We start from the raw sequence: 144,179 nt of genomic DNA on the forward strand, positions 1-144,179 counted from the left end.
AAAGCAGCATGTCCACTTACATTCACAGGGTCCATGCTTCGGCTGCCCACCATCAGCGCGCATCCTTGCTGTGATGTGGTTGCCATCTCTCTGGGGCTTCGTGGCTCCCCTCTTCCCACCTTTGGACCACTCCTCCATGGAGCTCTCTGAGACACTCCTTCCCCTTCAACAACTCCCCCCCAGCTGTCGCTCTGCCCAGAGTTTTTATAGTCCTGTCCCTACCGGTCAGCTGACTAGCTGGCCAGGCTCAGCATTTAACCCCTTCTTTTCTAGCACTCCATGCCCAGAAAGTTCTGGCCTTAAAGGGGCAGACATGCTTTCTGGTAACAGGGCTAGGGTCCCCTGTTACAGTAACCTAGGGGATAGTGACCACATATTGATAGGGTTCACTATCTGGAGAAAGGTGGGGAAGATAACTAGTAGGGCGGAAGTGCTAAACTTCAGGAAGGCCAACTTCAACAAGCTCAGGAAATTAGTTAGGGAAGGACTGACTGGTAAAAGCCTTGGAGAGATGGGAGTCCAGGAGGGGTGGGCATTTTTCAAGGAATTAATTCTGTAGGCACAGAAAAGGACCATCCCAGTACACATAAAAGGGGGTAAAAAAGCAAAGAAACCTTCTTGGTGGAGCAGGGAAATTCAGGAGAGCGTGGAGGAAAGAAAAGAGGCCTACAGGCTGTGGAAGCAGGGGGCTGTCACCAAGGAGGAGTATACCTGCTTGGCTAGAGCTTGCAGAGAAGCAGTGAGGAAAGCCAAAGCAGAAATGGAGCTTAGGCTGGCAGCAAAAATTAATGATAACAAAAAGTCATTCTTTAAGTACATAGGAAGCAAAAAGAAGGTGCAGGATAACTTAGGGCCCCTTCAGGATGAACTAGGGCAACTGGTGACAGATAGGATGGCCAAAGCAGAGCTTCTAAATGATTTCTTTGCATCCATGTTCCTGGACACGAATACAAATACACATTTGGTCTTAGGTAAGACCAGTATAGATACCAACCCACCAACTGTTTGAGCTGACCTAGTAAAGGGGCACCTGAAGGGGTTGAATGTATTTAAGTCAACAGGTGCTGACGATCTTCATCCTAGGGTGCTTAGGGAATTAGCTGGAGTCACAGTGGAGCCACTGGCACAACTGTTTGAGCACTCATGGTGCTCAGGACAGGTCCCAGAGGATTGGAAAGGGGCCAGTGTGGTCCCTGTTTTCAAGAAGAGGAGGAAGGAGGTATCGGGTAACTATAGGCCGGTTAGTCTCACCTCTATCCTTGGCAAGACCTTTGAGAAAATTATTAAGGATCACATTTGTGGGGGACCAGTGGGTAAAATGGTGCTAAGGGGCAATCAGCATGGGTTCATAACAGGCAGATCCTGCCTGACTAACCTGGTTTCATTTTAGAACCAGGTCACAAAATGCTTGGATGAAGGAATAGAGGTAGATGTTATTTACTTAGATTTTAAAAAGGCCTTTGACACAGTGTCGCATCCAATTTTTATAAATAAACTAAACAGTTGCAATGTAGATTATTACACAGTCCGGTGGGTAGAAAATTGGCTTATGGGATGCTCCCAGAGAGTGGTGGTGGACGGGTCAGTTTCTACCTGGAGAAATGTGGGCAGTGGAGTCCCCCAAGGCTCTGTCCTTGGACTGGTACTATTCAATATCTTCATTAGCATGTTGGACGAGGGAGTGGAAAGCACCCTGTCCAAGTTTGTTGATGACAACAAACTATGGGGGGTGGTAAACAAACTAGATGGCAGGGAGCAAATCCAGGCTGATTTGGACAGGCTAGGGAACTGGGCTGAACAGAGTAGGATGCGGTTTAACATGGATAAGTGTCATGTGTTGCACCTGGGGATGAAGAATCATCAACACTCCTACAGCCTGGGAGGTACCATTCTAAGTAACACAACTACAGAAAGGGATCTCAGAGTCATAGTCGACTCCAAAATGAACATGAGTCACCAGTGTGATGAAGTAATAAGTAAAGCTAACTGCACCCTTTCTTACATAAGTAGGTGCATCACAAACAGGTCTAGGGAGGTGATACTTCCCCTCTATGTGGCAATGGTCAGGCCGCAGCTGGGATACTGCATCCAGTTTTGGGCCCCACACTTCGGAAGGGATGTGGATGGCCTAGAGAGGGTTCAGAGGAGGGCCACTCATCTGCTTAAAGTCCTAAAGAAAAAACCCTATGTGGACCAACTGGGAGACCTGAACCTCTTCTGCCTCCGCAAGAGGAGGCTGAGAGGTGATCTCGTGCCCGCCTACAAACTCATCGGGGGGGCCAACAAGAAATAGGGATACAATGTTTACCAGGGCACCTGTCAGGGTAACTAGAAATAATGGGCACAAACTGGAAGAGAGCAAATTCAGATTGGACATCAGGAAAAAATTCTTTACAGTGAGGGTTGCCAAAATATGGAATACGCTTCCAAGGGAGGCGGTGCTGTCCCCTTCCTTGGAGGTGTTCAAAAAGAGATTGGACGTACACCTGACTGGGGTCATTCCTGCCCAGGGCAGGGGGTCAGACTCAATGATCTAATTGGTCCCTTCCGACCCTAACATCTATGAAACTATGAAAAAGGTGGTTCCTTATACAGCATCTTAAGTATCATTCTGTCTGGCACTGGTACAGGTTACTCTCTTTTCACTTGTTAAGGTTTGCCAGAGTGCAAGATGTTTCACTTGAATCCCATTCATCACATTTATTCTGAATCCACTAAGTGGGTAATAAAACTGTCTCATTCAATCTTGGGCACCATCTATAGATTCCCTTTTAAGGGTAATCCTTAGGTTCAATTAAACCAGTGTTATGTTCTGCTAACATTTCCAGAATGATGCTGAGAGTACAGGGATCAGGTTCAGGGTGTAGTTTAATACTATCAGAGTACAGCACCTACTGTTGATATTTTAAAAACCCTAAAAGTTTCTATATATCAATTAGCTCTCTTATTAATTTTTTAAAATCTTAATAGCCATCTTCCACCCAGTCATCCAACCAAATTTAAATTTGTTTTATATTATTTTTTACTCAAGTGCAAAAGAACCTACAAAGCAGGAAACCTCATTTGTTGCTTTCTGTGATACAGCATTTCCATTTGACAAATGGATAATAAGTTTTTAGATTATATTATTTAGATAATATGTTTTTTAGATAATATGTTGTTTAGATAATATGTTTCATTCATGCTATTCTGGATTTAAATGTCTATATAAAATTCAGCTTGAAATTACTTCAATGTTTGTTCATGGTAAATGTTTTTATAAATTGCTGGCAATTTCCAAGTTTTATGCTTTGAATGCTAAAATTTCTTTTTTAACCATTATTTGAACAGTTATGGATGACTTTTCCCAAGGAGACTCAATAGCACAAGATTTTTTTAAATATCTGAAAGGTTTTAGCAAACCTTAAAGAGTGAGAAAGAGACTAATTCTTACTTTTACATTTCTTATTTAAGAAGTTCTGAAAAAGGTGAAGGTGACAACAACCAGCTTTCTTCAGAGGAAGAAGAATTAGATTTTACTGCCAAAGTACAGTGCTGTCCTGGAAAAAAAAAGACTTCCTTCATAGAAGAGGGAGCTTCTGTATACTTTTTTAAATATGGAAGACTTAGCTAAGTTTCTTTCCCTGTGTTTGAGATACTGTACTTCTAATAAGGCATAATACATTTTACAAATATAACTCTCCATATCTTTTTCATTTATTTTCTTACCATGGGCTCATCTATAAAAGTTTTTTAATTGTGGAGTACTTAGGCAAAGTGTGAGATAGTTATCTATAGACTGAAGAAGAGTAGGTTGTTTTTGTTTTCAGTTGTACTACAACTATTCTGGAGCTCTACAACAGGATGAATGTAAATATATTTAGATGTGTTTGGAGGGATGTAGCAGGGCACTGAGGTGCCTGCTACTTGGAGAGCCAGAATAGCTGCTCAGGTGCCCGTTGCTAGGAGGACCAGAGGAGGCCAGTGTCCCACACCTGCTAGCGGTCAGCTGACTGGAAGGGGAGGTCCTGGCTCCCATTTAAACACCAGGACTGAGGCCAGGGAGGCAGTTCCCTCCTGGCTGCCAAAGGGGAAGGAGCTCTCCTAGAACAACCAAAGGGGAGAGGCCTGGCTGCAGGAACAGCTTCTGTCACTGTGGAGGGACAGAGTATTTTCCAGTAGGGTGAAGGTTGTAAAAGCCAGGTGGCTCAAGTTTATGTTATAGCCAAGGGGCTCACATTTTGTTTACTGTTTAATACCAGTGGCTTGGGTGAGGCTATTAGGGGTTGGAGGAGGCCTCATAGGGGACCCACAGTAGTGTGAAGATCACAGCTCCAGCAAGGGCACAGCATTCGGGGTGCGCTGACCCCAGCCCCAGAGAGGGGGCATTGGTGAGAAGCCCCAGTGCGGGTATGGTGAGCCCTAAAGAAGGGGGCAGCATTTTGGAGGAGCCCCAGAGAGGGGGCAGTGAGAAGCCCCAGAGAAGGGTGCACACCCTGGCTCCAGCGAGGCATGATCTTAAAGAAGCCAGGGAGCTCAGTTGCACCTGTGGTGCGTCTTGGTGTTGGTATTTGGGTTTTTGTTGGCCTGGGAGGCTGCGGGCTCAGGATCATCTCCTGGTTTTGGGGCTTGTGACCCTCCAGCTGGGGGGCTGGCACCCGAGTCTCTGGGCCAGGCTACAGATTGGCGCAGGAAAAGGAGCCACAGGCCTCAAGACAAGAGAAAAGGCTAGAGCCTTAGAGTCAAACCCTGTTTAGTGGGTTTAGACGGGGAGGCCTAGTTAGAAAAAAATCAGGGGTCAGCCTCACATAGGGGAAAGGCCCCAACATACCCAATACAATAAGCAGCCTCCCGCTTGCAAGAACATCATCATAATTTCCATCAAGACGTGGCAGCAGAGTATAGGGTGGGACATAAGAACCCTAAAGAAGGATCCAAGGGTGCCCCACGCAAGGCTCGGAGTACTAAGAAGATGGCGCTGGGAAGGGTGACCTGTTACAAGGGACATGGCAAAGATATCTTCTCTTTAGAAATGGCAGGATTTCCTTATTAATTGATATTGCTAATGTATTCAGAGTCAAAAGGCACAAGTTGTCAAACAGTTCAGGTGACTTTTTCTTGGATAACTTCCACAGACATTTCTCAGGTATCTGCCATTTTCTTTGGAAGATTTTGAAATATTGAGAATTCATGGTACTCAGTAGAGGTCCCAGAAGACTGGAGGAGGGCCAATGTTGTGCTCATCTTCAAGAAGGGGAGGAGAGAGGACTCAGGGAACTACAGGCTGGTCAGCCTGACCTCAAACCGAGGAAAAAACCTTGGAAAATATATCAAGTCCATATGCGATAAGCTAGAAGAAGGCAAAATTCTGAATGACAACCAGCACGGTTTTTACTTACCACCTGGATAAGGGAAATAAGATTGTCGTCATTTACTTGGACTTTAAGAAGGCCTTTGACTTGGTGTCCCATGAGGCTCTGAGGTAAAACTAAGGGACTATGGGCTCAACAATTCAATGGTCAGATGGGTGGAAAACTGGCTGTGGGGCTGGACCCAGAGAGTACTAATAGACAGATCTGTGTTGACCTGGTGGAAGGTAGTCAGTGGGGTTCCCCAGGGTTCGGTATTTGGACCAGTGATTTTTAACATCTTCATCAATGATCTGGATGTGGGGGTGAAAAGCAAACTGGCAGAGTTTGCCGATGATACTAAGCTGTGGGAAAGTGCAGCCACGCAGCAGGGTAGGCTGATGATCCAGGAAGACCTAGACAGATTATTTAGATGGGTGGACAAGAACCAGATGCTGTTCAACACTGAGAAGTATAAAGTGCTCCATCTGGGGATGAAAAATCCACAACAAACTTACAGGCTCAGTGGTGCTACGCTAGCTAGCACCATGTCTGAAAGGTACTTGTAGGTCATAACTGACCATAAAATGAATATGAGCCACCAGTGTGATGCTACAGTTAGCAGACCAAACAATACGCTGGCATGCATCAACCAACGCATCTCAAGCAAAACTAAGGAACTTATTCTCCTGCTGTACTCGGCATTGGTAGGGCTTCAGCTGGAGTACTGCATCCAATTCTGGGCACCACACTTCAGGAAGGATGTGGAGAAGCTTAAGAGAATTCAGAGAAGAGCAACTCATATGATTAGAGGCCTGAAGAGCAAGCCCCATGAGGAAAGGCTGGCAGATATAGGACTGTTCAGCCAAGAAAAAAGAAGACTTCGGGGGGATTTGGTGGCAGCTTACAGGTATGTTAGGGGCTAGGTGAACAACTATTCACCAAAGCACCTCAGGGGAAAACCAGGAGCAAGTTATAAACTCCCAGAAGAAGGTTTTAGACTAGATATAAGGAAAAACTTCTTCACTGTTTCTGTGACCAGACTCTGGAATAGACTCCCAGTGGGGATGGCACAGGCACCTACCCTGGAGATCTTCAGAAGGAGACTGGCCGCACACCTTGCTGGGGTTATTTGTCAGTCTTTCTTGCCCAGAGTAGGGGGGCTGGACCTGATGATCTCATGAGGTCCCTTCCAACCCTAAACTTCTGTGAAACTGTAAGAGTAATTAATAGTGCATGTATGATGAAGAATGATGTCATTGCAGTAGGAGCAGGAGAATCTATATAGTCTTTTTATGATCATAACCATCTTAGATGTTGAGATCTAATTCACCTTGCTGAGAAGTTTGCATCATTCTAGGACCCTAGCTGAAGGAAGCAGTTTACTTTTGAATGAAAGAAATCTAGATTATCAGGATTCCAAAATAGAGCCATATATCAGGATGACCTACTTGAATAGACCGGCTTGTCATGAGAGGTATGGTATGTGAGTTCAAGATGGAACGATCCAGTCAGTTTGGACCCTCTTCAGTTCATGTCTCTTGATGGGTGGCAGAGTGTCCTGAAATCTGGCTCCCATTCATGGATCGAGCCATGGGTGGGGGTGAATCATAACCTGGGAGAAGGCTTTCTGCTAGGGACTAATAAGGAATCAGCAAACGGTAAACCACCTTATGAGGAGAAGCACATCTGAGGAACATGATGTTGAGGAGACTGGAACAATCCAGTGAGATAGGGTTAATGGAGGTTGACAGAGTATAATCTTCATTGTTGTTATCCTATGATTCAGTACTGATATAGGTCTTGTAGCTGTTATCAATGTCAACTCAATGTCTTACTCAGGCATAATAGCCAAGTTTCCAGAATTTGTAGTGGTAGGTGATACTAAGGTGATTGCATAGAGAATATTGCTGATGCAAGATTCATTTCTAACTCTAATTCCATCATCATATATTGCATCAATGTAATTTCTGAAATACAGAAGATTCAGTGAGTAAGCCTGACATGCACTGTGTTTGATGGTGCCAAAGAACATGCATTAGGCAGTAGAGCTGAACTTCAGTATAGGTCAAGCTTTAAAGGAAGGACTATGGCTGAGTCAGAAGTATTACTCAGCCTATACTATGCTGCCAAAGAAATAATACACGGCTGGGTTTGGTCTTTCTGAGTTGTGGTTCTCTCTGCCATAGCCAGGAGGAGGAACTTTCTGGGACCTCCTAGTAACTGTGAAGACTGAAGCACTAGAGGAGTTGTCTCTAATATGATCACTAGTCCAATCTGGTTTGAGAGTAGTTGAATGAGTCAGAATCACCTGTCATTGATTCCTCTACAAAAATTATTTCAGGCAAGCATCTCTGGCTTTTTGTCTGTTGCGAGAAAAATTTACAGATGGAACAGTTGTCAAGAATGTGGCCCCCTCAGAAGCAAAATGGTGTTAAGAGATATAATATGGATGGGCACTACTGTCTCAAAGATGTAGCAGGACTTAAGTTATCAATTTTTCCTCAACAATGAGGTCAGTGATTTGGAACTGAAGATCCTCAGCTTTTTTATTATTATGTTACACTTTGTCAACTGGAAAAATAAAATACAATTTTAAGTATGAAATACATCTTAACATTAAAAGATCACAAGGTCACGAGCTGAAACTGCTCATTCCTGTCTATTACAATAGTGGCGAGCAGGAACTGAGTGGCAAGTGGGCCCATTTGGTTATTTCTGCCCAGGATGGCAGGTGCACATAGATATATGCAGAACCTGGGTGCAGTCCCAATGGACAGCTCTAGTCAAAACAAAATTATTTTATCTTACTTTCAGTGCAGTTCATTTGGATACATACTATGAGATTTTTCTTATTTCAGAAAACTGCTAATAGTTTTGATTGGAGGAGTTGGCATAAGTAGCCTGTTTATTTCACAGGTATGAGGAGGCTTATGAGTGTCCTCAAATTTGTCGGTTAACAAGCAACCAAAAAGTAACTTCTGCAATTACTTCAAAGCAGAGGAATGATTTAGTAGAAATTTGCTGCAAACGTACATGCTTTTATTTTTTTTTTAAATAGAAATATCTTTAATAATAGTTATTAAAATGAATAATTACATGATTCCAACATGATTTTGTTAGAAAGTTTTCCTTGCTTTCCTTTAGTTGTGACTGTAGCTAAATTTCTGATTTAAATCCTTGCTTGTCTGCCTAAACAACCTGTTATAATTTCATTATCAGACTGGCTATTAAGATAAATTCTAGATAATGTTCCACTACCAAAAGCCTTAAATCTAGCCTTTTCCTTGTTATACATTTATTGCATTTCCTAAAAGAGTTCATCCTCTCAGGTGTCTGTGATCAGAATGAATTACATGAGGACTTATAGCTGTGTCCATTAGACCATGGAATCAACAAACCATTCTGTTTTGGCTTTTGAATTAGCTACACCTTAGTAATTAAGGGTGATGGTCAGGAGATGCAAAGAATAAGCAAGTCCACTACTGAGGATTTATATTGAGGATTTATAAAAATTCTCAGTCACCTTATAACCTCAAAAGTTATTCCAGTCAATGTTGGGCATTTCCTATAGACACATACTGGGCATCTCTACACGTGCACTTTACTGTAAAGTAGTAAAGCATCACTGTCTGCACATGCACCACAATTACAGTGCAGTGGACTAATTTACTCCAATGTAGGACAGTCCCATCAGACACAAGTACTATCTTACAATGGAGTAAATAACTGTAATTAAATGCATGTGTAGATAGTGACATGGGCACAAATTGTGCCTGGTCAGTCAAGCCAGCAGGGAGCTAGACTCCTGCCTACATGCCAAGCCAGCTCCTCTGCCACTAGACAGAGGCACGCAGAGCCTAGGCCTCCCATGTTCCCTACCAGCCCAGAGCTGCCCCCAAAGTGCCAGCCAGCTTGCCCAACACACCGTGAAGCTCAAGGCTAAGCCCCATGCTCTCTGCAAGCTGAGAGCTGCCCCTGCACCCTGGGGCTATACCACTGAGGAATCTGCCAGCCTGGACCTGTCACCCTTGGGCATTGTACCCCACCACTGCAGGCACCTGCCCCCTCATGCTGCAGCCCAGAACCTGGGTCTGCCCTGCCAAGCCCCTGCCAGCTGCTGCCATGTCGGGCCCCATACCCACTGACACCCAGAGACAGAAGCCCAACTGAACCCATGAGGAGACAGTGGACCTCATAGTTATCTGAGGGAATGTCAAGGTCCAGTAGCAGTTTGGTCAAGTAACAAGGGCCAACACCCATGTTTATGAGGACATGACCCAGCAGACAATGTTCCCTCTAAGGAGTAGTGGTCCATGAGCGTGCTGCCTCGGTCTGTGAACGCACCGCCTTGGTCTGGCGTGGGACACTTATCGAAGGGGGCTGGGGCCTAGGGCCTAGAAGCCAGGGGCCGAAGGCTGGGGCTGGGGGCCAGAGGCTGGAGTTGAGAGGCTGGAGGCTGGGGCCAGGGGCTGGAGCTGAGAGGCTGAGGCTGGAGCTGGGGGCTGGGGCCAGGGGCTGGAGCCAAGAGGCTGGGGCTAAGGGCCGGGGGCCAGAGGCTGGAGCTGGAGGCTGGAGCTGTGGGGGCTGGAGGCTGGGGCCATGGGCCGGGGCCAGGGGCTGGAGCTAGGAGCCAGGGACTGGACCCGGGGGCTGGCATGGGCTCTACCAACTCTGGGGAAGTGCTCCACTCCCCCGCGTCAGGGCTGGGGGGTGGAGCACTTCCCTGGAGCCAGCGGAGCCCACGCCAGCCCTCTACCCCAGCCTCCAACCCTTCCTTGCCTCACCTTGGGGAGGAGCCACTGCCTGCCCCGAGTGAGGCTCCGCCAGCTCCGGGACACTGCAGGACACGCCTTCCGAGGCCATGTGGGGGAGTGGAGCAGTGTCCCAGAGCTGGCAGAGGTGGAGCCTCGCTCAGGACAGGCAGCAGCTCCTCCCCAAGGTGAGGCAAGGCAGGGATGGAGGCTGGGGCAGGGGGCTTGCACGGGCTCCGCCGGCTCCAAGGAAGTGCTCCATTCCCCAGCCCTGATGCAGGGGAGTGGAGCAGTTCCCCAGAGCTAGCAAAACCCATGCCAGGCTCCCGCCCCAGCTTCTTCTGGTGCACGGCCTTGAAAAGGCTGTGCGTGGCCACACTTTTAGTTGTGCGCAGCAGTGCACATGTGCACCTTAGAGGGAACCTTGCCACCAGATATAGGAGTATGGACACCAGTGGTCCAAGCAGCAGTGCCAGTTTAAGACCAAGATCCTGAGGGTGCAATGGGTCCATGTTCAGGTCCACAACAGATGGTCCAGGGCTGCCTGCACCTCCATGCCCTCTCTGTGAAAGCTGGACAGCATCCTGGCCCCCATAGACCCTGGCAAGGCCCAGCATGTGTTTTGAAGCATGTGTGGGCTTCCAGAGCCTGTGCCAGGGGCTGTGGATCAGGAGGACTCTGTGGGAGGGCACTTTGGGACTCTGGTGCCAGGTCCTGGTGTGCTTTGTGCCCTCGACCTCACCCAGCAGCTCGGGCAGCCTGCCCACCACCTTTCCCAGGTACTCCAGCAGCAACCCACCTCCAGTGAGGACAGGGACACATCAGTCAGCCAGACCTCATTTTTGTGGCCAAGAACACCATCCACTCACCAGGAACAGCTGCCAAACCCACCCAGTAAGCCCCACAAATGGACAGTCAGGGGGTGAGTGGGGTGCTGTGGCCACCTTTGCCTACACTAGCTCACCACATACCTCTGGGCTGCATGCCTGGAGCCAGGAGCCCTGCACAACGTAATGAGGGGCCCTCCCCTCCCTTTCCTTTCCCTCACCACCCTGCCTGGCAGAGCTCTGTTCCCATCCACCAGAGTTCCTGCCCCCACCAGCATGCAGGGGGGTGAGAGGCAGTTCAGGATTTGTGGTAGGTTCCCATCAGTATGTTTGCCCAATATGGGCCACGTGTTTTTTATAGTCATGCTCAGTCAGTGCCATAGCAATGAAATTTGGTGCTTTGGACAAAGCCCACAACTGCAGCCTGCCCTCACCCTGCACACAGATCCAAGGAGGCACACTCCCCACTCCATGCTTGCCCAGGAGTGCACAAAGCAATGGGAGCTGCCCATAGGTAGAGGAAGAAAAAATTATTTGGGGGGGGCTGAGCATGCACACACATGCATGCACCCTCCACCCCACCCCAGCAGGTAACTCTGAGGGAGGGGAAAGGGCTGGGGGCAAGGCAGATTGAGGCCCCAGCAGTGAGGGAGAGAGTGGGGCAGACGCAAGGACAGAGGCAGGGGCTGGGGTGAATGGGGCCCCAGCTAGGCTGGGTAGTGGAACAATTGGAGCCTAGGTGGCTCATCCAGAGGCACAGGGGGGCTCCCACCACTGTGCGCACCCTGGAACAGGCTGAGGGAGTACATGCTCCCCAAATCTGTCTGCAGGGCGGAGATGACTTCCACTGCACACTGGGCTCTGTGCCCTGCTGCCATTGCCTCAGGAGCAGCTTGATGCCATATTCCTGCCACCACTGGACTGTGCCATGCCCCTGGCAACAGGATACACGTAGCATTGCACTGCTCCAGGACAGCAGCAGCTAGCCACAGACCCCAGCACACAGCGGCAGCCATCTCTGCCCCATGCACAGATCCTCTGGGCCTCTCCTAGGGTGCACACAGTGACAGGAGCCCCCCCTGCACCTCTGGATGAGCTGCCCAGGCTCCAATTGTCCCACCACCCAGCCTGGCCAGGGCCTCATTCATCCCTGTCTCTGCCTCTGCCCCACTCCCTCCCTCATTGCTTGAGCCTCACTCTACACCTCCCTGCCCCCCAGCCCATTCCCCTTCACAGAATCAACTGGTAATTGCTTGCCATACTAGACACCCAGTGATCCAAATGCCAAGCTGTGATCCTGGTTGTGTGTGTGCGCCCCTCCCCACACCTGCTCCAGCCACCTGGAGCCTGTGGCCAGGCTGCCTTGCAGCCCTACCTGCTGCCCCACATGTTGGGGGGCTGAGCCTTGTTAGTCCTGGCCTTCCACTGCCCACTCTTCTCCCATCCGTGCACCGCACCCCCACCTAAATGATCCACTCATGGCTCTGTCCTGCACCCTGCCCTGACTGGGCAGCACCTGTTGGAGCCCCTTTACTTCAGCGCTCGGGGTAGTTTCCACACTTGTCCGGCACTGTGCTTAGTGTTGGGTGCTATTAATCAGCTTCATAGTTTCCATTACTGACTGCATGTTGCTTTTGGTAGCAGTTTAATGATAGACAGTGTATTTTGTGAGGTTTCCTTGCATGCAAATATAAGACAAGGGGTTTTTTTCCACCATGCTGATGGAGGGGGGGAACTTTGTCTTATATTTGAATAAATATGACAATAAAGCAACATGTCCAGTAGCCCTGGTAGTAGCTCATTACTGTTCCTCCAGCTTTCATTCACACTTGATGCAGGACTGAACCATAAAAGAATTAACATTTATTATATAAATTAAAGTTTGGGGAACTTGAACTTTTCCCATCAGCTTATAACATCAAAAAAAATGTTATTTTCCAGATTTGGATCCAAATAGGTGAATGAGAGGAACAAGGTATGGTAAAGTAGCTTTCTAAATTAAAAAAAAAAATCACATTAAATTAAGTGCTTAAATATTACCATAAATAATCATGGGGTTCCACCAGAGGTGCTAATTGGTTTTTCAGCTGTGAATAGTCTCTCATATTTGAAACTAAATATATGGAAAATAGTTAAGACAATGGACAACAATGCTTAGCTTTGTGATAAGGGTCAGAAATAAATTTATTTTTTTTTTACTTCATGAAAATATAGAATGTTTGTAGATCACATGCAGGGATATTGCAGATGATTTATATAATTTAACTTAGTCTTCTGACATGACTATCAAGGACCCAGAGTTGCCTTCTACAACCTAGAAAGAGGCAATTGTACTGATAGAACAACTTACTGTGGACAGTAAAGGTACAGAAAAATCTGATTTTATATCAATCAAACACAACAGTGATTTGAATTTTCCAAACCACTTAAATCTTTTTTTATTAGTTTGTCTTGGAAATATCACTGTTAATTCAACCATACTGTAGCAGAAAGCCCCCTTCGTACATTTCTCTTCTGGACATTGATATAACAGAAGCCCTTTCTTAACTACACCACCCCCCCTACCACACCCCATTTTATGCATTTCTTTTTCCTTCTGAGTATTGGCAGAGACCTAGCACACTTATTGCATGGGTGTGGCAAGGCTCAGAGCAAGCCAGAAAGCTGAAGTGGCTTTCTGTAGGAGAAACCTACAAACTATATCTACATATCAATTAATCTCAGTGTCAAAAAAGAAAACAAAAGAACTAAAATATCCATTTCAGAGTGTAAGAATATCCAGGTGCTAACCTAACTCACTTACTGTCCCCAGTAGCCTTTGATCCTCACTACCTCATATTGCATTTTTATATATTTCTCACAGTGCGTTTTTATATTTCATCTGTCTCATCTTTTCCATCCAGGAAGAGCAAACACCAATTGCTGAAACTTCCTTAGCCTGATGAAGGGTTTTTGAACCCGAACGCTTGCTTAATAAATATTCTCCAACTATTTGGGTTAGTCTAATAAAAGATATCAAATTCACCCAAGGAACCTTGTCATCTTTACCATGACATTTTATATTTTATATTTTATACTTTTAAACCCTTAAGGAATGTACTTCCTGTAGAATGAAGTTACACCCTGGACCATTGTTAAAAACTGCATTTAAATTGTAATTGTAAAGTGATAAAATCTGCTATATCTGGCTGGTCCCCCTTCAGTGAAAGGGAGTATGTATGGTGATCAGTAGGGAATTAAATGACAATAGCCTAGCCTAAGGAACTCAGCATTACAAAACTCTACTCTACAAGCCATCTTAGGCTAATCAAGCCAAGGAACTGATTCACCCACCCTGTTGACTATTCCTGTAACCCATGACAATACATTAAGTCAATAAGTCAAGTGTGGACTCCCAAAACTACACCATTGGGCGGAACCCCCAGCGAGAGTGACGGACCGCTGTCAGGCACTACTCGAGACCTATGTGGGACAGCGACCTCCGGATTGAGCAGCCAAGATGATACTGGGTGATCACACAAGTCTTTCAGAAAGGGATAAAAGGCAGTGAAGCGTGACCCTCAGTGGCACTCTTTCATCCAGCACCTGACCTACCGAGACAGAAGGACAAGCAGGCAACCCCCTTCTGGAGAAGACATCATCTTGAAGGAAGCTGACCATCAACAGCTGACTCCAGGGCCTCAGATAGGTAGATATACTGACACCAGTGTTCTCACAATCACTACAGCAGCTACTATACACTTTACTATATGAGTTTGAGTGACATGAGTTTGAATGAGTGAGTATATGTGTGTGTTAAAGCAGCCAGTACACCTCATAACTCAAAGTTTGCATTTATGATTTTATTAGTAACTTCACATCCAGTACAATAAATTAGAATTCATGATGGTCTCATGAGTTGGTCCTTTGTTGCCAGTACAACTATATTTGTAAATCCTAGGTATTCTACATTTTTAATTTATCCTCAGAGTCATCATCTCCTTAACTATGAGGAAAGCTATTGCTGGCTGAAACACTAATTCAAATTGTAAGCCAGGATGAGATTCCCACCTGTGTTCTGGCTTCTGTGTACTGGGAAAAGGTGCTGCAAAAGCTCTAAATTCAATTAACTGGAAAGGAACTTCCTCTATTCAAGATCTGAGAAAGATTGCCTTAAAGCCATGTCTGTACTGCTTCCCCGCTTAACCTGGACTTACCACCAAAGAAAGAAGGCCCTGACTACTTGCAGTTACGCTGTATATGTTGTTAGATTATCTGAGAACTCAAGACCTCTTTGCTGTATATTGAACCAATATGTCTCTCAACTATACAGTTAGCCTAATAAAAGATATTGCCAAAGAAATGTTACTTCTTAGCCATATATCCAACTAAGCTGTCAGGCTTAGTTACACAGTATGTAGAAGTGAGAGAGCTGGGCTTGTTGCATTGGCAGTGACCAGGGAGACTGTATAAACATGGCTTTAGAGACATATCACAAAAGTTGATCTGTATTCTCTAGACCAGAGGCAGGCAAAATATGGCCTGTGAGCTGGATCCGGCCCACCAGGCAATTTCATCTGGCCCGTGGGCAGGAGCCTACCAATTTGTGGTATCCATCCTGGCCCTGGGCTGCCCCTGCTGTACTAGCATAGGGCTGAGCCCCACTCACTCCCATGGGGACAATGCATGCTACACTCCTACCCTCACCTATGAAATAGCCCTGACCCTGTCCCCGCAGGTATAGAAGCAGCAGTGGTGGGCAGGGAAGTGTGCGGGCCGGGCCCCGGTCCCGCCGCCAAGTGCGAGTCGGGGGGGCGATCCGCGGCCCGTCTTTGCGCACGCGGGCTGTGGCCAGCAGCCCAGGCACGCAGGGTCGGAGAAAACCGGTGGCGAGCTAGAATTAGTCACAAACGCGTAGTGGTTGATTGAAAGATTATTTACTTACACCCAAAGATGGTAGTGGTGTAGGCTGGACAGCTTTCCAGGTGCAGCTCCGCTTAAATCCTCGTTGGAGGATTACAACAAGTTCTTTCCCACAGAGTTGTTTAGGCTCCGCGGGTTCGGCAATTCTCTCCCACTGAGTTGTTGAAGCTCCGTGGGCCGTCCAGTTCCCAGGCCCCGGAGTTGTTTAAGCTCCGTGGGTTCGGAAATTGGGTTCGGTTCCCTGGTTCCCCGGAGTTGTTAAGCTCCGTGGGTTCGAAAATTGGGTTTACAGGAAAGGGATACGTCTAGGATTGTGCTCGGCGACGGGGAGAGGCTAGAAGCGGTTCATTCTTTTGTTCCCCCCTCCGGAGTTGTTAAAGCTCCGTGGGTTTGGTTATTAAGCCTCTATTGCCTGCTTAAGAGAGGCGCGTTGGGTCCGCAAGGGTCCACATCGCTTAGAGATCTTCACACAGCACGAAGTCTCCTCCTCCTGGAGTTAGTAAAGTCCTCCAGTTTTCCTCTCTGTCCGGCTTGGGCGGAAACTACCCAAGCCTTTTGTACGGCTAGCAAGCCAATAGCTAGCCGCCACGTGTGCCTACATTTAGAACCGGCCAATAATATGGCGCGAATCTGAATACAAATGGCGGGAACTCCTTTGTAACGTGCATCACTAGTATGCAGCAAAGAAATGTACCCTGCAAAGAAGCTACAAAACGGCGGGAAAGCCTTTTGCACCCGGGGTTCTCCTCCACAGCAGAGAACTCCACCATGCAAAGGAACTGTAATTTAGGCAGGAACATAATTTAGCATTGCCGAAGCATACACAAACAACAAATCACAACTTTGGGTTGTGACAGTAAGCAGCAGCCATTAGCAGTGGGGGAAGTGGTGGTGGCAGGTGTGGGGGAAGTCATGGTGGTAGGAGGGGGGGACAGAAGTGGCAATGATGGCACCAGGCTGGTGGGGGAAGCAGTGGCAAGCAGGCAAGAGTGAAGTGGTGGCAAGCAGGAGCATGGGGCCCACACCAATGTCCTGGGGCCAGCAGGAGACCAGGGCAGGGCAGCAAGAACACAGAGCCTGAGCTGGCAGGGGTGTAGGGTCTACCTGGCTACATCATGTGGGGCTCCCTGGGTCTCACATGCAGTTCCTGAGTTCTCTGTCCAAGTGACACACCTGCAGGGGGAGCCCTGTGCAATGGAACCAGTCACCTGGCCCTGCTCACTGCCTCATGCTGTTCATGGAGAATGGTAGAGAGCTCCACACTATGGAACCACTCTGGCTCCGCCCCTGGACCTGCCATGCTGGCCAAGCCCCATGACCTGCATTTCTGGCTTCATTGCATGGGACTCCTCTTGGTGGGGCAGGGCTCGGACACAGAACCCAGGAACTGTGTGTGAGTCCGGTACAATAGAACTGGCAGCCCAGTCATGTGCAGTTCTTGGGCTCATCAGGACCATGCACCACCAGGGGACTCCATCTGGTGTGGCCCGTTAGTATCCTAAGGGCTTGCTGACTGCTGCCACTGGCAGCAGAGGCTGTGCACAATGGAGGGGGGTGTATAGGGGGGTGTTTGTAGGGGGAGCCCCACATGCACACCCCACCATACACACACACCTACACACCCCCATGCTCATCCCATTCCCACCCCTACCCACATCCCCAACACATCTCACAATCCCCCACAAACCCACATCCCCCCACAAGCCCCATAACCGCTCACACACACCCCCACACTCCCATGCATACCCCACACCCACCCTAGCCACACCCCCAACACATCCCACAACCCCCTACACACCCACAGCTCCCCCACAAGCCCCATACCCATCCACACCCATCCCCACAAACATCCCCCACAAACCCCATACTCACCTACCTACACTCCCCAAACAAACCCCACACATCCACACCCACATCCCATATGCATACATACAAATACATACACACACACAGCCCCCACAAACACCATACCCACCACGCACACCCCCATCCCCTGAAAAATATACAAGAGTAAGACTTTATTTTGAACTATTATTCAATTACCTCTATATATACTATGCAAACACACACACATCAGGAAAAATATTTTTTTGAAATAAGATTACAATATGTTATAATAGATTTTTAGTATATAATTTGTTTTTTCTTCCAGTTCCAAGATGGCAACCCCGAGTACTTCCAGGGGCAAGGGGAGGGACTTCCAATGGCAAAGATCAGGTGAAGGGGGAGGACTTCTGGTCCCAAGATGGTGATTAGGGAGCAAGACACCTGTCAAGGGGCAGGACTAACCTTTTGGCTCTTGACAGCTCACCAAAACTCATTAAGTGGCCCTCCAGCTGAAATAGTGGCCCAACTCTGCTCTAGATCTTAGCTAGATGGGGGCTTAGATAAAGAGAGAAACACAGGGAAGCTTAGCAGCTCAAGAGAGGGCATAGACAAAGGTTTTGGAAAGCCGGACAAAAAGCTGGGAACCCAGAAGCTTGGTTCGGTCAGTGAACTAGAGCTAGAGGGCTCAGCAAAAGCAAAAAGGGAGGAGGTCGAAAAGGCCAAAAACTGACATGGGAACAATGGCACGCTCAGGCAACTTCACTCTTTTCCAAATAATGACATCAAAGGTATGGCAGCTAAGTAAAGGAGGTGAAGTCCCCTAGAGTGCAAGCCGGGGCAAGAATTGCATGGCCACCAAGGGATGTCATGGCCATCTCTGGGACCTGAACCTGTCACAACATTCTCCCACCCCCCCTGCTGAGCCCTTCAACTAGAGTACTACAAAATCTCTGTGAAGGCATGCAGCAGCATGCTGTCCAATTAGGGGCATAATAAGGGGTTGCTCAGCCTTGTAACTCTCCTTCCTCTGGGGATCCTAGGGGATGCAGCTGTGTTCCCCAAACCCCCAGTGGAACCAGGAAACCAAAGGTGAAGAGCCTTACAGGGATTACTGTTCTCCATCCCCAGTGACAGCTGAACATCCAAGTGACACTCATTAACTGTCCACCCTACTCTCCCTTCCACCACTCTAGGAGCAGGGTGTGGAGGCATGCAGAGAGCTCTGGGGTGCAGGGGGACCAGTGTATAGCACCATCCACATCTAATGTGTAGCACTACTACAGGTAAGTCGCTGTTTATTCCAACAACATTTTTGTGCTACAGGGAACACACGTCTGTCTTTTTGTAGGGCTATAAAAACATTTGTAGTGCTACAATATATTGCGTTCAACCAGGGCATGAGGGACTGACTTGTGAGATAAAGTAAGGAGGAGTGGAGTAAAATATAGCATCTGTTCTTTCTCTCGCTTTGATCACATTGCTCAATTTAAATTTCACACCCCACATGATCATTTCCTTCTTGGTTAGCATACTGGGAATTTGCCCTCCTCCTTTCTGCCTACCTTAACTAACCATAAACAACCCACTGCCCACCTTTACTTGAAAGGCATGTGTGGTGATATGCTTTTGCTGAGTCTCACAACAACAGCTGTTTAAGACTGAAAAACAACAGTCACAGAAAAATTATTTTACAAAAAATAGGCCATATGAACATTATATATGGATGCATGTACATGTTGTCTTACACACCAAATAAAATAACACATTCCCTATCCCAAATAAATTATTATTTAATGTAGTTCTAACAAGAGATGGCAGCAAAGGAACATGAGAAGAGTACAGGAAAATGAGGGATCTGACAGTGGAGGATCATGAGCTCTGATCTTTGCAATTTTATTTCCCCTGTTTGAATGTAAGTTACTAGGAATTGTGTTTGGTATTCAGAATGAAGTCCTAATCAAGAATCAAATGTTTTGAGATGAGGGAGAGAAATTAAAAAAGGAAAGTCAAATTTTAGGTTTCCACCTATCAGTATCCCTGGAGTAGATCTGAATGGAGTTTTTAGTTGTTGCTTACAATTAATAGCCTGTGCTTTTAAAATAGATGTGCTATATATGAATTCCAGTTGCTTTGATTTAAAGTTAAACTTCAGTATAATTTTGTTTTTCTTTTCCATTTACAAAATCCTTTAATATTATTTCAATAACAACTGTTTAAATATCTATTTTACATAAAATAACAATAACTCTATGAATATCTATATTGCATTAATGAGAATCTGTCCTTTAGCAGAGCTACAGTATGAATTTAATGGAACATTTTATCATTGTAGTTCAGATTTGTTTTGCATTTTAGTGTTTTTGGCATAAAATATTTTATTCTTCTATAAAGCTAAGAGTTGAAACAGTGAAATATTATTTGTTTATATGTTAGAAATTGCAGATACAAGGGGAAAAGTAGGGCAGGCTGTTAAAGCAACAGCTTCCACTATACATAATATGATATTTTTCCTGTCGTATATCATTTTTTAAAACTAAAATAGTTATCAAACACAGGAATGCTTTATTTTCCCAATCATGAAAATATGGACATGGACTCAGAGTTGACCTTTTTTTTTGTTACACTTCTGTCTGTTCCTGATTAATTTAGTGTATTAGGGAGCAAATTCTAAACTCTCCCTGAAGCCTCCACTACTGTTAACTTAAAATTAGATTCATGTTGTATTCTCAGGCACATTTTTATCATATTGAAGTTAGAGCTATGCAATGACCTAGCAAGACTTTTCTAGAGCTTATTTGAGATGCCTTCATTCTTTATTGGGCATAAGGTATTGGCTGCAGCAAAGGCTGAAGACTCTGACTGGGATGTGCCAATACTCCTGCTGAGACTTACACCCGGAGGTTCCTTGCCTCTCCACTCAGAGTCAGACCAATCACTACATCTGGGGTCACAAAGGAATTTTACCCCATGGTCTGATTGGTATACACTATGGGGGTTTTTGCCTTTGTCTTTAAGGGGAGTATAGCCCTCTTCCTGGGATCTCTTGAGCATATATTAACAACCTTTACAGAAGTAGAACATTGGTTTTACCTGTAGCAGGTTAAGGTGTTGTGTTGTCATGTTCTGTGTTGTGTCAGAATTGACTGTATACTTGTGTTATGAGGACGAACAATAGATTTGTGTAAGATGGTTTGGATCGGGCTGTTCCTGCCTCAGGGAGGAGGTTAGACTAGATGACCTATGGAGGTTCTCCAGCCCTACTTTTCAATAGGTGCCTATAGGCATGCAGCGAGACTACTCCAACACACTGTAATTACAGCACATCGGAGTCGACTCAATTAATTGAGTCTACTGGAGCATGGTAATCACTGCACTCCAGCAGACTTCAGAATCACATGTATCAATATCCCCATGCTGAAAGATGGCAGGGGCATTTTAACTAAAGCTTGTTTGATGAGCTTTAGTTAAAGCACCCCCACAGCCATTTTTCAGCACAGGGACATTGATACATGTGATGATCCAGGTGCATTAATTAGAGCGACTCTCAGAGCCACTCTAATTAAAGTGCCTGCTCCCCCTCCCCCCCCCCCCGCCCCCACTTCCTGGAGCATGTCTATAAATGCCCTATGGTTCTAGATGTACCAAAATAACTGTACATGGAATTACAGAATGTAATATCAGCCTACTTCTACAAAGACTATATTTAAAACTGGTTAGTTTTGTCTTAAATAACAGCATTACTTTCTTAGTAATATTAACATAATTACTAAGAATATGTAAGTCAGTATGTATTCCACATAGAGATATCTGGGGTTCTATTTTCATGTCATTCGATTTTAGGAAGCCTACCTTCTGCTGAATTGGCCTATCTGTATGGATTTATGCTTTCTGGGTGCATCTACATATCTGCTTAATTGTGCCATAGACTAATTTGCTGCAGTATAAAGCACCCCAGTCTACACTTGCAATGCATTAGACTGCAACAAATTTTCACTGCCATAAGATAGCACTGTTGGGGATGGTACTATCTTACTGCAGTGAAAATAATTGCTCTTAATCCATGGGGTTGCCCCAAAGTATAAGATACAATACCTGATACCCTAAAGGTATTCAAAGCACAACTCCTTCTATTTGAGTGATGGCTTACATTAATAATTGGAATATATATTTTTATACTTCTGGGATAAAAATTATTTTTGTTGTATAAAATTTAAAATACTTGCACATCTGTAATAAAATGAATTTAGCATCTTAGAATTCATTTTCAAAAATCTGCTTCCGGGTCACAGTATAAAATGGCTGGATTTTAAAATTTTGATTTTCTGTTAATTCTGAAAAGCTGCCAACTGCCAACTTTTTAACTGGCTGAAATATCAGTAGGTAAAATTCCTGGTATGTACATGTATGAATTTTGCTTTTAAAGTAATGTTAAATTCCGGGTTTACTCTGAAACAAGAAAAAAAGTGGATGAGTGCAGCAATTCCATATGAAAAAACAGAGAACAACTAATAAAGAAAGAGGGTCAACACTGTAAAGAGATGGAGGAGATGCAACAATTTGAACTAACCCTGAGGGTCTAAAAATGGAGTTGTGAACATTGGGAAATCACCTGAAAGAGGTTAAGTATCCCAAGTTCTACAAAATCTAGAATCTGAAAGCCAGGACATCTGCTTTAATTGAGATGTGGCATTCGAATGCTTCTCAACTATGTAAATTTTAAGGAATTGTAGCTAAACATTTCTGCTGGCTGAAAATTGTCCTCTAAATGTTTGCAGTCAAAATTCTCTTTCTCTTTCAAGAGCTGGCCCCTCAGCGTTCCTCTGTTAGGAGTGCTTGCACCTGCCATATGTGTTGCTTTTACAAAGGCCCACCCATCTCATTTTTCTATCTGTTTCTATCCTTTTTCAGTCTACTTACATTGCTTGCTGAAAAGTCATAAAAGGGTCTGTAGTCCCAGTGCCCATTAATTTCTTTTTTCTGATCACTAGCACTACCATTCAGTTCTATAGGAAGGCTTATTCAGACCACCGCTGCTTTTCAGATGGTATTATTTTTGTGACACTGAGGCATGTTCAAGATTGTCAACCTGAAGGAGCTTCATGCTCCGAGAACACAATTTTCTGAGTTAAATGAAAAAGATAAAGTTCTAATCACTGTTCTGTCTCGGTTCTTGACAGAAATACCTGGTTTTTAAACAAGTCTCACTTACTGATGAGGAATAAAGCTGTGTCTTGTTTTGGTTTGGGGGTTTTTTAACCTTATGAAAAGAAATAAGAAACAAAAGTCCAAGGCTGGGCAGGTATGCACTATGTTAGTGACATCATAATTAACTGCACAAGCAAAATTCTAATGGCTAGTGATGTCAACTACCAGTGCATGGGAGATGCAGAAGGTGCCAGTGCAAGGGAGATGCATCTTTATTCCTAGCTTTCCTTCACTTGTATTTCCCCATATTAAATTGATTACATGTATTCAGATTATGATAATATTAAGTTGAACAATACTGTTAGTACATTAGTTTTACTTTCAGTTTTCCATATATGCCTATTTGACTTCAAATCTAAGAATTGTTAGTTGCTGGCCTATTTTTCTTTCCTCTCATGCATTCTTAGTATGAGAGGTAAAACTAAGAACATCAAGAAATCAAGTTTTTTGACTTACTGTTATTCTCATCATACCCTTACCTTTTATCTTTAATATTTTGTTTTGGAGTCCAGAATAGAAACATTTAACAATCTGAAAAAGCCACACACTGATTTTAGAAATATTTGATCAGCCCAGCTGTTACATTGCTGAAAAGTAGATATCTTTAGTGTTCAGTGTTAAGAATTTTCTTTCGATTTCTATGTGGACTATAGCCAGGAAAGAAATAATAGAATGAAGAAAATAAAGAAGCCTTGTCAGGAGCCATTCTCTTCTTTTTGTAGTCCTCCACTTAGTGGCTGTGTTGTGTCTAATGCTTTGTGCAGAGACCATGCACCTGGCAACACTGAAAGCAATTTTCCTTCACCTATATCATTTTCTGTTCCTCCTGTGAGGAAGAACTCTCATAAAAGGATTAATTTACCCTCAAATGGATTAGACCTGGGATTTAAAAAGAAAACACCTCAAGAAATAAAAGGTCTTGTGAATACAGTTCAACGAATGGTAAGTATGGTCTCCTTTCACATGTATAAATTTAACATCCTCTTTATGGAAACTTTTGTGTAGTGTTAAACTCATTAAATGGAAAGAAAGCATCCCATTTCTGCAAAATACCAGAAATTGGGACATGTTTTTGTCTGCTTTGATACCAGGTAATCAAATTGCCTATGAATCATTCCCTATTTAAAATGTCTTACATTTTTGGTGCCAAGATAGTTTTCCATATAAAGCGACCAGTCCATCAGAAAGGACCATTTAGTCCTTTATATACCATGAAATTGTCTATCTAGTGGAAAATCTGTGACAACATTGCATTAAGGTGGAAAGATGAGTTAATCTATTATCTTTTTCTCTCATTTGTAGCAGCATAGTTCCTTTCCTTTTGCCCAGAAATTTTGCAAGTTTCAGACTTTTAAGTGAAGACTAGACTTAAAATCTAAGTGCAGCTGATTTGAAAAAGTGACAGCAAAGAATTGCTAACCTTTCAATTCCTGTTCTCTGTTTCAGACAAATTAATAGTCTTTGTGGGTTCAAATGCTACTTGATAACCAGCTTCTTCCTATGGAAGTCATGCTTTTTAATCTGAGAATCAGTGCATCTTTTATTAGGCTATTTAAAATATAATCACATATAAGAATGATGTATTTTCCAACTGTCTACATGTGATTTTGTGGATCTTTTCACTTGACTTCACCTATCTAGGACCTTTAGTGTTGAAAGATATTTAACATTAAGGCCTATTTAACATTGCACATTCTTAAATTCAGCCTTCACATCTTCTTTATCCTCAGACCACAATAGCAAGTCCCTATTGTGATGTTAACCTGATCCATGCAAAGCATTTGCTGTGTGGTCATCTGTGTACGCATCCATTCTTGCACATCAGTGCTCAAATGGCTGTCAATTATTGTTTAAAGTAGGAGCCAATACTGAGTTAGTCCAAACTGCTTTAGCCTGTTTGATTCAAAGGTGGATGGTACTAATATGTCATAAAGTCATAGAGAAGTAGGGCTGGAAGTGACCTCCATAGGTCACCTTATCCAACCCCCTACCTGAGGTAGTATCATCACTATCCAAACCATCTTACACAATCCATATTCTAAACTCTACGTAAGACTACAGTCAACCCTGACACAACACAGACCTGATACCCTAACCTGCCACAAGTAAAGCAGGGGAACCACAGCAGCCAATGTCCTGCTTCTATGAAATTTTCTCAATATATGCTCAAGAGATCCCAGGTTGAGGGTCATGCCCCACCGCTACACAGAAAGAGAAAAACCCTCACAACCTGTACTAATCTGACCATGGGGTAAAATTCCTTTCTGACCCCAAATATGGCAATTAGTCTGACCCTGACTGGAGGGCAAGACTTTCTAACCAGGAGCTAGAGAACACCTTGACTTCAATGGAATTGGGCTTTGGTCCCAGCAGAAGCATTGGCATACCCAAGAAAATGGTTCAAAATAAAATAGTTTGGTTGTCCTTCCACTACTGCCCCATACTAAATAAATTAGTCTTTAGAACTTGAACCTATTGCTTCAGAATTTGTATGATAAACTTCTGAAGGCCATTGCACCTGAAATGCTTTTTAAGCAGTCTTAAAACTGCATCTCTTCAAAACAGATTAGCATGGCTAATATGTCTGTGCTTGATATAGCAAAATCAGTGGAATCTAAGTATTTTTGAAGAATTTACTTGTGTGGTCTTGCTGTTGTTATAAATTACTGGCAAGGTTGGTGAATCAAATCTGACCCTTCCTTAGAAATTACAGGGGAAAAAAATTAACCCAGTCTTGGATTTAATCAATACAAGTGTATAAGCCCTGATTCAGCAAAGCTCATGGATTTACCTTAAGCATGTTCTTGAACTCAATTCCTGTTAATCACAGCTTAACTAATGTGCTAAACTTTACATTCCATTGAAGTCAAGGTGTTCCACATTGCCAAGGTTAATACCTTAATTAAATTCACCTATACAAAATACTATAGTGATATATTTCAGCTGTGCCTGAATCAGGACTATGAAATTGCAATTATGTGTACATTCTCAGTTGTATTCAAGAGTTTGTGCTCACAGTTTTGAAAAATGGTTTTTAAGTTTCAACCTATATTTACTTAAACTGTGATTTTTCTTTTGAAGATGCATTAGAAACACAGATGTGTTTGTAGTATAACTTTGCCATTAAAATAGACCATACAAAAGATTATTTAATCCTATAATTGCAAGGTATATTTTTTTTATGGAACATGTATATAGAAGAAAAATACCAAAAAACTTTTGCTTATGCAAATATGCAGAACCTGTTTTATACTAGTGAGAAGGGATGCTAAGGGAAATTATCTGATTCATTTTTCCAAAATTGAAGTGTATAAAATGTTTTTGATTTAGATCAAAGAAGAGCACAGTGAAACACAAAAACAGCTCTCTCAAGAAAAGAGTGCCAGAGCTCTTCAAGAAGGTATTTTAAATAACCACCTTCGGAGGCAGAAGGAAATGGAAAAAGGAACAAGAATAATGATAGCTAAGAGTTCAGAAGTAAGTGGTTTTCTGTTCACTTCAAGTAAAATTACGCTATATTTATACTAGGTAAGAGTGATATTGTAGCTGTGATGATCCAGAAATTATGTGAGAAGCAAGGTTTCTTAAGGTGATATCTTTTATTGGACCAGTTACGTAGTTGAGATAGAGTTAGACAGATTTTTTAATTCAAGACATTCTTCCTCAGGTCTATATTTATAATGAGAGTAAACAGAAGGGTTGGGTGGGGAGGGGGAAGGAGTTGGTTTAGTTTGGGTTTGGGTTTGGGGTTTGTTTGCTTTTTGGCTTGGTTTGTTTGGGATTTTTTGCTCATGGCATTGACTTTAAATGACAAAATATTTTCCAGAGTATTTTGTTTATAAATATGAAATATGTTTGCAAACCCTTTTTTTTTTCTTTTCACTCCCAGCTTTACAATCAAGGATTTGATAGATACTACTCTCTAGAACATAATAAAGTGTACTTATTTTGAAACATAGGTGACATTTTCTCATCAAATTCTTCAGTTTTCTACTTGAAAATTATTTTAAAAACAAAATATTTTCTGTTGTTCTAATTGCTTTCAACTTGTTGACAGTGAAGAGCAAATTAAACTGAAATATTGATCTGGCTTCTTTTCTGACAAGTATTATGGACATATTATTTGAAATTTCTGCTGCTATTTCCTGGAAAAATCATGAAGCAGGTCCTCAAGGAATCCATTTTTAAGTACTTGGAGGAGAAGAAGGTGATTAGTAGGGCTGTGCAAAGCTTCGGTCCCTGATTCAATTTGGCAGAGATTTGGCCTGATTCAGTGGCCAAATCTTTGGATCCGAATCCAGATCGAACCCCTTAATCTCTCTGAATTGAATTGGAACCCTCCAAATTGATTCGGAGAGATTCAGCGATTCGGATATAGACACAGCTTTAAATGTTTTTTCTACATACCTCAAGGTACCAGGTGGCTCGTGAATGCTGTGATGGTGGGGCAGATGAAGCATCCCACAGGAGCATGGGGAGCTCTCCAGCGTACTTGGCAGCAGACCCAGAAGTGGACCAGAAGCACTTCCGGTCCACTTCTAGGTCCACTGGGCAGCGCAATGGGGGGGCACCCCCGGCTCAGGAACTGGTACCTCCTGGGTCTGGGGGGATACCTGGGGTCCCCCTGTGGCTGATTGCCGAGCTGGGAGGCTGCAGGGGGGCCCCCCATGTGCTTGGTGGCGGACCCAGAAGTGGACCAGAAGTACTTCTGGTCTACTTCCAGGTTTGCTGACAAGCACACGTCCCCCACCCCCCACACTCCTGTGGGATGCTCTATCCACCCCAACATCACAACGTTCATGAGCCATGCATGGTACCTCAAAGTATGCAGAAAAAACATTTAAAGCTGTGTCTATGATCGAATTGCTGATTCTCCAAATCAGCATCAAATCTTCAGATTCAGATTTGGCCGAATTGAATTGGGGACAGTGATCTCAATCAATTAATCAAATCACTGTCCCCAATTCAAGCTGAATCCAAATCCAAATTGAATATGGCCCATTTTGCACACACTGAGTGATTAGGAACAATCAGCATGGATTCACCAACGGCAAGTCATGCCTGACCAACCTGATTGCCTTCTATGATGAGGTGACTGGCTCTGTGGATGCAGGGAAACCAGTGGGGCTAGAGACAGACATTATGCATAAACTGGTTTAAGTGATCAGAAACTGGTTTATACCTGTAACTGAACAGACATTCAATGCACATAAAACAGTTTGAAAATGGCTGAAAGCAGTTTGAGATAAACCTGGATGAATGTAGTATCAGAGTTAATTGATTTGGGTTAAAGCAGATTATGAAATGTCCGTCCCAGACCCCTTGCTGGTTTAAGATAAACCAGACTTCCCCAGCATCCCAACATGCTCTCTGGGCTGGGCAGAGCTGTCTGCTCCACAGCAGACCTGGCCCCTCCTCTCTGCTCCTTGGCTGCAGTTCCAGCAGAGATTTGCAGGCACAGCAAGGTCTGCTGGCTTCCCCTCCCTCTCCCCACTCACTGCTTAAGCAGAGATCCCTTCCTCCTCTCTCCCAAAACATGGACCCTAGCCAGCATGTGGAATGCTAGCTAATTCTGTGTAAGGCAGACAGGACAGTGTCCACTTAGGGCTTTCTGGAGCTCATCTGGTAACGTCCCTGCATTCCTTCCTTTGGAAAAAGCTGTTTAAGAAGAACTTGAAGTAATGAGCAAGGCTTTGTTTTGTGATGGGGTGCTACATGCTGATAACAGAGCTGATAAATGCTCTGTTATCAAGGGGGGGACCCATCCAGCAATCATAGATCTTGCCAGGGCCTGGCCATGCCCCCCTCAGCTCTGCCCTGTGGAAGGGAAGGAAGGGCTGCTCTAGTGCCCCCTGGCTTCTAGCCTGAGCCACTACAGGCATGTGTCAGTATTTTTTCAGTCCAGAAGGAATGTCTGTACAGTTACGAAGTGATTTAGCCGAGCCAGGTTAGACTAACCTACAAAGGTTGAATCAATACAGGCTCAGGCTTTTTTAATGTCTGTCTCTAGCCAGGATGTGGTATAACTTGATTTTAGCAAGGCTTTTGATACAGTCTCCCACAACAGTATCACAGGCAAGCTGAGGAAGTATAGGCTGGATGAATGGACTTTAACATGGATAGAAAACTGGCTGGAGCATCAGGCTCAGAGAATTGTAATCAATGTCTAAATGTCTAGTTGGCAGCTGGTATCAAGTGGAATTCCCCAGGGGTCAGTCCTGGGGCCAGTTTTGTTCAATATCTTCATCAGTGACCTGGAAGATGGCATAGAGTGTACCCTCAGCAAGCTTGCAGTTGACACCAGCTAGGGGCAGTAGTAGATATGCTGGAGAGTAGGGCTAGGATTCAGAGTGACCTAGACAAATTGGAGGATTGGGCCAAAAATCACATTAGGTTCAATAAGGACAAGTGCAAAGTCAAGCACTTAGGATGGAACATCCCTTGCAGCAGTACAGGCTGGGGGCTAACTGCCTGGGCAGCAGCTCTGCAGAAAAAAATCTGAGGGCTACAATGGACAGTAGGCTGAATATGAGCCAACATTGTGCCTTTGCTGCCAAGAAGGCTAATGATATATTGGGCTGCACTAGTAAGTAAGTTGCCATCAGGTCAAGAGAAGTAATTGTTCTATTCTATTCAGTGCTGGTGAGGCCACATCTGGAGTACTGTGTTCAGTTTTGGGCCACCCACTACAAAAAAGATGTGGACAAATTGGAAAGAATCCAGTGGAGGGCAACAAAAATGGTTTGGGATCTGGGGCACATGACTTATGAGGAGAAGCTGAGGGAACTAGGCTTATTTAGATTGGACAAGAGGAGACTGAGAGGGGATTTAATATCAGCCTTCAACTACCTGAAGGGAGGTTCAAAACAGTATGGAGCCAAACTGTTCTTAGTGGTGACAGATGACAGAACAAGGAGCAATGGTATAAAGTTCCAACAAGGGAAGTTTAGGTAGATATTAGGAAGAATTTTCTCACTAGAAGGGTAGCAAAACACTGGAACAGGTTACCCAGAGAGGTTGTAGACTCTTAATCCTTGGAGGTTTTCAAGACCTGGCTAGACAAAGCCTTGACTGGGATGATCTAGTTGGGGATGATTTTGCTTGGAGCAGACGGTTGAACTAGATGACCTCCAGAGGTCCCTTCCAACCCTTATTTTCTATGATTTTATGATTCCTTGGTTTATTGATAGCACTGTGTAAAACAGAAAGTGCACACCTTTTGCAGAAGGTTTTAAATTTAACAAATTTGTTATGGAAGACACTGAGACAAAATAAAGTAGCTTTCTAAAATTCCCTTTTTTAAGGTAACTTTTGATCATTTATTAATGAGATTATACAAAGTATCCTTCAGACTCACAGGAAAAAAAACTGTTTGGCACAAATTATAATTTTTGAGTGATGGCATGGTTTCTGCTCATGATGCTTGTTTTGAATTAGACTATTTAGTGAAGGAAGACCAACTGATAGTGATGACTTTGCTAACCTACACAGCTAAAAGGAAATGAAGGGAATGAGAATCAGTTTCATTAACAAAACGTATCTACTACCTTTGATGCAAGAGGCGACAAATCTTATTAACAATACATAACATGTACACTCATCCTGAAAAAACAGGTTCTGGTCTATTACTGTATCATTTGAAAGTCTGGTAATTGAGGAATTCTTTGCCAGATAGCCCAAAATGCTCTGTACCATGGATAAATATCCCTACGCAAAACCTAAGTAAATATTCAGGTGGAAAGTGTGTAAGAGTGTTATGCTGACTGAAGGACTAGAGGTTACATGCTAAAACTTCCAAATTTGGGGTAAGAAACAGAAGAAAAAATTAACATTTTTCAGACTTTTAATATTCAAAATTAAAAGGAAAGTATATCCAAATAGAAATAATTAAAGAAAAGAAAAACAGTAAATAAGATTAAATTGAAATACAGAACTAAAGAAATGGGAGATACAAGTTTTTTCCTGATTCTGCCAGGGGGATAGCAACCATGAAGCATATTTTTAAGGAAGTTTTAAATCCTTCAATTGTTGGTTTTTAAAAAAAGCCAGGAATGAGATTTACTGCTTTGGTTGGGGTGACATTTTATAGTTCTGAAATATGTATTTATTGGAAGATAGCATGAGTTCAAAATCTTTTCGGTAAATTAGATTGTAGTTTATAGCTAAGCTGTTTCATAAGTCATTCTTTGTTATTAAAATATCAAAATGCTTTTTCATGTTTTATGCTTTAAATATATATTCATTATTTATCCTGTACATCCTTGTTTTGTGTTCTCAATTACTTAGGTACCTGACAACCATGACAGAGAAAAGGATTTGTTACACAAAAATCAGATGCTGCAAAATGAAATTGCTATTCTAAGACTGGAACTTGATCAGATAAGAATTCGGCACCAGGAGGAAGAAACTAAATATTTGAAAGAAAATGTGGCCTTGAAAGAAAAAAATGAAGGTCTTAAAAATGAACTAGACCTAAATGAGGAAGCTCTAACACAAACGGTTTTTGAGTACAATGGACAGCTGAATGTATTAAAGACAGAATCTACAATGCTGACCTCCAAAATAGAGCAGATGAAAGAAAACAAAGATAGGCTAGAAACAGAGCTTGAATCATTTCGTTCTCGTTTGAACTCTGCTGTTCAAGAACTTGAACGTTGTCAAGCATCAAAAAGCGATGTTGAGCAGATGTTGCAAAGAGAGCATGATGAGTGGCTTCATTTACAAGACAAGTTCAGTCATGACCTCTCAAATCTGCAAGAGACCAACAATAACTTGTCTCAACAGCTTAATAAGGCTGAAAACAAAATTAATAGTTTAGAAAATGAACTTCATCAAGTAATGCAAACTCTAAAAGAAAAAACCTTCCTTTTAGAGAGTACTCAAAGGGAACTAAACCAGGCACAGTGTCAGGCAAAGGAACATGATCATGCTCAACAAATGGAAAAGGACCAGATAAACAAATATATTGTAAAACAGGAAGCAATGCAAGAACGATTGGCTCAGCTCCAAAGTGAAAACCTTTTATTCCGGCAGCAACTGGAAGATATGCAAAGTAAAGGGATCATCAAAGAGAAAGTAGTGAGTGATATCCAAGACAGATTTAATGATATTTCCAATAAGCTTAGAGCTGATACAGAAAAACAAGTGCATATGATAGAAGAAAGAAATCACAAGTTAATCACCAAATGCAATAATTTAAAAGAGCAAGTCTTTAAATATGAAACTGAGAAAGTTGAAAGAGAGGTAAGTATAAACATTTCAAAAAAATATTTGAACTTTATTCACCAAGTTCCTTTGTTTTGAACTATACTCATTGGGAAAAGTAATGATGCTAACTTATTTACACAGAAATATACTGTCTATTTTTCTGTCCTGGGGGCCTCCTGGGGCTGCAGCCATAGCAGTTCCTTTGTGTAGAACCTGACTGGCAGTGGGCCAGGCTGGACCAAGCTGGCTCCACTTTTCAGTAGCATGCGCTGGCCGAGTGTGCATTGCTCCAGGATTTTTTCTGTGGGTTTTCTTTGACCCCTTGATATCCAGGGGAAACAAGTGAGAAAGAGGAGTATTAAAGAATATGTATAAGCAACAGAGCAAGAAAAAAAGAGGTTTAACACAAGGCACAGTACATAAGGGATTGAGCTGAGTGGATACAACCAAGAGTAGTTTTAGGTATAGTTTGTAATTTTCTGGCAGAACAGTGATTTTGATATTGGCAATATCCCTTTGGAGTATTTTCTCATTTTTCTTATCCTTTTGTAATATAAAATCTAAAGCCCCATCTACACAGTACACTTAAGGCATGATTAACCACTTAATCACACCTTAAATGGTCACCCAGCCACACTTTCAGTCAATTAATGGCATAATAAAAAGAGGAATAAGCTACAAATTTATAACAAAAATATGCATTGGCAACATGTAGGGGGTGCATGCGGGTGCACGTGCACCCCCTGAGATTGGCCATGCACCCCCTGGAAGCACCAGCTGCAAAACCGGAAGTGCTGATGGAAGTGCACCTCCAGTTTTGCCAGTTTAGCCACTGGTGGTTCCGTGCTCAGCCACTGCCCCCTCCTACCCCTCACCCCATCTACAACCGGCCACAGGGTTCCCCCCATCAATGATCGGCCCTGGGGGGGCCTCCCCACATTGGCGATCTGGTGCTCCCCCGGACTCAGGAGGCACCAGTCACCCATGAAAATATGTGTAATAACTTTGTAACTGCTTCGTATCATGCATGCAGAGATGACCATAGCAGGGTGCGGGGTGCAGGGAAAATCAGCCTGTGCAGGACCCAGATGCAAAGAAGCTGGCAGCGGAGGGGAGGGGTGGTGAGCAGACAGATGCAAAGCTGGTGGCAGTGGCAGCAGCAAGGAGTCACCAGCACTAGGCAGGGCCTGCACAAGGGGCCATAGCCACTCCGCCCAGCTCCATGGGGCCCCCCAAAGCACGGGGCCCGGGGCGGTCGCCCTGCATGCATGCTATTAATTGAACGTGCATGCGGCCATGTCTGGGAGCTCTGCCAGCTGTTCAGAGCTCCCAGCTGTGGGGGCCATGTGCACTCCTGAGCCTGGGAGCTCCCGGCTGACAGGGCTTCCAGCTGCAGTGTGTATAGGGTTAACCACGGCTGGGAGATCACAGCTGCTGCTGTCTCCCAGCTGCAGAGTGCTAGGAGCCCTCCTTGTGGCTGGGAAATTGCAACAACTACAGTCTTCCAGCTGCAGGGGTGTCTGAAGCCCACCTGCAGCAGGGAGCCTGGGTCAGCTGATGGGGCTCCCACATGCAGAAGCGCATAGCAATAAGGTGTGATAGGATCTAATGTACAACCCACACAATTGCACCTCCTGCCATACATGTGTTATGGCAGGAGGCATTATTGTATGGATCATGCATTAGATTCCATTGTGCCTTTGCCTGCATGTGCGGAGGGGCCCAAAAAATCATCCATTCTTAAGTAGCTTGCTGCCATAGGTTGTGGTAGTTGGGGTAGATTTCCACCTTCATAGACAAAGGTGCTTTACAGAGATGTATAGCATAAGCTTATGTAGGCAGAGGGCTTACTTCATAGGTTGTAGTGCCACTTGGAATCTGCATTAATACTGTGAAGTTGCATTCTGTTACTTATATCATGATTCCAGATTTTGAGCATGTCAAATATGTGAAAGCGCTGCCTAATGGGCCATTTGTCAGGTCTAATTCAAAAGACCCAGAACAATTAACCCCTAGCTAGATTTTCAGTCACTTTATCTTGGAGTCTCTCTGGTTGTTGTGGTGGTGGTGGTTGTTGTTACTTCATGTTAACTTGTCACAATAATCAGTTCCTTCAAAAGATTTTAAAAATAATCTGAGTAGCCACTTTTGTCCAGTCTGATTGTCAGTACAGAAAGTTCTATGTTACTTCAAAATAAATTTCTTGGGAAGCCTGAGAATGGTATTTTTATGTGGCATGTACTTTTCTAAAGGTAGCTCAGAAGGGCTTAAACATTACTGCCCCTTCTGTGACCCATAATGTGGGAGAAAACCTAAAGAAAGGAACTGTTGAGAGAATGCAAATATAAGGCAGCAATAAACCAAAAAGGTCATTTTTCTGAACACTGAATAGTCCTGCAATGTGTCTTAGCAGGGAATATACTAATGATATGGTGTTTGGTTTAGAAAACATTTTTCTCAAGTGCTATTTTTTTTAACTTAATACCAAAAACCCCAAAGATGCATTCAGTAAATTTCCTAGGAAGACTAAAATGTTTAGCTCATTTTAACCTCTCAGGAAATTACAGTCTTCGTAAGCTGGCACCAGTTGTCCAGCTGCTTCTTATTGACTAAAGTGGGTGAAGTCGTCTGCTGCTATTACAGGGCCTCTCTAGCAGTTACAATCATTTAGCATTTAATGGACTCCTAAACAAGTCAGTTGTGGGTTTTATTTCAGCTCACAGGTTTTATATCCTGATCTAGCCTCTTCATACTAATTTATGTATCCTTTCTCAATACTAACCTGAAGATATTTCATTAGGGGATGGTAAGACAACTGCAGCAAGAACTTGCTGATGCTCTTAAAAAACAATCAATACCAGAAGCTTCACTGGATGCTGAAACACGTTATCAAAACAACTTAGAAAAAGACAAAGTGCACTTCCATAAAGAAATAAACGGGATTAAATCCAAGGTATGCCAGTGCTAGACAAACTAATAGATCTGTAGTTGGTTTGCTTTTGCAAATAATGAAAGTCACAGAATATTCTGATTGTTTTAAGAATATAATTTAAGAGAATTGGCTTCCTGTATTAGGTTAGATTATGTTGTCGTAAACAGAAAGGACTGTATTGTATCTCAATCCATAAAACTAATGAAGTTTCTCTGTGTAAAGTTTCACTTCACAGAATGCACAATATTCTTGTACTTGAAACATCAAAATCACAATTAAAATGCTCATTTCGATTGCAACTAGAGTATTACACATTTTCTTAACAATCCCATGCCAATTTGGTAACCATGCCAATTTGATGTTAATGGCATAAGGGGCGCAAATCATTTTTCCTCCAGTTGCTGCTTTGTAGTGAAAGAAGTTATGCTCATGCTAGAAACAGCATTTATGAGCTTTGAAGGGACTCTAAAACTTGTCTAAAGATGTTTGCTTATAAAAGATCCCACAACACTTGGAGCTAAGAAAATACAGAAAAAAAATAGAACAGTCATTAGTAAACAAACAGGAAATTAATAACTTTAACAACATTGAATATCACCTATATCTCCCTCCTACCCATGAATGTATATTTAACATAGCTTAAAACAAAACGCCACAATTTTAAATTATGTTCCAATACCTTTGTCAGGAATGTAAGATTCTGCTCCCTTTAGGACGTGTCTACATGTCACCCTACAGCATCATAGCGATGCGCCATGGTGCCGTATGGCGTAGCACAGAGATGTAGCAATCACATGGGTCTACATGTTATTGGCAGCTATATCGCCATAGTGGTGAAATCTAACTGTGCACCACGCACATGACACAGTAACCACCCATACTGCACTGTGGTTTACTTCTCCAAAAGGAAGTAGTAAAGCACAGAGCCATAGCAATGTTGCTATATGGCGATATGTAGACACACCCTTCTATCCACAAAAGGTAAATGTCAACTGTCATTAAATTATATTATATCTAGTAATATGTATGTATTTTTCTTTTTGAAAGTTTGAAAGTGAAAGGAAAAAGGTGAAGAAGCTAGTAGAGCTAAAACAATCGGTGGAAGCCCAGCTGGATCAAGAGATGAAAAGAAACAGTGAACTGCAAAAAAAGTATTATGAGTAGGGGTTCTTGATCACTTTTAAAAGTATTAAGAGTGAACTAAAATTTGACTTGATCCAGTTTGCTTCATTTTAACTGAAAAAAAGTTGTACATTACCATGTACAAACTGTTAATGCTCAACTCTTAAATCTTAAAAATTGCTTATTTAATGATACATCTTTATACTGTATTTATTCATATACCACATGCACAGCATGCCTGACAATTAGCCCTCCAAAATCGGGTACATGTCTTAAATGAGGAAACTGATTTGTATACTGGAATGGAAGCATGGGGATGCTGGAAGGGCTGCTGGGAGATGGCTCTACTGGGCTCTTTGCTACATAGAAGACTGATCAAATCCACTTGTCAGTGTCACTCACCCTCTCACAGAAGGTCCAAAATTAGAGGTTTAACCCTCTCAGCCTTGAGCAGCCAAAATCTCCTGGCAATTTGGCAGTGGCTATGAAAAGGTTGAGTGTTTAGCTGTAAAGCTGTAGTGAGAAGGTGAGTGCCTCTGAATGGACTCTGCCCCTCCTCCATGTGGCCAGCATTCAGCCCAGGGTGGAAAGCCCAGTCTGTGGGAAGTAAGATTCGGGAAAAATCTTTTTTTCTTCATTCTGCCTTCCCAAAATAATGTGTGTGATTTATCTGGGGTGTGTAGTATGCAAGTAAATGTCCACTTATACAGCAGAGTGCCCAATTACAGAATAGTGTAAAATGCTTTGGGCTGATCTATTGTGCCATGCAGTTCTCTCTCTGATAGGAAAGCACAGAGCACCTCACTCTCTATACCTGCATACAGACATCCAGTATTGTTTAATATCCTCATTAATGATCTGAACTATGGGACTGAGTGCATTCTTAGCAAATTTATGAATGAAACCAAGTTGGATGGAGTTGCAGACAGTCTGGAGGCTAGCGCTGTGATCCAGAATTACCTGGATAAACTGGAGAAATAGTCTGCACTCAATCAAATGAAATTCACTAGGGACAAGTACAAAGTCCTCCCTTTGGAGCTGAATAATTGAATGCACAAATGCAGACTGGGAAATAATTAACTAGGCTACAGTACTGCAGAGAAGGACCTGCAAGTTACAGCAGACCATAAGTAAGCCAACAGTGTGCTCTCCCTGCAAAAAGGCCAACACCATAGTGGATTGTATCAACAGCAGTGTCTCTTGCAGATGAAAGAAAGTAATTCTTCCTCTCTGTTCAGTCCTGGTGAGGCCTTACCTGGAGCATTGTGTGCAGTTTTGGGCCCCACATTTCAAGAAGAATATGACCAGATGGGAAAGTCCATCAGAAAGCAACAAAAATTATTAGGGACCTGGGAAGCACAATTTTTAAGGAATGGCTGAAAGAACTAGTGTTGTCTAGTTTGGAGAAGAGAAGATTGAGGGGGGATCTGATAACAGTATTTAAATACCTAAAGAGCAATTATAGAGAGGATTAGTTTATTTGTCTTTCCATTGTATTTGCTATTCAGAATCAAGAAACTTCTAAAAACAGATAAGAAGAATTTAAAAGAATATGAGACTACAGAAACTGAGTCACAGTTTAGTTTCCAAGGAGAATTGAAGAACAAATATTCTGAAATGGATAGTGAAGTTAGTAGATTGAGAACAAAGGTAGGCTCTGTTGCTTGAAATTTGACACTCTATCTCCCTTGTAGAACTGTGGCTATATTATAATCTTGTTCTTATAGAAGGCAGGGTAGATTGGCACCCTCAACCTGCCTTCTTCCTGACTTTAGAGTAACACAGTTACCTACCTCTCTTGGTTCATATAGCTATTGACTTTTAAGAAAACTTTCACGTAGCTGATGTGTCCTTCTGTTGAGCCACTAATATATTGTGAACAGAAGTTTCTTTTAAGGAAAAGGTATGACTGAAAGGTACATAATACTACAATCTCCCCATATATTGCCTCTGCAACTCTAGTAGAAGATAAATAAGAAATGTAGACTTACTGTAAGTACAGCTTTCAAAGAAGGATTATGGGTAAATATTTTTCACATGGATGGCTTTATCTGTACTGAATACTGAATGGCTAATTTGTTTACAACAGAATTAATAATATAATATTAATACAATGGTAAATTATTTGCTGTATAAATGTGGCTGTATTCAAGACTACATTTTATAGCCTTGCCTTTTCACATATTAGTGTTCCAATACAATCTGTCTGTTAGGGAATCCACAATCAATCCTTGAGTCAGCAGAAAAGGTGGTCCATAGGCTATGGAATTTACTGTATTTTCTCATATACAACACACCCCAAATAAGTTATTTATTTTTAAAAGGCAGAATGAACAAAAAAAATCTTTCCCTGAGAATAATGGTAAATACAGTATTTTCCCAGGGAACAGAGGCAGCTGCAGTAGGATAGGAAAAAAACATTGTGGCTGCTCTGCTGCTGTACTCTACCATAGCCGCAGGATGAGGCAGGCGCTTCTGGCTGAGTCAAATTGACCAGACCCTCTTCTCTTCTCAAACTGAGCACCTGTCAGGTCAGCTGAGTACCCAGTCCTAGGCAGCAGCACCTCTAGAGTCTTAAGTAACCATATGAGAAATTTTCTAAAAGATGTATTTTTAAAGAACGTTTAAACTAGTTTTTGTTTATTTCCCATATAAAACTTCTGGATTGTAAAAAAATATATTATTGATATTTTTCACTGACTTCCACAGAATTTAGAAGATTTTGAATTCCATTTGATAGTTTGATAGTTGTTTTTTTTTTCAATGTGTGCAGGTAGAGGAGCTATCCCAACAGCTGGAGATAGAATCAAAAAATTCTATGCAGTTAGAACGCACAAATCATGATCTGCAAGAACAGTTGTCTTCTATGAAGATACTAAGTAAGAATCATGAAAAGCTGCAGAAGAATAAATGGCAGCTGGAGGAAGAAGTTGCAAACCTCAAATGCCAAGTAGAAATGAATATGATGAAACGCAATCAAATAGAACAATATAAAAGAGAGATTGAAGAGCGAGCCAGACAAGAAATGAGAGAAAAACTAGGAGAAGTCAATTTATTTTTGCAGGTTAATATAGTTACTACTTGGTATTTCATATAAGCTTTGTGTTCATTTTACATTCATTTTATAGCTGAAAACATTATTTTAGATGTTTCTAGTATAGTAATTGGGGAACTGGAGACAGATGAAAAGGAAAAAATACAAAGAAAAGAAAATGTGGGCACAATCTTTGATTCCTTTCCTATAGTGCCATCCCACACTTCTATTTTTTACCATGGAAATGAGTCCCAGCCTTTCTACCATGAAGAGGAATAGTATTTTAAAGCCTTAGCAAATAACGTTTTTGTTCTCTGTGGGTACGTCTACACATTGCTGTACAGCAACATCGCTACGGCACCATGCTTTAGTGCTTCGTTTTGGGCAGTAACTGCCCATACTGTGCCATAAGCACAGCGCATGGTTAGAGCCATTACAGCGACATAGCTGCCAATCATGTGTAGACCCATGTGATTGCTATGTCACCATAGTGTGCTGTACAGCAACATAGCACATTGCTATGTTGCCATAGGGCAACATGTTGACATGCCCTATATTTATTTTGTAGACCAAAATAAGCTTCCCTCCTCCCCTATTCTTTTGGGTTTTATTCATCAGCTCCTAGAAGGAGAGAGAAATCAGGGGACATTTAAGAGGATAGGGTTTCTTACATTCTTTCTGAGTATATGCAAAGGGATGCATACATGCTTTAAGTGTCATTGCTACTCAAACTTTACATGGCAGATGATTATATTCCCAAATTTGTTATTCAAGGCTTGGTACAGATGTTAGAACTATCTCACTTTAAGCAGGCAGAAAGTGCTCTAAATCCACAACTGAACAAACATTCATGGCTCTTAGAGTGCTTAAAAAATGATGGATTGCACTCTCAGTTAACTCTAGATGGTATTAAAGTGCTTTCTGTTAGAGCGTTTTATCAAACATCTGTGCCAAATCCCATCAAGGATTAACTTAGAATGCGATTGGGATCCTGGTTTTCTCCATTTAAAAATTGAAAATTCTCTGATTAAACCTTCGCAAATCTGTGTTTTTCCATGATTAAAATGAAATGTCACTATATATGTAGGTACCAGTTGAACACAATGCCTTATTAATATATTTACAATTTTAAAGCAGTTTGGAAGCCTACCAGTGCCTCCATCATTATAGTAAAATAAACTCTAAATACCTGTACATTTTGGTGTTTTACTTTGGGTTTTTTATCATGGAAAATCAGAGCTCCCCCTGCCCCCTTTGCTCACCAGAATGTAGGCCCAGCTGCAGCTGCCCCCGCCTCCTCTGCTTTGAGGCATTGAACAGTACTGATATGCAGATGCCTTGCCCTTGCTCATGCCCATGGTGGTGCACCTCACTCCCAAACCACAGCCCCCCAGCCCTACCAGTGACCCTCACTCCTGATCCACAGCCCATTCCTTCCCCCCCACCAGACTTACCTGCAGGGAGCTGCAGGAGCTGCTCTCCACCACTGCCTAGCTACCATATGCACATGCCCCCACCCTGATCACCATCCTCTGGTTCCCCTCAGCCCTCCCTGGAACTCTGCCAGTCTGCATTGGAAAACCCATGTTTCACATGTATTTCTCCTTTAAAGGGGAAAATCCATGTTTTTCCAAAGCAAACAGAAAACCCAGATCCCTAGCTATCACCATCCCATGTGGCATTGTACAGGGCTGCACTCTAGCCTTGGGCAGAGCTCCTGTGCTCTGCCTGAGTGCCAGGTTGGCTCTGGCCCCTCAGCTGTCACTGATCTGAGTCAGTGACAACCTCTGATCCCAGCCCCATGCACAATCTGGCCTGGGGAGGGGAGTGGAAGGAGGTTTTCTGTACTCACAAATGTTGCAGCCCTACCGTACACTGCAACCCAGTGGGGGGGGGGGAGGGAGGAATGCAGGGGAAGGAATCCAGGATCTCCATCCCAGCATCCACATGGGCCAGATCTGTGCAAGAGAGAGGATCCATTTCCCCAGGCTCCTGGTTGCAGCTGGGGAAATGGAGCCTCTGTGCTGTGCAAACCTGGCCCATGCCTGCAAGCCTGCAGGGGAGAATCCACATGGCAAAGAGGCTCTGTTTCCCCAGCTGCAGCCAGGAGCCTGGGGAACTGGAGCCTCTCTACCACAAAAATACCTCCCCCAACCCCCCCAAAGCTTGTGGGCACAGGTCTTGGTTGGGAGCTTGCTTGGGTCCACAGGGCAGAGAGGCTCCATTTTCTGCACACACACCCCTTTCCCCACAGCAATGACAGCAGCCAGTTGGCAGGGGGTTGGGACTGGGAAGAGGGACCCCCCAGCTGCTCAGGGATGGCCAGGTTCTCAGCTGCTCCCACAGCCTCCTGGGAGGTATGTGGGAACACCCTCAGGCTGCTGGCTGCAGCCTGTGCAATCAGGGTCCAAGCTTCCCCCACCAAATAACACCTGTGTGTTCAGTTCTGTCCTGACATAGTCCAGAGCGCTTTGAATAAAGTGCTACACTTAAAGCACTTCCATCTTGGGTTTCTTCAATGTCTGTACTTAGCCCTAACATTTTCAGTTCCTAATAATTATTTATTTTCTGAAAGTAGCCTAATATTATAAAAGGCTAAGTCTGTCTGTCTGTCTGCCTGTCTGTCTGCCTGTATCGCTTTATTCGCGCTCTGATTGGCTGACAAACAGCCAATCAGAGTGCGAAGAAGCATTCTGACAGAAGGCAGCCTGCCGCCATGATGGTGGGGGCACAGGGGACACAACTGGCCTCGACCCCCCCACCCCCCGCCCTGCTTCCTGGGGGTGGCGGCAACAAAGCGGATGGAAGTGGGGGGTGAGGCCAACCCCACACCCTGCTCCCTGCAGGTAATGTGGCGGGGGAGTGAGTCCAGGCCAAATGCGACCTGAGTTGGGGAAAAGCCGGCCTGCCATGGCAGGGGGGCAGAACAGACACAGCCATGGAAGCAGCTGGGGGAGGGAAGAAGCAGGCCTCCTCCCCCCCTTGGGCTCAGGCCCACTCCTCCCACACACCCCTCCCCCGCATTGGCCCCAAGCCCACTCCTCCCATCCCTGAGTGGACCCGACTCGGGCAGGGGAGAAGCAGATGCAACATGGCATTGACAGTGACAGTAGGGCCAGGGGAGGACTGGGCCTGGGCCTGACATTGGGGGAGAGTGAGCCTGAGCAGGGGGAAAAGCTGGCCTGCTACAGCAGTGTGGGGGGGGACAGCAGAGTGCGCCTGGCCCAGCCCAACACGGCAGCTGCGGGGGATGAGGAGAAGCAAGCCTCCTCCCCCACATTGGCCCCAGGTCCACTCCTTCCCACCCCCGCTCCTCTTCATCAGTCCCAAGCCCACTCCTCCCATCCCCCCATCACCGCCCAGTTGTCCCGGGCCAGCTGCTCCCCACCCTGCAATGGCAGCCTGGCTTCTCCCCACCTTCAGGCCCACTCGTGCCCCGCATCGGGTCTGGGCCCACTCCTCCCTTCCGCCCACCACTATGGCAGGGAGGGGGGGAGCTGGCCTGGCCATGGGTGGGCCAGGGCTCCATCCCCGCCTGCTCCCTACTCCCCCCACCTCATCATTCTTGATGGGCAATTGGCTAGTTATATGCATAAGATCATAAGTTAATTGGAATTCTGGCACTAGCACGGGTTGGAGCTGCAATTACACTGCCATTTGCATACCAGATTTGATAAAGGCCTAATAAGGGATTTTCTTTCTAAGCTGAAGTCACTCTTTTGTGTAATGATTTCAGATTCTTCCCTGCATTATTGTTGGCACTAAGGGATAGTAGTTACCTAGCTGAGTAAATTGATGTATTTAAGTTGGGAGTGAGAATCTGACCAAGAGGAAAATTCCTCTTTGCCTTTCAATTTATTAGGATTATATTATTTGCTTTAGACACAGGCAGCCTCCCAAGAGAAGTTAGAACAAATAAGAGAAACTAATAATGCTTCCCTAAGAAACCAACTGGAGCACAGAATTAGAGATCTGGAATCTGAGCTTGGTAGAATGAAAAACACCCAGCAAGACAGCATTTTTCAAAAGGAGTCCACCCAGACAGAACTGGAAAGGTACAAAAACCTGTATGCGGAGGAAATAAAAATTAGAAAATGCCTAGCAAGTAAATTGGAAAGGTAAATCAAAACCTTTATTTTAAAACAAATGATAAACTGTTCCTTTTTTCCCCCTTTATTACATTTATCTCCTAAAACCCCTCAAAGCTGGACCTACTCAATATGATGTGCATAAAGACTGGCCATTTGTAGAAGCAAATACATTTTCCAGTTAGTAAGGGGTAACTTCATTTAATAGTTTATATGTAATAGAAATATCATTTATTTTTATAAAGTGTAATGTTTTTTCAATTTCAGTGAGCATGTCTTCTGGCTGTAGTAATTTCTTCTTTGTTCATGGGTAAGAAAGACATTGTGTTTCTTGTATTACAAGCCCAAATCCATATTTCAATGTATAAGTTGAGTTTTTAATAAATAGGCTTATCCTGTGAGGTAATGAGAAGCATTTTATCTCCCAGCACTTCCCACGAGCAGCCTTCATTGAAAGGATGTATTGTCCAAAAGTTAGAGTGACTTGGGACATGCAGGATCTGTGTTTTTTCTAACAGCCAGGTTCTAGTTGAAAAATAATTATTTTGGAAATGTCTTGTGGCCTGCATTTTACAATCACAAAAAGTGTCTTCAAGCCTTGTCTATGAATTCCCACCCTGTTCCTGGGAGACTTCTTGTTGGACCTTGGGTAAGTGACTCTAGCTATGTCTAGGCTACAAACTTACCATGCCTGGCAACACAACCCTTGAACATGCCACTGCTTTTATTTTGGGATCTGGTACAAGCAAATTGTGATGTGTGGGGGCCCCCTGCAGGATATGGCAAGTTTGTGGCATAGGCATTGTCTTTATACTACACACCTTGCCTGTGTGTAAAACAAGAATAATAGTAATTCCAACTCACCAGAGTTCTATGAGAAAAAATGCTTCAAAAGTCCTCAGATAGTATTGTAATAGAAACCATATATGCGCCTACAAGATAGATTGCCACAGTGGTCAGATAATAAAATTCAGTTGTGGTGGTGCAAGAATTAACAAAAAAATACTTCTATGCGTCTTAACTTTTCACAGAGCTAATGAGAGGCTAGCAGAAGCCAATGCAAAACTCCTCCATGAGCACCACAGGAGCAAGTCTTTAATTGCCAGCAACATGGTAAATGGAAGTCCTACCGCAAGTCCAGTTCTAGATACAGCTCAGCTTGGAAATCTTGGAAATAACTTAGCACTAAATAGAAGTCTTGGCATTGGAAGTAGTTTCATAAATCCAACTGGAAATTCATTATCTTCAAAAAACAGAGTGGAAGCTTCTTTGGCTAAGGTGAGCAATTCCAAATGTCATTCTTAACTCTATTTAGAGTACTTTGTAACATGACTGTCTTAGTTAGTATTATTAATTGATGTTAATTGCAAATGTGAAAAGTTTCCAGAACTTTTAATCTAATTCTGTAAATGCTATGATGATTTTAAAAAATAATACACAAATGTATTATTTGTTTGGGAGAAAAAATAAATTAGTACATCTACTTACCGTGGGTTATAATATCATATTTACAGGTAAGCATTCACACAAGCCACAGAGTATCCGGCAATTAACATGTAAAAAGAAGGAAAAAAGAGTCTGAAGAGCATTGGAGACTGGTAGGGGGTGCACATCCCCCCTTCTGAAGGGGCTGGTGCCCCCCTGACGGCCAACACTGATACTGTTGGTAGGGCTGGTGCCCCCCCTGATAGGGCCACTGCCGCCAGCGGCTTCTGTGGGTGCCCCCCCAGATTCAGGAAGCACCAGTCACTCACGCTAAAGGATATATATAGTAGGAAACTCCTAACACAGGGTCATGTTAAGCATTTCTGTACAGAGATCATTTGTTAGATAAAAAGATTATGAAGTCATCCAAAACTATCAGCCTTAATTTAAAAGAAGAATGCAAAAATTCTGCAGAAAAAGTTCATGGCACCTTCATAAAACTACTGTTGCACAAGTGGCTTGACCCATGAATACTGGATTTTGGGAACCTTGAAAAACAGAATGATGCATGATGGAATTTTTTAACTTTAGAATGCATACCACTAAAGAGAGATTTATACTATGCATAGTAAATATTTGGTTTAATAACCCCTCTAAGTTGTCTCTTTGGGCTCACTTAGTGTAGCATCTTATACATATCAGATGTATTATTGCCTGGTTTCCTCTTCCTTTGAAATATGTATAGTGCAGAATTAAAGGTAAAACTAACTGTTCATCACTACTTGAAGAATGCGTTAGCTTAATATTATCAACCTCAGGAACATCAAAATAATAATGTTTAGATAATTTGAGTCTAGTTTTGTTCATAAAATACCTCTGTGTTTCCTTCTTTCAGTTAGGCTTTGTCCTCACTTCAGTCTTGCCTTCTGTCTGCCTTTTCTTCCCTCCCCCCACCCCCATCTACTGCACCATTGTAGGGGTGTGCAAAACGGGCCCTATTCAATTCAGATTCAGCCCAAATCAGGGACAGTGATTCAATGCATTGATTTGGATTACTGCCCCCGATTCGATACTGATGAATCCAAATCTGAAGATTCAATGCTGATTCAGAGAATCAGTGATTCGGCCGTAGACACAGCTTTAAATGTTTTTTCTACATACCTCAAGGTACCAGGTGTGGCTCATGAATGTTGCAATGCTTGGGTGGATGAAGCGTCCCACAGGAGCATGGAGAGGGCCCCCCATATGCTTGGCAGCAAACCCGGAAGTTGACCAAAACTACTTCCAGTCCACTTCCAAGTTCACCGGGGAGCATGCGGGGGCCCCTCCCATTTCCCCCCTGGCTCAGCGATCAGCCATGGGGGAACCCTAGGTGCCCCCCTAGACCCAGGAGGCACCAGTCACCGAGCCAGGGGGCATGGGGGCCCTCCCGTGCTCTCCCCAGCGGACCCAGAAGTGCTTCTGGTCCACTTCCGGGTCTGCTGCTGAGCGTGCTGGGGAGCCCCCTGAGCTCCTGTGGGACACTCCATGCACCCCAGCATCGCAGCGTTCACGAGCCACCTGGTACTTTGAGGTATGTAGAAAAAACATTTAAAGCTCTGTCTGTGTCCTAATCACCAAATCTTTCTGAATCTCTCTGAATCGATTTGGAGGGTTCTGATTTGATTTGGAGAGATTAAAGGGTATCCTAATTTGATTTGGATTTAGAGATTCAGCCAGCAAAAGAGGCCGAATCTCCGCTGAATCAAATCAGGGACTGAAGCTTCGCACAGCCCTACGCCAATGGTTGGAATGAGAAATATTTTATCGGTACAATGACAAATTCTTACTCTAGTGGTACATTAGACTCCATTTAAATCAGTACTGTTTTAAATACATGTGTTTACCTAAAAAAATGACAACAGGATATATGAATTAATTCATTGATGTGAGTTAATGAATAACGCAAAGGAGGTTCGGCATGTTAATCTGAAGTGAGGGCAGGGTGGCATCATATTGGCTAACTGGTTCAGAGATGCATGCAAGTTTGTAGGCAACCGCCTACTTTTTCAGATACTAATGAGTAGCAGTGGCAGGTTGAGAGACAACATTCTTTACATAATTATGAGTATGCATTTCAGACAAAATAGGGGACGCGTGCTGATTGTAATTGAAGAACTGCAAGTAATATGCAGCATCACCACCCTGCCAGCTGGAAAAAAGGCAGGCATTACATTAAGAGAGGCCAAGACTACAAAAAGGGAAAAATGCAGCAGAAAAAGGAAGGTGGAAATAGGATTCATATGGTAGAGAAAAGGAAGAATGGAAGAATATGAAAAGCAGGAGGAAGGAAATGGAGAACAGAAAATTATAGGAAGAACAAAAGGAAGAGGGAACAATGTTCCATTTAGAGAAAAACCATTACAGTTTAAAGGAAAATGGGTAAAAGTTATGTGTCCTTTTTTAAGAAACAGAAAACGAGAGACACAGAAGGGAAAGAAAGTGGAAATGGAAATAGAGAAAGTGATGTAAGCAGGGAAAGGAAAGACATAGAAGACTTAGGTTAGTGATATTTTATAACTTACTAAATGTTGTAGTTTGTATATGTATATAAGATACAGGAAGGATACAGGAAACACCAATGATAAGTCTCTTCACAGTTCCTAACAGCGCACATCTTTGTGCTCATGCTATGTACACGTTCTTTCTTGCTGCTCTGCCAGTAATCTGCTTTGGGACATGACTTCCTTTTCCTTCCCTATTTCTCCATTGTGTATCATCACAAGATGATGTGGTATCAAAGCAGCACATGAGATTGAGATCTTCAAAAATAGCTATCAGACTTGACTTTAGTCACTTCTTACCTAGAAAGAAGTGCTTACCTTTTCTAAGATTTTAACATTTTCTTCATAAAAGAATTATGGTAATTAAAACCAATTATCTGCCATACAAAAGAAAAAATCCTGACTGGCTTAAATGCAGCCACATAAGAGACTCGTAAGTGTCCATATTTACCTTTTAACAGCTGTCGCTGTTAAGATCTGAAAATAGTAACAATAATCTCAGAAGGTATATTTTCCCACTTTCCCCACTTTTCAGCTGCCAGCCCTTAAATCATTAAGAAAGCAAGTGCCTTCTGCAGCTGTGTGAATGTTCACAGTACTGTCAGGGATCATAGGTAGTAGGTTTAAAAATTATCATTAACTTCAATATGGTCAGTTATATTAAATCAATTTAGTATGCAGATCAGCTGTATCTTTCATGAAAATATTTTTTTAAAAACTTGTAAAGTAGATTTAATATTATTTTAGGTTATTTAGTTTCACTGAATTTATGGCTTAAAGTTGATTAACTATATGTCAGCCTCAGATAAAATATCTACAGTTAAACAGTATGTGCTATGTGGTAATAGGGTTTCTGTAGTGAACCAGCACAATTGTTCATTTCCTAGGGAAGGGTTCTCCTTGAATTGGTCGGATTCCCCTAGACCAGGGCCGTCTAATTTCTAAACCCTCAGAAGCTGTACTAGTGGGAGCCGCATGCTGCTCAGGCCACAAGCCTTACACCACAAATGCAACTCCTCCTTCCACCTAGGGTGTCCATGCATCCTGGTTTGGCTGGGACACTCCAAGATACTGTAGCCTGGTCCTGGCCAGTTGGTCGTAAGTTCTGGGCTGGAGTCCAGCAGGGAGGCAGAGTAGCATGGTGCATCACACAGGCAGCCGGGCAGGGGCACCGCTGCTCCTGGAGTCCTGGAATCCTGCAGTGGAATCCTGGAGTGTCCCAGCCAAACCAGGATGCATGGCCACCCTACCTCCACCCCCACTGCTGCACCAGGTGACCTCCCCTGCCCCACTGCACCACATGGGTGTGATTTCCCCACCACCACACAGCCCTGGACTAACCTTCAGCTCCCTGTGCCACATGCCAGACTACTCCACCCCTTGAGCCAGAGGCACGAAGCAGCAGATGGAGGAGAAAGGGAGAGCCCAGAGGCTCCAGCTCCTGTTATAGTCAGACTGATACAGAGAGAAGCAGCCAGATGAGAGGCTAGGGACCTCAACTTAAACCAGAGCTGGGCAAAATATGGCCCATGGGCCAGATCTAGCCCACCAACTGATTGGATCCAGCCCATGGGCAGGTGCCCACCAGTTGATTCGACCTGGCCCACAGCTATCTTCACCGGGCTCCACATGGGGCCAAGTCCTGCCTGTTCCCTTCTAGAGCACCCTGCGCCATGCTCCCACCTGTACCCATGTCCACATTTACCAATGTCCCCGGGCCCAGCCAAAGCACACAGCTTCCCAGCTGCTCCTGGTGCAGCTGCAGCCACTAGGGTACTGCTCAGCCCCCAGCCCCCTGCCACCTCCAGCAGTTTCTCCTCCTTTCCCTACTGCACCACTCCAGGTAGCAGGTAGTGCAGGGAAACCATGGAGATGCAAGCAAGGCAGTACTTGGCCATCCAGGCAGGAGGGAAGCTGTAGCCAGACAGCTCCTGTCCCAGTGTGTGGGGCTCCAGCTCCCAGCTCCCTTTCACCCACTCTACCCTCCTGGCACAATGAGTAACAACCTGCGGGTGGCCAAGTGGGTGGAAGGCAGCTGGGATCTGAAACCCAGCCTGCTGGGGCAGCAGCTGCCCAGCTACAGCTTCCCCCCCTGCCTGGCTGGGTGTGTGGTGTCCAGAGTGCACCCCATGACCACCGCCACTTCTTCATACTATCTGTTGCCTAAAGCAGTGCAGCAGGAGCAGGAAGAGGAACTGCTGGAGGCAGGAGTTGCTAAGAAGTACACAGGTGGCTGCAGCCACCCCAGATGGGGTACAGTCCTTCCAGAAAGCTGTAAGTATTGGCCGGAGCCAAAGCATTGGCAGATGTGGGTGGGAGCATGGTGTGGGTTGCCCGGGGCTGGAGCAAGTGGGGCTTGGCTCCATGTGGAGTGCTGTGGGGGCAGCTGCGGGCTGGAAGTTGGGGAGTGGACTACACCTGCACGGTAGCACTCGGCTGAGCTCTGCTGCATACACCCTCTGCCTCCCTCCCCCTTCCCCTAGCCAGTTCCTGGGACCTAGTCCATGGGTAGACCCCCACATACACATCCTCTCCTACCTTCACATACACACCCCCACACATATACCCCCCCCACAAACACACAATAAACAAAAGTAAGACTTTATTCTGAGCTATTATGTAATTGCCTCTATTTACAATACTCAAAAAAACATAACTCAGGACATAACCCAGCCCCCCAGGGAGCCACGTGACCGGAGCCTCGCAAACAGGATGCACAAACAGGCACGCTTGTCTGCCTGGCACATGAGCTAGCATGAAGTTTGCACACAAGGGTGAGCGGGAGGGCCCGAGGCCCTGCCAGTGTGCCCCCACCCTAGGGTAGGCAGTCCCAGCCACAGCCGGCCTCCCAGCAGCATGCCACAGATGAGCACACACCGCAACCCGAGGGTCCCCTTGGGGTCTGCAGTCACCCCCTCTGGTGCCTCAGAGGCCTCCACACAGATGGAGCCCCTGGTTCTCAGCTGCAGGGGTTGGCTGTCACTTTTTCAGGCTCTGGGGTCCGAGAGCATGGCCACCTCCCCTTGTGAGGTCTGCTCCCTTTTGGGGTCTCTGGCATGCCATCTGGAGGAGCTCCAGGCTGCAGTCCAGAGACTACGTGCCATCAGGGACTGTGAGCAGGAGATCAACTCCTGTTGCCAGGCCCTTCTCCCCCAGGAGGCAGAGAGTCGACCATGGTCACCTTCCAGGACAAGGGAGGACACCAGGACCTCCCATCCTGTCCAGCCAAGGGGATGGACCAAGGTGGTCAAGGGCCCCAAGGCCCGCCACACCAAAGTCTACCCCCCTGCTGGAGCTTTGCAACAGGTATGAACCTCTTGCAGCCCCAGCAGAGCCTGCTAAGTTTCCAGCTCCTGAAGGCAACACAGGTTCAACTGCAGCTACCACCCTCGCTCTCCCCAAAACAAAACACAAAGTGTTTGTTGTGGGAGACTTCATCCTGAGCAGGACTGAGGGGGCAATCTGCCACCCTGACCCCTTGGCCTGGGAAGTTTGCTGCTTCCCGGGAGCCCATATCCAAGACATTACAGAGAAGATCCCTGACCTCCTCCAGCCCACTGACCACTACCCTATGCTCCTTATCCATGTAAGCAGCAATGACATGGCTCGGAACCCTCCCAGCCAGGTCATGAAGTGCTCCAGGAATTTGGGAGCAGGGCTTAATGGGTTGGGGGTGCAGCTGGTGTTTTCCTTGATCCTTCTGGTTTCGGGCTACGGGCTGAGGAGGGAGAGAAGGATCCAGGTAGTGAAACAAAGACTGTGGCGCTGGTGTCATTGGGAAGGCTTTGGATTCCATGACCACAGCCTGCTCTTTGGTGAGAGAGGCAACAAACTGCTGGGAAGGGACAGCCTCCACCTCTCTCCACTGGGGAGGAGGCTCTTCTCAGCCAAACTGGCTGACCTGCTCCACCAGGCTTTAAACTAACCCCGCTGGGGGACGGGGGGACTACCACGATTGCTGGCCCACTGAGCAACCCTTGCAAAACAAGAAGGCCAAGGCACTTAAGGGAGCCCACCCCTGCCTCAGCCCTGGAGCAAGCTGTAGGCAAGGCAAGGGCCCCCAAGGAGGCACTTGCATGCCTGTACACGAATGCCAGGAGCTTGGGGAATGAACAGGAAGAACTTGTCCTCCTACTCAACACAAACAATTACAATGTCATAGGGGTAACAGAGACCTGGTGGGACTCCAACCATGACTGGACCATGGGTATAGACAGCTTTACCCTATACAGGAGGGATCGAGTGGACAAAAGGGGTGGGGGTGTAGCTCTCTATGTCAAGGAAAGTTATGCATCCCTACAAGCCAACACTGGCACCCAGGGTGGCCGACTGGAGACCACCTGGGTTAAAATCCATGGGGAACACAGCACAGGGGATACAATGGTGGGAGTATACTATAGACCTCCCTCTCAGAATCAAGAGATTGACCAGGAGTTCACCAGGGAATTGGCTGAGGCCACATGTTCCTGGTCCATGGTTGTCATGGGAGAGTTCAACTACCTGGACATCTCGTGGGAAGAGCGCTCGGCCAAATCCGAACGGTCGCAAAGCTTCCTCACATGTGTGGATGAGCTCTATCTGACTCAAGAAGTCTACGGGCCAACAAGAGGTAAAGCACTGCTCGACCTGGTACTGGCAACTGGGGATGAGCTAATCAGTGACATAATGATTGAAGGAAAGCTGGGTGACAGCAACCACAAGCTGATCACTTTCACCATCCACCAAAAAGCTGGCAAGTCAGTCAGCAGTACAGAGGTCCTTGACTTCAGGAGGGCTGACTTTGACAAGCTCAGGAGGCTTGTCAGTGAGGCCCTAAAGGACCATGACCCCAAGGGGAGGGGAGTCTAGGAAGAGTGGTTGCTCCTCAAGGAAGCGATCCTAGATGCAAAAGCTAAAGCTATTCCATCTCGGAGGAAAGGCAGCAAAAGGGCACAGCAGCCCCCTTGGCTCAGCAAGGAACTAGAGAACCTCCTGCATCAAAAAAAAAGACCTACAAAGGATGGAGGATGGGATCCACCTCCAAGGAGAAATATTCCGCATTGGTCCAGACCTACAGGGAGTGAACCAGGAAAGCCAAAGCTGCAATGGAACTCCAACTGGCTACAAGCATCAAGGACAATAAAAAGTCCTTTTTTGGATATGTGGGGAGCTGGAGAAAAGGCAAGGGCAACATTGGACCCCTGCTAAACCAGAAGGAACAACTGACGACTGACGCCCAGGAAAAAGCCAGCTTACTAAATGGGTACTTTGTGCCGGTCTTTCACAAGTCCCATGGGACACCCTGGTCCATTACAGGACAGGGACGCCTGGGTGAGGGTGATTCCTTGCCCTCCATCAATGCTGACCTCGTGAAGGAACACCTTGAGAGGCTGGACACCTTCAAGTCAGCCGGCCCTGACAATTTATATCCCAGAGTACTCAAGGAGCTGGCCAGCACCATAGTTCAGCCCCTGGCACGGATCTTCAAGAGCTCCTGGTGCTCTGGTGAAGTGCCTGATGATTGGAAGAAGGCCAATGTGATGCCTATCTTCAAGAAAGGGAGGAAAGTGGATCCAGCAAACTACAGGCCCATCAGCCTGATCTCTATCCCAGGGAAGGTCTTAGAAAAGATTATCAAAGAGGCCATTCTTAATGGACTGGTCATTGGCAACAACCTGAGGGATAGCCAGCACAGGTGTGTTGCGGGTAGGTCATGCTTGACCAGTCTCATTTCCTTTTATGACCAGGTGACCTATCACCTGGATAAGGGAGAAGAGATTGATATCATATATCTTGACTTTAAAAAAGTCTTCAATCTGGTATCCCATGATCAACTCTTGGCAAAACTGGACAACTGCAGCCTTGGGTCCACCATGATCCACTGGCTGGGGAATTGGCTCCATGGTCAGACCCAGAGGGTGGTGTTTGATGGAAGTCAATCGTCATGGTGCCCTGTGACAAGTGGGGTCCCTCAAGGCTGTGTCCTTGGACCTATATTGTTCAACCTCTTCATTAATGATGTGGACATTGGAGTCAGAAGTGGACTGACCAAGTTCACAGATGATACCAAACTTTGGGGTAAAGGATCCACACCTGAGGACAGGAGGGCAATCCAGCCTGACCTTAACAGGCTCAGGAAATGGGTGGATGAGAACCTGATGGTGCTTAACACCAAAAAATGCAAGGTTCTCCACCTTGGAAGAAAAAACCTGGAGCATGTTTATATGCTCGGCAGTGCTACACTGACTTCAACTATGGACGAGAGGGACTTGGGGGTCAGGATTGACCACAAGATGAACATGAGCCTTCAATATTTCATAGATTTCATAGATTTCATAGACATTAGGGCTGGAAGGGACCTCGGAAGATCATCGAGTCCAGCCCCCCGCCCAAAGGGCAGGAAGTCAGCCGGGTTCATAGGATCCCAGCAAGATGAGCATCCAGTTTGCTCTTGAAGGTGTTCAATGTAGGCGCTTGAACCACCTCTGGTGGCAGGCTGTTCCAGACCTTGGGGGCTCGGACAGTAAAGAAATTCTTCCTTATGTCCAGCCTGAAACGGTCTTGTAGTAGTTTATGACCATTCGACCTAGTCGTCATCCCTTGGGGCACTCTGGTGAACAAACGTTCCCCCAGATACTGGTGGTTACCCCTGATAAACTTATAGGTGGCCATCAGATCACCCCTGAGCCTGCGCTTTTCCAGGCTAAAGAGCCCCAGGGCTCTCAGCCTGTCATCGTAGGGTCTGCTTCCCTAACCTCTGATCATGCACGTGGCTCTTCTCTGGACTCCCTCAAGCTTCTCCACATCCTTTTTGAATTGTGGAGCCCAAAACTGGACACAGTACTCCAGCTGCGGCCTCACTAGAGCCGAGTACAAGGGGAGAATGACGTCCCGGGATTTGCTTGAGAAGCATCTATGGATGCAAGCCAGCGTTTTGGTCGCTTTACTAGCTGTAGCATTGCACTGCAGGCTCATGTTCATCTTGTGGTCAATGATGACCCCCAAGTCTCTTTCTTGCATAGTGCTAGCCAACATAGCACTGCCGAGCCTATAAGGATGCTGTGGGTTTTTCTTCCCAAGGTGGAGAACCTTGCATTTATCGGCGTTGAACACCATCAGATTCTCGTCCGCCCACTTGCTGAGCCTGTCCAGGTCAGCCTGAATCACCTGCCTGTCTTCTGGTGTGGATGCTTTTCCCCAAAGTTTGGTGTCATCAGCGAACTTGGCCAGTCTGCTTCTGACTCCAGTGTCTACATCATTAATGAAGATGTTGAACAGTATGGGTCCAAGAACAGAGCCTTGGGGGACCCCACTGGTCACAGGACACCATGATGAGTGGCTTAGATCAATTACTACCCTCTGGGTCCGACCCCGGAGCCAATTTTCCAGCCAGTGGATCGTGGAGGACCCAAGGCAACAATTGGCCAGTTTCTCTAAGAGGTGATCATGGGAAACCAGGTCAAAGGCTTTTTTGAAGTCAAGATATATGACATCAATCTCTTCTCCCTTGTCCAGGTGATAGGTCACCTGGTCGTAGAAGGAAATGAGATTGGTCAAGCAAAACCTACCCGCAACAAACCCGTGCTGGCTATCCCTTAAGATGTTGGCGTCGGCCAGTCCATTAAGGATGGCCTCTTTAATAAACTTTTCTAAGATCTTCCCCGGGATAGAAGTCAGGCTGATGGGCCTATAGTTAGCCGGATCCACTTTCCTCCCTTTCTTGAAGATAGGCACCACATTGGCCTTCTTCCAGTCTTATATGATATATGATATATGATGCTGTGGCTAGTCAAGTGAGCAAAACACTGGCTTGCATCCATAGATGCTTCTCAACGAAATCCCAGGATGTCATTTTCCTGTTGTATACGGCCTTGGTGAGGCTGCAGCTGAAGTACTACATTCAGTTTTGGGCTCCACAATTCAAAAAGGATGTGGAGAAGCTTGAGAGACTCCAGAGAAGAGCCACGCACATGATCAGAGGTCAGGAAAATAGACCTTATGATGACAGGCTGAGAGCTATGGGACTCTTCAGCCCGGAAAAGCGCAGGCTCAGGGGTGATCTGATGGCCACCTATATTTTTATAAGGGATGCTCACCAGGATCTAGGGGAATATTTTTTCACCAGACCACCCCAAGGGATGACAAGGTCGAATGGTTATAAACTCCTGCAAGACCGTTTCAGGCTGGACATAAGGAAGAACTTCTTTACTGTCCAAGCTCCCAAGGTCCGGAATAGCCTGCCACCGGAGGTGGTTCAAGCACCTACTTTGAATGCCTTCAAGAGAAATCTGGATGTTTTTCTTGCTGGGATCCTATGACCCCAGCTGACTTCCTGCCCCTGGGGCAGGGGGCTGGACTCGATGATCTTCAGAGGTCCCTTCCAGCCCTAATGTCTATGAAATCTATGAAAAAATATTTTTTGAAATAAAATGAAAATATGTTAAATTAGATGTTTGATTTTTAGTATATGATTTGTTTTTTATCTATAGTTGGATAAAATTATATCTTCTGAAAGATTTTGTGTGTGCCACCTTCGACAGCTCACCAAAACTCGTTAAGTGGCCTGCCACCAAAATTATTGCCCACCCTGGCTTAATACTTGCCAGGCCATATGTAGCCTATGGGCTGCCAATTGAATAGCTCTGCCCTACGTGATCCTAAAAGCACAAGGGAAGTCCATTCTGACCTATAGGAAGATAACAAAAGGGCTGGGAGACCCCCTTGGCTCAATAGGGAACTTATGGGCATCCTGAATCTGAAAAGACAAGCTTATAAGGGATGGAAGTTGGGAACTACCACTTAGGAGAATTATGCAGCACTGACTCGCATCTGCAGGGAGTACACCAGAAAAGCGAAGGATGATACCAAACTCAAACTGGTTATGGGAATCAAGGGCAATAAAAAGTCCTTTTTCAAATAGATGGGCAGTCAGAAAAAAACACAAGGGCAACATCAGAATGTTGCTGAACCAAATGGGGCAGCTGACAACTGACACCCAGGAAAAAGCTAATCTCCTCAATGATAACTTTGCATCAGTTTTCCACCAACCCAAGGGGATCACCCTGCCTGACAGGATACAGGACTACCAGGTAAGGGCAACCATATACCTATAATTGGTGAAGATCTTGTGAGGGAACAGCTTGAGAGCCTGGACAGCTGGCCCAGACAGAAGGCACCCAAGACTGCTAAAAGAGTTGGCTAACATCATAGCATGACCAATGGCAAGGATATATGAGAACTGGTGGTGCTCAGGAGAGGTTCCTGAAGATTGGAAGAAGGCCAATGTGGCGCTCATCTTCAAGAAAGGAAGGAAGAAAGATCCAGGGAACTACAGGCCAATCAGTTTGACCTCAATCCCTGGAAAGACCTTGGAAGTAATCATCAAAGAAACCATCAACATCAGGCTAACAAAAGGCAGCATCCTGAGAGAGAGCCAATATGGCTGTGGGTAAGTCTTGCCTGACCAACCTCATTTCCTTCTAGGACCAGACAAAGGAGAAGAGGTTGATGTCATATATTTAGATTTCAAAAAAGCCTTTGACTTGGTCTGCCATGATGTTCTCATGGTAAAATTGGGAAACCTTACGGTCCAATGGCTGGGGAACTGGCTCCGTGGTCAGAGTGAGGGAGTGATAGTCGATGGAACCGAGTCAACATGGCACACAGTGACCAGTGATGTCTCCCAGGGCTCAGTACTCGGATGAGTACTCTTTAATATATTCATAAATGATCTGGATTTAGGTGTCAGAAGTGGACAGGCTAAGTTTGCAGATGACACCAAATTATGGGGAAGTGAGGTCACTCTAGAGGAGAGGCTGGCAATTCAGGCTGACCTGAAGAGGCTCGCTACGTGGGTGGATCAAAACCTGATGACATTCAACACTGAGAAATGCCAGGTGCTCCACCTCAGGAGAAAAAACCCACATCATACTCATAGGCTCAGCAGTGCTAACGTCACTAGCACCACAACCAAAAGAAACTTGGGGGCCATAATTGACCACAAGATGAACATAAGCCACCAATGCAATGCCACAGCCAGAAATGCAAATAAAATTGTGGCTTGCATCTATAGATGCATCTCAAGCAAGACCCAAGAAGTAATCCTCCCACTTTACTCAGCCTTGGTGAGGCTGCAGCTGGAGTACTGCATCCAATTCTGGACTCTGCACTTTAGAAAGAACATGGAGAAGCTTGAGAGAGTCCAGAGGAGAGCTACACGCATGATCAGAGGTCAAGAGAACAGACCTTATGAGGAGAGGCTGAGAGGCATGGGACTCTTCAGCCTGGAGAAGCAAAGACTCAGGGGTGACATGGTGGAGGCCTATAAGTATATAAGGGGTGTGCATCAGAAACTGGGAGAACATCTGTTCACCAGGGCACCCCAAGGGAAGACAAGGTCTAATGGTCACAAACAGCTGGAAAACTGTTTTAGACTGGACATAAGTGTAGCAGGCTCACCTTTCAGAGCTTGGGTTGAGACCCAGGCTTGAGATATTGCTGTTTTGATTGGTGGAGTCCATCCACCAATCATGAGGCACCAGGAGAAATAAAGTCACACCCCTTTCCTGAGGGGATGGGAAGAAGAGCTCCCTCGGACCTGATTGAAGACTGTAAACTGTCAGGTCCAGAAGACTTTAGGGGTAGAGCCCTGGAACGTATAAAAGGAGCTGTGTGCCCAGCACAAGGGGCAGATGCAGTGAGGGACTCAAGAAGAGTAGAGCCAAGAAAAGTTGGGGAGCTCTCCCCCTGTGGGCAATAGGCCCAAAGCTCCTGAAGCTGCCACTGGAGGAGCAGCCTTGGAAGCAGTGCGAGACTGCTCAGGCTGTTGACAGCGCACAGGTACGATGCAGGGAGATCTGGACCTGGGAGCAGTGTGAGACCACTCGGGCCCATCACGGTGCGCGGTTTGGTGCACAGAGCCCAGGCTTTGAGAGTTGCAAGCAGTGGCTTGAGCCTGCAACCCTGGCGGGGCCAGAGGGCCACGCAGTTTAAGGGACAGCGCAAAGGGCAAAGGCCTTGGGGCTGCAATGAGGTGGCTCAGGCCCCATCTCCTGACAAGCAGCCAGGTCCCACAGTGTGCAGGGCAGTACACAGGCCCGAGCCTTGGGAGCCAGGGAGTAGCGGAGGCTGCTTGGGTTAGCCACCCAGCATGAGGATGGCTGGCTGGAACCTGAAGGGCCCGGACTGTGCTAAGAGAGCCCTCATTGCTGAGCCAGGGCACAGGGAAATGGTAGTGCTGCAGTGTGAGGCCCAGCACCCAGGAACCAGTAGCGGTGGTGAAGCAGCTGAGAGGAGCTGAGCCCTCAGTGCCCAGAGCGGAGCACAGGGTGGGGAGGAACCCAGCAGTGTGGGAGAGACCTAGAGAGGCGCTGCAGCAGAGGAGACCCCATCGAGCTGCACCCTGACCACCGCCACCTGAGGGAGTGTGAGTCATTGAGCCCTTGGGTCTCACAGGGGAAAGACATTTGGGGCCGGGCAAACCCAGAGAAGGGGCTGGGTGAGCAGCCCCCCGCCTAGTCAAGGCCCTAAGAGGAGGGGCCCGTGGTCCTGGACACCCCACAAGGGACCCCATTGAAAGGAGAGCTCTCTCTTGCCATGGGTCAGGGACTATATTAAGGAGTAGATGATATTAAGATTAATCATGTTTGCGCCTTATATTTTGTAATTGAAATGTTGTATTGTGATGTTGTAAATAGTGTTATTTAGGGTTTGACCTTGGTTACTGGTTAGTGTTCTCTGTGTAAATATATGAAATTTAGTTTTATGTTTATGTATATTATAACTTAATATATTTTATATAGTTAAGAAATTTGGGCTTGGGCAAACTCTATAGAGGAAAGAGGGATCTGCTTGAAATTCTGTCATCCCTCTCACAGCAGCCCCTCCTGCCTACCCACCCCATTCAGTTGAGAATAGGGCACACCCTTGGGTGTACCCAGGTTACATAAAGAAAAACTTCTTTACAGTCCAAGTCTCCAGAGTTTGAAATAGACTCCCCCCAATAGTGGTGCAAGCACCTACTCTAGATACCTTTAAGAAACACCTGGATGCTTATCTTGCTGGGATGATCTGACCCCGGCTGACTTCCTGTCCCTTGGGTAGGGGGCTGGACCCTCATGATCTCATGAGGTCACTTCCAGCCCAAATATCTATGAAATCTATTAAATCAGCTACATTTTTATATTGTACCACTGGTGGCTGAGTTTCTGCCTACCATGTGGGAGATCTGGTTTCAAATCCCAGCTGGGGTGAGTAAAGTAACAGGGAAAAATCCTTGTTGCAGTGGAAAGGGATCCTTGTGTTATCCCTCTTCCCCCCTGGTACCTATATTGTACCTATCCATAGGAAACAATGAAATTTTAGAGGAGATTTTGCTTTTTATTCTAATACAGCTAAGGGTAGGTAGAACCTTAGCTGTTAGCTCAGGGTTGGGCAATTATTTTGGCTGGAGGACCACTTAGGAAATTTTAGCGAGCTGTTACTGGCTGGGTCAACACCCCTCCCCACTCCCCATCCCCCATACACACACAACAGCTCACCAAAACTCCCTAAGTGGCCCATGGAGACCCTAGGATCACTAGGTGATGACAACATGGGGCTGGGGGCTGGGACCCAGGGTCCAGGATCCAGCTGTGATCTGCTTTCCACACACCCATGCTTGTAGAACTGGTGTTAGGTGCAAAACAGATGAGCCAGGGTATCTGGGCAGCAGGGACAGGTCCACCAGCAGCAGCTGGAAGGAGCTTCCACTAGGCTTCTGGAAAATGGAGTCCAGCACCCTAGCCCAGCTGTGTACCTGGGGGCAGTGGGACCACTGTACCTGGGGGCATTGGGCAAGCACCATGGCACAGGCTGTCCCCTCAGTAGTGGCCTTAGGGCCTTAGGGGAGGGCAAACCAGGCAACTGCCTGGCCCCACACTTTAGGGGGGCCCAAAATTTTGAACCTAGAATGAACCTAGCTCAATATAGCTCAGTGTTAAAAAACTCTTTCTTTATATTATCAATATTGTATTAAGATATTATCAATATTGTATTAAGATACTTTTATTGCAGTTTCATGGATAGGGCAGAGTGAAATTGAAAATGTCCAACTTGCTTAAAGGTCATCAAAATTAAGCTTCTAAGGGGTCCCAAATGACTGTCTTGCCCAGGTCCCCAACAACCCTAAGGCCACCACTGGCTCCCTGCACCTGGGCTGAGTGTAGACAAGGGACTGGCTGTGGGTCGGATAAAATGCCTTGATGGGCCAGATCCAGCCCATGGGCCATATTTTGTGCACCCCTGTGTTATCTGGTAAATCCAAGATTAATTCCCATTCTGTTCTCTTCCTATGCCCCACAGAATATTCTTAAGCTAGATCCTGCAATATCCTCTTTGTTATTTTACATCAGCTGCCATATCTTCTAACAGAATGCAGAAGCTGGTCTCCAGACTTTAACCATCAATATTAGTCCATCTGTCTCTTCATCAGGTAAAGCCACAGAGCATTATTCTTGTGCCTTCCTTTTCATGCAGTTATGGGTCTTTAACCACTTCCTAATGTCACTGTCAATTTTCTCGGATCACTGAAGAATTGATTTATTCAATAGAATTATTTCTCAAGTTTTCTTCCTTTTAAAAATCTTTCAGGAAAGAAACCAAAGTCTCATGGAGATAAGTTCAGTGATTGCTGAAGAACAATTCAGTAAAAAATGCATTTCACCTAAGCAATGAAGGCCAAAACTTTCTCTTCCCACATAGTATTTCACCATCATATTCTTCACTGTCTTATGTGAAGAAGAGAGAGAACAAAATATTTATTCTGTATAAAACAAAGCTTTGGGTTAAGATGTCTAAGTTAAGGATTCAAATCAGGGAAGAACAACAAAAAAGATTGCATAGGCTTGTATCAGGACAGATTTTGAAGCTTAGGCACAACAGATCATCAGCTCCTACACTCTGTTCTGCTACACTTTGGGTATGCAGACATTCAAGCTTTTTCTGCCAGGGCAAAAATGGCTGCTCTAGGTTAAAAATAACCTGGGAACAACTGGGGTTAAATCACTCCCCAGACACTTTCCCCTGGGTTAACTCCTCCTGGGGACCAGGGGAAATGGAGCTGGGAGAAAGGCTTGCCTCAGGCCAGGTCAGAGGGCTAGAGAAAGTTTGAGAGACAGTTGCTCCTCCCATCCTGTAGAACAGGAGGGGTAGGGAGGAGCAGCTGCCAGCTGCTTCTTAGTCAAGTTCCCAGGGCCGGAGCTGGCCAGGGCTTTGCCAACCGGTCCCTCTGCTCTGCTCCCAGGCAGAACCAGGACCCAGGCTTGTAAGCCTGACCCTCAGCTACACCCACTTCCCCTTGCCTCTTCCCACCACTCAGCTGAGCTGCAGCTGCAGCAATTTAAAAGCTGTCAGGGTTGGGAGCCAGGCTTAGGAAAAGCCTCTGAAGCCCAACTCCCAGCCCCTCTGGCCTCTCCTTGTGGCAATTTAAAAAACTGGAGAAACTAGGAGCTGGGCATGCCAAGGCTCTTCACAAGCCTGGCTTTCAGCCCCACTGGCGTCCCCTTGCTCCCCCTGCCACTCAGGTGACCAGCAGGTGTGGCAATGTTAAGAGCTGGAGGGGCCAGGAGCTGGGCTTAAGGAAATTCTCTGCATGCTGGACTCCCAGTGCCCCAGCTTCCAATTATTCAGCTGAGTGCTTGTCTAGGTCAGTCCAGGGGAGTATAACAAGTGGGTCTGTTCTCCAGAGGGGGCAACTGGGAGAGTTCCCACCATGAGAGAATGTCCCCCTCCTACCAGTCAGCTGCTTGGTGGGATGGGGAGTATTATCTGAGGGCTGGAAGCTTCCCAGGACTATCTGTGGCAGCTGCCACCTGCCACTTAGCAGCCTGTCCCCTTCCCAAGCAGGGAAGAGAGCAGGCTGTCAAGTAATGTGTTCCCTTAAGGGCAGGGATGACCCAGGGAGCAGCCCTCTAATACCCCTAGCTGGAGAGCTCACATGTGAAGCTCTCCAGCCTTTAGGCTAGAGGCGTATCTGTACAATCCACTTCTCAGGCTATTTTTCTATCCGAAGAAATGAACATCTGTATGCAGCCCAGGATTGGGATATAGTAAAATGCTGATAAACTTTGGCATTCCAAACTACTCTACATCCCTTCTTCATCCACTCTCCAACTTTGTTACACAATAATCTGCCCTGCAGTATGTCTTTAAATATATCCTTGCCTCTTCTAGAGTGAGAGTAATAGAGTCTAACCTTCAAAACCAAAAGTTTGTAGGGCTATGTATATATTTTCATAGGAAGGGTAAAATTCTAGCTGTTTGAACCTCAAAAGGCTGAACAGATGCATGAAGAATAAAACTGAAAATCGGAATCTAGCTTCAACTATTTCTTAATCTCCAGAAGACCTTCTAATTCTGGACCTAAAAGAAGTTCATCTACATAGTTTGGCCTTATCATTTGATTTTCCTACAGAAGTACTCACAATAAATAGAAAATACTGCTGTTTTAGTCTGCCGTCTTTTTTAGAAAGACACTAGTTGTAATAATAGTTAATTTGTAGAATGCAGGGACTTATATCCTTGTCTCTTCTAAAGCCAGAGTAATAACAGTTTAACCCTCAGAACCAAAAGTTCTTAGGGCTCTGTTGCAGCAAAGGAAATTTAGGTTAGATATTAGAGAGAGCTTTCTCACTAGGAGGGTAGTAAAACATTGCAACAGGTTACCCAGAGAGGTGGTGGGATCTCCAATCTTGAAGGTTTTTAAGACCCAGCTAGTGGAATTACATAGTTGGGGACAGTCCTGCTTTGAGCAAGCAGTTGGACTAGATGACCTCCTGAGGTCCCTTATGACCCTAATTTTCTGTGATTCTATGATTCTATGATTTATCTGTGCTGACCTTTAAAATGTACTCTTATCAGAGCATCATCTATAGGAATCTTGCAAGTAGTGACCCTGATCAAGCTCCAAAATTCAGCCACACAAACTGGTCCATAATAAATTTTAAAAGATCCCTGGCTTCTTCTTAAAGGATTGTCCATTTAGCAGTTGAGACATAAAAAAAATAATTAGTTTCCACAAAGTGGCTCATCTCTTATCTTTCAAAGAAGCACAGTTAGCAACCATTCTTTATCCCCAGGTTTTAGATCATGGTTGCTTTCATATCATACCTTATAGTAAGATATATTTTATCTTCTGGTTGTCTGTGTTTAACTTTGTAGAAACATTCCTGAAATTCTGAACATCCTTCTCTCAGATTGTTGAAAATTTGGGAAAGTTTTTTTTTGTTTTTGTTTTTTTTGCATCACCATGAGAAAAAAAGGCAGCTAATATCCCCAAGGACACATGTAGGTTGACACCAATAAACAGTATTTCTGCAGTATTCTTTGCTTCATTTCCTGGAAGTATGTAACATGGTTTCCAGTCATCTGACCCAACTTGCTTCCAATTTTCTCTTTCTTTCACATATTTGGGTGAGAAATCCAGCAGTGTTTCCAAAATACAGAAGAAAAATCAAGGCAGATCCTGCAATACCTGTGCAGACTCAGGGCGATCTGTGTGGACCATGTAGCTGTTTCTCAGGCTCCAGCAGCATAATGGCTGGGCTTTCCTGGTGCCTTACCATCTCTTTCCAGGGATTTGACCCTCTTGACTAGTTATTTTCTATGGTTGGCTGTTTGATTCCTGTTTCATGGTCCACTGCTTTTGCTCCTGTTTCCCTTCTACTCTTAATAGCTATCTTCTTCCCATTGCTTCCTCCCATCTGTAAATAAAAGCTAGGTGCAGACATTCAAAAAGCCCAAGACAAAATCAATCTAAGTTCTGCGGTTTTCTGTAAGTGGCATAGTTGAAATCAATAGTGAACACAGCACACATTCGCCCTTTGGTAGGGTGTGCAAATCTTAGACAAGGTTCTGCCATTTTTAGACCAGTCTATGCATGCCAAAATTATGTTTTGTTATGGGTATAGACCAGTTTTATGTGCCAAACTTTTGTTCTGTTACAGGTATAGACCTTATTCTGGTAAAAGTGTAATGTCTGTACCTGGCCAAACTGGGGCTTCGGAACCTTTTGACCAACTCCCTCCCTCCCTTCACCAGCCATTAAAGCAGGGATGGGCAAAATATGGCCCACAGGCTGGATCCGGCCCACCAAGCCATTCTATCTAGCCTGCGGGGCTCATAAAAAAAATGTAATTAATATTTCTCTGCCCCTGGCTGCCTGTCAAAGATGACAGGAGCCAGTGGCAGCAGGACCCAGGGGAAGCTGGCAGCAGGACCCAGCAGCAGCAGTAGCAAGGCACACTGGCCTCACCCCTCGCCCAGCCCCCAGACCCCCGCCTTCCATCCCCAGCCCGCCAGATGGTTCTGCCTTAGCCTTAGCAGAAGCTTCCTGCCTGGGAGCCTGGGGCTGTTCCCTCCACTGAAGAGGGAAATTCCAGTAAGAACAGGTGGAGGGTAGGGAGGATTGCCAGTGCAGCTGACAACCATGTGATACTCCTGCTGCATTGTGCAGTCCCAACCTTGCAGCCAGAAGCACGTGGTGCCAGAGTTGCAGGTGCAGAGTGGTGGGGATGGGCAGGGAGGGAAGGAAAGTGGTGGGGTAAAGGCAGCTGGCGAAGGCGTGGAGAGGAAGTGGCAGCAGGCAGGAGTGCAGGGCACCGGGGGTCAGGGCCAGAAGCAGCAGGAGCCATCTGGGAACCACGGGGCTAGCCTGGCTCCTGCTGTGTTCTGTGGTTTCAACATTGCAGCCAGGAACAGCACACTTCTGGGAGGTGCCTGGCCCTGCTGCACCACACCACTTGATTCCTGGCTACAACGCCAGGATCACAGAACACAGCAGAAGCCATCCTGGTCCCCATGGTTCCCAGTTTGCTCCTGCTGCTGCCTCTACCATGGCATGCCTGCAGCTCCTGCACTGGCAGCAGGGAAAGCCCACTGCCTCCCCCACCCCTTGCTGCGCAGAACCCCAGACTCCACCCAGAGTGGAGGGAGCCCTGTCCCCTGCTTCCCTGAGGCAGTCCAGTGTGGGACTGGACTGGACTCCCTTGTCCAGTGTGGGGCTTCCACATGCGAGGGCAGGATCTGCAGGCATGCACCAAGGAGCCCCCATGATAGAGGTGGACGGGCAGGCTGTGTTCTTCATCCCCACATGCAGTGCTCCCCAGAGCCATGCCCCACTAGTCATCAGTGCCTGTGCCAGACACAAGTGCCTACACCAAGCACAAGCTCCCCTGAGCCCCCCACACCCCTCTCCAACTGCTGCTGCCGCCAGCAGCAGGGGCTGTGTGCTATGTGGGAGGGAGTGTGGGGAGGACCCTGCACCCCACAAATCTCACACACCCACACCCTGTCTCCACAGCTCCCACCAACATATACACACACCCAACGTAACTTGTACCGCCCACATCCCCCCACCATATACACACCCCACACACAATATGAGTGAGACTTCATTTTTGAATTATTATGCAATCCCTTCTATATACAGTACACAAACACAAATCATGACAAATATTTTTTGTAATAAAATGGAAATATATTATAGTGGGTGTTTGACTTCTAGTGTATGATTTGTTTTTTTCTGGTTCTAAGATGGCAATCCCCTCCCAAAAAGAATATTTCTGGGGGATTCAAGGGCAGGGGGGATTTCTGGTGGCAAAGGTATGGGGTTAAGGGGTGGGACTTCCAATCCCAGTATGGCGACTAGGGAGGCTTGACAACTGTCAAGGGGCATAGCTACCTCACCAAAACTTATTAAGCGGCCCTCCACCCGAAATAATTGCCCGCCCCTGCATTAAAGGCATAGAATTTTTAGGCAAAGCTGTCCTCCCCTCAATCCTGATGGTTGTTTTCAGTGGTATGGAACTTAATTTTGTTGAAGTTACCCCTGCAGTCTAGCAAAGGGCACTTAAATGTATTCTAGTCAGTTTATTTTGCTACAACATTATTTCCAACTGTTGTAATATGGTCACTGAGTGCCAACAAGATTCTCTTTTATCTGGAGGGAATCATTGTGTTTCCACTTTTTTCCCCAACTGTGTTTAGAATGTCTCCTTTACCAAGAGAGTTGTTCCTACTCCCTAAACACCTTTACTGGTAAGTTAACTTTTAAAAATTGAAGAAAAAAGTGCATTAAACAATATTTAAATTATTCCATTATTTGTTGTTATATTAAATAAATAACCCTTATTCATAAAGTTATTAGTTACTTACAAGAGATAGTTATAATAGTAAAGTCTTTTGACTGCTTACATACATTTAGAAGTTATGTCCTTACTTGTATGCTGGCTGTTAGCTTTTGCGATTTATAAATTCTTCAGGTCATAGGCTGTTTTAATGGAAAACATATTTTTGGCATTACAAAAATACAGCTATAAATAATAACTTGTACTGTACTAGCAACATGAATCAACAAAATGACTGATTTCTATTAAGGAAGAGCTTGTAATCAATATTAATAGTGGTGGTAACTAACACCTTTTGAGAGAGAGGAATGTAGTTTTTCTCGTGTCTATCGCCATAGACACTAAGCTCCATAAAAGCAAGCAGAATATCTCAGTAGAAAGCTGACAGAATGAAATGAATGTTGCAACCTTCCATAAAGATAGTGAGAAAGTGCTCAGCATAATCTGGAGGCTAAATGAAATACTAATGCTTTATAGAGTTTGTCTCAGTCTTGCAAGAACGACTTTTACAATGATAGCCTTATTGAGTTGCAGATTCTACTCTGTCTTCTCAGAGGGCCAAATTTACAGTCTATATACCCGAGCTTCTGATTTTAATGATAATTTAATAAGGATTTTGCTCACATATCTGGAAAAAGAATTTAGTTATGCATTATTCATTGACATGTATTTGATTGTGCTTAACTACAAAATGATGAATCACATAAGTTCTGATTGTTTTATGATGAAGTTTATATTGACATGTATTTGATATTGTTCAGTAACCAGTATCCTAAAGCTCCATCAAGAATTTCCTCAAAATAAGATGAAATCTCTGTTTGAGGTTTTGCTTTTAGTTTAATTTAATGAGGGGGTTGGTTTTTAAAAACACCTAGATTATTATGAATTCATTTCTAAACTATTTTTAAAATGTTAAAAATGTACTTTCAGATGCGGAAGGAACTGGAAAAAAGTATCAGGAAAGAACTTGACCAAGGTAATTTATCAGAACATGTGGCAGGGTTTCCCCGCCTCCCTCAATAAGGCTAAAATTGATTGTTAACTAACACTGCATGATATCCTAAAGCATAAATCATATTAGGTAGTAAACTGTTGTGCCAAAAACAGTTGTTGCTTTTACTGACTTTCAAATGTAGTGGTGCTTTTTGGCAAGAACTGCCTGCTTTCCAAAATGCTCTACAAATAAACTGCCTTGAAAGCTAGCTTAACCCAAGTCAGATTTGCTAAATAAAAAATATAAACAATCAAATTATAGGAAATTATTATTTAAGTATAAATGAGCTTTAAAAATCACCTCCCCTCTCATGTGTTTCATTCAATATTATTGCATGTGATTTGGTATTTTCTGCTAGTATAATAGTGCATGTCTGATATAATACCCCCTAGTGGGCTACTCTCTTTGTTTTGTAAATATAAAGTGACTTATTTGTTAGGCATAAATAATATTGGTCATTGAGGCTAGGGACAAACATTCAAAAAGCCAGAGCCTAAACTGGTTCAACCTTTGCAAGTTAGTCTAACCTGGCTAGGCTGAACCAGTTTGGAACTGCACGGACATGCAAGCACATGCCTGCATTTGCTCAGGCCAGGAGTCACCCTCAGCTGCAGGGAAGCTATGCTGGAGGGGCATGGCCAGGCTGGGCTGAACTGGACAGAGGGGGGTTTCATTCCCCCTTCCTTATCCCACCAGCAGGGACCTAAGCCAGGTCTGCCAGGTGCACCCCTCTCACTGCTGCAGCTTTGGGCCAGCATGGGCCCTGACACAGAGGGGGCAGAGAGGGTGGTTATTCTCCCCTCTACCCTTGCTGCCCTCGAGGGACTGCAGCTGGGTAGGCCCAACTCGACTGCTGCCAAGCGGCAGAATAAGCCTCATCCCATCCCCTTTGCCCGACACCAGAGGGAGAGGGAATAACACCCCCTCCCCCCAAAAGGGCCCTGCTGGCTGGCATCTGGTCCCTAGGTTGGGGCTGGATGGGGACCAGGCTTCCCAGGCCAGGTTGGAAGTGGCATCAGGCCCTGAACCCACAGCACCACCTGCCCTGTGGAGCCCCTGGGGCTGCAGCCTAACAAGCAGCTGCAGGCTGGCTGGGGTGGGGGGCTGGTCTGCCCCCCTCATCTGCAGCTACTGCTGCCACCACTGTGCCATGCCGCTGGGGTGGGGGGGTGGGAAGCTTCTGCCCCACGTGTGGCGCTTCAGCTGCAGCCCCCGGATGGCCTTGGAAGGCAGAAGTTTCCTGGCTGGAAGGCTTCAATCCAGGAGCTGCAGCTGGAGCTCCACACATGGGGCACAAGCTGCAAGGCTGAAGCTCTCCCCCCCAACCCATGCTGCCACCTCCCAGAGCGGCTCAGGAGCAGCAGGAATGGGAGGGGGAGTCACTGCGGCAGGTGAGAGGAAGCTGGCTTAGCCTGGCAGGACTTTCTCCCCTGACCTCCAGGTTTGGCTCCTGCCACATCCCTCAGCACTGCTCAGAACTAGGGGAGCTCCCATCAGCCTGGTGAAGGAGCTGGCAGCCTAGAGTCCAGCAGCCACCCACTACAGGGGCTGGTTATAGCCCTATGAGCCCACACAGCACCTCCAAGCCAGCCTGGCTAGCAGCCACCAGCCATGTACCAGGCCAGGCCAGGCCACGCTCGCTGAAAGGGATCAATGTCCCTGTTACGGAGCCACAGCTGCCGGGGGTGACCCCACTCCAGCGGCCCGGCCCAGCCCAGCCCAGCCAGACCGAGCAGCTGTGAGAGCAGCTTTGATGAACCTGTAGCTGCTGGGACTGGCCCCACCCCCGCAGCCTGGCCTGGCCAAACCATGCAGTTGCCTCAGCTGGGGCTGAGTGAGGCCAATCCAGGCTGAGGGGGCAGGGCCACCCCCAGCAGCTGCATCTCCATTACAGCTGTTTCCCATGCCCTGGCTGAGCTGAGCCAGGCCATGAAGTGCCATAAAGAGCCCCCCACCACCATGAAGCACTCTGTTCAGTGCTCGGGGTACTCTTCCCCCTCCTCCTCCCTCTGCCCCCACAGGGCAGGGGGCTGTGTGGTGCTCCCCAGCCCAGCCTGGCTCAGCCAAGGCACAGGGAGCAGCTGTGATAGAGCCACAGCTGCCAGGGGTAGCCCTGCCCCCATGGTCTGGACCAGTTTTGGCCATTTTTAAACTGGTTTATGTGCTCTGAATGTCTGTTCTGTTACAAGTTTAAACCAGTTTCTGGTCACTTAAACCAGTTTATGTGCAATGTTTGTCCCTAGCCTGAGAAATCTTGATAATCACTTCTTCTATGCCTATTTAATTGAACAAAACATTGTCTGAGTGCTTGTAATGTATAGCATAGAACAGTCACCATATTTCACAGTGTACAAGTTGAGGTTTAAAGCCCAAACATTGAGCCTTAAATTTCCACCTCCATCTATACACCAAATCCAGGGCCCAGCCCGGCTTGGCCAGCACACAAGTTCCAGGCAGGGCTGCTGCTGCCACTGCTGCAGGCACTGGGCTACTTGGCTTCCCCAGCATCCAGTGGCTCCTTGTCTCCCTGCTGCAGTGCTCTGGGGATCAGGTAGGAAAGTGGTGGGGAAGGGGAGCTGTAGCGCAGAGCATGGGGCTGAGGCTGGTGGGAGCATAAAGCAATGTGCTCAGGTGGGCAGGGTGTTGGTGTGGGGGAAGGTGAAGGCATGTGGGGACCCCCACACACTCCCCCTCCACGGTACACTAGCCAGCAGGCGGCGGGCACTTTTGGCCCATGTAAGCACTGCCACCCTGTGGTGTGCCGTCCTGCCAGCACTTGCGCATCACCGGTGGAAGCCATGCATGCTGGAGCCAGCTGTCTTCCCCACCTGCTGCCTGTGCATAGTGGTGAGGAGTGCAACCTGCTCAGCCCACCTCTATTGCATCAGTCACAGGGGCCAGAGCTGGCGCCGGGCTCAGCGCTCAGCTAGCATGGCCCAACCAGCACCGTCCCTGGCCTCTGTGAGCAGCACTGCCTGGGCCATGCCACCCGAGCACTGAGCCCAGCCCCAGCCCCTGCAAGTGGGGCTGCCTGGGCTGCACCAGCTGAGTGCCAAGCCCAGCCCTGGCCCCTGTGAGTGGTGCTGCCAGGGCCACACCAGCTAAGCACCAAGCCCAGCCCCAGCCCCTCCTAGCACTAAGCCTGACCCTGGCCACAGCCCTAGCCCTGGCCCCAGCCCCTCCAATGGCACTGGTCTCAGACATGTCCACCTCTCATGTGTCCTGCCTGTAGTGAGGGCATGCAGGGGCTGATATAAGTCGAACCCATATTTCTGATCCAAAAAGTTAGGTAACCTTATACACCTACAAAAATCCTAACTTTTTTAATCAGGAAAATGGGGTCAGATTATATACCAGATCAACTTGTACACTGTGAAATATGGTACTTAGCTGGAAAACTGTAATGTAATCTGTGGCCATGTTCTCCAATTAATAATTTATTCTCCTGAGTGGCAACCATCCTCACCAATCCACTACCTCACAGTGACAGAGCCTATTTCAAAGCAATGTAATCACTTAAGCATGCATCAGCATTCTATAACCAAAAATGGAAATCCCCCATTTACCTGTTTTAGGGGGGTTTTCCCCACTTTCCTGAATGGACATGAACCCATTTGTTTCCATGCCTCAGGATTTGTTTCTATCTTTTTAAAATAAGAATTTGTCTAGTACTAATAGTTTCATTTTCTGTGTTGGTTGGACTTTGCCTGGTCAGTGAAGAGAGGTTTCTAACACAGGCTGCATATACATGTTCAAATGATCTGGGAGAATTCTTCCAGGTTTGTTCTCCTGGTAAAAAAACTTACCCAGAGATGCTTGAATAGACATTTGAATCCTGAGCCCTTGAAGAGCAAAGAGCTTGCAGTGCTGATGCTGCACGATCAGGGAGGGCCCTATGCACACATCTTGGCATGCTCTGCAGGTTCCCATAGTCTTCCTAGAAACAGATGGCAGCCCTGAATGGCTGACGCAGACTGCTCAGAGTCAACCTGTGTCTTCTAGCAGCACAGTGTGGGATTGAGAAGGGGGCATGTTCTACTCCCTGCTTGGTTGGAGCAGCTGAGTCTAGAGAGTGACAGTCTCCCTGGGGGGAGAGGAGTGATATCAAAGCACCCTGAGATGTTGGAGGACTGTGCCAAGACTTCTCTGAGGAAACATGTACAGACAGTTGCTCTCTCAGGAGAAGTAATTCTTGGAATGTTTTAACCTGGTTGTTCCCAGGTTATATTTCTCCTGGACTGGCCAGAAAAATCCTGAACATCTGCACACTTATGCTTTCTCCTGGTAGAGCAGCAATTCTTCCAGGAAAAATGGAATGTCTTCACATGGCTTCAGAGTTATCTTCATGGAGGAAAGGCCACTGTAGTTGCAGAAGGATCTTGCAAGTGTGTGTGCACATGCACCCACATTTGCAGCAAGGGGCAGATTATTACCTCCATTAGGGGTGTTAGTGGACTTTGGCAAATCATTGCAATTCTATTCCACCTGGCTGGAGTCCCTGGTGAGTACTCTTCCTCCTCACTACTTTTCTGTGACTCCATCTTAAGAGCGTGGTGGTAGTTGTTACAAAAGTAGATGCATTAATGCATTTCCAAGGACTTGAGTAGGGTGGAATACAATCACACTAGGTGCCTAAGTGGGAGGGGGGACATACATTTGAAGCAGTTTCAAAAGGGGAGGGGAAACTGCTGTTCAGGAGCAGCTGCTACTTTGGTACATAAGAATGACATAGCACTGATTACAAGTGGACTAAATCACCCCAACTTTGACACTGGAAGAAGTTCATTTATGTGCCTAATGGCTTTTAAAAGTTGAAGGTAGTCCTTAAGACCAGGTAGGCAAAATACAGCCCACAAGCCAGTTCCAGCCCACCACCTGATTGGATCCGGCCCACGGACAGGTGCTCACCAACTGATTGCATCTGGCCCACAGCTGCCCCCAGTGCTCTGCCCGGGACAGCCCATGCCACACTCCCACTGGACAGTCACAGGCCTGGCTGTTCCTGCTGCTGCTGCAGCCGCCATACTGTTCAGCTCCCTCTACCACCAGTGGTTGCCCCTTCTCCTTCCCCTGCCGCACTGTTCTGGGCATCAAGTAGGGCAGGGAAGTGGCAGTGGGAGGGGTGGGAAGCTGCAGCTGAGCAAGTCCTGCCTCAGTGCACAGGGCTTCAGCTTCTGGCCACCTTCTACCCACTCCGCCCACCTGGCGCAACAAGCAGCCAGTTTTGGGCAGCTGAGTGAATGAGAGGCATCCCCATCAGGAAACTGTGTGCACTGGTTGGGGCTGGGCCTGGGGTTAGTGCCGGTGGGAGCACAGCACAGGCTGCCCTGGGTGCCCAGAGCCAGTGCTGGTTGGGCCATGCCAGCCAAGTGCTGAGCCTGGCCCCAGCCCCAGCCCAGCTCCATACAGAGCACCGCAGGGACAGCCACAGGCGAGATGGAGGGGGTGCATACTGCACCTGCACCACCCAGGTGAGCTCTGCTGCACGTGCCCCCTGCACTCCCCCCACCCCCAGCTAGCTCCCCACACACGCAACCTTAGAAATACTATTAATCTGCTTGCTAACCAGTAAATAAACTAACTTGTATAATTTAAAAGCATCAGGTATTTGTCCTATGTGAATGCCCTGCTTATGTCACTTTTTAAATAATGTTTCTTTTATTCTGATCTGAAATATATATCTGCCTCAGGACTCAGTATAGATGCTCACCAAATGATTCAATAGATATTGGACAAAGTCTACTCACTACAGAATTAACATAAGGCATGATGCAAAATGTGCAGAATCATGTTTTTTCTCTTTGGTTTTGTTTTCCCAGCCAATGCTGATCTCGAAGCTGGATCCGTAAGAGTCTCTCCTGTGGGATCTACTGATGGATCTTCAAGCAACCTAAATATAGATAAGGATCCAGTTTCCAGGGCAACACAGCAGTATCTAGAGGTGTTAAAGAAAAATTATATGATCTGAACAAAATACAATGCAAGTTTGTGAAAATGACATTTTTTTCCATAACATTTTAATGTTTTTCTATTAAATGGTATAGATGGAAAACCTTTATTACAATTTAAATATGAGCTATAAATTTATTACATGAATATGAGGTACATTGCACTTGTCTCTATCAGAACACTGCATAAATTTAGTTTATTTTACATTTATTATGAAAAGCCATACCTGTTTTCATTTATAACTAGCATAGCAAATTCAGACCAGTGTTCTTGAGTTTCAGAGAACTGCCCAAATATGGACATATGAACAATTTATTATGGGGCAAATGCCATCAGGGCTTTACCATGTGTCAACTCCTCTACAGTGACTCCCTGTGTCCATGTTCTTACCTCATAATAAGAGGAAATTGGAACAGCTTAGTCTTCAATGAAAGAGGGATATAAGTTGTTGTAGTAGATGAAAGCTAAACTGCAAGCTTACAGTTTAGCATTCACTAGGTGCATCTATATGCACAATTAATGTGCCTGAATTTACTGCACAATAAATTCAGGCTCATTAAACTGTTCCCAAGCATGTGTACAAGTGCGCTCATGTCAGAAACAAATTGAGCCCGACAGGACCAGCTTAGTCCAGGGCTGCTCCTGCCCTAGTCTTCCCCACTGCAGCAGCCAAGGGGAGCTCCAGGCTCCAGCTGCAGCTGCCTGGATGCCAGCCCCAGGCTGGCAGGGGCATGGGGTCAACCCCAGACTGGCAGGGTGAGCAGGGGAGGGGAGCAGCCTGGAGCTGGCAGGGGGCATGGGGGCAGCCTCATGCTGGGAGGGGGCATGGGAGGGGCAGCCTCAGGGGGTCGGGCTTGGGCTTTGGGTGCTGGCATCAATCAGGTAGCATGCACCTGCTGAGGTGGGGCACAGTACCTGTGAGGCAGTCTCAGGCTGGCAGGAATCCCAGGGGTTAGAGCTGGAGTCCAGGTTGCAGGACCTGGATCATGCCCCCTGTAGTGGGGCACAGTACTCAGAGGGCACACAGAAGCTGCCAGGGACCCTGGGAGGCAGAGCCAGGGTCTGGGGGGCTGCATCACCTGGCATGTGCCCGCAGCTGTGAGGCACAGTGCCCAGGGGGCATGCAGCAGCTGGCAGGGGTTCTGGAGGTCAGTCCAGGGGTCCTGGGGCCAGCATCAGGTATCTGAAGAGCGGCCTATGCCACATGGCTGGAAAAGGTACTGAGCCACATGGCTCGGCACCAAACAGGAGGCTGGCCCCCTGCTGGTGTGGCTGACTGGGTGCAAACTGTGCTTGATGTCACTGTCTATATGCGTGTTGAGGGGCACTGGTTTAAAGTGCCATTTGTTAGTACCTGTATCTGTTGGTACTAGTAAATGGCACTTTAAATTAATCTAATGTGTAGTAATTGCTGTGCACATGTAGACAGTGATGCTTTACTGTGTGTTAGTTTAGTTTAATGCTCAATAAAGTACACGTGAAGACACATCCACTTTATGGTAAATCTCTACCCTTTTGCTATGCAATACATTATTTGTATGTCCATTCCCTGAGTTGTAACAACACATGTACTGAGTTTTGTCCTATTTTTTCCCTGTTCTGCAGTCCTGACACAGGAAAACTCCTAAGGATTCATGGAAGTTTTACCTATATTAGAGAGAGAGAACTGAACAATTTGCATTGCTGTCACATTTATTCCAGTTACTATTTAAGTTTTAAAATTCTATACATCTGGGATAGTGCCAAGAATTGTGTAGTGCGAGTTGTATATGGTACATGAACTTGTCAGTATAACACAGTGAATTTTTAAGTAAATAATACTGCTACCCAAGGCATTCTGATCACCATTATTTCACATTTACCTCTCTTTTCTATAGATGAATAGAGTAATTAATAGATATTGCGTTGTGCTTATCTCCAGGTTTCTCACTATGTTCCAAAGCTGATGCAATAAGATAAGCAAGGTTTTTCATTATTACTAAAATCAGATGATATCCTGGGCTTTTTTGTATCACAAACCTTCTACCCCCACAGCCACCAGCACAGGAAAGCTATCAGATCATGTCCTCCCTCACTTGGCTTACAGGCTCTGCCTGGCTTCACTACAGCAGCAGCTGCTGGCAAAGCATGTAGTGTATCCTGGGAGGCACAATCTGTTAAGGAGGCCATATCTCCCAATAGAGAGCATGGGCACAACTACATGCACTTTCTGGCAGCTTCCCTGTAATAACAGAAAGAGCCTTCTGTCACTTCCAGACCACAGCATGCATTCCTCTGATCTGCAAGAATCAGCTCAGAACAAATATTCTGCCATAGCAAGGGAGCTGGAAGTGTGGGTTCACTCAGTTTTACCAGCAGAACCTGATTTCTGCTGGCAAAACTGTGTACCATAGACCAAATCCTCAGATGTAAATCTGGTAAACCACAGTCTTACTAGAATCCCTACTTCAGTGACCCAGACAGCTTTCCTTTTTTCAGAGAATCATATGCTGTTGCAGAAATCATATATTTAAACATGTCTTTTTAAAAGTCGCTAATATTGTTCAGAAGATTCTGAAACAGAAATGAGCAGGACTCAAACGTCTTGCCCTCCACTTAAAAGTCCAAGAACTAAGCTAATGTACCATGATGAAAACATGCGCTGCCATGCACCTCCACCCCTTTTTAAGGAATAAAGCAGTTTTGTATAGTTGGCGTACTGTATTAAGTTGTAAAAAAAATTACAACTTTCTATTTAATAAATTTTAAAATAAAATATGTATCTCTTGATTTAGTTTCATCTTGTTTCCTTTCTAGACTTTATTTTTTTCTTCATCTTTTTGTGTCTGTGTACCCTTTTCCTTCTTTACCCTTCCTGTGTGTTCCCCTTCCTCCCCTACAGCAGATCTGACATGTAGTACTTTGTCCTCCTTTCTCTCTCTTCTTCAGTCTGATGATAGCTAACTTCATACTTATCATTTTCTGATGCCCTCCATTCTGGCTGTTATAAGCACAATGTAGAGTGACCCCACCCTGGTTCTAGTAACTCAGACAAAGTTCCCAATCATCCTGAGCAGGTTGGTTTCTGAACCCTCATGCATAATATACTAAGGAAATATTAGGACATATCTTCAGCTAGTATAAATTAGAATGGCCCCATTGACCATTTCAACTACACCTATTTACTTCATCTCACAATCTGGATCATTATCTGCTAGTTCAAGTGACCCCAGCAAAGACTTCCAAAAAATGCATGCTCCTAAATAAGTGAGCTGATTTTTTTCAAAGAACTGGTTGGAATTTTCTGAAATAAATTTTCATTAAAAACCCCTGGTTCATTCAGCCTTAACATTTCATTCATAACATCTCAGATTCAACTAATTTGTGGATTCCAAGACAAGATTTCTATAGTACTATGTTGAGATCTCTCACAGACTGCTCCAGGACCAGAAACAGCATTTTCTAGGTCTGAAGTTCTTGCATCTACCCCAGAGCCAGGGACACTGGAAGCTCAAAGTCCTCAACCCTGGAGCATCCCACCTGGTAGTCTGCAGTGCTAAGGCATATCCACCAGAAGGAGTTTTTCACAGGAGGGTCTATGACTGGCATGGGAAACCAGACCAGAGCTCTACACCTCGCTTTCATAGAGTTGGTCTTTCAGGTTTCTAAGAAGCATATCCATCTGTCTAATGAATTTTGCAGAGGCTGGGAACCATTTTTTACTTTAGAGATGGCATGTTTCAGTGTTTCTAAGAAATTTTTCAAATATAAAATCTTGGTTTTGGTCCAAATAAGAAAAACAATTCCTTAACAAATAGGATTCTCATGAACTGAGACGTCTGTTGTTTGGACAGTTCTAGCGTTTGTATATTCAGCAGCTCTCACTGAAGTAAACATGTACCATATTTGCAAGAGAAAATGCAACAATAAAAAAAACAAACCCAGCACCACAAACCTGCGGTTCATGTCTCACCAAAATGTTCTGTTGTGAAACTGGGCACCCTAAAGGCTATCTGTTACAACACTAACAGGTTTTCTGTAACCCAATGATACAAAAATTTCCTACTATCAACTCCTAGATTTCACAGTGATCATAACCTACTGTGTACCAACATGAATTGTTCCTGGTTCCACATTCACAAAAAGAGACACAGATCTGGCCCTTAGTAAAAAATATTTGGTGTCAAACTTTGGTATAATTTTCAGCCATGATTAGTTTAGACTAGAGGATATTTTGCTATGCTGTCTTGGCATTCAGCATCCAGGATATCAGTTGGTCATCCAAGCTCAGAACCTCTTCTCTTCTTTCACATGCATAGAAAGGAGATGCCTGTAGCTTGTTTCATCTCTTTCCATACCAGTTCCCAGGATTCAGCTTCTGCTTCTACTTCTGTGTCTTCCTCTCCTGGCAAGCTAGTCTACAATGCTCTCCCTCCAAACCCAGCTGCCTATTTACATGGAATACTGCAATGTAATGCAGTTAACAAGAGGCAGCTGCAGATAGGTCACAGCAGGGCAGGTAAAAGAAAACAATGACAGGTGCCTGGCCACAGCAGACTGATAAATACTACAGCAGAACTGCTGACTTTCCTGGCGTCTTGGGGAAACTGCCAACTTACTAGTCACAGAAGTGCAGTTTCCGAGAGGAATGGTACAGGTCATACTTCTCAGCTCTAATAATCAGGATCTCTTCATATAGAGGCAGATGGTGCTGCATACACTTATGCTTGGTTCACATCTTGAGGTTTTCTTTGTAACTATGTGTCTTAGGAAGATTTTTTTTTAATGAAAACAGGTTCTGAAGCCTAGTTCTGAGACAAGAGGGTCCCTTAATAGACCCAATTCTAATGTCTACCATGACCTAAACTCTATCTGGCACAGACCATCCTTCTGCAGCTATAAATTAAATACAAATACATTTTACTTCTGAGAACACACTTTTCTTTTGAAAGCCAGTATATGTGCAAGGAATGTCTGAAAGTTGTGGACATGACAACCCCAATGGACAAGACATAGCAGAAGGAAATGAGAAATAAAGAACATTATGAACGTATTAGGGGATTGTTAATCATTACAATTTCCTTATAATACAAAATATTACAAGCAAGCAAAGGAGTTTGTATGTTTTACTGCACAGCACCTGCTTATTAGGTGTTATCATTAACATGTAATATGTCTCACTTGCAGAATTCAGAGGCAATACAGCATTGTTGCTGTAGGCACCAGTATTAAGGTCAGACTACCAGATTATGTCCCTAGCACTAGGCTGTCAGCAGTTCAGCTTTTCCCAGCCTGTTTTAGAACTTTAATTCTTATTGGCTTTTGTGGAGTGATGCCTTCACTTCAGTATCTAGTTCTTCTCTCACCCTTGTAAAGCAAAGAATTACTAGACTATTAAGGCCATAGCCCTCTAGCTTCTCCAGGATAAAGTAGGCTCCTTCTGCTTCTCACCACAGCAGCAGAGAAGACTGGCTGGTATTGAACCAGGACAAGGAGCTACTGCCAAACATACTATCAACTGCCTGAGAGGATAAATTATGCCCTGCTGCTGCTCCTTGTGTTGCTAAAGCATAGATTTTAAGTAGGATCAACCTATAGGCTTATTCCAAAGCCCCAGCTTTGACACTGGGGTCTTGAGCAGGAACATAAAGATTCCCCTGGAGAAAAGAAGCCCTCATAGCCCTCAGAAGTCTTGTGACCTCTCAAGGTCACATCAGGAGAAAGCAAGCATCACCTTGGCAAGGGAACAAGTAATTTTGTTAATGAGCAAGTGTTGTGAAAGAAGGTAAGTGAAAAGTCCTTTTCCCAGTTCAAATTACTTCGGATTTACTGAGCAAAGCCCTGAGTAGTACTAGCTAACTCTTGAATACCTAAAAGCTTGAAAACCAAGGGAAATGGGAGAGGGAGATAGAGGAGCAGGCAGGTATCCTTCCAGGCACCTGAAACTATCTAGCAATCAAGCAGGGTGGGCAATATTTTTCTATTTGAAGGAAAATTCCACATGACCAGGCATTTAAAAAAAATCCATCCATTTTTGCCTTATTCAAAATACTGCACTGCATTTTGTCCAAAGAACAAGGATGCTCCCTCATTGTTATTCATCTGCAGAATTTGACTTGAGGGATCAATTAAAGCTCATTCAAGTAGGGCTGCTGTAGTGATAGTAGTTAGACCAGTCAGTCCTGACTCTTGAGGTTTGCAGGCATCTGCTAATAATTCATTCCAGAACTCTACAACTGTTACTGCTTCAGTGGCACTTTACATAGAGAATCTAAATTAGGCTTATACGCACACCCAGGGTCAATTCCCAACCGACCTCCTCCTCCTTCCTTACCCTCATCTCTGTCTCTCTTACCTATAGCCACATTTGTCATGCTACATTTATATATAAATTGCCTGTTGTAAAATGTAATATTGGCTTTAAAAAAAATGCTATTGCCTTTTTATTGCTTGTTGGCAGAGAGAGGTGAAAATTCTAGACACTGGTTGCTGGAACAGAAGAGCTAAAAATCAGCTTTAGCACTAGCCTTGGCAATGGGCAATTTGTATCTAGTGCTGCCATGAGGGTAACAAAACTACTCAACCCATGGCTTCCAGTTCATCCTTTTCTTGTGTGCCAATGAAAAATACATCAAGGCTGAATGCTCTGGAATTGCTACCTATTAGCAATAGTTTGATAGCTCAACCTGCTCTGAAAATGGTACCATTCTTAGGTTAAGCAGAAAAACAAAGTATGCCGATACGTGTCTATTCTCAAAACAGTTCATTGCACCCGTTAACTTTGTGTATCCTGCACCACCTCTAGCAAATGTTTGCATAAAAGATTCCGGTTCATAATTACATGTGAAACTATATGAACCAGCCACAGATCATAAAAGTAGGTTCATACTCTGCCATTAAAGCCAATACACGTATGTTAGCTGCCTCTCTTAGATATTATACTTACATTAGACTTATAATCCTGTTTTCTTGGAGCTGGATGACTGATGGAAGAGGATTAGAAGTCATACCACATGGACCTAAGTAAGGAGTGGAGATCGAACTGAGGATCAGCATCAACCAGTATTTTTATAGAATGAGAGTTTCATGTAAAATAGCCAATGTTTCAGAGACATGCATCTTTCTTCCTCCTTGCTGTGCATAGGTCTGAGAAGCTAATTGACCCATGCAGCCTCTGTGCTTTTTAAAGGCTAGCACCAGCACCTTGCTTTCTTCCTCCTAGGTTTAAAATGTAAATGTGCTTAAACCCCAACACTCCGTTAAAATGTTGTAAAAAGTGTTCAGGCATTTACTTCAATCCCTCAGCACATCTGAGTTAATCCAGATCCTCCTGTATGAAATTCAACCAGAGGCAGTGGGCCACACAAAACTTCCCACCCCGGCAACTGTTCTCACAGTGCTGGTCAAGCTGATCCAGATCTGATCCACTTTTTTCATGGATAGACAATGCTTCAAATTAATGAGATAAATTAATTTTATGCAAATTAGGCTCAGATAAAAGTTGAAGCAGTCTATTTACCTCAAAGTTGTCTGATGGCAAGCAGGATGTTGAATTATGCTTGCATAAAATGAACTTTTCCAACCAGGAAATCTTACACCACCTTTCAGCTCTCCTGAGAAATATAAATTTTCAATTCTACCCATGAGAAATTTTACAATTTTTGCACACTCCTATGCCTGAGAAAGGGTGTGTGCCTGAAAGCTTGCAAATAAAGAATTTTTTTTTGTGACTATCTAGTTGGTGTAATAAAAGATATCAACCTCTATCAAGAGTTCTGATTGGCTTTGCCTGTAGACCAACATAACTACAACCTGTATCCATGCAAATAGATGCATTTCAGCATATAATTGCATACCATGCAACAGTCAATGCTAATTAAGTTTTCACACCTTGTCACCCACCTTTACATATGTTAAATTGTGATGATGTTCTCAACTGTAACTCACCGGTAATCTTAATTACCAGTTGGTGCTGACCTGAACCACTTAGCAAAGACAAACACTAAATAATCTTTCTACTGACATAAATATTCTCCATTATACCTGGTACTATTCAGGCAGCTTTTCCACTTCTTTTTCATTTCGGTATATATTGACCAAAAAAACTGCTTAGTTTTCTATACCCTTCTTCATGTCAGTCATAAAACATGTTTCTTTAAATAAGGATTTGCTAGATCTGAAGTAGAAATGGTGAGGAAAGACAGTGTATTTATTAATGTGCAGACAGAAGACTAATGTCTTTTATTTATCACGATATATTCAACATAATGTGAGATTCGATATTCCTTTGTTCACCTGCTTCATTTCTATTTTGACCAGAATGTAATTCACTACTGTGTTTTAAGTGTCCAGACTCTGCTGCTACTGTCAGCAAAATTCCCACAGGAAGCAATGCTTCTTGTTATGCAGAGTTCTGTTCACTGTGAATTTTGTCAGTCTAAGCAATTCATTTTACATAAGCTATTATTGAGCTATCACATAGTAATGGCTTTCAACAATGTCTGCTCTGCTTTTTTAGAAAGACACAGAGGACAGGAAGCTGCAATGAAGTTCTAAACACACGAATGTTTTACTCAGTCCTACAGCTAAGAAAGATCAAGGTCCTGGCGGTTTATTTCCCAAAGCAAAAAAAATAAAAATAAAGGAAATTCAGAAAATCAGGTGGATATTGTAAGGGTCTTGAGAACCATATTACTGTAAACTTGAACGAGCAGTATTCCTTTTACCAGGAATTCAAACCACTGACTCTGGAATGAAAAAGTTCCAAATCCTACTAAGTATTTCCAAACTTGTATTTTGAGATGACTGTCCAGCACTAAATAAACTATTGATTTCACAGGACTACATACCAGACTTTTTGTGTAGTTCTGCCTCCTTGGCTGACAAAGAGTGCTCAGTGTATTTTAAGAACTCATCATTTGTGCTTCAGTTAATTCTAGCGTTTAGAAAAAGGCCACACTATATTTATGCAGAACCCTTGTTTTTGATATATACAAATCTCATTTCTTCCACTTGGAAAAGGCAACTTCTAAACGCTTTTCTAACAAGTTGATTTACTTCTGTGTAAATTCCTCATATTTTAAAGTAGTAGTTTATATGAAGGATAATTTGATGTCCTCAATACATTATTATAATGCTTCACAGACACACAATTCATTCTTTTCCCACTAAAGTTTAATGTGCAAAAGGGACCAGTTGAATTGGGGAGGGGAGAAGCAGGGAATAATTTATTCTGGACTTGTCTCATTTTCTACCCGAATGAAGTGTTTTGCATTTGAAATCTTGTCTTGCTCTGACCAAACTACAGTCAATACATATTGACCCAATAATTTATCACTCTAAGAAATTCCACCTGAATACACTTTTTGCTTTCTTTTGGTTCCTCTAGCAGACATATTCAGATGCACATACTTTCTTTTGTCACTTCCATATTTTTAAAACATTTTTCACAACAAAGGTGAATTGAAATGATCAGTGCTAAGGCTGTGTGCATCATTGCTGGAATGATTAAAAAGGCTTGTAATTACTAGAACATAAAAAGTCTCATTAACTTGATACAGGAGTTTTCTACCAAAGGACTACTTCAAGAATTTTTTCTGTAGTAGTCAGTTAACTGGGATGCCAATAATTGAATTTCATTTCTCTTACTGTAAGAGGAACTGCATTTGTCCAACAAGTGCTACCATTTGTAAAATACATTTGTTCGTAAAGGGTAAATGATATATAGTTATGCAATCTATACTCGGTTATGATTAATTAGGATACAACACAACTTTAATTACCTTTAAGAGCAGTGATTTGTTTCTATTTAGAGTGTAAGAGCCATACCTGCATACAAGACTGAAATGTTAATATTCATGTTGGTACTTTATATACAATCCTTAATTATGACTCCCCAAATTAGTTCATGACTATCATAAAATGTAGAAAATTTAATTTATATGTCAAACCACAACACATTCATAATAAAAAAGCATAGACCAAGTTATTACATAGTTGTAATAACTTCAATTACAAAAATTCTTCATGCTGTTCTTTAAATAGTTCTGTACAGCCAAAGATTTACAAAGTCCTTGTGCACCATATGCTTTTACTCTTCAGTGTACAACTGAGTTCAAAGGTTCTGCACGAATATTTCCAAGGTCAAGTGCTGAATCTGTCTCCTCATCAATTTCACCAATGACAGCGCTAGAAGTAAGAAAAAAAAATAAATTGTACCATAATAGGAAACCTGGACAAATATGAACAGGTTCATGTAAATACAAAACTATAACAGTAAGTTGCAAACATACTTTAAATGTAATTACCCATTTTTGTACTTTATTGAAGGTGACATCAGAAGAGATGACTCTATACATTTCTAAAAGCCAACCAGATCTTTATTGTATGATAAAAATAGACTAAATTGATGCTTAAAAAAAAATTTGTTTTCCATACTTACTAATTTTCAATTTTGCTGACAACAGTCACAGCAAAGACTACTTACTCTATGTCAAAGTTAACATACGTTAGATAGGCAGTAGGTTTTGCCCTTGACAAAAAACCAAGCGGTCTTGGGCTACCAATTTGACATCTTACATTACACTTAAAACCATTCAACTCTGATGAGTGATTTAGAAAAAAAATAAGCTGTACTTACACATTATCTCCTCTGACAATGTATAAACCCAACACTACTTGTTCAACTCCTTGTGAAGAACTGAATACGCGTTCATGGCTTTCATCCAAAATCAAGTTAATGGTTTGATCAAAACCTTTGAGAGTTCCCTGTATACAAAAATAAAATATCGTGTCTTTAAACAAGCTCTCCAGAATAACCCAGGCAGCCAGAGAGTCTACAGAATAGATGCTGTATTTAGATTTGTTTCCTTTTACATTTTAAGAGCAAGTATAGTTGAAGACTGAAACTTAAAGGTAAGTCATTATATTTAAGAACATGCATATTTATTTTCTAATATTTAAATTAACATTGTAGTGACTGTAATATGAAAGGAAAAATTCAGTTTCTGCTGTGCATTTGACAGCACTTTACATAGCTGATTTCACTATTTTTGCTTTATTATTAATCTTCCCTGTTTAAGTGGAACACTCACATATCAAAAAGGAACAACAAACCAATCTAAAAGATGAGAAAAGAAAACCATACAGTATCTCAAAGTATTTCTGTGGATCAGTGATCTTAATGAAGGTAAATTTACTTCAGTAAGTGAAAGAATATTCAAAAAGGAGCAATTTCCAAGCTCACTAAAAAGTTAAATAGTTTTAGGACGTCCCATCAGAAGCTGAATGTTGTACAGTTAAAAAAAATAATAATACCACATGAACAGGAAAAAAAACCTACTTATACCAGCTGTACTTCATAAAAGCTGTTCTCTCAAGCAACTGACTCAGGCTGGACATGCACATAAAAAGTAAAATGCAGAACTTTATTGTGCATCAGCTGCTTTGTGTGCATGCTCTTACCCCATGGTAAGCAGAAACTAACCCATAATAATTTAGTTTCAATGGAAGAGAAATGAGTTACCACAGGTTAGCCACCACTTACTACACGTATTATACAAACAGGCAGTTACTGTAGAGCTGTGATGTTCAGCCTTCCTACCCCACAAGCCAGATAAGTGGCATGGAGCTGCTCTGTGTACCACATCCCATGCAAGTGGTCAGTCCTCTGGCCTGATCCAGCAAGGGACTGGTCTGCAGGTAAATCCAGCTGTAAAGTAACCCCTGGCGTGCTAGTTCAATCCAGCCCACAAGGCTCCCCATGGCTCTGGAAATTTGACAGGACAGAAGAAACAATTAACGCTGCTGCTGTTCCCCTGCCACCACATTTCCGGACCTCAGGGGACACCCAGAGACAGGATAATATGGCCACATGGGCTGGATCTCACCTATTGGCCAGAAGTTGAGCACTACTGCTATAAAGTATCTGATGCACAGTACAGTCAATAACTCTTAAATTATTTTAGTAGAGAAGAAAATCAATCAGAATCAGTGTCTGTATGGGCTTTGTACACACACATACCCTCACCCCCACGGAGCATCCAGCCTAAGGGCATGGGAAAACAAAATCCAAAGTAGCTATGAGAGGAAAACATAGCTAAACAGGAAGTGGCACAGAACCTGACAGTTCTCAGCAATGTACAGCTTGAGTCTTGAGAGTGGATTTGAAGGATGGGGAACAGGCTTGGCAAAATAAGGGCATGAGTTGTAATGGTAGAAAGTACTCCAAGCCAATCACATTTGGCTTCCTCATAAGTGAAGATGTTCAATAATAAGGTTTCAGACTATGGCTTTATACAAAATAATCAGGATGCTGTACTGAACCAGGAAATAAAGAGTTATTAGCATATCACTGACAGCATATAATCTCTTTTTCTTATATTTACAAGCAAGAAAACTCATAAAAGTTTGTTGATTAGTCACATGTGCTTAAATTAGCAGAAACATTTCTAATAGTTAATACTAAGAAAATAAATCGAGGTACTTCAAAAATGTTAAAATGGCTGCCACACTGCAATGCCTGGCAGAAAGCTGAAAACAATGTTCTCTAAATTTGGATAACATTTTGTGCAAGTTATACGATAGATGCTTGGCATATCAATTTCAGTGACGAATAACACTATCATATTGCATCATTTTGAAAGCAAACCAACTAGACCTTTAATTTATCACACCTCAAATTTGTCTTAGGTCATTACAAGAGACTGAATTTCAGGAGAAAAAAGCTAACAGTCAAGCTAAGTACTGAACTTTTAAGAAACAGAACACAAATAGAAACTTTGAGTCTTTGATTGGTTTAATGATAATCATAATGCTTAAATACAGAATTTGGTAGAGTAAGTTCCTTCTCACTATAAATGGGAATGGATGCAACAATATACACAGTACATACCAGAATTCCGCAGGCCAACTTTATAAGAAGCCAAGAGAAAATATTTGCTTTTACAAGTTTATCAGAAGAGGGGAATTAACAGGCTAAAAAGTGCTAAACCCTCAGGTGATAAGGCACAGCACACAAGCTGCAATAATGAAAGGGATCTCTTCCAATAAACTATATTCAATCACTCTTGTTCATATCACACTCAACTCTATTATTGAGGCTTTTATTACGAGAGCAATGGAGGATGGAACAGAGGGGCTGAAGCTACTTTTCAACTTGCGAGCACAGTTATAGAGCCTCTTTTACCTTCAGCTCATCATTATTTAACTTTTAACAGATTGTGTTTGTGGTGTTTCTTTCATATCTTATGTTAGATAAGAAAATGTGTCAGGTGTATTGTCATGAACTTCTGTAACATACACCAAAGGAGCAGGCTATAAACCCTGGCCCCTCTATTTAGAGTTGGGGCACAGCCCTTCATAAAATGAACAGATAGAAGTAGACAGGCTTTGTGGCCCCTAGTGCAACGTGCGACTCTAGAACAGAAATGGGTCTTTATAACTTGCTGCATCTTGTGAACTCCTTCAATTGCTGCCACCTGGTGTACGCTTCCTGCTACTGTCAACCCCACTTAATATCACACGCTTTTGGTGGTCCTGCACACACTGTCAGGGTTTGACTGTTGACGTTTACATCCTAAGTGCTGCCTGTTGGGTTGCTAAAGACTTTTGAGGAGACGCAACATGATGTTGAGAAGAAGAAATGTCTCACCACTATCATCCTTCCATCCGAGGTAATTACAGCAACAGTGCCTAGCGGGCCCATTAAGGAAACACTTAAAAAAATCCAATACATTGCATACATAATGCCCCCCCCTTCAAATGTTTGGCCTTGAAACCATGCAAAGCCATTTCATGTTCCAAACTAGAGGTGTCAAACTCATCTACTCCCATGTGCAGGATGAGGACTGCTGGGCCTGTCTGCTGGAGGGCTCAGGCCGGGCCAGAGCTTGTGCGCAGAGCTCGCCTGCCACAGCCCCCACGCAGCAGCGCGCGCCCCACTCCGGGGCTGGCCTGGCACATGGTGTGTGGGGCTGGCAGGAGACATGTACTGCTAGCAGCCCTATCAGCCTGACCCTGGGGCTGGTCCAGACAGGGCCCCCAGCTGCCTGTGTGGGTGCGGCAGGCAGCACAGGCCCCGCGGGCAGCTCAGTCCGGCTGTGTGCAAGGTGTGAGACCCGCTAGTCGGGTCACAGAGCCCCAGCCCGCGCGGCCTTGTGCTGGGCTCCGCTCGAGAGGATGCAGGAGGCGGGCGGTCCGCGAGCACCGCCGCCCTCGCCGCAGCCTGCTCCGGATGGGGGCTCCAAGCGCGGACCCGCTGCCTCCAGGGCCCGGCTGCCCCGCGTCCCGCACGCACCCGCCTGCTCCCCCCCCCATGACGCCACACGAGCGAGGCCCGGAGGGATACGGTTGATGTAGTTCTCCAAGGCGGACGTCATGGCGGCAGCTCCCGCGCCCCGCACCGGCCCCGGCTACAGGCTCCCGCGAGACAGCCCGCAGCAAATGACTTCCGGTGACGGAAGGAAGTGCGGCGCTCTGGAAACGGAGCTGACGCCAACTGTGCTCTGTTCTCGCGACACTGGGCGCGTTGGAGGACCGGGGCGGGGGGGAGGGGGAAGGTTTTGAATACGCATGCGCTGAAACGAACCTGCGCCTCGGCAAGAAAGCGCGGGGGTGTTACTGCGCATGCGTGATCCCGGGGAATTGGCTGCGCTGTGCCGCACTGGGTTTTCCCTCCTGCCAGAGGCTGGTGCTGACGTCACGTGTCCGCGTGCGGGCGGGGCTGGCTTGCCAGGGAGAATTCGTCCAACAGTTTCAGTGGCTTTAATGAAAGATACCGGATTTACCCAGAGCCTTGTCTGCTTATGTCCTCAGAGCGACACAGCTACAGCCTACACCCCTGAAATTATTTTATTGGAAGCCCAAAATTATCGTATTTGCTGAAAAACTATTGTACACTGAAACAGTATGCAAATAAGTCTTCTTTCTTACTTTACTTTCTATTGTTCACTGCCCGTGAATGGGTGAGAACTGGGTCATCAAAGTTGAAGCATCTCTTTATTTTGAGGCAAGCAGTAATATGAAAGTACTGAAAGCAAAACCAAAAGTTGGTAAGACTCCCTGAGAGTGACTTACCTTTTGCATACGCTGCTTCAATTAGCTTTCTCAAAAATGACTGTACATTTTGAACCATTTTTATTATTACTGATCATACATCGTAGGAGAGTTGAAATTATCATACACCTGGCAACACTATTTGGGCCCCTTCAGATGTCTAGGGAAAGGTGTGATGGGATCTGATGTATGACCCACACAGTCGCCAGGCAAGAGGTGTGTCTGGGACCCAGCATCCGGTCCACTCACACCCTATTGCCAGTCACACCTTAACGCCATCCAGTGGCGACACATAGGGGGTGCATGGGGATGCATGTGCACCCCCTGAGAGCGCTGGTGCAGTGCACGGGACACTGCCACGGCAGTGTGGGGCACCCCCTCAGCTGGGAGGCCTGGGAGCTGTGGGGCTCTCAGCTGAGGGGGCATAGCTGTCATGCAGTATTCCCCACTACATGCACCCTCCTGCTTCCTCAGGGGCTGCTCCGCCATGGGAACACTTTCATGACTGCAGAAGGAAAGGTACAAAACAGTGAGGGGAAATGTTATGACACAATGTCTTCACCTACTGGGGGTGTAGTCTTAAAACCTGCTGAAGGTTAGCACCTACACCCTTTTCTTCAAAGAAATAAGCTCATCTCCTGCCTCAAGCTCTAACTTTATAGAGGGAAGGATGTTTTTTATGGAGTGATAGTTACTTTACACCTGTAGCCGGTCTAAATGAATTGCACAATTAACCAGTAAATTGCATAATATGTGTAATGTAGATAGGGCCCTTCAACATTGCAATTGCATAGTTACTTCTTAACTTTTTAGTACTTGTCTGTGTAAGCATTCAAGCTGGATTCTTCTGTTTTGCATTAGTATTATTGCCATACCCTTCAGTTAAGGCCTTACTGGATAAATAGAGCTACTTTGATGCAAATTAAACAGCTTTGTCTAGCTCCCATTTACGGTAGTTTGGGGTCCTCCCTTTTTCAGACAGTGATGAAAATGATTAAAATGACAGTGATGAGTATTTCTTTTATTGAATTTCATAACTACTTGAGGGAGAGAGGGAAAAAAACCATAGATGTACAAAGAGGTCCTGGCACTTCAGTAGTAGGTGAGAAACTTGTTTTTCTAAAATCAGAGGGCCTGTTATGTTCTCCTTCCAATCAGAAACATGGGAAAAGATGCCAGTCTGTACTGCACAAATATATTTGCAGCCTGAGCTTTATATAATGCTCAGCCTCTTAAAGCTCTTATTATAAAAAGCTTAAGAGCTGCCACTAAACCTTAGACAAGGATTGGAATTAATTATAATGTGTTACAGTTAAGAAGCTAAAGGCATTTTTGTGTCATGACATTTCCCTCTCTGTTTTTGTACCTGTCGTTCTTTTAATAAAAATAATTTTTTTGAGACGGCCAAGAATTAAGTGCCCTGTAGGAGTCAGAATCCCATGAGATTTCCATTGGGAAGAATGTACATGGCCCACAATGCCACAGTATACTAACACCTAGAAATCTTTCATGTACTTTTATCCTAACAAAAATCTGTAACAGCAGTTGGTAGCCTGCTTAGGCTATAGGCCAGTGATCCAGTTGGGACCGAGGTGCCACCACTGCTTTTCCCCATGACAGGGGAAGCAACTACTGCTAATGCTCCACAGCCACAAGCTGGATCAAATGACCCACAGGCTGGATGTGGCCTGCAGGCCATAGGCTGCTGAGCCATGTCCTATAAGGTAGGCAAGAATTATTAACCTAGTTTTGCAAAATGGGGACTGAACTAATACGGACCAGAGCCCATATAGAACATAGGCTGCAGTACCTAATTCATAGGAGCCTGGTCCCCATACCTTTATGGGGAAGTACATGGGCTTCATGTGAATAACAAGGGGAGAGATAGGCAGCTCAAAAGAGGTATTAAAATACAGATGCCATACACAGTAACCTAGAGCTTCCCAATAGGAAAAGATGAGAACAGGAGCAAGTATTAAATCTTAGTCCTCCGGTGTCTTCATCCACTCAGATGCATAGTCCTAAAACCTGCTGAAGGTCAACACTTACGTCCTTTCCTTCAAAGGACTAAGCTCATCTCCTGTCTCTCAGGACTATACCCAAACAACAGACCATAGGCTATTCTGGGAATAGAAGGGCACCATCCCTCATGCTGATGTGCAGAAAAATAATTGAGGATCCATTGGGCCAGAAATGGGAGTACAGAAAGGGAGGGAGCAAGACTGTGGCCTCATAGTTTAGACATACACCTGCAGTGAGTCCAAGTTTACCAGGTTCCTTTTTCCAGGACTATTTCTGTATCTTCTTAATATAAAATATAGAAACAGCCCTGGGCTCTGGTTCTCCAAGGCTGGCAGATGGTCCTCTAGGGCTAGAACCAGCAGTGTAGCACTGTAGCAGAAAGCCCCCTTTTCCTCTTGCCTGCAGTTGCTCTCCCCTCTTTGAATAAGTTTGTCCTCTTCTACCTTTTCTTCCTTCCTCTTTCTTTCACTTTAAGATAAGGAATTGTGTTTTAAAAATTGTATGTGTGCATTTTGTATCTCCCCGTGTATTTTGGTATTTTTATCTATTTGTGTGCAATGGCATTTGTAGCTTATATTTTATACTGCTCACCTTTCAACTTTCAACTATAAATGTGTTTAGTAGCAATGTTAATAAGGGCAGGAGTCAAACTTTGGCTTCCCTGTATCAGGCTGGCCCCTGAAAGAGGGAGTGAATCAGTGATTGAATGTGTAACACTGTAGCAGGCAGCAATTAACACCTGGGAAACTGCAGATCAACCAACGGAAGAAATCAATAGAAGCCAATGTAACAACCGGGAAATCTCTAAACCTCACTGTTCAAGGGCTAGAAGCCCTGGCCTGAGTTAATCAACGCCGGGGACCAACTTTTGGGCTGAATATCTCCAAATCGACCGCTCCCAGAGCCCTATTCAAAATTCATCAATGGACTTCCAAACCTGCACGTACATGCGGACAACCCCTGGGGCTGACAGATGCCATCCAGTAGCCACCAAGGGGGGAAGTCCCACGAGGGTCAATGACCCCTGGATTGGGCAAACCTGAAAACTGGGGAATCACCAAAGTCTGCCAAGGACAAATAAAAAGCAGTGAAAAGTGACCCTCAGGGGCGCCCTCTTGATCTCCCACTTGACCAGCACCCGACCCGTCCAGCCAGAAGGACCAGCCGGCAACCCCCTTCTTGAAGATAACACCACACTGAAAGAAGCCTCGACTGGCCATCGACGGCAGACTCCAGCGCTTGTAGGATAGGTATACCTGACTCTTGTAGCTTGCTACTGTGTGTGTGCATGTGTGTGTGTGTGTGTGTGTGTGTGTGTGTGTGTGGAAGGACCAGCCCCAAGGTTTATGATTTAACTCATTACAGTGTTTCAATCCGCCTAATAAACCAGAATTTTAAGGATCCCAAGTTGGACATTTGTAGCCAACAGCACCAGCCTCAGGACAGGAGCTGCAATTGATTCACTTTGCTCCTCCTGTTCCTAGGAAGATACTGAATGACTGCATAGACATACAGTTGCCATCAAGCTCTTATATTACTAACAAATAAATTATTTTAATAATCCCTTTGTTTTATGCTGTCATGCATATATTTACTTGCTCATTGTGCTTACCTTCATTTGAGTAAAGGCTACATTTACATGTAAATATTATTTATTAATCAGTGTTTTAAAAACAAGAATACTTGAAGTTCCCTTCTTGATTAAAAATATGGATGCCTAAAGGTGGGATTTCCAGAACATTCACTTGCCCTACCTGCTTATCAGCAATCTGAGGTTGCCATGGGGACAGCTGTTGTGACCTTTAGCAGGATATACAACCAATATAGCAGCTAAACATCCCCCTGGGGCTGTGTCTGCAGTCATGAGTAAGCTTCACTCTCCTGCTTCCTCATGGGCTGTTTGGCCATGGGAATACTGTCATGACTACTGATAGGGCTGACCAAGTCATCTGTAAGTGGGCCAGCAAGCACATACCCCAGAGACTTGTGAGCCTTGTGGCTGGCTTAAAGCTTCAGAGCTGAGCAAGTGAGAAGCTCTGTTATTATGGTGATTGTGTATTGCTTATTAAATTTACAATTCCCACAGTATGCTGGCCTCTGCTCTGGTGTTATCAGGGACTATTTCCCTTTTGGGCACATACTAATGGAGAATGACATTCATTCTTACTGCATGGCTAGTGATGACTATTGGTTAAACCCATAAAGTCCTTTAAGGAGCAGAGAGTTATGATAGAAACATACATGCCAGCAGGATTAAACATATTTTTAAATCTCTCAAGGGTGTGATGAGTGGCCTGACCCCATGGTGTTGTCAAATTCTGATTTTCCTATCAAACCAAAAAGTGAAACTTGAGGTAGAGTGATACTGATCTTCTATTTATTACATATATATGCCACCCTTCCCCAAAAAGTCCCAGGATGGCTTACAATAAAAGACAGAATCATTTATAAAAAGTTACCTTATGCATTTTCAGCCTCCGCTCTTCCACATAGTTATTGAGCAGAGTTGTGGAAACTACCTAGATTTTCTTTCAGTGCTTATGTAACCACTTCTCTTGGAGATGGAACCTCTGCTGGTACAAATCAGGATAGTCTACTAAAGAGAGCAAAACTATGATAGGCTACACCAGGTGACAACATAGCCATAAACATTTACCTCTTATTGCATCCAGAGACTTCTCCTTAATCACCCTAACTTTTTTTTTCAAAGAAAAAAGGTTTGGGCATCTGTTTTACCATCTATTGTCTTATGTAGAAGATCTCAGTCAAGCCATCTTGTGAGAAAAGAAAGAAGGGACTGCTGTGATCAGAGCTGGCCTTAGGGGTGGGCAACATGGGCGATTGTCCAGGGTGCCATGGTCAGGGGGGTGCTAAATACACACACATACACACACACATTAGCAAACAACACTCACAGCAGCACTCTCCTCCCACCCCACCCTGGCCGATCCCCACCCCACACAGGAGGGCTGGTGCCCAGCCCAGCCCAGCCCAGCCCACCCCACCCCTGCCTCCAGCCGCTGCTCAGGAGATGCCAACCTGGGTGGAACGGTGCATGTTTCAGTCTATCTTGCTGAATCATTGTTTGTTAGCTGGATCAGTCAGGATCGTTGTACCTTTTCCACCACACTGAAAGAAAAGAAACATCCTTGAGGCAAAATAATTAAAGCACAGTGGCTAAAGGGACTGGTTCTTAACCTTTCTAGAATTGAGGCACCCCCTCAGAAAATGCCAGATCTTAGCTTTCACTTGTTTTGGGTTTTTTACTACAGAAAATAGAGCTATTCTAGTTGGGGCTGGTCCTGCTTTGATCAGGGAGTTGGACAAAATGACTTCCTGAGGTCTCTTCCAACCCTAATTTTCTATGATTCTTTTGTGAAGAATTTAGAAAGACCACAACAGGTCAGAATGTTTTTAATGTTATTGATTTCTATTTGAAATTTCTGCATTTATCTTGTGAATTGTGTTTGCACACCTAACAGTGCTAACATTGAATGGCAACCCTGGCACCCTTTGGAGGATCTCAAGGCACCCCACAGTGCCATGGCACCGTAGAGAGTTGCTGATTTAAGGGTTTGTATCTATGCATTTGATAATCACATCTAGCCACTAAGATTTTCTTGTGGCTTCTAAGGTACATTGTGTCAGCAAAACCACATGTTAATATTATCAAGGCTCAGAAAGCCATCAGCTAGAGATTAAAAATAAGTACATTTCATGGAATTTGTATTAAGGTATGTTTGTTCTTTTAATTTTCAGAGCACTGTAAAATAATTTGTTTTAATGTTTTGGGGTTTATTTTCTGCAACCATGATGACTAGAAGTTTTTTGGTTATTATTGTTATTGATTCTGTCAGGCCAGACCTCTTTTGGTCTGCTATCTGGTGTCATGTAAACCAGTACAGCCTGTTCCATGGTCAGGTTATCAGTAACTAAACCAGTACCCCTACCTGGGCTAATTTGGATGAGGCCGGTGTGCAGACACCCAGCAGGACTAAAAACAAGACCTGTCAAAGGGCAGATGAGCTCCGTGTGAACTAGTGCCCATCCATCCCTGGAGAGGAGATGTGCGCCACCAGTTCACTTTGCCCAAAAAAATCACCAATGTTGCACAGCATCTAAGGTGCCCCAACAGTCACAGCAGTCTCAGGACTGACTTGGCTTGACTTAAAAAGAGGTATTCACGTGACTCAGAGAACTGAGGCTTTGAGAAACAATATCACAGTAGTTGGCAATATTGTTTTCACCCTACAGAAAGAGAAATGCAACATTCACCTCATAGAGGAATTAAGCATGAGACAGGTCTGTATGGAAGAAAAAAGAACAGACAGCATATATTTCATCAGAGAAGTGGAAAAATGAACTTCTATGCAGAAGCCCATCACTTTTTTAAGTTTTTCTCAGCATAGAGTCTAGGAACCGAAAGACTGAACTCTCTCTGGGCTCCTATACACGTGCAGGGAGGCTGCTCCCACGGCATGGTAATTACCACCTATATCAGGGGTGTACATCAGGGTGTGGGGGAGCATCTATTCACCAAGGTCCCCCAGGGGAGGACAAGAAATAATGGGCACAAGCCGATTGAAGATCACTTCAAGCTAGACATAAGGACAAACTTCTTTACAAGCTGAGCGCCAAGGGTTTGGAACAGACTCCCCCAAGAAGTGGTACAGTCATCCACCCTGGCGATCTTCAAAAAGCGTCTTGACAACCATCTTTCTGGGATCATTTAATCCCAGCAATCTTTCCTGCCCACATGGAGGGGGGCTGGACCCGATGATCTATAAGGTCCCTTCCAGCCCCTAACAACTATGAAACTATGAAAATATAAAGCAGCTGAAAAGTGTTTTAAAAAGTTAATCTGAAAGTTCCAGCAGATTTTGCATATGAGTTAGGGCCCAGTAGAAATAAATCAGCCTGCTAAATAATCCCACAACTCATTTTATTTTTCCTTAGAATGTCTCACTTAGCTAACACCTGGCTTATATTTTGTTTCCTACAGTAGCAACTGTCCCTATGTGAAGCTTTGAGAAAGCCTGTGTTTCTCCAAGGAGCTCTGTTTTATGAGGAATATTGTCCCATATACACAGTACATTTCCAGTCTTACTAGGCTGTATTCTAATATAATATGTCATCTTAAAAATAAGATTACAGCTCTCAAGAAAAGCAAAGCTATCAAAACCTATTTTCCTTTATGAAAGACAGAAACTGAAGACTATTGGGATTTGTTATCCTCTCAAAATAAGTATTGGGCAGTATCAGAAAATAACAGCAGGAAAAATGCCTTTTTCATTTGTGCACATGCTTATGTACCTAGAGTTAAAACCAAATAGAAACTCATATTCATCTGTTTTAAACAGAAAGAGCTGTCTGAATTAATGTGAAGATAACACCATTGTACATAAAATGGACAATGAGTGTTAAGGAAATGACACTTACTAGCATGGAACTTCATAGTTTATTTCAGCCATAGATAAAATCTTACTTGCTAAATTACTCACAGAACAGATTTTTTTGTTCTGGTAGATTCTCTGCTTAATCTGTTACAATTCATCTTATCATAAAAGCACTGATCCTAATCTTTAGTTGCCGTTAGGATGATTAGATCTCCCAGTTTTAAATGTAATATTCTTTATCTTAATACTTCATGTAGTGATGCCCATTTGACCTTGTTCCATTTTTCCTGTCATTTGCCGCTCTGCAAGAACAAAGCATACAAGTAATTGTATATAGTCAAAGGAACCTGTTCAGAGGTAGCTTACTTACTGCCTGCTGCCACTTTTAATCTTGATTATACTGAAAATCCAATGTGTTTCTTCTGTACAATATATATGAAATCATTTTTTACTTAAATGAGTTATTTGTGCCATGGAACATTCCTTTTGGCACCAGCTGTGTTGTAGCGATTTATACATGGATGTAAAAAATATTATAGGCTTGATCCATCAGTGAGTAGGTGAGAAAGCAGGAAAGCAAAAACAACAGTACTTGATTCTGTAGACCCATCTGCAGAAGTTGCAGGCCTTTTCACAGGAGAGAGTAGGCCATAGGCTAGGACTGCTCCACTGAGGGAGGGGGGGGGGGGGGCAGAGGGGTGATGGCTGCATTGTAGATCTGGTTCTTGAGATCTTTCCTGAGATAGCAATGAATAAAGACATGCTGGAGCAATTTCCCACAAGAGACACTTGCACGCCGGATCCTCTGCTGGATCTCCTCATCAATGTTCACTCTCTAAGAGTGCAACTGGAACTATGGGCGGTGCTCAACTACCTCCAGGGTCTTTCCCTCAATGGTCATTTGAGGAGGAGGTTCACATTCATGGCCTGGGGCAGTCTGATAGAGGACTTTAGTCTTCTTGATGTTGAGATAGAGACCCGAAGTTTGGTAGGCTTTTCCAAAAAGTTCCACTGCAGTCTGGAGGTTTGCCTCAGTGTGCTCAAGGCTGGAACATTCATCAGCATACTGAAGATCAAGGGTGGTTGTTTTGAGTACTTTGATCTTCAACCAAAAGTATCCCAGAATAAAGAGCTAGATCTCCATCCATTCAGTATTTTATGTCAGTTCCAGAAGGGAGACAGTCCTTAATGAGAATCAAGGTGACTGTCAAAATCGGAGAACAGAGTTGGGGTGATGACACAACCTTGGTTGACCCCAGTTTGGATCATAAAGAGATCTGTCTCTGATCCACTACATAGAATCATTGCAGTTGTCTGGCTGTGAAGAAACCTCAAGACCTTAATGTACTTTTCATAACATTCAAATGTGGCCAGTACTTTCCAAAAGGATTCATGTTTTATCGTCAAAGGCCTTAGCGAGGTCAATGAAGGCCATATACAGATCCTGATGTTGTTTCCTACACTTTTCTTGGACCTGGCAACATATATTATGTCAGTTGCCCCATAGGATGGTCTGAAACCACGATGAGATTCCAACAGGACTTCCTCAGCAAGAGGTAGAAGATGGTTCAGGAGTACACGGGCAAGGATTTTTCCTGCTGTGGAAAGGAAGGCAATACCTTAATAGTTCTCACACACAGACTTATCTCCTTTCTTGAAGATAGTCATGATGTAGACATTCCTCAGGTCCCCAGGCACCTCTTTGTTGTTCCAAATTAAAAAAAAATAAATTCATGGAGTCTCAGTACCAGTTCCTCAATGCCAGCCTTGTAGATGTCAGCAGGTATGCCATATGGTCAAGTAGCTTTGCTGTTCCAGGTTTCCTTGATGGCATGACAAACTTCTAGGATGGCAGGGCTAATGAGGGATGCCTTTTCAGAGTGGGAGCAGATTTATGCCTGATGTCACTAGTCTGCTCCCCACCTCCTCTGGCCCTATGCCACCCTCCTGCACCAGCCTGGGGGAGCTGAAGGCCCTAGCCACAGCTTCCTGGGGCTAGGGGCCCTCTTTAAAAGCCAGCCTGCAAAGTACTCCCAGGCCACCGCATTTCTGGCCTGGAACAGTCTGCAGTGTGCTTGCACAGCCCTCCCCAACTCTGTCACCAGAGCCTATGCCCACCACGTGATGGCTGCCCCACTCCCAGGCCCTGGGAGAGACTACCTGTGTCCTGGGCTCCTGCTTGCCACTCTACTTGTTGTGCTTTGCTGCTGCAGTGACCACCACCTGGCCCCTGGTCAGTCTCGGTACTGCCTGCCCCCTCCACACACACACATGCTGCATGGCCGTGTAGCCAGGCCCACCGCTGCATCTGAGGCCCCTGCCCCCATGTTCATGCCACCCAGTTCCTGGGCTCCCATCTGAACCCCAGCAGGGGCACCAATGGTGCACATATGGACACCATCACTGGTGCTGTCCAGGCTGGAGCAGATAAAGGTCATGCTGGGGCAGGCTAAGGAAACTCTGAGTCTCATGGTCCTGGGGCTAGCCTGAGGGTGGCCCTCTGGTAGTGGGACTGACCAGGATCGAATTTGCTCCTGATTCACATCTACACATGCGTTACTGCACAGTTACTACAGCATAGTTAATTTGCTATCTCCATTTACAGGTAGCAAATTAACTGCACAGTAGACTTAATTTACTGTACAGTAAGTGTCTGCATGTGTAGATGGTAATCCTTTACCAGCAGTCAATTAGTCAACTGCGTGGTAAAGCATGTCATGTAGACGTGCCCACTGTTGGAAATCCTTATAGATCTTTGGGTCTTGAAGAGATTTAGTGCTAAGAGTCCTTCATGTTGCTTTTGGCTGTTTTCGGTGTTTCGGAGCAAGCCAATTGTTCATAATGGATCTGACAAGATGTTGATCTGTCCAACAGTCATCAGGTTCTTGTGCGGGCCGGGAGCGGTCCGAGGTCCTCGGGGGCGTGCGGCGGGCTGTGGCCAGCAGCCCTGGCATGCGGGTCGGGGAATGCAGGCCGGCGGACTAGAATTAGGCACGGACGCGTAGTGGTTGATTAAAGATTATTTTACTTACACCGTAGATAGTCGCGGTGCAGGCAGGAAAACTTGATTGCATTGCAGTTACAGACAGACACGTGGAGTTTGCTAGGCTCCACAACACGAACTCGAACAAGGACCCGCAGAAAACTCGAGCCTCTTGAAATAACTCGGACAGAGCTCTGGATACACACACTCACAAAGTTTGCTAGGCTCCGTGGAATAAAAGCGCGCAGGGAAGGGTTCGTTGAGGGATTAGATGGCGACGGGGAGAGGATAGAGGTTGATCAGGCCCCTATATCCTTCTTAAGGCACACGCTGGGTCCGTTAGGCTCGGCAGCGCTTAGAGTTCTTCACAAGACGTGAAGTCCTCCTCCTCCACTAGATGGTTGTGGAGTCCTCCAACTTGGGCGGAAACCACTCAAGCCTCTTATACGGCAAGCAAGCCAATCGCTAGCCGCCATGTGGGAATAATTTAGAATCGTCCAATGATAGGACACAAATTTGTATGCGGGTGGCGGGAACTCCTTTGCACTGGGGTTTTCTCTTTGCAACTGAGAAATGCACCTTGCAAAGAAAGCTCCTCGTGGCAGGAAATAATTTAGCAGTGCCGAAACACACACACACAAAATCACACCCTTGGATTGTGACATCGCCCCTTGCTAAAGGCACAGCTGAATTATGCCATACACTCATTACTCGAGTTATCAAGAGCTCTTACCACGGGCCGTTGAACTAAACGGGTAAACACAAAATCAGCTAACATAAGGAGTTCGTCCTCCAGGGATCGAATCAAATAATAACCAGCACAAATACATATACACATAATTAGATTCATAACAAAGAACTGCACGATCAGGGCTTCAGTGGGCGTCATGGTGAAGTCGCGCGTCAAGCCCTCACTTCTGCCGATGATGTTATCCTTCTTGGGGCTTCTTTCCGCCACGCACTTTGAATTCCGGATCTGTGAACAAAACTCTCAGAAAATAACGTATAACAAAATATTTACAAAAACCCACACACAATAGGGCGGTTAGTTAAACTCAAACTCCATGGACATGAGTTCCAGCCATGAGACTATAGCCTCGTCAGACTCCATTTCAGATTCTTTGTACAGCTGCTGTAACTCCGTCCAAGCACGAATGCGACTGGTGGCGGCACAAACTTCATCTTGTGCATCAGTTACTGGGCTGATTGTTGTTATAGGACGAGCTGTTACTTCGGGAGTTGATGCTGCTGTGGGAGTCATTGCTGCTGTTACTGCTTCAGGCAGGAGGGGCGGATGCACTCCTCAGCTCGATTCTCCCTTCCATCGGCAGGAAGGCGTGGTCGCCGGAAGTGACGCTGCGTTGGTGGGCGGGGTCGCCGGCCGAACTCTCGTGGGTTTCTCCGAAGCTCCACCCTTCTCTTCCGGTTCTTCCACACGGTCTCCCTCTTGCTCGGCGCCATCTTGGCGTGGCGTCTCAGGATTTTCTTTCGCAGCCGCTTCTTTGACCGCTTGAACGGCCATATGCAGCTGGGCTTTCAAACTTAAATTCTTTTGCATTAGATCGGTTATAGTGTCAAAAGTTGCAGTTAGCACTCCCCCCTTGTCGTATTGTGGGGTCACCCTCTCATCCACGGCGCGTTCCTCCGCCTCCAGATCTTCGCGGAGCTCGGATGGAAGTTCGTGACCCCTTAATCTAGATGCCAGCATAAAGGGGGCGAACCGGTCGATCGGCACCGATTCTTCACTCTCCCGAGCACATCTTAGGCAACAGGTACACTCCCGGGTGAGGGTCGGGTTTACTGCGCCTGCCGGGTTGACTCTGGTGAGGGACACAGTGTCAAGGGGCCTAAACAGGACCCGCTCATCACTCATCACACACCCGAATGCCGCGGAGTGAAAATATACTTCCCTTTCTTTCGGGGCTCTGTCTTCAGAAGCTCCCTCTTCTCCCTTCAGCGAAAGGCGTCCGCTGATAAACCTCTCATCCATTCCGCCCACCTGGTGGTAAGCGATATGCGCCTCCAGTTCCATAAAGCTTTTTACTTGGCGTTTTCCACTGCGCCAAGGGCAGTTCTTAACTAATTCTAGCTCCAGTGCGCCTTCCCCTGATTCCATCCTCGTCGCCATGTGCGGGCTGGGAGCGATCCGAGGTCCTCGGGGGCGCGCAGCGGGCTGTGGCCAGCAGCCCTGGCACGCAGGTCAGGGAATGCAGGCTGGCAGACTAGAATTAGGCACGGACGCGTAGCGGTTGATTAAAGATTATTTTACTTACACCGTAGATAGTCGCGGTGCAGGCAGGAAAACTTGATTGCGTTGCAGTTACAGACAGACACGTGGAGTTTGCTAGGCTCCACAACACGAACTCGAACAAGGACCCGCAGAAAACTCGAGCCTCTTGAAATAACTCAGACAGAGCTCTGGATACACACACTCACGAAGTTTGCTAGGCTCCGTGGAATAAAAGCGCGCAGGGAAGGGTTCATCGAGGGATTAGGCAGCGACGGGGAGAGGATAGAGGTTGATCAGGCCCCTATATCCTTCTTAAGGCACATGCTGGGTCAGTTAGGCTCCGCAGCACTTAGAGTTCTTCACGAGACGTGAAGTCCTCCTCCTCCACTAGATGGTTGTGGAGTCCTCCAACTTGGGCGGAAACCACTCAAGCCTCTTATACGGCTAGCAAGCCAATCGTTAGCTGCCACATGGGAATAATTTAGAATCATCCAATGATAGGACACAAATTTGCATGCGGGTGGCAGGAACTCCTTTGCACCGGGGTTTTCTCTTTGCAACTGAGAAATGCACCCTGCAAAGAAAGCTCCTCATGGCGGGAAATAATTTAGCAGTGCCGAAGCGCGCACACACAAAATCACACCCTTGGGTTGTGACAGTTCTCACACAGCTTGCATGATGTAGACATCCATTAGATCATGGGCTCTAACGCTAACATAGTCAAGGAGGTGCCAGTGCTTAGAGTGAAGGTGTTTCCATATGTTCTTGTATTTGTCACTGTCTGAAGATAGTGTTCATGATGACAAGACTGTGCTTCACACACTTGTTCAGGAGAAGGGTACCACTGGAGTTGGTTTTCCCTACTCCTCCTTTCCCAGTGGTGCCACTGCAGAGTTCCAGGTCACATCCAACTCTGAAGTCACCAAGGAGAATGATCGTGTCCTCCTTTAAAGTATTAATCAGAATGTGGTCAACCTGGTTTTCACAAGTGCTTTTATATTTTCTTCCTTTACTCTTAATGTAGACAGTTCCCAAGTGCTTTCTGTACTGTCTGATTGGTGTTTTGTAATCATCACTGTGCTATTTAAATGGGAGGTGATTTGTTGTGCACATGGGGAAAGAACTGTAAGAAACAGAATATAGCAACCAAAGTACATGGTGCTATTTTTTGGAAGAAGGTGTCTCTTCTGCCAAACTTATGATTATTTGTCACTGAACATTCACCATGTTTCTTATATCAATGCTCAAATTCTTGGTTATTTGGACCCTATTTCAAATCTTTATTTGGAAATATTACCCTGGTGTTAGCAATAAAGATACAGTATTGAAAATAAATTGAAAAGCTTTTATGCATGTGTGCTTTCTTTCTGAGCTGCTATATAATATTGCTCCCAATTTTCAGTCTAAGAGCTGTGATTATTTAGATGAGAAAAGCAATGTCACTTGAATAGCAGCTACTATAAATAATGGAAAAGATCTTTTATAAAAAAAAAAATTATCATATTGTTAATATTGAAAATGCATTTGGCATGATGAAAGCAGCCCATAGCCATTGGTTAAGAAAAAAATCTATTCAAAGATTTCCTTAAAGTGATTTTTTAAATGCATTTCAAGTCTGTTTGAAAACCTTGACATACAAGCTAACCCATGACATGATTGTATTATTAAAATGTATTTGATGGAAAACATATAATTATCTCCAGCTTCCAGATGAAGAAGAGCTAGTAAGTGATACCCGACTCTGCTTGCTAATTTATTTATACATTCACTGTTACAAATTTGTGTTTTGTCTAAGCTAATACAGAGCAGAGAAATTAAAGGAAAGACCTGACCATATGTATTTAGCTGAAAGTTGTTTCAAGGCAAGAGGACACCTTAATAATCAGAACAGGCATCAGTCACACCCCAAGGATAAAGTCTTCGTAGAAAAGAATATAAGCAGTGTGTCTTAATCACTCTGGATGTGTATATTAAAATATACAGTGCAAAATTGCCATGTCATGTTCCTTGAAGCAAGTCCATTTTTTAGCTAAAACTAATCTGCAGGTCTGCCCAGTAGATTAGCAGTATTTCAGCATAAGAAAGCCTTAGGTTCCCAAGATACAATTACTAACACATTAGACATTTATTAAAGTTTATCCAGCAGGGGGCCCCTAGACAATTCTTAGTATGCAAAGCCAAGAATTTTCATTTTAAAAGTACTGACACAACAGCCATGAAACAAACTGGCAGCCTGATTATGTACATGTGCTAACACCTTTATAAACAGATGCTGAACAGTGCAAGTGCCTTTGAATATATATATATATATATATATATATATATATATATATATATATATATATGTCACATATTTTTTTTCCCAGGGGCAGTTTTCCTATGTAGTACTTTTTGAATTACTGATGAGAACCATAGAATGACATATCACAATGTCAGATGTAAGTCCTGTGACCAAACTATTCTAGTGAGTAGACAGCCTGCTATCAACACCAATTGGTGAACAGAGAGAAGAGCCACCCAGAGCAGTTTGAAAACTCTAGATGGACAGTCTCCATAGGAGAAGGAGCTCTCTGCTGGTGTTCATTGGTAGATAAGGGGGAAAGCTGAATGGGTCTCATTTGTACTTTGGGTATGTGCCAGTTGTGGGTATTTTGTTTAAAATACAGTTAAGTTTCCAGTTTGAACATAATAAAAGGCTATTTCTCCTGTTGGCTAACGCTGCATCAAATATACTTAGAGTAAGGGACACTGATTTAACCATAGTCTGGAATAACTAGGTGTGGGACCCTGGACAAGGCTAGCAGGGGAAGGAAAGGAACTTCTTCCATAGTGCCTCTCTGGGTGCAAAAACTCTGTTAAGGATTCTTAAGCCACTGACTCCTTCCTTAAAGCTCAGCGTACAGTGAGAGCAAAGAGGCATGGAGGCAGCTTTAAGGCAGAGGACACAGCTGGAAAAGCACAGGGGCATCTTTGAGATAGCAGACAAAACAAAGATGGCTTGGGTGGAGAGCAGCACAGGAATCCAGTGAGGACCCTCTTACCAAGCACCATGATTACATTACAGTGAAATGATTACATGAAGTCAAGATAGATGGGAGAACGCTTAGAGCCGCCCATCCCTTAGGGGAAGAGACAGACCTGCCTGAAGGTTTGCCTGCACCATCCTTGGACAACAGTGAGTGAGATGCAGTGGAAGAGGAAACTGGATTACTCTAGAAGGTATCACCTCATTAATCACTCAGAACAGTGAGAGGAGTTCTAAAGCTAATCTCTTATGAAGACCAACATTGAGGGAGTCTTATTTAATAAATCTTATTATTAACTGCTGGTTTCCCCAAATTTAAGTCCCCAGAAGCCAGAGTCCCCCTGCACCTATCTCCTTGTCAGCTGGCAGGCTTTGTGTCCTCAGCAGGAGCCACCACCCCTGCAGTTTTCACCCCACTGCGCCTTAACACACACAGGGTCATCTATGTCACGAGTTTTGCCTGTCAGCAGCTTGAGGTGCAGTTCCCCCCAAACCCCTGCACCTATCTCCTTGAAACTTGGCAGACTTTGTGGCCTCACCAGGGGCTACTACTCCTGCAGTTTTCACCCCTCTGTGGTGTAACACATACACAAGACATGAGTTTTGCTTTCATGAATTTGGGGTGCAGTTCCCCCCAAACCCCTGCACCTGTCTTCTTGAAATTTGGCAGACTTCATGCTCTCGGCAGAGGCTACCAGCCCTCCAAGTTTTATCCAAATCAGGCAACAAACAACAAAGTTATAGATATTTCATTGATTTCCCATTATACCCTATGGCCAGATCTCCAAAGTGGCTCTGAAGTTTCAGCGCCGCTTCGGCCAAATCAAAGCAGGAAACCAATCCAGAGGTCTGGATCGGATCGCTGGCATCCAAAGTGGCCGGATCCAAAGCCGAATTGAATAACTGCCTATTCACACAGGCCTCATATGTATGTACCATCAATGATAAACTCCTGTACTGTAGATGATATTCCTATATTTGTTATGGAAATACAGGATGGTGTTGCTAACAGATGCATTCCTTAACAAATTTACATGCATTTTAAGGGCACAGAGCAATACAGTAATGCAATGTTATTAAAGTATGTAAAATGAAGGTATTTATCAGTATTGTTATACAGAAATTGGTATATTGATAATAACTAAGGGCCAAATTATACGAGCAGCCCCACAGGCTGCATTACATTTGTTTTTATTCATTATTATCATTACTATGGTGACAATAGACCTCTTCACAGATGACTGTATGAAGATTAAGTCTTTGCCCTGAAGGGATAGCTACTTGTGTGAATAAAGTGACTTGGAAATGGCCCCTTTGTCCTGGTTTTCCACCTGGTTTGCCATGTTACAGGGCAATTTATGTCTCTGACCACTGAGCCTGATTTTGCCAAATCAGAAGGATATGCTTTACCTTCTCACCTTTCTCAAGGGTGTAAATCAGAGGTATCAAACTTGTGGGCTGGATCCAAACAGCAGGTTTTTTCAGGGGCTTCTTGCAGTGGCTACCAACAATGAAGGAGTTAACCGTGCAGCTGGGTTAACAGTGCTGTTGCTAGAGCCACTGTCAGCCCCAACAGCCAAAAAGCAAATGTGGCCATGGTTCAATACTCCACTGCAACTGCAGGAGCTGGAGTGTCAGAATAATGCTTCTTGGATTGAGCAGTGACAGCATTATCTGTGTGGCTGCTGGCAGTAACATGGTGGCTCTGACAACTCTGTCCCCTGCTTCTGTGGGCCAGATCTAGAGACAGGACTTCAGTCTAGCATTAATTCTGCTGCTGGCAGCCACAATAAGAAGCCCTACAGGCTGGGATGTCCATCCTCCAAGAACCAGATCTGGACTATGAGCTGTATGTTTTACATTTCTAGAGCAAATGACTCCTCAAAGGTGGAGAATCTGGCACTGGGGTTGCACAGAGGATTCAAATGACAGGATAACCCTGATTCCATAGCATCTGGGGCCACTTGCATTCACTTCACATAAATACAAGGCAGTAGAAGGCAAGATGCAAGACAGTGGGGAGTTGGCCCTTTGCATCCCTGGAGCACCAGAAGAATTTCCCAGAAGCCTCCCAAAGCTTTTCTAGTCATACCTTTTGAAAAACAAACATTTCTGTTTTGTCAACATGTTACCTTCATTGAGATTTTCCAAACCGTTTTAACTCTACCTGAGGTACAAGTCTGCTTCAATTAGTCAAATTCTTTATCTCTGGCCCAGACTGTTGAATTCAAACACCTTATGTAAGCAGTCAGCAACATCTCACAGCAACAAATACAGTCGCATATTCCAGCAACAAGTGGACTAGTGCAGGTCCAAGGTAGCTGGCGCTAGGACCAGGCTGCTGCTGCCGTTGCTTCTACCTGCTGCCTGACTGCAGCATGGCATGGGCAAAGCTCCCAGCCACACAGTCACTGAAGCCCACTGCCAAGTGCCACTGAGGCCTCAGCTCTGGAGGAAGTATTCAATGGCTCCACAGGTTAGATTTGGTCTGTGGTTGCCAACACCTGTCTCGTGTATCTGTACAGTGTAGTAATGTACTCATGCTACTTTACAAGAAGTGTTGTCTTATGTACAAGATATTAAAACTCCAAGCTTTCATCTCTTCACTTGTGCAACTTAGATGGAAGCTGAAGATCTCAAAGCACTTTGAAAAAGAACAGGCAATAGCTACTGACAAACATTTCTTTTCCCACACAAATGGGTTCTGATATCTGAACGATTTGTTTGAGCTGTTATATTGCTAAACACATAATCACATTAGACGAGTAGCATTGCAAAGTGCTGTAAGCCATTGTGTAATGCATTTTAGGAGAGCTTGTACATATGTAAACATGATCCATTCAGTGGAATAATCTTCCCTGCATCTATTTATATGCGGTTTTTGCCTTTGTATAGTGATCCTCAAGACTGAGACTGTCTTTAATCTGCTGAGATGCATGATTTATAACTGAGCACTCTTTTGAAGCAGATGTAGTTTAGACTGATATCTTCTTTGCAGCTCTCCATGATATTGAAGAGAATCCCCCAAATGAGAACATGTATGAAATATTTGCTAATACCTGATACACTATATAGGGTATACTTTGAATCCCCCACACTTCAGATGAGCCATAGCAGAGCAGCCTCCAATAAGTCATCTCAAGGTTAAATTTAGAATCTTATAATGTCCTGGTGCCATACAGTTCAGTAGTTTAAGCTAGTTCCAGGTATGCTACTGGATGTAAGTCATTTATAAATCTAAGATAATACTTTGCAATGTAATTTGTTATTTTATTCTGATAATTGTCATTTAGTTTTAGTTGCTAAAATTACTACTTCATGTGCCAAGAGATGTATTTTGATTTCTTTCATAAACAAAAATATATATTAGTAATATGATACTGCATTGCAGCACTTAGTTGAAATTAAGATGCCATATTTTCATACAGCGTGAACAGTGCATTCATTAGCAAATGGGTAATGCACTCTCTCATACTAGTAGTTCTTTCCTGCAATACCTTCCTGTGTTAGCTCAAGGTTCCCAGTGCTTCAAAATGTGACAGAGGCCAGAAAGGCGGGGGGGGGGGGGAGGTGATCTCCAGGAACATGAAAGGAAAAACTGTGCTTCCTCTACTTTTGACTCAAGATTGACAAAGTTGCTGGCACCTTGATTTCTTGAAAACCTCATTGGGGCATTGCATTTCCTCCAACATTAAGAACTCATGTTCCTGTGAAGCATGGGCATCTAATTCCATTATGTTCCTTTCATAGTTCCAGCCTAAGCCAATCCTGGACCCATTAAATTAAATCTGACATTTATATGAAAGGAGGTGTGCTGCTGGGAACATGCAAGCAGAAAACTGGATGATGCTCCTGATTGCATATACTCTTAAATGTTTAACTGTGTGCCCATAAATGTAAGGTTTTGCTTCTACAAATTTGAATTGTGGTTGTTAATTAGCCATATTAAAAACTACTTTTGAAAAAAAGTAGATACAGTGTATTCATAGTTTAAATATAGCTCTCTGGATTCAAGTCTAGACTGTATTAGACTGTTGGGAGTGCTCATTTCCAACCTTCTCACAATCTGGCTTTTTAACTTTAACATTAAGTATTTAATCTTTTTTATTATTTTATATATATAAGCAAACATACCAAGAAGCTGAATTCCTTTGCAGGAAACGTCCCTGCACAAAAGAATCCCTGAGTTACACAGAACCAACGCACCTAGCTCTTATGCCATGTTCCTCCAGATACAGGAGGCATAAAAAGGAAGGATGTATACTCCTCCAGTGTCCTTTTGTCACCCTGGCTTTTTGTGGCCATGGTGACCCCAAGCATGTCTATACTGTACTGACATAGAAGTGGCTGCTGGCAGGACCCAAGACCATGGAAATGAAAACAGTTATTTTGTAGCCTTTTCTGCTGTTGGTTGCACCCAATGTTTACTCTTGATTTCTGCTTTTAGGACCCAGAAGGAATCTAAATAATTTTCAATAGCTGAAGTCTCTTTCAGAGAACTAGCATCACCCACAAACCGCAGCAGCTTGCACAGAAGCTCTTAGGAAAGCTACTGTTTCAAATGAGAATTCACATTTTTTGTGGTTAGTAATTGTTTTAAAACTCAACAACACCTACATGAAAGCAAACTGTTTAATGATGGGCCTGTTGTGCCCCTACGGAAATCTTCAATACAATTCCATTAAAAAAAAGAACTGTAACATTTTTTGTTGGTAAGATATTTCAGTTCTTCAGAATTTTTCCATAGAAACTCCACAGCAATTTTCCACAGTCTTTCAAAGACAGCCATGTAGTGGTGACATATAGCAGATTCATTATTATAACAAGTACTTGCTGAATTCTGATGGTGATAATTAATGGGATTAAATACTTTGAAAACCAGAACAGGCAGTAGGTGGGCCAAATTATACCATATTGTGCTATGGCAGCAAAGCACCTCTTAGAAATCAGGGTCAGAAACCTTTTCAGGTGGCGGGCCAATGCTTGCAACCCACTTCCCACTCTCTCTGCTTCCTCTCATGCATTCATGCATGTCCTGCAGTCTTTGAGGAGGGGAAGGGAGAAAGGTGGAACATGGCACAGGAATGTAGTTCTCCAGCCACCACCTTGTTCTATATTCTACCCAGGCAGCCAGGAAGATAGAACCAATGCAGGGTGTGTTGGCACTGGATTTATGACTCAGATACCTTGTTCTGGGTGGACCCAAACCCTCAGACCAACCAGGACCTCACCATTTGAAAATAGGCAAATTTTATTGATACACAGTGATAACAGATAAGAATAATCCAAAGAATTCTATATCTACCATTCCCAGGGCTGTCATCAAAGGGAAGATACGTCTGACCAGTATGCAAGCTTCACTCTGAGGTCCTTTCTTGAATGTCAGATATCAGCAGGCTGGAGGTCAGAAGCTGGTGGTGTGCCCTCTGTCCATGGTGGCCTCAGGTTCCCCTCTCAATGACCCTTCGCTACTCTGGAATCCCTCCTTTTGATTCCTTTCTCTCCCTCTGATGTCTCTTCACCTCTGGGCATTTTTGATTGTTCTCTCTGTGGTCCACATACTGACCATGTTCTGTCCTGTCAGCATATTCCTTTGTTTCACAAACTCATCACATGCACACATCCTAATTTGGTTCTTTCTGGTGTCCTCCCAACTTGGTCCATTTACCAAAATTGAAAATCCCAAGGGTTCCGCAGCTGGACACTGTGACCTGGCCAATGTGGCAGAGTCCTGTATCTCATGTTATGGAATAGTGTGGTACACATCTTCAATTCCCCAGCCTGTGTGTCTGCTTGCTGCTTGCCTCTGTCAGACACAGTGGGCTTTGAAGGAAATTTTGTCACAAACAGGCTTTTCGAAACCAATTAACCTTTGCCATTCCCCTGGACTATTGTTCTAAAGCATATCTACTTTATCTACAAGCCAATTCCCAAAAGCAAACCTGTCATCAGAGTATAGACTCTGATTTCCAATTCTTCAGTGTAAATCAGTAACTACATTAATCTCCATAGAATTATTTTTTATCATTCTTTATATTGTTCTACAAGAGGTTACCCCAGTGACTGAAAAGTGACTTAAGATTGAAATGTCATGCTGAATGCTAATATTCAAGGATCTTGTGAGTCTGAGATAAACCTTTATCACTGTTTTAATGTTATTTATTTTTGTGTTAGATTTCACCCACTCCAGAATGAAAGCATGTTTTACAAATATGTTAGCAACTCATACAACACTACAACCATGAGAATAAAAGGAAATGGTTCTTTTTAGTATTAATTAATTCCTTTTAGTGAAACATCAAAGTCACATTATGTTATGTCTAATAATAACTCTTAATTGTATAGTACCACTTTTACATCTTCAAAGCACTCTGCAAACAATAACTAATTAATCCCCATAGCATCGATGCCTTTGAAAACAGTTGGCAGCCATTATTAACTCAATCTACAAATGGTAAAAATGAAACATAGCAAGGTTAATTTCCTTTCTGAAGGCCATCCAGTGAATCAATATCAGAGCCAGCATTAGACCCCAAGTGTTAATGGCTCTGGTTCTGTGGTCAGTCCATTAAACTACAATGATAGATCTAGCTCTGAAGTGGGGAACGGTATAGGCTTAGGCATCCATCCCTGCTAGCTAATTACAGTAATCATAGATGAAGGAGGAAAAACTACAGTCTTAAAACTGTGCAGAACATAGGATCATAGGAAATCAGGGCTGGAAGAGATCTCACAAAGTCATCTAGTCTAGCCCCCTGTTCAAAGCAGGATCAACCTGGATAACCATCCCAGCCAAGTGTCCATTCAACCTGCTCTTGAAAATTTCCAGGGATGGAGATTTCATAACTTCTCTAGTTAGTCTGTTCCAATGTTTGACCACCCTCATAGTCCAAAAGTTCCTTCTAATCTCCAGCCTAAATTTCCTTTGCTGTAGTTTAAGGCCATTGTTCCTATTCCTGTCCCCTACAGCCACAAAGAAAAGCTTATCTCCATCCTCTCTATTATTGCCCTTAAGGGCCACATCTAGATGAGTGTGGCCATGTGCTGTGTGGAAACACAAACATGTCTGCAGTGCCACATACCACACATTTAGATGTTCTCCGTGCTGCAAGGGAGCACTGCCCATGTGTGCGCTTCTCTGCTTTTTTTTTCCACGGGTTTTTTTGGATATCCAAGGGTCAAAAAAAACAACAGAAAAAAAAGGTGGAGCAGCACACACACAGGCAGCACATGCCACTCAAAAGCGGGCTGCGTGGAGCTGCACTGTGACTGCTGGCCAGGCTCCATGTGGCAGAATTGCTGCTGCTGCAGCCCTGGGTGGCCCCCAGGACACCAGGTAAGGCTGCTGGGTACAGCCCAGCACTGGCCCCAGCCTCCCCTACCTCACCTATGGTAGCTTGCCACGCACCAAAGTGCGCATAGCATGAGCATTCCCTGGAGACAAGTAGCAGTGATGCAAGGTGCGCCACTTCTACTTGTCCCCAGGGAACCAAATGTCCACACTCGTCTAGATGTGCCCAAGGTATTTGAGACTGTTATCAAATCCTCCTTCAGTCTTCTCTTTTCTAGACTCTATAATGCTAGTTCTTCCAGCTTTTCCTCATAAATTGTGCTTCCCAGGCCTCTAATTATTTTTGTTGTTCTCCAGTTGGACTCTCCAATCTTTTTAAGATACTAGTTTGATTTCTGCATCTCTCAAGAAACTGTTTTTTTCAAGAAAATATGTAAAGCTGCAAAGTGGAACAGAAATTGAATTGTTCCCCTTGTTTCTGAGTTATCTATAGATGATCTTCTTTTCCCTGAAGGAAACACATAGATGTTCTACTGCAGACTACCAGAATCTTTGCAACTGATAAGAAATATAAATGTATTTTTAAAATATATAAAGTTATACAAGCTATTACAGCTTTACCAGGTAGAATTATGTTTAGTAAAGGAGCTTATATTAGATTCTCATGATGGTCTCTTTGGCCTAAATCTATTATTTACCTAAAGAGTAGCAACTATTCAACCAGGACTTAGGATGGTAGAATCTGCTGCTTTGTGACTTATGAACTGGGTTTTAGACCAAACAAAAAACAGCTAAGCCTATGCTAGATTCATTTTTCAGTATGTTAATAATCTTGAAAACATGTAGTAACAGAACAAATCAGCATGTGTTGGTGATAATCAGATACCCACACCACCCCCACAAAATGATATTTTGGTGCATATACACATGAGTCAATGATAATGACAACTCTTTCAAAATGAGTAATTTCTATTATAATTGTATGTGCCTGCAGTAAAAGTGGGTATGCAAATATGCTAGCTTTTCTTCTGCTTTATAGTATTTTAAATAGAGGCAATAGAAAACATATCTTTTGATGATTCTGGTGAAAATAGATTGAAAATGTGTAAGAAATAACTTAGCGGAAATTTAAATATCATCCTTTTTCATTATATTGAAATACAACAGACAGGCCTGTTCTGCAGCTGACGGGACTAAGCATCCAGTAGTCAAAAGGTTGGAAGTTCAAGTCTGGGTGTGGGCGAATGATTTTCTGTTGGGCTGTGTGGCCATTGCTGTGGTTAGAAAAATGACAGGCATCCTAGAAACACCTAAGCAGATATATGTTGGGTAGTGCTTTTTGTGTTTGGTAGAAAATGCTGCATTTGAATTCACAAATGTATTAATACATGCGCCACAAGCATTCGAATATTCCCGCCAGTGGCTCTGCAATGATGTCGGCCAGTGCCTTCAGCACCCTCGGATGGAGCCCATCCGGGCCTGCCGATTTAAAGGCATCCAGTTCTTCCAAATGACTCTGCACCACCTCAGGATCTACGTATGGAAGTCCGGCGCCTTGCTGCTGCCTCTCTACAACCCCAGAGAGAGACTTGTCGTGCCCCTCACTTAGGAACACTGAGGCAAAGAACTCGTTGAGGAGTTCAGCCTTGTCCCCCCTGTCTGTCACCAATTGTTTCTGCCCATTTAGCAGCGGTCCTATTCCTCCCTGGGCCTTCCTTTTACTCCCAATATATCTAAAAAACAATTTCTTGTCTTTTACTTGGGTTGCCATCCTCAGCTCCATGGTAGCTTTGGCCCGCCTAACTGCCTCCCTACAAGCACGAGCAGAGGAGGTATATTCGTCTTTGGTGATCTCTCCCTGTTTCCACTTTTTATGTGCTCCCCTTTTGGCCCTTAGGCTGCCCTGGATTTCTCTGGTCAGCCATGGAAGCCTCCTGGCCCCTTTCCCTCTTTTGCCTCACTCGGGGATCGTCTTGCTTTGTGCCCGAAGGATCGTTTCCTTTAGGCACAGCCACCCTTCTTGGGCTCCCATCCCATCAAAACTCCTACTCTGCAGTACTTCCTTGACTAATCGCCTGAGTGCATTGAGATCAGCTTTCCTAAAGTCTAGCACTTTCACCCTACTAGTTACCTTACCCACTCGCCGTCTTATGTTGAATTCTATTATAAGGTGATCACTGTCTCCCAAATGGCTACCGATCTGGAGGTCCCCTATCATGTCATCTCCTGTTGCCAATACCAGATCCAGTATGGCATTCCCCCTAGTGGGACCATGCACCTCCTGTGTCAGGTGGAGGTCCTGTACACAGGTTAGAAACCTGCGTGAGCGATGGGACCTTGCTGTCTGCGTCTCCCAGCAGATGTCCGGGTAATTTAGGTCCCCCATGACTACCGCCTCTTTAGCTTTTATGGTCTCCGAGAGTTGCCTCAGGAGCCCCGCATCTATTTCTTCCCCTTGGTGTGGGGGTCTGTAGCAGACCCCTACCACCAAATCCCTTTCTCCTTGCCCCCCATGTAGCCTAACCCACAATCCTTCTACTTCCTCAACCTCGGATTCTGTCTTGATGAGGGTTGATGTATAGGGATGATCAGGTATATCAATCTTTCATTTTTATGTTTAGCTTAGAGTCAAGTGAGAGAGGGGTCTGGTCTCCAGTAAACTATGAAGAGTTAACTGCAGTGAAGAGTTAACTTTGTATAATTCTTAAGTCTGCTCTCAGTTACACATATATGATTCTATTGACTTCATCATGCTCCTGTGTATAAATGGGCAGAATATACCCCTGCAAAGGCAATACATTTGTACACTACAGTGATATTCAGGACTCAGCACACAGCCAGTATGAGGCCTATACATGATTTAAGTTGCTCTGAAATCCTCTGACTAGGACATAAGTGGTGCATGCCTAAGCATAGCTTTGGGCTAGCCCTCTGCGCGAGCATAAACTTCACCCTCCCTATTGAACGAATATCAGCTTCCCACTCATGGTTCTCTGCGAGTAACCTCAAATATTTGCTTTTCCTTCCTCATATGCTCATAGAAGGCTACTAGTTGGATAGTTCCATTAAGGAGGTTTCTTATGCTGTTAGGTGGAACTCAATTTCACTTATCTTATCCAGGAAACTCAGTAACAAGTTATACTGGCACAGGCTTAATAGCAAGATACTTTGACATTGTAATCACTAGCCTAAGTAGCTGTAGAACCATGGGCCCTTTACTTACCCTCTCAATGTTTTCTTTTTCTACATAAGCGAATAATATCTACCTGCCTCTGCCACAGATGTTGTTAGGATTAGTTGATAAATTTACATTAGTTTAAAATCAAATATCATAATTATCTCCTACTCTTCAGAAACAAAACCTGGCCCTAAGCATCTCACTACTGATTGTGATACCTTCCACCTTAATAGAATCATTTACATTTTTGCAGAGTGGGTATGAAACACAAACATTCTCATTTTCATAGGTGCACACAACTACACAAAGGGACATTCTTCTAGCAACTAAGGGTAGATGGCCTCCTGATCCCAGGTTTCACTGCTCATTTTTCTATTCTGTGATCTACCCAGCTTCTAAAAATTTATGTCATGGCTGCACCTAGAAATAAACCTTCACAAAAGCACCTCTTTAAGACATTGATTATTATGCTTCTGAAATTAGTCAATTATATTTTAAAGCCACATGTTCTCAGATATTTTCAAAAGGGGATAGTGATTTGTGGTGCCTAGCTTGAGCTACCTGATTCATGCCTGCTTAGCACAGAAGTCCATTTAAAACATCTGAGGTGCCTAAACTTTGAGACACTGGATCACCAGTCACTGTTAAGATCTGTGGCTTCGCAGCTGAAGTGTCTGTATGTTCAGCTTCCTATCCCAGTATGTAGAAACCTTGGATTCTGAGATAAATAGAATTTTAAATACTTAGTATTAGGGCTGTGTGAAGCTTTGGGTGGTGATTTGATTCGGAGGAGATTCGGCCTGATTTGGTTGCCAAATCTCCAAATCCAAATCAAATCAGAGAACCAATTAAAAGGTCCGAATCGATTCAGAGCTCTCCAAATCTTCAGAAAAAATTCAGAGAGCTTCAATGATTTGGACAGTCCCCGGTGGCTGCAGCAGGGAGCTGCAGCCGGACTTGGAACTGGTAAGTAGGGGGACGGGAAGGGGAGGCTGGGGGAGGGGACCATGGGGGGACCGCTGCCAGGACCCATCCCTTGCCCGCTCCCTTATCCCCCAACCCCCGCCTGCTCCCCCAGCCACCCCCCCCATGGCTGCCCCACCCATCCCAGCTCCTGGTACTTTAAAAAATAGCCCCACTCACCGGGTGCTGCTGGGCGGTAGGCTGATCCCTGCTGCACCCCACTTCCCCATGCTGCATGAGGAGCTGTGCATGAACCCCGTGACCCCCCCTCACTCCCCCAGCCCCCACCATGGCTGCCCCTCCCAGCCCAGCTCCGGCCCTTTAAGAAAAAAAAATGAGAAAAACCCCAGGACTCACTGCTCCTGCAGTGGCCTCGGTGCTTTGGGGGGCTCGTGGAAGAGCCCCCCACATGGCATGGGGCAGCGGGGGTTGCCCCCACCACCCAGCAGAAACAGTGAGTCTGGTGTTTTTCTTTTCTCAGTTTTTTTTCTTAAAGGGCCAGAGCCACAGCGGGCAGGGCAGCAGGGGTGGGGGAGGGGTTGGGACAACAGAGGGGTTGGGGGGCTTGGGCAGATCCCCCCACCATACAGTGGGAGGCAGCAGGGATTGCCCCCACACCCGGCAGCACCCGGTGAGACGGGACTTTTTTTTTCAAAGTGCCAGGAGCTGGGACAGGCAGGTCACCCATTGCTGGGCTGGGAGAGCAGGCAGGGGATGGGCCTGGCTGATTTGGAGATTCAGCAGCAGCCAAATCTCTGAATCAGATTCGACCGAATCAATTCAGGACAGTGATTCAAATCACTGAATTGAATCACTGTCCCCCAAATTGGCCAAATCCGAAGCAAATATTAGCCACTTTGCACACACCTACTTAGAATTTTAAATACTTAGAATTAAGTGAATCATTGAAAATGCATTTCATTCCATTGCACACTCATTGCATAAGGATTTCATTTGCCTGATCAGCCATCATATCAAATAGAAGGCCAAATAAGGTCTAAGACAGAAGTGTAGTGATGTAGTTTTCATTCACTAAATCATTTATCAATTTCATTACTTGGCTAGAGTTCTAATTAGGTCTGACTGTTTCCCACCCACCAAAGTGAACAGTTTTTATTATTCTTATACTGTGGAAGTACCAAAAGACTATTTACTAGTTCCTCATTAAAGAAATATATTCTTCTCCAGTCTAAACTGAGAATTTCTCACAATGTGGATGTCTGAATTACATGAGTGTAACATTAAGTCAAAATAAATGCTCCAATACCTGACTTACGGACACAGCATAAGAAGCTAGCCAAATTAATCAGAAACAGAAAATATAGTAGAGACTACAGGAGTTACTTGTTTTGCCTAGTTTTTGAGGAGAGTTAGGAGAAACTGAAGTGTTGCCTGTTATACACTGTTGTGGTGTTTGCATTTACACTGGCTGCTTGATAGAAGGGTGCTACCCTTTGGTTCTGTGATTACAAACAGTTGTCATGGCACTGAGAGGCTGTGCTTAGATACCTATATATCTTCAAAACTGAAACAAAATAGGTAAGTACAAGTTTCTCTTTGTGGACCAGACAGTGAATTATCACTACAAATTCCAGCTGACGTAAAGGAAGCTGTCACAAACAAGTAAGAATATAATTGATGTAGGTAAATGTCAGCCTGCATAATGAAATCAACCAGTAAAGAACTGGGGATAAGCCTAAACCAAAAACTCAACCACTGCACAGTGAGGAAATTTAACATTGGTTCAGGTTCTGAATGTGTAGCTGGTCCACTTCTCTAACAGACAAAGCTAACATCCATTCCTGGATACCCCTCAGCCTCCAGACTGGGCCTTTGTGGTTCAAAATAATCTCTAGAAAAGATTTGGCTCATAGATATCATAGACATTAGAGCTGGAAGGGACCTCGGAAGATCATCGAGTCCAGTCCCCTGCCCCAGGGGCAGGAAGTCAGCTAGGGTCAAAGGATCCCAGCAAGATAAACGTCCAAATGTTTCTTAAAAGAGTCCAGAGTAGGTGCTTGCACCACCTGTGGAGGCAGTCTATTCCAGATGTTGGAGGCTTGGACAGTAAAGAAGTTTTTTCTTATGTTCAGCCTGAAACAGTCTTGGAGGAGTTTGTGACTGTTGGACCTTGTCGTCCCTTGGGGTGCTCTGGGAAACAGGCATTCCCAGAGCCAGACTCAATGGAAAGTTAAAACAAAACAGTACTAGTAAGTCCTACTTAGCAGAAACCCAATAGTGAAAGAAAAGGAAAGGAAAAAAAAATTCTGTTCATTCTTTTATCTTCTGCTTAGGATGTTCACAAAATAGTCTGTCAAGGAAGGCAACTGCTGAGATAAGAGAGTCCATGTAAATTACTCACAGAGCAGAATAATAATAAAATGATTGCTTTTATTAATTTTCACTCCCTGTACCTTTTGAGAGAACTGTGCAAACTCATGGGTTGTAGACTAATGCAGTCCTATTAAAGAGGCTGAAAGGACCATTTAAAAATGAAAGCCTTTTGCATCACTGTATACCCAAATCTCACACTGTATACCCAAATTTCACCTACGCAGGCAATATCTCCTCTGCAAGTCTGCTTGCTCCACGTAACATGTACAGCCTGTTTTCCATTATCTCCTTAGTAATTCTGGAATATAAGACCCTGAAAAACATTGGTCACACATCTTCCTGCCTAGATCGGGGGTCTGGACCCAATGATCTGCATGGTCCCTTGCAGCCCCTAACAATCTGTGAATCTATGAATATCACATTGACATTAATATCTCTCTGCATCAGGCCAATAGTTTTCAACCAAAAATACACTCTGCAACATAGCCTATGTAGGATACGTTTCTGCAGCTTGTCATACCAGGTGGTTTTCTTATTCTCTTCTGTCACTAGCTACAAAACTGAATGACAGGAAAAGAATAGTTATTTTCTCCATGAGCAAATAAGTCTGATACAATAGTGCCTTCATGAGAAGTAAGAATTCAACAAGGCCCTTTCAGGAAAAGTTGATTCTTCACAGTCATTAAGAATCTTGAGGACCTGAAAAGGAAATGGGAGAAACTTTGGGTACTGACCACTAAAGTAAGGGTATTTATTAGTCACAGTCCTTCCTGCAAAGTTTTCAGAGCTGTTATCTTGCCTGCCCTCCTTTGGAAAAATATTAAAATGGCCTGACATTCAAGAAAGACATTTGTATCTCCAGATGTAAGAAACCAGTCTTCGGAGGACTTACCAGGAATTTTGGAAGGTTCATGGCCTGGCCAGTTTCAGGCAGCAGTGACTCTAACTAGGTACCATCAGAAGACACAAGGACTGTTGTGAAACATTTGAACTTTAGGACTGCAATCCTCCTCTTGCTAAGTCAATGAGAAATTTGCATCAGCTTTAGCCATGCTGAATCAGGCTGTAAAGTCTGCTTCTATCCACTGATGTGAAAAATAGAAAATCATTAAAAATAGAAGAAAGAGAAGCTGCTTGTGTCATACAAACCCACTGTGAATCATGCTTGTGCTTTAAAGTAAGCATAATTAACATAAAAATGAGGGATGAGGTGCACATTTATGATTAAAGAGCAAGATAAATATTTTATCTAGTTGCCTCTTGAGACTACCTGGGCACAACTATATGTTGCTTTCCTGATTTAAACATCTTGTCTTATCTACCTAATGATTGTTAAATAAAATCTTCTAAGTAACATAAATACATATTTAATGTCTTCTTAGTGGTATAGATGCAGTGCTCTTGCACTATGGATAGGCTTGGATTTGATTCCTGATCTTATGTTGCTCCCCAGAGCTTCAATGAATACACCGCCAACAACAACAAACGTCACTATCATACAGCTATAGGCTCTGAACTTTTCAGGTTTCGGAAGCTGAGCTACATTGGTTCTAGTCAGCACTGCAATGAGAGATCTTCAAAGAAAAAAGAAGTCTATGGGATACATACATTTTGGGAGCAGAATCCAGCTGCCATTACAATCTCTAACAGCAGCTCTGCCTGCATTTCATTTTGTTCTTATCATTAAACATTTGCTTTTTCCTTTTTCTCCCTTTATACTTAAAAAAATGTATAAAAGACACTGTGGGCAAAAGCCAAAGGGCTGACTCAGATTTTATTACAAAGATTATTCAGGCAAAATTTCAAGGTAATAATGATATGTTTGAAATAAGGATTTGGCCCATTGTTAAAATATTTAGGTAGAAATTTCAAGCACAAAGTGCATGTGGTCTCAACTATGAATATCTTGATTTTACCTTTGTCTCCTACAACTACAAGTAGTTCAACAGGTTTTCGTTATGTGCCATTTCCTTGTGAGTTTAGTTTCTCCATTTCTTTAGAATATCATATAAACATTTCATGAAGCTTATAGGAGGCTGATCTATTTAACTGGCTATTGCTGCAGAAAAGGAAGAATGGGGCCTGACTTTTGTGTTATGTGTAATCATGTACCTCTGCTTAAATAAGGGCAAAGGACCCTGTGCATTACCCCTTGAAGTCAATGGAAAGGCTCCCATTGACTTGCGTGGGAGTCACATCTGGTCTGATGTGTCCTTTTCACATATAAATATTACAGTCTGGATGTCTCTGTTAATGAATGTGACCAAGAAAAATACTGACTGGTTGAGTGGAAAAATCAGAGACTACTTCTGATAAGATTTTGGGACGTGAGGATATTACAGTATTCATGCATCGTATTGAATGGAACATTAACACATCAAGCCCATTATTTGAGCATCAGATGTTGAGATAGAATCACAGAATATTAGAAAATTAGGATTGGAAGGGAATTCAGGATGTCATCTACTCCAACCCCCTGCTCAAACTAGATCATCCCAGCCAAGGCTTTGCCTAGCCAGGTCTTAAAAACCTCTCTGGGTAACTACTTCCAGTGCTTGACTACCTCCTAGTGAGAATTTTTTTTTCCCAATATCTAACCTAAACTTGAAACCATTGTTACTTCCACTGGAAACTGTGTATCTCCATCCTCTTTGTAATCACCCTTCAGGTAGTTAAAGGCTGATGTTAAATTCCCTCTCAGTCTTCTCTTGACTAAATAAGCCCAGTTCCCTTAGCCTCTCCTCAGAAGTCATGTGCCCCAGGCCCCTAACCATTTTCATTGCCCTTCACTGGACTGTCTCCAATTTGTCTACATCCTTTCAATACTGCCAATCACATCCCTCAATCTGCTGGCAACGCTTGTACTAATGCATACCAGTAAGTACATCTGTTCCCACCAGGCCTCAGTTCCAGGAACACCTTATGTTTCCTGGCCAGCTCTCCCCTCCAATCAGGATCTGTTTCCACCCGACATGTGGAGCTTCTCATCCCTACTGAGGAAGTCATCAGCCCCTGAATCGCTGGCCAGGTGTTCAGCATCAGGGTCGGCGTGTCTTTTAGGTCCCACCCCCAAACAAGGAACCTTACCTCCCCGGCTAGCACCTCCCTTGCAGGGCGCCTTGGTATCTGGCCCAATCAGCCTGTCCAGTGCAGCTGGAAGCATGAGACGGCTCCTGCCTGGTTTCCTTGGCTCCCAAAGGGAACAGCAGTCTGGGTAAATTCCAGGCATACCGCAGGTAAGGGAAGGGGTACAAGCGGGGCTTTTCTTCTACTCTCCCCAGCCACTCTGTCACACAGACACAGGCAGCAATCACCCTGATAACAGCACACCCATCTGCTCAGAGCAGACACCCAAATATTCAGCAAGCCAAACCCACAGGCAGCCCTGGATAATTTACTTTTCCCAGAGCAGGATCTGGTGCCTGGCTTCTCTTCTTTTTCTTTCTCCTCTTGCTCCCAGAGAACTGCTTGCACAGTGCCCCGTTTGCTATCCCTGGGCACGTCTACCCCTGCAACTAATGTGCAGCATCCATACTGCGCAGTAAAATGCAGTAACCTTTCCCTGGGAACATGTCTACAAGTATACCTGTTGGGAGCAAATTTGTGCCCACCAGGAGCAAATTTGCTCACAACAAAAGAATTTCAGGGCACGGCTAGTCCTAGAATCATAGAAAATTAGGGTTGGAAGGGACCTCAGGAGGTCATCTAGTCCAGCATTTCTTAATCTGTGGGTCACAATCGAAATGAAAGTCCAAGAATATATAAAAGGAACATGAACAAACTTTAAAAATGGATCAAATTTTGAAAATGGATTCTCCTTTAAAAAAGAAAAATGTGGGAAACCGTAGTGTCCCTCTTGCAAGCTGGCAGAGTTCCAGCCTGCAAGAGGCTGCTTGGGGCCCCCGCTTCACCACGCACGCACCCCTTGTCCCATACTGGGGTGTTGGGGACTGGGGGTGGGAGGCAGCAGTTCAGGAGTGAGGGGCACTGGGTCAGGACTGACCACTGATGTTTACAAATGGGTCTTGGTACAAAAAAGGTTGAGAACCATTGATCTAGCCTAACCCACTGTTCAAAGCAGGACCATCCCCAACTAGATCATCCCAGCCAAAGCTTTATATAGTCAGGTCTTGAAAACCTCCATGGATGGAGATTGCACCACCCCTCTGCAAAACCTGTTCCAGTGTTTTACTACCCTCCTAGTGACAAAATTCTTCCTAATATCTAACCTAAACTTCCTTGCTGCAACTTGGGACCATTAATCTTTGCTCTGTCATCTGCTACCACTGAGAACAGTCTAGCTCCATCTTCTTTTGACCCCCTTTTCAGGTAGTTGAAGGCTGCTATTAAATCCCCTCTCAGTCTTCTCCTCTGTAGACTAAATAAGCCCAGTTCTCTCAGCCACTCCTCACAAGGCATATGTCCCAGATCCCTCACCATTTGTGTTGACCTCTGCTGGTCTCTCTCCAATTTGTCCACATCATTTCTGTAGTGGGGGGCCCAAAACTGAACACAGTACTCCAGATGTGGCCTCACCAGTGCTGAATAGAGGGGAATAATCACTTCCCTTGACCTGCTAGCAACACTCCTACCAGTGAAGGCCAGTATGCAACAAGGGCAAACTGTTGGCTCATATTCTGTTTATTGTCCACTGTAACCTGCAGAATCTTTTCTGTAGTGCTGTTGCTTAGTCATTGGGCCCAAGCCAGTAGCAGTGCATGGGATTGTTCCATCCTAACTGCAGGACTTCATAGTTGTCCTTGTTGAACCTCATGAGATTTCTTTTGGCCCAATCCTCCAATTTGTCTAGGTCACTCTGAATCATACCCTCCAGCATATCTACCACTCCCCCCAGCTTAGTGTCATTTGCAAACTTGTTGAAGGTGCACTCCATCCCATCGTCCAGATCATTAATGAAGATATGGAATGAAACTGACCCCGGGATTGACCCCTGGGGCACTCCACTTGATACCGGCTGTGAACTAGACATCAATTATTACCTCCTGAGCCCGATGCTCCAGCAAGTTGTCTATCCACCTTACAGTCCATTCATCCAGCCCATACTTCCTTAGCTTGACTGCGAGAATGCTGTGGGAGACTGTATCAAAATCCTTGCTAAAATCAAAGTATACCAAACCTATTGGTTTCCCTGCATCCCACAGAGCCAGTCTCTCACCATAGAAGGCAATCAGGTTGGTCAGGCATGACTTGCCCTTGGTGAATCCATGATGACTGTTCCTAATCACCTTCTTCTCGGGTGTATCCCATTCAGCCACACAGACTTGTATATGTCCAGCTTTTCTAAATAGTCCCTAACCTGTTCATTTGCCACTGTTGGCTGTTCACCTCCTCCCCAAACTGTGCCACCTGGTGCAGTAGTCTGGGAGCTGACCTTGCCTGTGAAGAATGAGGTGAAAAAGGCATTGAGCACTTCAGCCTTTTCTGCATCCTCTGTTGCAATGTTGCCTCCCCCATTTAGAAAGGGACCCACGCTTTCCCTGATCTTCCTCTTGCAACCAACATACTTTCAGAAACACTTCTTGTTACCTTTCACATCCCTTGCTAGTTGCAACTCCAGTTGTGCTTTGGCTTTCCTGACTTCATCCCTTCATGTCCAAGAAATGCTCTTATATACCTCCCTAGTTATTTGTCCAAAGTTTCACTTGTTATAAGCTTCTTTTCTGTGATTTAGTCTAGTGAAGAGTTCCCTCCTAAGCCAAGCTAGTCTTGTGCCGTACTTGCTAGTCTTCCTGCACATCAGGATGGTTTGCACTCAAGTAAAGCTTTTTTAAAGTGCAGCCAGCTCTCCTGGACTCCTCTTCCCCTCAGACTGGCTTTTCAGGGGATCCTGCCCATGAGTTCCTGAATGAGTCAAAGTTTGCTTTTCTGAAGTCCAGGGTCTTTACTCTTCTGCTCTCCATCTTTCCTTTCCTCAGGATCCTAAACTCAATCATCTCATGGTTGCTGCTGCCCAAGTTGCTATCCACTACTACATTCCCCACCTATTCTTCCCTTTTTGTGAGCAGCAGGTCAGGAAGAGCATGGCCCCTAGTTGGCCACTCCAGCACTTGCACCAAGAAGTTGTTCCCAACACTCTCCAAAAACTTCCTGGATTGCCTGTGCAATGTTGTATTGTCCCCCCACAACAGATGTCAGGGTGATTGAAGTCCCCCATGAGAATCAGGGCTTCTGATCAGGAAACTTCCATTAGCTGTTTGAAGAAAGCCTCATCCACCACTTCCTCCTGGTCTGGTGCTCTATAGCAGATACCCACTACAACATCACCCTTGTTGCACTTCCCTCTAACCTTAATCCAGAGACTTTAACAGACCTATCTCCATTTTCATAGTGGAGCTCTGAGCAATCATATGGATCTTTTACATAAAGTGCAACTCCTCCTCCCCTTCTCCCCTGTCTGTTCTCCCTGAACAGTTTGTACCCATCCATGGCAGTCATGCGAGCTATCCCACTATGTCTCTGTTATTTCAGTCACATCATAGTTCCGTGACTGTGCAAGGTCTTCCAATTCTTCCTGTACGTTTCCCAGGCTCCGTGCATTTGTGTTCAGGCACCTGAGGTAACTAGTTGATTGCCCTGATTTCTCAGGAAATCTGAAAGCACATCCCTTGTTGCCCCCTCCTGCTTGCTCTTCCTCCAGGTCTTCCACTTACCTCAGGGCTTTGGGCTCCATTCCCCAGTGAACCTAATTTAAAGCCCTCCTCAATAGGTTAGAAAACCTGTCTGCAAAGATGATCTTTCCTCTCCTTGTCAGGTGGATCCCATCTCTTCCCAGCAATCCTTCTTCTTGGAATAACATCCCATAATCAAAGAAGCTGAAGCTCTGCTGGCAATACCATCTGCACAGCCAGGTATTGATCTGCAGGATGCACCTGTTCCTGCCCGGGCCCTTTCTCTTGACGGGAAGGATCAAAGAGAACATGACCTGAGCCTCCGACCCCTTTGCCCTAGCACCCAAAGCCCTGTAGTCACTTTTTATATGCTCAGGGTCTCCCCTGGCAGTATCATTGTTGCCCACATGGATAAGCAGCATGGTGTAGTAGTCACAGGGCCAGATGAGTCTCGATAATCTCTCCATGACATCTTGGATCCTGGTTCCAGGCAAGCAGCAGACTTCCTGAGACAACATGTCAGGTCAGCAGATGGCTCCCTCCATTCCCCACAGAAGGGAGTCTCCAACCACCACCATCCATCTCTTCTTGGTGGCAGCAGTCTTGAACCTTCCCACTTTGGTGAGGCCTGGCCAGTGCTGCTCCTCCAATGGAACGTGCTCCTCCCTCTCTGTTGCTAGGGCTGAATATCTGTTCTCCAGATGAACTTCTACAGGTAGAGGTGAAGGTTTCTGCTGGCTGCCAGAGGTCACAAGCTTCCAGCTTCCACCCTCCTGGAAGTTGATGTCCTCTCTCTTCTCTAGCGCTGCCTCTGGTAGTTCTTCCTTCAGTCCCAGAGGTAGTGGGAAAAACAATCTTTACAAGCTTTCAGGCACAAACACCCTTCATCAGGCATAGGGAGACTCTGCTGGTGTTATGTAAAATGTAAGATGCATGTAAAATGTCCTTGGTTTGGGCAGTGGAGGGATCAGGGCACGAAGCTTTTCTTGTAGTTCAGATGGAAATGACGTGATGGTGGTTTTGACTTTGAGGTGAAAAGGGGAGTTGGATCTTCCTCTAGTTTTTCATAGTAGGTGCTGTGAGAGAGTTGTCTGTTGGCTTCTTTTATGTAGTCTTCATGGTTAAAGATAACTATAGCTCCTCCTTTATCTGCTGGTTTTATTACTGTTTAGTGGTTGGATGTTAGAGTTTCTATGGCCCTTCTCCCTGAGAGGGAGAGGTTTTATAGTGGTGTCTGTTGTTCATCATTTCATTATTCATTCTTTCTCAGAAGCAGTCAATATAGTGGTCAAGGTTTTAATTTCATCCACTGTAAGGTGTCCAATCTGAGGGCTTTTTGGATTTTTTTATGTTAATATTTTAGTTGATGCTGTCACAGGATGAAATCATGGTGAAAGTGGATTTGTTTCAGTTGCGGAAATATTCCTTCAGATAGAGGCATCAGAAAAATTATTATAGTTCTCCACACTAGTATCTTATTTGGGTATTTTTCTGGACAGAAAGTAAGACCTTTGGAGAGAACAGATTTTTCAGCTTTGGTAAATTTGGCTAAATTTTTTGCCTAAAAACTAGAATCTTCATTTGGAAATATTATCATGGAGCTTTGTGAGAATTGTAGGTTGTGTCTTGTGTCTCAATCCCCTTTTTTAGGTCAGGTTCCTTATTTGGCTTATATTTCACATATGATATGCTGTTGTCTCCCCTCTTTTCCAAGTTGCTATGGTACGTCATGAGTATCCCTAGATACAGTATGTCATCAGATGCAGTCTAACTTGTAAACCTGGCCCAAGAAGAGAGGATAGAGTGGAACCCAAGCAGTTCCCATGAGACTCTATTTCTATAGTCTCATCTTGAAGTATAAATGTTTTGGGTTTCAGGTGTTTTCTTTTTCATTCAGAAATAAGCTTTCCACAGAAAAGATAGCATTGTAAAACTAACTGGCTGAATATCTGCCTCTCTCCCGAGTTTTTTACCACACTTATAAAACTTTTCTACAAGTACCAGCAGCACCCTACAAATGCAAATATTGTTGAGGTATGTTATTAGTCTCTTTTACTCTATTAGATGACCTATGCTAAAGGTTTAAATAAATCTTGTCCTATGACTTAATTCTAATTCTGGTAATTTCCCTTCTTGATTTTTGGTTATAATATCTGGCTAATACCTCCTTTACTCAGGTGACCATAAGTCAGTTATTTCTGTTTCTTTAGTGAGATTATATTGTCAATACTAAACTACAAATTGATCCCACAACTCACCAAGCACATAAACTACACACCAAAGTGTCTGATATCCTTGTGTTATGGCTTTTTCAATGGTCAAGTATTTTCCATTATGTTCTGCACACTTCCTCTGTCTAAAGAGATCTCTCAAGTCTCTCCCCAAACACAAAAACAGCTGATTATGAATAATGGCAACTGCTATGCACTGGAGTAGGATATTTCATTCCTACATTTATTATTCCTATTGTCAAACCTCTAAAAACAGCTGGGTTTCTCTTAGTTACTGTTGCTTTGGAAACTAGTATTCCTTGGTATTTGCACACGTCTCAATTTGTAAATGACTTTTTTTTTTCAAAGACAGTGTTAAAAGGTGAAGTTCTATTCTGTAGGTATGTGCTACGCTTCAACAGTAGGCAGTGAGCCTGAGAGATGTCAGGCTGGATGGCTGCAGTGCCTCAGTGTCATGACTCTCAGCCTCCCAAAAGCTAAGTCACCCACAATCAAGCAAGGCACATCTACACTATCTACCACACCAGGCTGCTGTGCCCTCTAACCTGCTGCATTGTTCTGTGTATGCTCCCCCTTGCACTAGAAACAGGGTCACCATATTTGCATGGCACTGCAGCAGGCTAATTAGCCCCACAGCACTTCACAATGTCTGAGGGTGCAGACAAGTGATGCAGTTAATTTGCAGCGTAGAGATAACTATAAAGTAACATTTTATGACAGCTATCTCTCAAAAAACACATCAAAGAGGAAGAACGGTCCTGAGGTACGGTACAAGACAAAATTCAGTAGTTTTAGTAGTTCCCAAATCTGCCTAGGCTTCCTCTGGGGATGACTTAATATCCTTAGTTTCACAATTGTCAGCTAGGAATATTATTACTTCCCCCATCTTTCCTTCCTTATCTGTTTATACTTGAATTACTCAGGATAAGGAATTTCTCTTAAAACCACAGGGAGACCTCTTGTTGATACAGTAATAACTCCAATTTATAGAGCTACCTCTGGCTGCTTTTAAGTATGGTATGTTGATGTTCTCCACATATTGCATACCTTGTCTGTTGGACATCAGGAGCAAAGACCATTTTGGCTTAAATTGTTGCAGTTGAGAAGGTTTAAGAACTGCTAAGTGCATGAGAGTTCCTAATCATGCAGTCTCTACAGTAAATCATTGAAGCAATATATCTGTGATCATTTAAGACAGCTATTTTTAGCTCGTAATCTTGTAAATAACCAAAAAATTGCATGTAAAATTATCTCTTTTAAGGAATAACTAACTGCTACTAGACATAGTTCTTTAAAATGAGTAGGGCTTTACCTGGATATCAGCAAGATGCAAATTTATTTTTTAAAGTTGTTGCTGCAGTTTGAGAGATGCAATAGATACATGTCCGTTATATGACTTGGCTTGTTAAAAAGATATGGTATATTTTTATATACCATAAAGGAATTATCTCATTAAATTCTAAATAACTGTCAGGGTCCTATATATTATGTAGCATGTTCTGCCTAAATTATTTTACTTTGTATAATAAAACACTTCATTAAAAAGAAGCAATGGGGCCATAATTCCAATACTAGCTCTGTCTCTAAAACAAACATTTTCTGACATTAGCCTGAAGAATTATGTTTGATGGGATTTTTTCTGTGCTGTAAATGCTCTTGAAAGTTACCAGACTGACAGACTTAGAACTGTCATCCTCTACCTATCTTGAGAACAAGTACAGAACAGTGACAATACACTGTCTATTGTCTGCTGCCAATGTACTGCAGCCATATGTGAAGATGAAAGCGTCATTTGATCTTCATGTCCCTCAGCTAAAAACAATCACAGCTCGGCTGTGAATGTAAAACAAAACCTGTTGATTGGGAAGGACATAAACATTTAATTTATTGTATAGTCCTGGCTTGGGTTGGATTTGAACCAGTAACTAGTTTGGCAAAGATTCTATAATCTTTTAGCCATCTGTTCCTCCTGTCACCCATTTAATAGTGTTTGTGTTCCTTCTATTGAGGTGTTTAGGTTTCAGCATTTAAGTTGCAAGTAACACTACTGTGCCTCTATATGCATAATCATAAACCATCATTTTATAACGTCATCTTTCATAGCCATAGTTCCCTTTTTGTAAGTTAAACTTTCATAGGTATTCCCTGCAACCTCTTGCCACAAACTTTATATAACTAAGGTTACAAACGGAGTATCTGAAAGTCTTGAAGTTAGGAGGTTGTGGTACATAAACCCTAAATACAAGGCACAATAAATACTTTTTTGCAGTTGTAGTAGCTAGGATCAAATTGCAATCCCATGTTTAACTTGCATATAGGAGTTGCTGTCTCAAAGAGAATTTTACATGTGGGCTTTAAACTATGAACTCCACAGTCTTCCAGAGAAAAACTAATTAGGGGATTGAGATTAAACCTTGCAATGTCCTTGTGAAGATTGTAATATTTCACATATTTCTCTGCACAAAAAGAGGGCATACATAAGAATATACCACTGTCTGCCACTCAACTTTGAGCTGTATTTCCCACCTACCCCCTTCACTCTCACATTCCAAAAAAAGGTGGATATCATTTTCCTGCAGTGGGTCAGACTGGGTAGTATTGAGATACATTATCCTTATAAATAACAATTCAAGAAATACAGGAACTTGAAAATTATGGCTATAAAGGAGTGACTTTTGGCTTAATGCTCCAGGCAAGAATAGTGAACAATCTCCTGGGGAAGTGGGGAGGTGCTAGCTTGTCCAAAAGTAACTTACTCATCAGTCAGAAAAAGAAAATATGGGATTACTGGTACACAGAAAAGTCATTATGTTGTCCCCTACCCTGATCTTATATATACATATACATATACATACATATATACATATACATACACCCCCCCCCACACACACACACATATATATATATATATATATATATATATATATATATAAATTCAGTTGACACCATTGTTCTTTACAAAACATGGTATATGCACTGATGAGTTCTTTGATTGCTGCTGAGACTGATGTGTGAGTGACAGTCCCTCCCACAGGTAGGGCACACCCACACACTAGCAATTCTCTGAATCCAAGCAGCAGATTCTTCCCTCCTCTGATGACAGTCATTACAAAACGTGATCCAGAGTCCTCCTTGCACCGCCTCGCTCCATCTGCAACTTGACTGCACCAACCAGAGCAGCATTCTAGACTCCTTTTCCAATCATCCACAGGGATTCCCAGGGATGCTAAGTCATTTTTGCAAGCATCCCAAAATCTCCTCAGCAATCTGCCTCTCTAGACCCTTCACAAACTTCAGAATACAGCACATTCTTCAGAATCCTGTGATCTAGTATTCACTTGGAAGACCAAGCCACCTGAGTCTTTTCTTACTAATCACCATCCCAATGAATGACATACCAGCATGATTTAACACTTGTCACCCTGTCTTGCCACTTATTTGAAGAATTTTAGGCAGGTATCCGATATGAAAGCTGTTTAGTCTTTCAGTATATTTGGCGTAGGTTGTCCATGTTTCTGAGCCATATAGAAGAGTAGATAAAACATATGTCTCATAAATATGGATTTTCACTTTAGATGACAGTCTGTTGTTGTTCCAGGCTTTGTCTTGCAAAAGACCAAAGTTCCTGGCTGCTTTTCCAATTCTACTAGCAAGGTGAGCATCAAGATCTACATTGCTGGTAACAGTAGAGCCAAGGTAAAAAAACTGGTCAACAACATCCAGACAAGTACCATCTAGGGTGATATCTGGAACTGATTTGAGAAACCTTCGTACATGATAACAGTATCCTTCAGGCTTATTGCTAGCCCAAAGATTTTGCATGAGTCAAAAAACTTGGTAATGAGATGTTGTAGGGCATCAAGAGCCACAAGAGCTGCATCATCTGCGAAAAACAGTTCCCTTATGATGATCTCCTTCACCTTCATCGTAGCTCTGAACCTTGCAATGTTAAACAGTCCTCCATCATATCTAGTGCTGAGATAGATACCCTCTCAAACATCACAGAACACGTGATGAAGCAGGAATGAGAAGTAGATATTAAACAATATATATGAATTGTTTATTGTTATTACCATTTTCCTGAGTACTGTCTACTTCTTTGTCCTTAAATTGTGAGCTCCTTAAAGCAAAGGTCATCCATAATGCTTGGAAAGTATCCAGTTCTTAACATGTGCTAACAGAAATACCTCTCCCCAGAAATGTGGTCAGGTGATACCACAGGGCATACACAGAATGGCTTGCACCTACTCAGGTTCAGAGAGAATTTTGGCTTTGTATAGGTTAAGTGACAGTAGGCTGAAAAATAAGTTGACTTTTAAAGGACACAGAGTTTCATTCCAGCAATAAAAGATGAAATATCTGATTGCTGTTTCTATTCCAGTCTGTTTGATCCGTAGTTACTGGATAGCAAATGATGTTTTCAGATGTAACCTGAAACTGTAAGGGAAAAACTAAAATAATGAGAAGAGATGCAGAGATTTTCCATCTAATATGCTGAAATGCTACCAATAAAGCTGCTGAAAATTTCTCTCTGAAAATTATTTTGTTCCTGTGAAAATTCAGTTTCCATCTAAAAATAGATCCTTGAGAAGCTTCTGGTCCAGGCTCATTTATCATCTCACTACCAGGCTAGAAACACCCCAAGTCTTCTCATGAAAAGCCTGACAGTTTTGTCAAAACTTGGTATTTTCTATGGGAAAGATTTTCTGAATAGCCCCAACAAATAATGAATCAAAGCCACCAGCAGCATCTGCAGTGTCACGAACTCTGAAGACAGTTTGGGCTTAGCATGCATTCAAGCTTTAGCTCGCAAGACTGTTTTCCAGGCCACAGACAAGAAAAATTTTTATACAGCTTGCTTTGAAAAGCAAACTGTAACAGCGTCTCTGTTCCTGAAACAAACCTTCCTTGATTTCACCCCTCAAGGCTCCTCACAACTCCACTATATAAAATGGATTTGCTTTACTGTCTGAACACCTCTTCATGACAGGTACAATATTGCCTTGTCAACCTCCAGCTCCCATCTCCAGAAAGATTCCTCTGCAGGTTTTCTTGAGGCTAGCACAGTACCATCATTCACAGTGCAAAAACATATCTAAAATTACCAAGCATAGACTGTTTACCTCTACTGAAGAGCTTTTATTCTGACGACCCATTTTCTATTACTCCCAGGACTTTTCTTCAGTCCACTTCATCAATTAGTCACTATAGGACTTTCCTATTCTTCCAAGCAGGTACTCCCCACTTTCTCTTCCTGGGAATTCCCTATGGAAAAGTCTACTATACTTCCTCTATTGTTAATTTTCTTGTCCTGTACTGTTCATCAAGTAAGCCCCTCTCTAGCCTACAGATGGAGCCTAAAGGCCACACAGACCCTTGCATATGTTGGTGCCAATATTTGTTCTTCCCCACTTCACTCACTCCTCACCCTCAAAACTGAGATGAAGGTAATGAAGAAAATATGCTATTTTGGGCTTGATCCAAATCCCACTGAAGTCCGGGGAAAGACTCCCAGGAAATTCATGCAGATTTTGTACAAGGTCCTAAATAATAGTACCACAAAAGTCTTTTCTGTGATCTATCTAGTCAAGTGTCCTGTTTCTGGCAAATGCTTCAGGGAAAAGAAACTTGAGGCAGGCAGATGTGTGATAATCCTCCTCCAAATTGGATCTCTTCTTAATCCTTAATAATTAGGGATTCATTTCAACACAGAAGCAAAAGGTTTTAGACCTTCTGAAATTTCTGTTCTCATTAATAATTATAACATTGGATATTTCTGCTATGTAACATAGTCCTTCTTTGAATCTTGCTCAATTTTAATGACCACAGTAAAATGTTCCATAGTCTAATTATCTTGTATGAAAATGTATTTCCTTTGCTCAGTTTTAATTTGCCACCTTTTATTTCAATATCTGTATTAGTCTTGGGTTATAAAACAAGGTCCCATCTGCCTTCTGTGAGATATTCATTATTTTGTATGTATTAACCATTTTCCCCTTTGTCATCTCTTTTCGAGGGTAAAAAACCTGTACCATGTCACACAACGGTGTTTTTACAACATCTACCCCAGTGGAGCACTCTGGATAAATGCAATATAAATATTACTTATACTAGCAATATTTAAGTTTATCTAAAAGGAACACAAATTATTTTTTGAATGACAACTCATAGGGTTACCTACCAATAGGCAGAAGCTGAACATTGCAGAGGGGCAGAATGCTAACTAATATTGCAGGGGTAGCTCAGTATTTCAAGATTTTTTTTTTTTATACCGGGAGGGGGGGTTGTTTTGTTCATTTACAAAAAATTCTAATTTTCTGACACTAAAGAATTTATTTTGGTAAATGTGGCTCCAACATTACTATTTTAAATGACTAGGTACAATTGATCATCTGTGTTTTATCTGAATGAAGTGTTTTTTTGAGAAGTATATATTTTCATTATTTTTAATCATATCGTATTAGTTTTTGTTTTCTTCATGATGATTCACAACACCTTTGTGCCTTAAAGCAGTTAATCTGAAACAGTTTTTTACAAGTTTAGCAGGAATTAGAAAATAGAAAGCTACAAGCCTCTATTATAGAAGTTAGTGATGCAAGTACTAAGCAGTGTCACCATAGCAACTCTGCTTGCACACAGGATGCTGTGTTTAACCTTTGGGAGCTCTTAAAACTTTTCACTCCTGAAATAGCTCAGCAGCACAGTGTAATTCTCTTAAATTTATGTGAATGCATCTTCATTTCTTAAACAATAGATTTGTGTTAGAAATGTGTAAACAATTTGGCTCATTATAACTTAGAAGCTGTTAGTGTTTGAACATTCAAGTTGGTATTATTAATGCAAAATCATGGCAGGCTTTCATAAATATGTTATATTGTTTTCTGTGGGGGCTTGTAAGCTGGGCCTATTTCAATAAAGTATATGCAACACAGCAGAAAAACATTTCCAGGAACTCTCTTAGGAGTTCTTTTACTCAGTTTTCCTCTTGCCATCTACAACATTATTTTAAATTGTATCCATCTTCTGAGTATCTCAATGAGCATTGTCAGAGAAAGGGAAAGAAAAAGTATACTTGCTTCAGCAAACAGTGTCAGCTAGGCTGAATATTCTTGCCTCTACAAAGCTGGCTGTACAATTGCAAAATTAATTAGAACTGTGCATAAGTTAACCATGCAATCACTGAAATGGCTGCAATAAGGCACAGGCATACCCAAGCTAGATTTAAACAAACTAGTTCAAGTAGCACTAGCTACCTAACCAAGGCCTAGAGCCCAGTGTCAGCTAATTTTTCTGTGATTATAGTGTAGAAATACCTTATTCATGCTAAAAGCAGAGGTATCAATAAATAATATATTGCTAAAAAGATTTGATACCTGAGGACCTATTAGATCAAAGGAGCAGGTTTCTTACATAAGCAAACAACAGCAGTTTTAAATGAGGCTTCTCTGATTCCTGGGACTCAGCCATTTGCTCCTCTTTTAATTTGGCTAGAGAAACCCAAGTATTGAAGACTAGATTCACAAGATGGACCTGTTTCATGTGCTAGTTAGTCATGCCTAAATCCAATCACAAAGCCTCTAATAAAATGCTGCCCTAACCTTGTCAACATCTGAACTTCCTTGACATCTAAGCTTCCTCTGGTAAAATCCTAAATTTCTTCCCAGAGCCATCTAAGTCTTACAGAACCAAGCTGCTCAGCAATTATCTTGTGTGAGATTCACCCATATTTCCTGGGGTCCTCACAAATCACAGCCTAACCTCCACAAAGCATAGCCAGAAGAGGTGGTAGTGTTTTTATATTCCATAATCCAGAGTGAGAGCATTCACCTGAAGATGGAAGTGTGTCAGTAGGACTCAGAATATGCTGTAGCCCTCTGGTTAAGGTAAACTGGTAGGAGATGGGCATTCAAATCCCTGTGTCAAATCAGAAAGAGGAGGGATTTTGAGTTTCAGTCTCATACATCCCACATGGGTGCTCTAGCTACCAGGTATAAAGGTGCATCATGTTCCGTTGGGAGGGGGGTATTTAAAAAAAGAATTGGCTTGGCTCAGGCACTTGACTCCTAGAGACGTTTCACAGCCTTGAATCCCAAGTAAAGGGAAATGCCTCCCCACAGCTCCCAGTTCAGCACCTAACCTGCAAGGGGCCTCATGCCTTTCCTTGGAATTTGGTGGCTGGATTTGGCTCTCTACTCAGCATGCTGGCTTCTTTGAATATCACTGTTATGCATCTAACTCTCCCCATGCATTACACAGGGGAGCCTAGATCCTTAACTTGGAGTTGTGAATTACAGTAGATAGCACTACTCTTAAAGTGTTGCAGTAACTAAGCTCCGCCCCTTCCCCCTTTAAATTCAGACCAGGTTTTTGTAAGGAAAGTGTCAGGTAACCTTATCTATAGGCAAAGACAACTAGTGCTGCCTAATATATGTATATTAGGCAGTACTATATATTAGGCAGCACTAGTTTTTATATATGTTATGTTATGTTAGGCAGCACTAAAGCACTAACGGTCTCTGCCTATAGGTATGTGTGATACAGGTACTCCTCACTTAACGACCTACCTGTTTAACGACCACGCGGACTTACGACCAGCTCTCCAAGCAGTCGGTATTGTACGAAACGTATTGTGGAAACGGCAGCGCGGTGTCTCAAGCCAAGGCACGCAGTATCAAGGGGCAGCTCCTCGCTTATCGACCAATTCACTTAACAACCTAGTCGCAGGAACAGAACTCGGTCGTTAAGTGAGGAGTGCCTGTATATATATATATATATAGTGTGTGTGTGTGTGTACACTCTATATATAGATATTAATGTGTCTGCATGTATGTATATACTATATATATCTGGGTATACACTCTATAGATAGATAGATAGATAGATAGATAGATAGATAGATAGATAGATAGATAGATATGTGTGTATGTATAATTCTGAGCAGATGAAACGTTATATGTATACTAGCTAAATGCCCGTCAAGAATGATGGGCGGGGAGGGGGCTGGGATGCCCCATGCTGCTGCTGTTCTGCCTCTTGCGCTGCTGGCCCCAGCTCCCCACCCTCTGTCAAGTACTTGGTGCAGCTTGCAAGGACCAGAGTGAGGGAGCAGAGGCCACCAGCGCTGCTGGCCTCAGCTCCCCACCCTCTGTCAAGTACTTGGTGCAGCTTGCAAGGACCAGAGTGAGGGAGCAGAGGCCACCAGCGCTGCTGGCCTCAGCTCCCCCACCCTCTGCTAGTCCTCAATGTGACTTCGGAATCATGGCAGCGCTCCCCCATGCTTGGAGCACTCTGATTGGCTGTTTCTGTCAGGCAATCAGTGCGAATAAAACATTACAGACAGACAGACAAACAGACTTAGGCTTTTATAATATTAGAATGGTGTGTGTGTACATATAAAGTTTTATCTGCTCAGAATTATAGAAGTTATTAAATAATTTACAGTTGACATCATGTGTATTTCATCAACTTGACTTGAAAGAAAAGCACACGGGTTTTTGTGTTAAATGCTATTTATTTTCCCACCTGCAGTTGCAGTAATGTTAGGAAACCTGTACTCATGTTTCTATTTTGGTTATCGAAGTGAGATTTTTAAAAATATCTCCATTATACTTAGGTAGGTTTGGCAGCCTTTGCAAACAGGGACTCAGGTAAGAAGTGGAAAAATACTGAAAAATAATCTTATAGACATGAAAATTAAAGAAGCAAAGATCACAATTTTATACCTTTTAAACTAATGCCAAAAACACAAGAGTCAGTTCTCAGAATTGGTCTGATGTAATTGATCAGTCTGTTAACTTTCTGGTTAATGAATTCTCAGTACACTTTAAGGGTTAGGTTATAGTGAAGGCATTGCAAGAAAGCTATCTTTTTAAAACATTTTAGTCCTTTGATAAAATACATCTTAGCTCAAATTTTCAGAGATGCACAATCTTCTTAAATATTTTCATGTGCTCCTCAAATGGCAAATCACTAGCTAGCTACATCTCTTAGTGAATTTAGCCCACTCTATTCGCTGTCTGTATACACAAAAAATATTGATTTAGGCTCCTGGCCTGCAAAGGGTTCTGAAGCAATTGAGACTTGATGATGGGGTAAAGGTTCACGTTTACAGATAACAGTACATTATCTGGGCTGCCTTACCAGCAATAGAAGCACCAGCAGAAGAAATATAGCTCTCAGTGCAACTGCAGTTTACAGAATCTACTGGTACAGTGTTGAAAGGGGCATCTGGGGGCCGCTAGAAACTCCTGATTAAAATTCTGTCAGCAATCTGAAGTAAGAGATGGAATTATTTCCATTCCTCTGATGGAGTCATCTCTCTCTCTCTCTGGCTGCTGCTAAATAAGTATTGCCAGAGATATAATATCTCTTGGGGCTCAAAAATAGACCTTTGAAATAAATAAATAAAAAGGACTCCAGAGAAAAATAACCTTAAGTCCCTCCTACATGGGGACGGATTAGTAACTAGCATAAAATAGCATAACTCCACCAACATCGAGGTGCATAGGACACAAAGAATGTAAGAGCTACTTAAGTAAATTACAGTGTCCTCTAGAAATGTTTTTTTTCAGTCCTTCTTAAAGCCCACATCTTCCTTTAAACTCACGTTCCCAGCTGTCATGAAGCAGTTTGACTCTTAATGTAATGCAGAGGTGGGCAATTATTTCAGGTAGAGGACCACTCAATGTCTTTTGGTGAGCTATTGAGGGCCACAAAGGTAGCCCCACCCCTTGACAGGTGCCCTGTCCCTGATTGCCATCTTGGGACCAGAAGTCCCACCCCTAACTCCTGACCTTTAACACAGGAAGTCCCACCCCTTGCCCCCTTGTACTCCTTTTGGGAGTGGGGGGAGTTGCCATCTTGGAACCGGAAAGAAAACAAATCTTAGACTAAAAATAAAACATCTACTGTACCATATTTTAATTTTATTTCAAAAAATATTTTTGTCCTGATGTATAGGTGTCTGCATAGTGTATATAGAGGTGGTTGAATAATACCTCATAATAAAGTCTTACCCTTGTATAGTGTGTGTGAGGTGTTTGGGGTGCGATGCAGGGCTAGGGTTGGGGATTTGTAGGGGGCTGGGAGATTGTGAAGGTGCAGGTGCTGTGAGTATGTATGGGTGGGTTTGGAGTTTGTGGGAGGAGCTTCTGAAGGGGTGTGGGGTGGGTGTGGGGTAGATGTAGGGTTTGTGGGCAGGTGGGGTTTGTGGGGGTTGTGGGAGGTGAGTGTAGAGTTTGTGGGGGGTGGGGTTGTGAGTGGGTGTGGCCACCCCAGTGCCCTGGGTCCTAGGAGCTGCATGTAGCAGCTCAGAACCAGCCTGGCCTGGCCCGCTGGCATGCATCTTCAAACCAGACCAGGCTGGCTCCATGCCAGTATGTGGCGCTTCCATCACTGCAGGTGAGAGTACTGAAAGCCCCATGTGGAGGCATGAAGCCAGCTGAGCCCATGCAGCTCCTGCCCACAATATTGGGAGCCCCACATGCTAGTATGGAGCCAGCCCAGTCTGGTTTGAAGGCACATGCCAGCGTGCTGGGCTGGGCTAGCTCCATACCACCACGTGCAGCTCCTGGGCCTTAGGCAGAGCCACGTACCACCGGAGGAGGGCTCTGCCTGCTGTGGGCCATGATCTCCCTGAGAGCTCACCTTTGGCTGCTGCTGCTGCCACCAGCGGCATGGGGAGGAGGGTTGTGGGGGGGCCACACACACACTCCCCGCCACAGGCAGGAGCTTCCCTCCCCACTCTCAAGCTGTCCTGTCATCCACCATCTTGCTTGGTGCCTCCACATGGGGCTCCCAGCTGGAGTGCTGTGAGCCTCACTAAGGTAGAGGCACAGAGCCCTCCCAGTCTGATGGTGCACAACTTCTGAAAGCTCACCTCTAGCTGGCTTTCAGAGAGGCAGTCAAAAGCTAGTAATGATTATTTTTTGGAGGGGCCTCATGGACCATATAGAATGGCCTGGTGGGTTGAATCCAGCTCACAGGCCATATTTTGCCCACCCCTGATCTGGTGCCATCAGTCTTTATTGTGCTAGTGAATAACTACCCTAATCAGACAGCACAAACTGATGATGATGACAATTCCTGCAGCTTATGCAGTTCCTCTACCTGTCAGTTTCCCCTTAAAGTCAGTTCTGAAAAACTGCAAATTTGTTTGAGAATGGCTTGTTTATCAATGATGCTGGAAACCAAGAATGGCAACACACGAGCAAACTGTTTTCTTTAAACTAGGGGTGTCAAAGATATGGCCCATGGAGCTATTTCACCTTAGCCATAGGGTTCCTGGAGGGTCCAGGAGTTCAGGGGCAGAGACCATTGCCAAAATCCAGGGTATAGAGCCCCATTTTGGTGGCAGAAAGGGCAACAATGGTTGTGTTAAGCCCAATGCCACTACTGTCCCCACCAATGGAGATGGGTTTAGATCCAGTTTATGAGGTACCTCACTGTGTATATCTGGCCTGGAGAGCTGGGTAAGTTTGACAACCATGCTTTATACTGTTCAGGCCCAACAAGACCTTTTATAGCTTCCCAGATAGAGGTGCTACATATGCCTTTGTTATTCTTACCTTCATAACACCCTTTATTCCCCAAGATAATGAGACAAATTTAGATGATGTCAATCTCACTCTGAAGTAAGCAGTATTATAACAGTTTCTATTATGCTGAAGGGAAATCAGCACGGGTTCATGGCAGGCAGATTGTGCCTGACCAATCTAGTTTCTTTTTATGACCAGGTTACGAAATGCCTGGACACAGGAGGAGGGGTGGATGTCGTATACTTAGACTTCAGGAAGGCCTTGATACGGTATCCCACCCCACACTGGTGAACAAGTTAAGAGGCTGTGACTTGGATGACTACACAGTCCGGTGGGTGGCGAATTGGCTGGAGGGTCGCACCCAAAGAGTCGTGGTAGATGGGTCGGTTTCAACCTGGAAGGGTGTGGGCAGTGGGGTCCCGCAGGGTTCAGTCCTTGGATCGATACTCTTTAATGTCTTCATCAGTGACTTGGACGAGGGAGTGAAATGTACCCTGTCCAAGTTTGCAGATGACACAAAGCTATGGGGAGAAGTGGACACGCCGGAGGGCAGGGAACAGCTGCAAGCAGATCTGGACAGGTTGGACAAGTGGGCAGAAAACAACAGAATGCAGTTCAACAAGGAGAAATGCAAAGTGCTGCACCTAGGGAGGAAAAATGTCCGGCACACCTACAGCCTAGGGAATGACCTGCTGGGTGGCACGGAAGTGGAAAGGGATCTTGGAGTCCTAATGGACTCCAAGATGAATATGAGTCGGCAGTGTGATGAAGCCATCAAAAAAGCCAATGGCACTTTATCGTGCATCAGCAGATGCATGACGAATAGGTCCAAGGAGGTGATACTTCCCCTCTATTGGGCGCTGGTCAGACCACAGTTGGAGTACTGCGTGCAATTCTGGGTGCCGCAATTCAAGAGGGATGCGGATAACCTGGAGAGGGTCCAGAGAAGGGCACCTCGTATGGTTAAGGGCCTACAGACCAAGCCCTACGAGGAGAGACTAGAGAAACTGGATCTTTTCAGCCTCCGCAAGAGAAGGTTGAGAGGCAACCTTGTGGCCGCCTATAAGTTCATCACGGGGGCACAGAAGGGAATTGGTGAGTATTTTTTCACCAAGGCGCCCCCAGGGGTTACAAGAAATAATGGCCACAAGCTAGCAGAGAGCAGATTTAGACTGGACATTAGGAAGAACTTCTTCACAGTTCGAGTGGCCAGGGTCTGGAACGGGCTCCCAAGGGAGGTGGTGCTCTCCCCTACCCTGGGGGTCTTCAAGAGGAAGTTAGATAGGCATCTAGCTGGGGTCATCTAGACCCAGCACTCTTTCCTGCCTATGCAGGGGGTCGGACTCGATGATCTATTGAGGTCCCTTCCGACCCTAACATCTATGAATCTATGAATCTATGAATGTGAATTTGGCCCATAGCACCTCATGGCAATTACAGATTCCAAAATGTTATAGAAAAATCCTCTAAAAATGATATTTTTATAAGGGTTTTAAAATCATTCTGTAGAATACTACAGAACAATATATATCTTCGACAGAATACCAGAGGAACAACTAAGGTCATCATTTTTTATTATTAATCCTTAGGTTTGAGCATAGTTTTGTTGCTTCCCTGTTAAATTTGATGCAACCTTTCCATAAGAGAGGTCATGTTCCAATGGCTTTGCTTCCTCCATAAAACAAGGCTATTTCAGGAGAATATTTAAAAATTAATTTCTTCACTTGGACTGTCTAACTCTGTCAAACTCTCTCCAATAAGATTTGCTGCACAAGGTTGATCTGTGGGGAAAGCCAAATGAAGTCAAAGTAAGTCTTAAAACAATAAGGTGACGAGAAGAGTGAATTTGGCATACACGTTGCAAATGAAAAGTCTGACTCATTAGTCAGACTTCACAGCCTCAATATATAAAAGTAACAATAAAACAAAAAGCTACTTTCTCTCCCTAATAAAATCTGTGTTAAAAATGCCAGAGAACCATCAAGCCTAACAATCATTAGTACAATTCATTCCAATAATTATCCAGTCATTAGGCAATAGTCTATTATGAGGGAAAAAATACTTGTATAGAAGCAGTTTCCCCAAATAGTTATTTAGTCTAATTTAATTGCATCAAGCTGAGTTGTTTGTTATGGGCGATTTTTTTTCCATCTGAATTTGGGATAAACTGTTGTAAGTCCTTTACAGTAATTCTATTTAATTGCAATTCTGCCAGATCCTGGGATATTTCTTTCTCCATATTCTATGTGTGGGTGGCAGTGTAGAAGGGTATACTTTAGGATTAGAGTCTCACAGCCATAAGAAAGTCATTACAGTGCTTCACTAACTGTACTCTTTGATTTTTTGTTTTAATGGCCCAGTACTTGTGTTCCTAACTGCAATCGACACCAGTTTCAATACACTCAGGAACAGACGGAGGAAGAAGAAATCCATCCATCATCACCAGTCTCCTACAAAGCCTGGTACCCTACACAACTGCTCCCCACCAGCACCATCTGCCTAGCTTATTCAGTGAGGTAAAAGGAGCAGCTCTGGGGCTCCCCTACATGCCTGAATCAGAGGGGATAGTGGCAGTGGGGAGCAGGCATACTTTCCTGTACCTCCTTTCTACCCCACCCTTAAGTGTCTCCCACTAGCTTCAACCATAACCCACCATGGTTTGAGTGGCAGTGTGCCACCTGCCGCTTTACTACTGGTAAATCCTAGATCTGCCCCTGTGTATAGTAATACTATTTATTCTCAAAGGAATGTTAAATCAATGGCTCTATAGTTCCCTGAGTTCTCCTTTTCTCTTTTTAAAATTGGGCACTGTATTTACCATGTTCCTACCCTTCTTTGACCTCCATGACCTCTATGGATTTCAAAAAGTAATGGCAGATGGTTCTGCACCTTCTTCACCTAATTCCTTGGCTATTCGAGGGTGAATCTCATCGGGCTCTGCTGATTTGAAAACATCAAGCTTATTTAAGGGACTGCTATCTTCTCCTTCCCTTGCTCTAGGCTAGTACCTGATGCTAACTGTGCTAGTCATCTAACAGTTGATTTTTTTTTTTTGTGAAGAATAAGGTAAAAAACAGGCATTAAACAGTGTATCCTGCTCTGCTTCAACCCCACTAATCATGTAGCACACACTGCCCTGAATGTCTCAATACATGCTTCCCAGTTCAGTTTCTTTGAGCACTTTTCATGGCTGGTTTCTTTGGATTATTTAGTGCTCTTTGTACTGACTCCTTTCTCCTTCATTCCTTCTCCTTTATCCAGTAGTATAACTACAGCAGCGTAAGCAGAGCAGCAGCCCCAGGTGCTGTGTTGCAGGGGGGGAGGGATGGGTGAGTCAGAGCAGGGGAAAATAGTTAGCAACAGCCACAAATCATGCAGGCGGCACCGTGGCACAGCCAGAAGTTGCCACTGTCTCCATGCAGTGCAGCTGCCTTGTGTGTTCAGCTGACTCATTATGCCTCTGCCTTTATCCAGGCCTGGAATTGTCCTCAGGTAAAGAGCAGTAACAGGCTTGCCAGATACATGGTACCTAGTATTTCAGAGCAATTAGAATTGTTACAGCTTTCTATATGATCAAAAACAGCTTCACATGGCAGCAGTAGGGTTTTTTAAATGATGGGCATTAGAATTACGCTTAAGTATTAAGTATCTCTAATCAGTGGTTTCACATTAGGTATGCAGAAAATAAGGAATACACTTATTTGGTAGAAAATTTTGAGTTGTGTTGCACGGCAGTTCTCTGGACAAAGCAGGGTTAGAATCTAGTTGTCTGGGCCAGCATTCAACTCTGCCACAAATGAAGCAGGGCCTGCAGGCAACTGTGTCCTACACTAACTTTCCCTTGCCCCCCCCCCAGCTTATCCTTGTGGAAACTGAAAATGATTATTATTCATCATATTTCATATATACAAAGGGTCCTGAAACACCTTGTTCCATTCTTTTAAAGCTAGTAGTGAGCCAGGAATACGGTTCTGTTCCAAGGACCAACTCTGCTAAGCATGGGTAAACCCAAAAAGGGGAAAGGTGCTGGTCACATGACTAGCTGGAGGTATATATGCAAAGCAGTAACAGGTGAAGTAGTTTGAGATGTAGATGTTGGGGTCTCTTTGATTTGATTCTCATGAAGGAAGAGCTAAATAAAAGGCTGGGAAGTTGTAGAGGAAGGGTTACATAGATAGACCTTTTATGACCTGACCAGCTATGAAACACAGTGGACTTGAAGGAAAATTATGACCTAGTAGGAAGGTGGAAGACTTGTTTTATCTTGGGCATTTTTGCTGAAGTACTGTGGAATGCTAATAGCTGCTATTAGGAGTAGTGTTAGATCCAGAAATAGTTACTCTTTTAATAAGCACATCAATTTTTACTGAGAATTTTATTGACTTGAATTACTGAGATCTCATCCATATGAAAGCAACCCTGCAAGATTGGATTGTCTAAGTGCTGTGACCAACCATACTAAACCAAATTTATGAAAAGGAACAGTTCCTATGAAGACTGGGCCCTGGAAAAGGAAGAGTAACTGAGGCACTGGAGGTATCTAAACACAAGTAAGACCCTGATATAGGACTAACTTAAACTTGTATGATTAATTCTCTATTTTCCTAGCTTTTGAGTGTGTGCCCCTGCCACATTCAGGTCTGTTTTAATATGAGCGTGTGTATGTGTAATTCCATTTCCTAGCTATTTGAGTTTGTATGTGTTTGTGCTTTAAAAATACATCCAAATCCTTATTTATCATCAGAAAAATTATCTCAACTTGGTTCATCAGCAGGGTTGGGTGATTTAGATGTACACACATATCTAATACCTCTGCTAATGGAGTAATATGGACTAAGAGGGTATGAAATGTATGCTTTGCTAATGCATTTCATGATAATAGGGGAATGATGAGACCCCAGAATCCAGAGTTCATTTCTAGACTCTAAAGAAGAGTGTTTTCTAAAACACCCTAAAATCATCAACCCCTCTGACTACTACCCACTGGTTGTGGTCCATGTGGGTACAAATGATGCATCCAAGGGCAAGCTGGCTAACATCATGGAGGACT

The 144,179-nt window shown here is 44.1% G+C and overlaps 1 protein-coding gene, 1 long non-coding RNA gene and 1 pseudogene across 2 annotated transcripts in view; 1 reads left to right on the forward strand and 2 right to left on the reverse strand.

The window, feature by feature from the left end:
* LOC132249994 (uncharacterized) overlaps positions 1-223 on the reverse strand; it is a 25,994-nt gene extending 25,771 nt beyond the window's left edge. Inside the window, exon 1 of the long non-coding RNA XR_009461563.1 lies at positions 21-223. This is a non-coding gene — a long non-coding RNA (uncharacterized LOC132249994). The remainder of the gene's footprint in view (positions 1-20) is intronic.
* A 2,448-nt stretch (positions 224-2,671) lies between these two features.
* Positions 2,672-74,040, forward strand: LOC102569302 (ankyrin repeat domain-containing protein 26-like; annotated as a pseudogene).
* Positions 74,041-83,174: 9,134 nt separating this feature from the next.
* On the reverse strand, positions 83,175-87,734 carry LSM8 (LSM8 homolog, U6 small nuclear RNA associated). The gene is made up of 4 exons (XM_006262553.4): positions 87,605-87,734; positions 86,909-86,949; positions 83,897-84,024; positions 83,175-83,445 (listed from the first exon to the last, which is right to left on the reverse strand). Exons 1-4 carry the CDS (start codon positions 87,633-87,635, stop codon positions 83,355-83,357), a joined length of 291 nt encoding a protein of 96 aa, XP_006262615.1. The 5' UTR covers positions 87,636-87,734; the 3' UTR covers positions 83,175-83,354.
* Between the last annotated feature and the right edge of the window lie 56,445 nt (positions 87,735-144,179).

The sequence above is a fragment of the Alligator mississippiensis genome, chromosome 4 (assembly GCF_030867095.1).
Source record: "Alligator mississippiensis isolate rAllMis1 chromosome 4, rAllMis1, whole genome shotgun sequence".
In the NCBI taxonomy this organism is placed as follows: domain Eukaryota; kingdom Metazoa; phylum Chordata; order Crocodylia; family Alligatoridae; genus Alligator; species Alligator mississippiensis.

Excerpts from the sequence above, each read along its gene's own strand:
- LSM8 (XM_006262553.4), bottom strand. The coding sequence starts at position 87,635 with ATGACGTCCGCCTTGGAGAACTACATCAACC. Across the intron at positions 86,950-87,604 it reads CTTGGAGAACTACATCAACC|GCACTGTTGCTGTAATTACC; the intron begins GTATCCCTCCGG and ends TGGGCCCGCTAG. Across the intron at positions 83,446-83,896 it reads ATTGTCAGAGGAGATAATGT|CGCTGTCATTGGTGAAATTG; the intron begins GTAAGTACAGCT and ends TCTTACTTCTAG.